This window comes from Salarias fasciatus, chromosome 23, assembly GCF_902148845.1.
Source record: "Salarias fasciatus chromosome 23, fSalaFa1.1, whole genome shotgun sequence".
Classification (NCBI taxonomy): Eukaryota; Metazoa; Chordata; class Actinopteri; order Blenniiformes; family Blenniidae; genus Salarias; species Salarias fasciatus.
The window spans coordinates 8,620,138-8,740,183 of NC_043766.1; the positions used below are offsets into that span (position 1 = coordinate 8,620,138).

At 39.2% G+C, this 120,046-nt stretch overlaps 5 protein-coding genes and 1 long non-coding RNA gene across 6 annotated transcripts in view; 2 read left to right on the top strand and 4 right to left on the bottom strand.

Annotated features, from left to right (window-relative positions):
- The window catches only part of LOC115382006 (adhesion G protein-coupled receptor L3-like), an 84,832-nt gene extending 82,528 nt beyond the window's left edge, over nucleotides 1–2,304 (bottom strand). Inside the window, exons 1-3 of the mRNA XM_030083652.1 lie at nucleotides 2,203–2,304; nucleotides 2,062–2,115; nucleotides 1,488–1,566 (exon numbers count right to left, since the gene is read on the bottom strand). Of these exons, the coding sequence (XP_029939512.1) occupies nucleotides 1,488–1,566; nucleotides 2,062–2,115; nucleotides 2,203–2,304 (235 nt within the window). The remainder of the gene's footprint in view (nucleotides 1–1,487; nucleotides 1,567–2,061; nucleotides 2,116–2,202) is intronic.
- A 5,712-nt stretch (nucleotides 2,305–8,016) lies between these two features.
- LOC115382007 (kinesin-like protein KIF14) lies at nucleotides 8,017–22,772 on the bottom strand. The gene is made up of 28 exons (XM_030083653.1): nucleotides 22,172–22,772; nucleotides 20,279–20,527; nucleotides 20,049–20,136; nucleotides 19,807–19,914; nucleotides 19,506–19,558; nucleotides 19,389–19,419; nucleotides 19,060–19,167; nucleotides 18,727–18,840; nucleotides 17,900–18,015; nucleotides 17,642–17,814; nucleotides 16,484–16,628; nucleotides 16,043–16,106; nucleotides 15,768–15,940; nucleotides 15,476–15,578; nucleotides 15,220–15,347; nucleotides 14,929–15,061; nucleotides 14,507–14,630; nucleotides 13,781–13,868; nucleotides 13,470–13,608; nucleotides 13,009–13,109; nucleotides 12,149–12,222; nucleotides 11,569–11,784; nucleotides 11,279–11,463; nucleotides 10,645–10,797; nucleotides 9,790–9,885; nucleotides 9,617–9,691; nucleotides 8,975–9,105; nucleotides 8,017–8,050 (listed from the first exon to the last, which is right to left on the bottom strand). Exons 1-28 carry the CDS (start codon nucleotides 22,768–22,770, stop codon nucleotides 8,017–8,019), a joined length of 3,801 nt encoding a protein of 1,266 aa, XP_029939513.1. The 5' UTR covers nucleotides 22,771–22,772.
- A 1,016-nt stretch (nucleotides 22,773–23,788) lies between these two features.
- LOC115382349 (probable ATP-dependent RNA helicase DDX59) lies at nucleotides 23,789–28,526 on the bottom strand. Its single transcript, XM_030084088.1, has 9 exons — nucleotides 28,490–28,526; nucleotides 27,322–28,170; nucleotides 26,666–26,848; nucleotides 26,474–26,563; nucleotides 25,833–26,084; nucleotides 24,682–24,834; nucleotides 24,260–24,388; nucleotides 24,024–24,104; nucleotides 23,789–23,947 (listed from the first exon to the last, which is right to left on the bottom strand). The coding sequence occupies exons 2-9, from the start codon at nucleotides 28,153–28,155 to the stop codon at nucleotides 23,849–23,851; spliced, it is 1,821 nt and encodes a 606-aa protein (XP_029939948.1). The 5' UTR covers nucleotides 28,156–28,170; nucleotides 28,490–28,526; the 3' UTR covers nucleotides 23,789–23,848.
- Nucleotides 28,527–28,965: 439 nt separating this feature from the next.
- On the top strand, nucleotides 28,966–77,831 carry LOC115382348 (calmodulin-regulated spectrin-associated protein 2-like). Its single transcript, XM_030084086.1, has 20 exons — nucleotides 28,966–29,561; nucleotides 33,148–33,407; nucleotides 49,084–49,245; nucleotides 51,235–51,318; nucleotides 58,490–58,522; nucleotides 59,315–59,456; nucleotides 60,406–60,545; nucleotides 66,893–66,989; nucleotides 67,189–67,285; nucleotides 67,467–67,498; nucleotides 67,616–67,685; nucleotides 68,024–70,145; nucleotides 71,080–71,216; nucleotides 71,727–71,950; nucleotides 72,453–72,549; nucleotides 72,952–73,017; nucleotides 73,992–74,107; nucleotides 75,783–75,901; nucleotides 76,145–77,484; nucleotides 77,819–77,831. The coding sequence occupies exons 1-19, from the start codon at nucleotides 29,423–29,425 to the stop codon at nucleotides 76,448–76,450; spliced, it is 4,443 nt and encodes a 1,480-aa protein (XP_029939946.1). The 5' UTR covers nucleotides 28,966–29,422; the 3' UTR covers nucleotides 76,451–77,484; nucleotides 77,819–77,831.
- On the bottom strand, nucleotides 76,913–81,923 carry LOC115382352 (uncharacterized). The gene is made up of 3 exons (XR_003930527.1): nucleotides 81,912–81,923; nucleotides 80,869–80,873; nucleotides 76,913–76,977 (listed from the first exon to the last, which is right to left on the bottom strand). It is a non-coding gene; the product is annotated as an uncharacterized LOC115382352 (long non-coding RNA).
- A 2,160-nt stretch (nucleotides 81,924–84,083) lies between these two features.
- Nucleotides 84,084–90,030, top strand: LOC115382008 (calmodulin-regulated spectrin-associated protein 2-like). Its single transcript, XM_030083655.1, has 3 exons — nucleotides 84,084–84,108; nucleotides 88,722–88,840; nucleotides 89,211–90,030. The coding sequence occupies exons 1-3, from the start codon at nucleotides 84,084–84,086 to the stop codon at nucleotides 89,514–89,516; spliced, it is 450 nt and encodes a 149-aa protein (XP_029939515.1). The 3' UTR covers nucleotides 89,517–90,030.
- The last annotated feature ends 30,016 nt before the right edge of the window (nucleotides 90,031–120,046 follow it).

Here is a 120,046-nt window from a genome sequence, read left to right on the forward strand (position 1 = left end):
CTTTACTCATACTTTCCTTACAACGTGGGCGTTTCTATGATGAGGTCCAAAACTTTTGGTTATCTCAGGTTTAGTGTCTTCAAAATGTGTGTAATTGATTATGAGATGGTCAAATTAGTTAGGAATATCCAAATATTTTTGCTAAATCTCATGAGTATTTCAGTGAACTATATCTGATTAATATCTCTCTAATCAAAATATTCCCAGTTATAACAACAATGATTAGAAAAATAGCTTCGTTTTCAACATATTGCCACCAGCCAATTAGAGAATGTTAAGGAAATATCAGTGGAGCGGATAAAGTATTGGTATTGGTGAGGTGGTTGCTATAAAAAGACCTCAGCACAGATTTGGTCTATTTTTTCCAGTCTTGCAGGTATATGGGCATAAATATAGGTGTGTATGATTTAACAGAAAGTATAGTCAATTGAAACTATGGGTTCATAGTTCTTTGGTTTAAAATGCATATACATATTTTGTATACAAAATTTCAAAATACATACATTAATTAAAAAGTATTAGTATTAACACATGAGGCTTGATAGCTGACCAGCTCATCTCATGATCAATAGCTTAAGTGGAATACATGAAGGTGAAGTGGTAGTTTAGACAGTTAAGTGAAATTTGAAAATTACTCACCAGCTAGATAATTGTGAAAACAAACCTGAAACATAAACAAAACAGATGAATAAATAGGTTAAAAGTGTGTGTGTGTGTGTGTGTGTGTGTGTGTGTGTGTGTGTGTGTGTGTGTGTAGTGTGGAGAGGAGAAGTGAAAATACATCTTAAAGATGTCAAACTCAAACTTCCCACCAACAAGGTCTGAAAATTCAGGGCTCGTTTGACTCATACAATGGCTTCTAGGTGGGAATAGTAATTAATAATACTGCAAACAAGCTCAAAAATAGTTGTAAATAGCAAAATGTCAATCAAAATCTACAATGTCCTCAATTGTGTATAACTCCAATTAATGAATAATGTATGTACAGCATTGCATCCAGAGTGTTACTTTATATTCACAGTATATAATCTTAATATTGTTATTTGCTGTATTAGTTTAGCTCCTTTCTTGACTTCTTGAACCTCTCGAGAGGAAAACGTGTTATGACAGTTTCTCCGCACCAGAAAGAAGCAATAAGGGGCCAATTAAAATAGTTAACTCCTGGCCGGTTCACACGCGAGAAACATTAAGACACTGAATGGGATGTAAATAGAAAGTTACTCACAAGCAGGCCTAAACTTGGTATCAAAAACCAGCGCATCCTGGGGAAGAGGGAAATGCATTAGCCGGGAATGAAAGGAAATTGATTTACAGTGCGTTTTTCTGTCTGTTTGTGTGTGCGTGTGTGCGTGTAGAGCAGACGAAGCGGGGTTTTTTTTCTACCTGAAAGGTTTGTCCTTTCCTTGCGCGCCTCCTCATTCCAAACGCGTCGTGTCTTTGAACGCAGCATTCAGCCGCGCGGCCCGCCTCACTGACCGGCAGCAAACTCTCCCCGTCCCCGGCACTGCCGTCCGCCCACAAGTACAAGTACAGGAGCGACCCTGGTGGCAGATGTCTCCCGAGAACCTGAAGGGAGGATGCAGCAGAAGAGGAGAGGCAGGAGGAGGAGGAAGAGGCGAGGGTTTAACTTACAACCAGTGACAAACACGGGGCTCGCGGACCTCAGGGTGGCCAGGGATCCAGCAGGTTTAATCCCTGCATCATGTGTGTTCATCTATTTATGAACACGCGCATTTTCTCAAATTCTGAAAATATAATGGCATTTCACCCACAAGAAACTTTATCTGAAGTGTGTTTTACTCGGTACAGTTAATTCAAGACTACCAAAGGTTTCTGAATATTTTAGTTTTCAGTGTATTTTCTGAGGATCAACCACTTTTTTTTTTCATGTGTTTTGAGTCACCTGAAAGAAACATGGATAATTGGAGAAAAATGTTGCTAACCCTAATATAGTTTCTAATAAATACATAAATCTTCTTATTATGCTTGTTCTATCAAAGTGACAGTGAGCCGGCTCTGCCTCCCACCCCCCATCAAGAGGAGACAGGTGGGTCCAATCACCTGACTGATGCCCCTGGCCAGCCAGGTGTGGAGGTGACCTATGTGGCAGCCTTCCTGCACCAAGCAGGACACAGCTCACGAACTGGCAATGACCAGAAAAGTGTTCCTCTCTGGGATTATCATGTCTAAAACCTCTTCGACCTGGATGGACAGCTGGTAAGCACTGCGGAACGGTGATTGCACAAATATCTCCGCTGACTTAAGGGAGAATTCTTTGTTTGCATTCAGGAGCGCCTGGGACATTCCGGCTTCAAATGAGAGCTTTAAATTGAATGTTTTATTGTTTGTTTGTTTTTTTTTCCATTAAAGTGTAAAGTTTGTGTTAATTACGAGATTTAAACAAGAATGAATATTTTTTTTAAGAAGATGATATAGTTTAAGTTAAAATTCACTGAAAAGGAACTTTGAGATGTGTTGTGAGGAAAATCATTTGATTTATTTCTGTATTCATTTGCTACCTCTGTTTAAACTGTTAAGCTTATTTAAAATCTACCTTTGCTAAATTACTTTATTCTTTATGGCCAAATCATTATTAGTTCTTTATTACTTTGACTGAACTTTTGTTAAAGACTTAAAAACAACGGGTAGGATTAATTGAGCTATGTTTTGTTTTTGTTTTTTTTTTTTTAAGTTTTTCACCTAAGGACCTGCTAACAACTAACAACTAAGAAACCGTATGGTTTAAGAATTCAAAAGAAAACTTTGGGAACACAAATGAACTTAAGGATCCAAAGACTTGTTTAAAATAAAAGAATCAGCAAAAGAAAACTTTGACTTCTTTGAGTGGAATCCTGCATAACATCCATGCTTGTTTGATATAGGGAACATAAATATGAAATATGTCTTACAAAATCAAAACAGAAAAGTAATTGAAGTTATACAAGGGTCTTTTATATATTTGTGTATTAAATGATACAAGGTACTGTTGCACAATACTCTGATGATTGATGCCCCTTTGGCAACAATTAAAACCTTAACTCTTTGTGAATATGAAGCCATAGTTTCACACACCAGTCTTCAGGTCGTTTCTTTCTCATACACCATACTGCAAATAATTTCTGTAAATTTATGGCAGAGGTCCAACAGTATTTTTTTTTTCATAAACAGTGTTTTACTGTTAATATGACAGACAATTCCTTGAAATTACAGCTTATTCACAATTTTTTTTTAGTGGGACTCTAATATATTCCTATTGTACAGCACTTTACCGTTAAAATGTATTAGATAACAGTATCATGCATTACATTTGGCATTCTGGGAAAAGCGCTGACTGAACTGCACATATGAAGCTTGTTTGCTGCCATTTAGGATCCATCTCCGTCTTGTTTGGTGAGTACAGCAACTTTACTTGATTGATTCATATTACATATTATTGTTTGATTTGCTTAGTTTTGTTAGCAATCAGATCCACATTGATTTTGGTTTGCAGCAAGCTACATTTTCATAGATGATAGTTAAACAACACAATGAGCACATTTCAATTTCTCTCAAGTTAACGTTTGTTGACACCTGCATTTTGTCAGCGAATTAATGATGCTTTATAAGTTTGTGTGTAAACATACATGTTGTAACATCACTTTCTATGTCCCAGGGATCTGCCACTGCAGCTGACACTGAGGACCATCAACATACCTGAATCTCATTGTCTGATAGTATTTGGTATGTTGACACCACTGCATATTCAAGCGACAACATTTTCTGTTAAAGAGTCCATTCCAAGACAATATTGCTTACTAAATTGGTGAGTTAAACTTTTCATTGCTGACTCTGTGACTCAAGACAGGTTTGGGATTGTCATCAAAGGCTCCTCCAACTGTACCATGGTTGTATGAACATCAAAAAACCACAGCCGTTCTTTTTGCTGCAGATCTAACCAGATGCACAAAAACTACTCTGTAGCAAGAAAAAAGAAAAGCGTAACATCTCTTCATGTTACTTTAAGATTAAGATACAGACAATAATAATGATAATAATAATAATAATAATAACGCATTGGTTTTATATAGCGCTATAGACAGGTAGGATATTCATGATGGATTAAATTCTAAGTTTCAGGTGACATGGCAGGTGTTCAGTGCTGGATAATCTGCCTTGAGGGGCACATCCTGTGTGAGGAGATTCAACCCACGTTCTTGACAGGGCTTGCTGCATTGTTTTCCACGTTTTACAACTTTAATCTTCTGTACCAAGAAGAGGCAGCATGCACCCTCGAGTTCATCCAGAGGTACGATACTTAAAGTACAACCTTCTTGTTGCGTTTTCAATCCTACATCCATACATTTTCTGCCTTTTATTATGTTGTTTATCAGATTGACTTTATGAAATTGATTTTACACACTAAAGAAACACTATTATTTTCAGTGGAATCAACCCGAGAGAGGCAGCAAGACTGGACGAGCCAGAGTGGTCTCCAAGAAAACAGGCAAAGTCGCAACCAAAAAGAGCTCAACAGTCAGCCTACATGTGTCCACTCTGCTGAAGAGACTCATGGATTTTGAGTGGGACTTCATTTGAGATGAAGGTGAGAATAGTTTCTCAATCCCATTAATGTATTTGTCAAGACACCAATTTGTCTCAGACTTGTGATTCTCTTTCCCACTCATTGTTACCCACTTCCATCCTCTCTCCCTGTCTGAGCCCCTCTTTTCTTTTCTTTCTCTGTGATATTTTCTGATTTCTGTCATTATTTCACAAATGACATCTCAATTTTACAACTTGTATGTGTTCTGTTATTCCTTATGTGTTCTTGTGTTCTGTCTCTGAAACCATATGAACTATTTGAATGTTTAAATCTGGAATGTTATTGTTTCATAGTTCATGACTTGGGACATTTTGTTTTTTTATTTGGATAGGGGGAATGAGGGGCTTAAATGTTAATTGAGAAACCTGTTGTCTTCAGTTAAACCATAACTCTCCTGTTGATGTTCTTGGACTTTCCACACTTAAGTACTTTTTATGTTCATAGTATTTTATGTTCATGTAATGTGTTCAGAATGCTCTTTTTGACATGCAATTTGTTCAGCATGTGAAGTTTTAACATGTCAGCCATGTTTACATACAAATCAACCAAAGGTGCAGTTTAACATTTATTCATTTAACATGTTCTGCATGTGGAGTTTTTACATGTCGTTTTTGCTCTCAAATAAAAGTAAAGTGCAATAAGAAGGTGATTTTTGTCTTACTTTTTAAGCACAGGATTGAAAAATAAGTATGGGTTGATTTTTATAATGGTTTGTTTTCTGTGGTTGTTGCCAGGTTCAGAGATTTTGTGAAACCTACAGTCAGTGACATGTAATATGTTTTTCTTTACAATATATTTTTAATAGCATATTGAAATGTATAAATGATACAAACTAGTCATTTAATTGTAAAATACAGTGAAAGTCATTTTAAATATCAGTCTACGTTGTTTTTTTTTTCATTTACAGGACAACATTGTAACTTAACAGTTGAAATATACATTTTACAGTAAAATAATGGAAACTCAGCTGCCAGCTCTTTGCTGTTTTTGTTTTTGTTTTTTTTTTTAATGGGAACATTTCTAACAGTGTGTATAGTGTAAATAGTTTGTACCATTCCAAATAATGTTCATTCAACTAAATTTACCACAGACGGACTTCAGTGAAGCTGTAGAAACATCCCAGGGATTAATTTTGTGCTTCAAGGCTTTCAATACTTGTGATTTATAAGTGTTTTACTTTTCAGTAACTTTGCAAACATTTCAAAATAACTTATTTCACATCTATGTTGTGTTAAACTTTGAGGAAAAAAAGGTTTGCAGTTCAGTTTGTAATCGGGTTATAACAGGACAAGTTATGGAAAAAATAAGTGAAGCGCTGTGAACCGTTCCTGGATGCACTGTACAGTATGTCTACAAATAAAAGAATCTTAAAACGAAGTCTAAAATGAATGGGCAACCAGTAGAGGAAGGCCAGGATTGGAGTGACGTGTTTCCTCTTACATGCTCCAGTTAGTAAGAGGGACAGCTGGCAGACTCCAGAATAAAGTGCATTACAGTAATCCAGACGAAATGCAATAAGAACATGGATCACAGACATTTTCTTTAAATTAACATCCCAGTTGTTTTTTAGTGCTTTGCCAATCATTATAAACTTTTTTTTCCTCTTTTTAAAGGAAACTTACTGCAAAAGAGAAAAAAAAAACTGCAGCTACAGTGGTCAAACAAAAGCAAGAAATTAAAAGTAAAATATCTTAATTCATATTAAATGCAAATACATCACATTACAGCCATTTTCATTCGAGGTTCTGCAGGAAAATACCATTATTGTACAAGTATTGAACTAATTACTTACAATGAAAAACACCCCTAATAAAGTGACAATGCAAAAGCTTTCTGTAGAAAAATATGATTGTACAGATTTTTCCTCTGATTCACCTAGACATGGACATAATAGTTTACATGAGTTCAATTTCAGAAACTTTTTCTGTCAAAGGATCTGCTCAACTTGCTTTGTATGGTGGGATTATTAGGAGTGAATATCACAAAGCTTGAGGTCAACCTAGAAATCCAGTTTGGTCAGCACATGTGGAAGCACAACAGAGCTTGTGCTTTTCTGAAACGTCCCTCTCACTCACTGAGTCACACAGTTAACACAGAACACGACAACAAAGATATTGTAAAGATGACAGAACGATAACAGATGCTGATAAAATAAATATGAAAAAAAAATTGAAAGAGACTGCTGTAAAGCTTTGCTTCATAATGTTTTATTTTCGGCATTTTCATTCTGAGAGCAGAGAGCAGCCAGTCGGAGCATGTGGAGGGGGACAACAGAAATCATAATGGGGTGTTGTTAGCCAGGATTTTACCGATACATTTAGAAAAGGTTATTCTCAGATTTGCATTTCAGGTATTTTCACACCATCCGTTATTGTTCCTTTATCATTATTGTCTTGTATCATGTTTTGTGTTGACTGTGTGACACCATGTGTTAGAGGGGTGTTGTTATGGAAAAGCGGAATTAAGTGAGCAGGAGTGTGAGTGATTAATGCATTGCGTGTGTTTAGGATGCTACGAATGATCAGTGAAACGATTTCAGCAAACCCCAGATCGAATTGGGAATTGTGATAAACTCCATCAGTATAATTGTACAATAATCTAGGATAAGTGTGGGTGAAAGCTGATAGTTACCCAGTTTGAAGATATGTAATTATATTTACAAAAAAAATTGTGAAATTGTGTTTTTCTGTAGAACTTTAAATGAACATTTCTGTAAATATGTATTCACACTTTCCAGCATTTACCTTTTTTTTCCCCCTCTTTCTTTTACAGAGCAAGCTGGGTGACAGAAACGTAAAGACAGAATGAACATAACCGGAGCCGTAACTCGGCTGAAGGTACAGAAAGCCTCTCATGAGTTCAACTTTCCTGACACTTTGTTCAGAGCCAGTCTGTGCTGATGTGCAGGGTAACTGGCTGTCTTTTAACAACAGTGGTACCACCTGAACTCAGACTACACTGACAAGCTGCTGTTTCTTTATCGTCTATTTGAGGAAAATACATCCATAACCCCAAAATCAAAGAGGAAATCCAGATCAAACGCTGTAGTTTTTTTCCCCAATGTCAGTGTAAAGAAGGGCACAAATCAATGACATCGAGGTCCAGTGGGAATTAAATATTTTCAAATGCACATTTGTGAAAGTCTCAAAGGGCTAATAAACAGAACAAAGTTAAGCAATATAAAACAATTAAGAACAGTATTAAATACAATAATGCAAAATAGAAAGACTTTAAGTCTTAAAAGAAGAAAACGTTCTGTGGTGCCTTCAGATGGTCTGGAAGTGAATTGCACAGGTGGGCAGAGGAGTAGAAAGCCCGGTCACCCATCGTGGCGAGTTTGGTCCTCGGGATATGAAGGTGTGATGAATTATCGGAGCGGTGGGAGCGTGTTTTGGTGAGTGGGTCAGCAGGTGCTTGAGTGTGTTGCCATGGATTCATTGGTAGGCGAGGAGGCAGATCTTGCGTATTCTGGTGGAGACGCGGCACCAATAGAGGATTTCAGGACTAGTGTGAGTTTTGGTGAATAACCTGGCGGCACCATTCTGAATGTATTGGGAATTTTTGAAGGTTTTTTTTTTTTTTTTTTTTTTGTGAACCACAGAAGTGAATTTCAGTTGTCCTATCTGAAAATGAGTCGGGTCACCTTTTTCTCCAAATGGGGCTTCATTCTAGGATTTTTATTTTTTGCCATCAAGGACAGTATCTCTTCTGCTCGTTGCTCTCCGTCTGATCTTTTTCTCCCCTATCCTCTTACCACAAGTGGAACAGCAGGAAGTCTCCACCTGGTTTCTACCCGTGTAGAGTTTTTTCCTGTCCAACTTCACTTGCAGGTGCTCACATGGAATTATGGATTTTCCTCTGTAAAACTACATGGAAATGACTGTTGCATAGAAGTAAAACTGAATTGAGATACACAACCACACTTATTATGTGAACTAACAAGTGACAGAAAATCATAAGTGAAAGTGAATCACCACCATAAACTTAACTAAATATACATAGTGTCTTGCACCACGCAACACATTTGTGGCATAGAAGTGCAATATTTACACAGATCTGTAATTTTTAACAGCACTGGCTTTCAGAACTCTGCCCCCCCACATACTTTTTTTCCCCAAGTAGATGATTATACTTGAGTTAGCATGCTTTCGCAGTCCCGGCTGATTCTCTGCAATGATGATGATAGCAGCTGCGCAAGCGGGAGGTTCAGATGGACGGATGGCAACTTGATGCTCAAAAGGTCAGAGGTCAGCTTTGCAATATGATCAGCTGAACCAATCAGCTCCCTGTAGTCTCTTCCTAGAAGATGGAGGCAACCTGATTAGTCGTATCCACAACCATCTAGAGTATGGTATTGCAGTCAGAAAAAAAAACAACAAAAAAAACAATTACCCTGCAATGCTGCAGGAAATGGAGGCATGCAGTCGTCTGACTCCCTGCCTGAGCTTGAATGCGATGGAGGACAGAGTCTTCAGATCGTCGGTTCGAAAAGATACATGTTCCTCATCCAACAATTCCAGTTCCTGTTTGAGAACACCCAAAAACAACAACAGATCTAATACACTGTGCTAAATGTAAAGCAACCAAGAACTACATCACTAAAAAACAGACAAAACAACAATACAGCACAGGATACCATCTCCGAGGCATTTCACTCATGCACAGAAAATCATTATAATAGACTTTTGAAAAGAGGGTAAAACTGTAAAGAAATATTGAGGACAGATAACCAGATGTTTCAGCAACCATTTTCATATAACGGTTCAGTAGCATTTTATATTTCTTTTGTAAATATCCTAAAACAAGTTTTCACAAGCCATAAGGTAAGATTTTCTACTTTGAGACTATAGCCATTTTTCTATAATGGCTATTATATGGAACTATAGAAATTATTTAACAGACTATAAAACATAACCTGAAAAAAAAAACAATGCATACGCACAGAAAATGTTAAGATTGTAAACTCCGAAAAAGTTCAGACTGCAAAAACCTGGGCTTATTCCTTGAACTGCGTATTTGATGAGTGAAATTTACCTCAATGATGTGATTGAAATATTTTTGCATGTTATGTGCTGCATCAGTGGCTTGTAGTTTTATTCTCTGCTGGATCTGTGAGCAGAAATGAGAGGAATCAGTCATTTAATGTTAACCAAAACATTTGCAAGACTCTAATGGGGGAGCAAAAAAAGAAAAAAAAAAAAACTTACGATGTTTTTAGGACTGCTTTCCAACACCTTTGACAACATGTCTGTGCAGGCCGTGAAGGTCTCTCTAAATAGGCCGTGTACACCCTTCAGGATGCCCTATAAGCACATAGGTGATCATAATTGCTCAAGGGCTCAAATGACACCAATGATGATCTTTTCTCTTATCCATTGCCAAAGCAACAAAATAAAACCTTTTTCTGCTGGTTTACAAAGAAGCCAGAAAACCATTGTGTCATTGATATAATGTAGTTAAACAACAGGATTTGTGATTTAAAAAAAGTCCTTTCTGACAAAAGACTGCAGTTCGATGGCCTCACACTGGTAGAATTGCTTCATTTAGAACAGCAGACAAGCAGGACAGAACAATTTATTCACAAAGCATTTTATCACCACTTTCTCATCTTGGATATTGACTGATTCAATTTACTGTGAAGCTTTTACACTTCACCCCAGACAGATCATATCCAGACAACCCTAAAATGTTCTAGCTGCTGGCAGTTGCTTTATCTCATTTAGTCGCGCTGGTAATCAGTGCTCGTGACACATCCTGTGTTTCAGTTCAATTTAAAAAAAAAAAAAGGTGGGGAAACTAAATGTGTTTAAAAGGCTTTGAACCAAAACGGGTATTTCAGATCTATAACCAGAATGTTATTTATTTTTAGACAACTTTGCGCTGGCATATAAACACAAACGTCTATCAATATTCAGACCAGCAATTCCCCAGATCTTAATGTTGTCTCTACTTTCAGATCCACACAGCTAATGCAGCATTCTCCAGTACAGTGATCCGTCTGCTTAATTACTTTCCATCTCAGTCTCCAAAGTATCTGCTGCAGTATTTATTAGTGTTGTTACCTGGCCTATGGCCTGCGTGCCTGGGACCATCGTGTCCAAAGGTGTGTTGAGTAAGGCTACAAGTTGGCCAACAGTCATCAGTGCGGCCTGCAGGCCTGCACCGATTTCATGGTCCACCTGTGTCACAAACATTCTCACGTCTGATTCGCAGCCCTGCATGGGGAGTAAAGAAAAAAAAATGTTTGTCAGCATAAACAAGCTGAATTAAGATTGATTTAATCGATGAAAGCAAGCTAACAACAGTTGACAAAGTCTGGCAGGCCAGTAAATAAATGAAAACCCTAGGAAGCATTAAAAATCAGGATTGAGAGGGGAAAATTGTGTGTTTAGGTGCAGAGACTGGTGAGGAATTTAGATTTATTTTCCATATATTCATGTTCTGTTTGGGCTCAAGGTTGAGAATTCCCTCTGCTTTGCCATTTCCATAGACAGAGCTCAAACAGCTCAGAGCTAAGACCCGTCAATCAATGCACTGCATTTTGATTAGCCACTGCGTCTCCAAACTACGCCAAATTGAAAATCATTTGTCAGCTACAATTCTACACCATTCTCAACTACTTTACCTACTGCAAGAGCTAGGAAAGTCCCAGAACCACATTGATGCATGGCATTTAGTGTAAAGTGTTTCACTTACCTTGATAGCCATAAGGAGGTAGTCTCCCATTATTTTAATTTGGTGTTTGAGTTTTTCGGCGAACAGGTAAGTTGTCCCAGACGAGGGCTCGATACTCCCCAGCCACTGCATCCATGAGAACCCGGCACTGTCCAGGGCAGCCGTGCCCGTTACCAGTGCCCTCTGGGCCTCCTCACTGCCAAACGCTGCAAAGGAAAAATATCAGAAGTTAAAGTCTGAAAATGTTCATTTGTTTAGTGCAAATCTACTGATTCTTCTATAAAATCATCTCAGTTTTAATTAAAACCCACCACTGTCTGTGTTGTCACGGTCAAGGTTGTTATACTGCTTTGTTAACGTCTGTGCCGCTGAGAAGATGGACTGCAGATCAGTGACCAGTTTGTCGGCCATCGTCTTCGCTGCCGTGCTGCAGTCACTCAGACGGAAGATGGATTGGCGAATGAGGTCCATGCAAACTGCAGGTAAGCTGTTCACAGGGCTGGCAGTGGTGACTGGTGCAGCTGCACCTGTCAGTAAGAAAGCATACAGTGAGTGTGTGTTATACAGGACCATGTTTGGGGGGTACGGGGGGAGGGGGGGGGGGGGGGGGGGGGGGGGGGGGGGGGACAGTTATCAGCGTTTACTAATTGCTTCCTCTTAATCCATTTCACCACATTTCAAATGTACATTTTTAGAAAGTTAGGCTCCAACACAGTGCAACCCTAAATTGTTTGAAGTCGCACAGAAGATGGATAAAAGTTTTTTTTTTTTTTTTTTTTGGTTTTTGTTTTTTTGTGCAGATAATCACTGATCAGCTACACTTATGTTTTTTATCAATGCTGCTGGATCATGTTGGTCAAAACATTTGCTCTTAAAAGAAATTTGACATACCAGCACTTTGCGATGCAGTCTGGCTAAGCCTCCGAACCTGCTTCTCATAGAAGCGTTCCACGAGCTTCCTCTTCCTAAAACGGGACCAAATGCAAGCTGTGTGAGCATGGTACCGACGCTTTAAAAACCACTGACACGGGACATGCGCTGACGTTTAAAGTGTAGAGTTGGAGTTCTTTGGGGGGCTGGAACTATGGAATCCCAGAGGCTTACCAGTTGATGATATTGAAAACTATATTTTTCTTAAAATTCATGTAGAAAGGAGCAAGAGAGAAAAAAAGTTATCTTATGGAGTGAAGCTAAGGGGAAAAACATTCTGGCAGTACTAGAACTACAAGGAATTCTATATATACATAGCAGGTGCTGTACATGCATACTTGGGTCACAGAACGTAGAGTGAAAAACATTGGCACCTCTTGTTCCTTTCTCTTTCCAAATACCTTAGCCTTTGGCTTTCATGGACATGAATCTAATAATAAATAAGAGGAACTACACTGAAGACAGAAATATTCTGAGGGCAGCATCTTAATGCCAGCTTTCCATGAAAGAAAAGACTGGTTTAATGTCAAAGTGTCATGTTGTTGGAAAGTTGAACAACTCTGGAGGAGAAAAAGACCCCCACCCCATGAAAGAAAAAAGAAGAAAAAAAACTAAGCCCTTTTTCCCCACCTTCCATGTGAATACCTCTCCACTAACCCAAACACACCATTTAACCCAAGAGCAGAGCATGAGCTTGTAGATTAAACACACGAAAACTACAAATTTTTTTTTTTTTTAAAGCAATTCTTCGCAAGGAGATGCTCCTATAGCCACCATACATGCACAAATGTATTCTAAAGAGGAATAGCAAAAATAACTACCTTGGTTGAGAGAGGTTTGAGAGGCCAGGGGATGGTGCTGACAGGTCATGCTCCCACTCATCAAAAGGGTCATAAAACTCATCTTTTGATGCAGCACCCTCCTGTGGAAAAGAAATGTCTTATTTATTCAAGTTAATATAAAAACACAGCAAAGTCGCGCAGCATTCCGATATTAGGCATAAAATAAGCAATTCTAGACTGTAAATGGAGGTCAGATATTCAGTCTGAGCTCAGAGCTTTGCTCAGTTGCCATTTTGCAAATTCATAGCAAGTGTTCATATGAATGCGTCATCTTAATGATGCATATAGGTATTAGTGGTATTACGTTGGGTCAAGGAAATATCAAGGGCATGTTCAAAAGTTCACAGACTTGGGTGAAATATAAAAAGTTATTATGCTTTGAGAAATGTAAATCATCACTCAAACAATAAGGACAAAGAGGGACGTGAGTCATGACAAACCTGCTCCAGCTCCCTCAGAGCGATCATTTTTTCAATGAATGTGTCAACACTACAGAGCGTGGCGACTCCCTGGACTGTATGCCGAATGCGGATCATAGTCTCAGTGCTCTGGGTGCTGCTGCTGTCTCCAACTTCGTACCTAAAAGAGAGCATTGACAGAATTTTAACAGAAATGCACTTCGTTGAAGCAAACATTAAAAACTTCTCTAAATCAAGAGAAACCAAAAGTAAAAAGAAAAACTCTTAAAATGACTAGAACCTGTTACAGTATATATAATGTCATGTCTGTAGTCAATGTGAGATATGTGTACCTGCTGAAGACCAAGTTGTTGTTTCTCCTTTTGCAGATGGTATTTGCCTCTTCAATCATTAGGTGGAGTTTCATTTGCCAATCGGGGACTACAATAAAAAAAAGAAAAGAAAAGAAGAATGGAGAATAACTTCACTTCAAAATGAGTATATCAAAGACAACTTCCATTTACTAAGCAAGGATGCATTGTTCATTAAGGAAGTCCCCTTACAGGGAGGAAAACTCGGAGACTCCAAAATGTTATATTTACCCTACTTCTACAGTTCATAGCCTGTTACAACAACCCATCGCAACCAGTCAATATGCAAAAACCAGAGTCCTACCCCCCTTTTTTTTGGGACAGTCAAGGAAGCACTCATTTGTAGAGACTAAAGTTTAAACTTTATTTTTGAAAGCATTAGAAATATTAAACTCAAGTGTGTACTAAAACACATGGATAAATTGTTTCTATTGTAGAAGCATGATTGTCAATGTTATTTTTAAATAGGCTGCATAATTCCTGCTCCCTATGCTTGTTGTAAAAAAATAAAAGTGACACTTTCAAAAGTGTGAATTTAACAACTGAGTAGACACATTTATGTAGTGTCAAACTGAATTCTGAGTTAATTTAGCACCAGTCAATTTGCTATGTAATGCTCTTAGTGCTGATAGACCTCACCCAGGAGGAAGTCAATTTCGTCAGCAGAAATAGGAGACATCCCCAACTCGGGTAACTTAAGACACGCACCTCTTTGAAGTTTTTCTTTGCTCAGCATTTTTTGAGCTTGTTCCTCCAGGACTTGGGAGAGCTTGTTCTTCTCCTCCTCCAGCGCAGCAATGATTTTAGAGGGGACCATGTGCTTTGTGGCACCCTGCAGTGAACGTGGCAATTAATTGAGACAAAAGAAAAGATGGTCACAATCATGGTTCTCCAGCCAGGCAACTTTGAATACCACCAAAAAATTAAAATCAAAAATTCATACAAGAACCTCAACCGCGTAATGACTTTGTGAAAATACATATGTATACCATGGCAAAAACAAAATACACTGCTACAGCGAAAACCTTTTTTTCCCTAAGTAATGACAAAACTAAAGTAATTGAGGAGACACTGGTCAGGACACATTGCAAAACTTCACACAGACACATCCACTCGGTGGGCGGTTGTACCTGTGCACTCTGGCTCTTTAATGCTTCTGTTCCGTGGGCTGTCTCTTTCTGAGCCAGTTCTTGTGCTGCCTCAATTCCCTTCAGCATTTCTTTTTTTGCATTCATGTTGGCCTCTTCGATGCCTTCTTGAAGTCTGGAACACACAAAAATCTTATTAGAGTTCATCGCGTAAAAAAACAGCTACAAAAGGGGGGAAAAAAAGGAAGAAAAAAAAAAAGCATGGCAAATCTATGACTAATATTGGAATGGAATTGTCTAATCTCAGTTGCATGGAGAATTTTTGTCACTCACGCAGGATTTAGAGCAGCCAGGAGTTCATTCCGAGCAAATTCAAAATCGTGAAGGGAGCTCGATGATTCCATCTCCCTGGGATGGTGGAATCTAAAGTAGTGGCTGCCGCCGAGGATGATTCTATCGCCCTGGACGCAAAAAGAATGGAGTTGAAGACAGTGGCATGCTCGAGTTTGTACAGGTGCTACAAGAAAGGTTGCTCCTTTAATCTTACGAACTTTTATGGGAGAAAAAAAAAAACAGTAGCTCTGCTTACGTTATGAAGCAGGGTGGACTCTGTTATGTTGTTTCCATTGATGTACGTCTTTGCATTTTCACACGGGATGATGCTGACTTTATCAGTCAGATTATACAGGACACTTAAAAAAACAAAGACAAAAAACACTATTTTCCCTCTTAGAAAAAATTTACAATTTTTTTTTAACCCAGCTGACAATTAACAATTTAATGCAATGCAATTATAACTTAAGCAGTTTGTAGCACTTCCGCACATATGATTAATAATAACTCCAAAATATGTTTCACATCCCTTCAGGGATTGTTCTCACCAGTGGTGGTCTGCAACCAGTCCTCCGCTCAACTGGATATCCTGGCACATGTTTCCCACTGTGTTCTTGCCGTTTTTGATGGCATATACGAGCGTCTCTGAGAGCTGAGCATCCTCGTTGAGATTGACAAGACAGGGAAATGTGTTGTCCCTTTCAAAGGTTACGCCGACAGTCTGATTAAACAAACGAACAATATTGAGTGATGTTCTTATATTTTGGTACAAAGGTGAATCAACTGTAAAGGGAAAAGTTTTTTTTTTTGGGCTTTAAGTTACCTGCAACACCAGAGTCTCTCTCCGTTTACGAGCTTCAGCTCTCTGATGTTTCTCCTCCTGGGCTCTGCCAGAAAAGAGATACCCTAAGTAGATCATTTACAGCACCTCCCCCAGTACAGAGTATTTTCCTTTTTCCTGTGCAAAAATATAATTAGAATTTGTCTTTACTCAACTACACAAAGGGACACAATATTTAAATGTATATGTATCAAGCTTTGAACATAATGTACACTAAGGCTTAGATGTGTTGCTTTATAAGTGCATTTAATAAAAATAAATTAGAACTATAAAAAAGTGCAGTTCCACCCTAACCCGGAGATCACTGGTAACTACACTTTTTTAAAGCACTAAATCTATAGCAACTTTTATGCCCCCCCCTGAAACTTTGTGATACATCAGTTAAATGTACTGAATATTGTTTATAAATGTAGAGATGCTGACCGGTTGGCTTCAGAGATTTCATGATCCCGCTCCAGGAGTTTCCGCTTCAGCCTTAAAACCTCCTTCTCTAAACGGCTGACTTGATGCATATCAGTGTGGGGATTCCTCAGCATATTCCTTAGTTTGCCGATTTCTGCTTTGAGCTCTGAAACACAAGAACCAAAGAGTTTTAAACTGGGGGGAGAGAAAAAAAAGCCATCGAGGTAGTGCAAATCCCATAATTAAATTGCAAGAACTACCAGAAATTTGAAAGAGACATCATACATATTCAAATTCTGTCCACAATTGGACAAATGTCAGTCGTTCAAGATTGTTTACTGAGCCATATTGAGCTCAGTTGTATTGTCTGAACTCTTTACTTTGAGCTTCTCAGGCTGAAAGGCAGCATGACAAAAATCCACAGCAAGAGCTCCCCTTAGTGCTACAAATGCCAAACAGCAGCACAGCTATCTCATAAAAAATCATACTTGCATGACAGTTAGCCGCCATGTGCAACTGACAGTGCATAAATATGGCCTGGAGGCAAGGTTAGGGCCAAGCTTTAATTTCAACTGGATAGCGCAAGAGCTGGTGATGGATAAGTGGGTAGACAGGAGGGTATATTGAACAGAAAGAGACAGCACTAGGGAGGCTTGAACAGAAAGATAATGATTTAAACCAAAAGAGAAAGTTAAAGACAAATTAAGACAAACAAACGAGGCAGATGAGGGAGCACGAAACAGCCAGCCAAAAATCAGAGCTAACAAAATGTATGTGTGCATGTAACTGAGCCACTGGGGTGACAAATATTCAAAGACTAGCAGCTGGTTCTAAAACAGTTTTCAATTTTGAACCCTTTTAATAATTTCACAAATAACTCCAACACCAACAGATTCGAGCAAAACAAAGTTTTGAAAGGGTGACAATTGATTTCTCAACATAGCAAGGTGTTCTCTTCTCAGCCCCCTCTACTTCTATCGAGAACATAATCTGTGGTGGTCAAGCACTTATCGTCATTGGGTTTACCTCACAATGAGCTCCTTCTTCAGGATCTGTGAGGGAAAGCTTATCCTACCACACTTCGAAAACCAGTGGCTCATAAAATTTAATGAATTAACAGTTTTACTCAGTCAATACTGATAAACAAAAACGACAAATGTATCATTATGTATTTCTGACCTGAGATTAACTTGGAGCTGTCGTCCTGATTGATGTTGACCTTGTTGATGACTTTGCTGGTCTTCTGAGCGAATCTCAGTGTGCTCAAAGTTCCAGTGAAACAGCTCACCGCCGGGCTGACAGTGGCAATCAAAGCCGTCTGTGAGTTCCCACCCAGGCTGTCTTTCAGCAGCCTATGGGAAAAAGGTTTAACTGGTTAAGATTGTCCATATAATTACCCAAAAATAAAACTTAGGCACAATACAATTAATTTCTCACCATGTCAGAAGGGAGTCCCGGTATGGGATGAAGGCCGCCTTGTCCTGTGACTTCAAAGATAATGCTGTTATCACCTTCCCAAACGTGAGAAGAGATCTATTGATATTTCGACATTCCTATAAACCAAGGAAAAAAAAAGAAAACTTAGTCATTTCTGAATATACATTATAAACTGAAACCATTTTCTTGGGATGAGTCACTAGTTTAAAAGACTTTTCCTTCCGTCATGTATTACAGTGGTTAAATAAAACCTGAATGTTCTTTATTCACTGCCTATAACAAAAAGACGAAAAAAGCATGGTGTAACAAGAGGAAACCACTTAGCTCCATGGTATCAATTTAATAAAACAGCTTGTTTCTCTGCAAAAACATTAACATACAATTAATTATGGCTTTTGAGTTGTGGTTTGAGTGAAAATGTCTCAAATACAGAAAGCAAACTCTTATAAGACACGAAAGACAAATTAGCCCAATGAATGATTTATAAGTAAATCACTGCAGCAAAATACACTGATGATCAACATTATGACCACTGAAAGGGTCATGTCGAAAACATGTCACTCTCAATTACTTAATGTTAGAGGGAGGGAGATATAAGTGATGAGTCAATGTGCTTTAAGCACAAAAAGAAAAAGGAGGGGGTCAGGCATAAGGATTTCAGAACATTAGATAAAGACCCCTTTGGCATTGCTGGTCAAAAAATCTTAAACTACAGTTTTGATGGGGGTCTTCCCAATTCTGCAGCATCCATCAAGCAGAAATGGAGAAGTGAAGGAAACAAAAAGTTGACTGATCTGCATGGTTCCATGCAGATCAGTCCATGTTACCTGGAAGCGGTCGCCATCTTGAGAGGCGCGCAACTGCTCACTGCCCGCAAGATCTACCAAGTGAATTCTGCTAGTCACACAATGGCTGTGATGTTGTCCTTCCACGAACTCGGTCTGTCCACAGAAACAAATATTTTAAACATGCAGCTAATACCAATCTTCAAAAGTGACGGATGTCACTCTAGTATTACTCGACAAGTATGCCGATTACATAGTCACTTCAAAGGGGAAAAAAGGCTTTAATAGAGATGACAGGTTTGCAAGCATTTCATGAAAGGAACTGAAGGCTTTTTCATACATGTGTCGCATATGAGTGTGAGATAGAGGCCATACCTTCGTCTGCTTCAACACCAAAGTCAAAATCGAGTGTGACCTTGAACTCTTTTCGTTCATGAAGGTTGAAGCTGTGGCTTTCCATTTGTTGCCTAGTGCCAACCAGCCCTGAAAAAGAATGTTGACAAAAAGTTAGGATCTATTTCCCCCTCATAGATATCTTCAATTTTTGGTACTCATCTTCATGGTATGCATATCATCGCCATTTCAAAACACCGAGGTCACAAACACTGATGCTTGCTGCATTACTTTAACAGCCATTTGTTAATGAACTCTGACTTTCTGACTTATTCAGAGCATTGGAAGAATACAGAGTAGGTTCAGCATACCAGGATGTCACTTTCTGACTTCACCAGATTCCTGTAGGGAAATAATAAAATGAGTCATCCTGTAATGGATTTTAAACTTTCTTACAAGTGATACATCGAAAGAAAATGGTTTCTTACGTGGACAGCTCAGCAACATAGGTGCCATGCTTGGGGTGCGTCCTCACCTTCAGCTGGAAAAGAAAATGGTATGTCTTTGTCAAGACTCTAGAGCAAAGCTACTCAACTCTGGGCAGATGTTGATGGGTTGATGGGTGCAGATGGGTTTTGATTACATGCATGATTACATGAAGTTTTGCTATCCAGCAGGCAACTTCTGTCTTTTTTTTAAATCAAAAGACATCAAATTCAGAAAATAAAGCCCTAAAACCATGGATTCAATGATTTTTTTGTAAAACTATCAATATCAAAATTGACTCACAGGAATTTTTCGGTTGTTGTTGGACTTCGGGTCAGCACTTGTGGAAAGCAGGTCATAAATCTTTTCATTGTAAATTTCTGAGTAACTCAACTCCAAAACACTTTTGACCTGGAGTAAAAGAGTCAAAAAAGATTATTTGATTAAACTGAAAATGACTTCATCCATACATCTGGGTGTTGCTTTTTTTGTCTTGATTGAGAAAGAGAAATGAATTAGTTGAATTCTTCTGTTTAACATCTTACCCCTTCGTCTTCCATGACGGTCAGTTTTGAAAAAAGTTCCTGGCAGAATCGTGGAATGATTCCAGGACTCTCTTCAGTGCCCATGATTCTGCAGAGCAGCCATTATAAAGCAGCAGTTGTAACAATGCAATTAAAAGAAAAAAAACCCCACCTTGTGTGGAAAAACTGAACTTATGACAGAAAACCAAATTTAATAATGTGACTTTTACTTTGGTGGCAGAAACACTCACGTGTATGATTTGCCAGAGCCAGTATGTCCATACGCAAATATGCAGACATTAAATCCTTCCAAAGCTTTCTGGAGGAGAGGTCTGGCAATTTTTTCGTAGACTGTTTGCTGACTGGCAAAGGCAGGGTCCGCTTCATCAGTTGAGGAGAAGGCAAAGTCAAAGTTAAAGGAGAAACTCTGCTTTGTTTCAGGGTTTCTGATTATTGTCTCCTGGTCAGTGATGTCGATGGCCGGTTGTGTGTTCTTTTCCCTGAAAAAAATTTGATCGATCAAACAAAAATACTCATTTAAGAATACAACATCACATTTTTTCCCCCTATCTATTCTACATTTATTTTCCATTAGAGCTAGATAGAATGTTATTATGCCCATTATACATTTATCAGCTCCTTTACATGCACTCAGTTACACAGGCTGGTTCAGGCAAGCACAAAAATCAGTCATTGGGTTGATCCGCATGAGCAGGCTAAGAGTTTTTTTTTTTTTTTTGTAAATCAATATTCGGGGTAAGGTCAACTACGTTTACATGCAGTCAATATTTGGGTTAAGGTCAATATTCTGGTTTCTGAAACATTTGGAATAATCCATTTACAAACAGACAGCGTTACTCCTGTCTACATGATCAGCTATATCCCCACTGACGACGCCATGACTGCATTTGCACGTCATGCCACTAGGTGTGCTGTTTGCATGTCCAACCTTATTTTACACAGACACCACAGAAGAAGTGGGCCCGCAGGCGCTGTGCAGGCTCTCTCTGCATGTTGTTAGAAAAGAGTGTAATATGTTCAATGATGCGATGCACCGTTTTTTCAGTAAGAGAGAAGAACTGAACAATCGTTTCTGCACATTGTATTTACGTAGTAGATTTTCTAACAACATGCAGAGAGAGGGAGCCTGCAGGGCACTTCTTCTTCTGTGGCGTCTGTGTAAAACAAGGTTGAACATGCAAACAGCACACCTAGTGGCATGAAGTGCAAATGCAGTCACGGCGTTGTGTGTGTGGCCTCGTAAACCAGTCCCGCCCGCTCCTCATCTGCCTTTGGATTTTGGAGTGGGGTTCTCGGTAGGAGCCCATAGAAGTAGATTCGGTTCGGTCGTGAAACTTCCGATCCAATCGGCGTTGCCGCTTTTTGTTTTCAATTTTTTTTGGGCGAATTCCGGTAGCTAAACCGGAAGTGACGCCATCACTGTGCGTCGCAGAGATTACGGAGATAAACTTTAACCACTGTCTGAAAGCTGCAATAAGTGAAGTTATAGCCAAAATACCAAGTATTACAACAATCAAGCCAGAGCAAGAGTCAGCGCTTAGTGAGGGAAACAGGAAAAGACGTGTTCGCGTGCTCTTTGCTCTGAAATTTGTGAGTGACATCCTGTCATCATGAGGTGAAATGGTTTGTGGATATCACAGGGAGTTTTTTTTATATGATTTTTTGAAATTAGAGGTTTGCCGGGCTCTTATTTTTGAAATGCAACATCAGCTTGCTCTGAAGTTTAGTTAATTACATCCTGGGTTGTCTACTATCATCCTGAGGTGAATGGTTTGTGGATAGGAGGGATTTTTATATACAAGTCATTTATACAGTGACGTGCTTGCGCTGTTACGTAATGCCTAGAGTAAGCGCACACCGGAAAACTTAGTTTTTTCACAGAGGTGTCAAAAGTTAGACTGAATTGTGTTAACAGACTGCTTATTATGTGACATTAAAAAAGAAAGACATTAAAGTTTTAATTTTCCTAAATTGCACCAAACTACATTTTCAAGATCTCGTCTGATCGTGGTCTTGGCAGCAAAGCATTGGTTTTGTGATGCTCTGCCTCGACAAAAGCTCTTGTCTCAACTACAACTCTAGTTTCAAGTAAACCTCTTGTATGTCAACCAATGATTTCAAACCTGGTGTTAAACGGGCGCACTCGGACGGCTACGGTGATGGCAGCGCTGTCCATGCTGATGCTGTCGGTGTGAACCAGCTGAAAGGAGTCTTGGTCGTGCGAAGGTCTGCTCAAGACTGCGGCTCTTGGAGGATTCTCGTGGAACTGCTGGGAGACTGGCTCAACCTGAGTCTGTTTCCCGGGAGTTTTAAATACTGAGGCCTGACCAATCACCGGGCTTCCTGTGGATGAAGGTGCAATTGTACCCGCCCCCTTGGGTTGCCAGGTGATCTTGCGTTCACTGACCAGGTTGAAGGAGGACGGTGTCCTGCCGTTTATTTCACTGAGAATTCCCTGGCTATCCGGAGTGTCTTTACACGCAGAGTTTGTCCTCATTCTGCGCTGCAGTGTCAGTCTTTTCTCCGGAGCTGGAGTGGTGTTCTGGCTGTTCTCCGCCGTTAGTTTCTCGGCTGATTCAGTCCCGGTGTTTCTTCGTGATCTCCTCTGAAGGGTTAGTTTGCCGTTCGACAGCTCGGAGACGACATAGGTCCTGTTTACCTGGCGGTTGTGATCAGGAGGTTCTTCACACGCCGACCTCTCGTCTCTCTCCATACCTGGCATCTTGTAGGCTTGGCTGTTGACTGCGAGTGATCAAAATAAGCCGCACGCTTCCTCGTTTGTGTGACGGCTGACAGGACGTTCCCCTTACATTAAAAGGCTCCGTAGTTTACTATTACAGTACACGAAAAGCAACCCAAAGAAACAGAAGCAACAGATACAAAACCAGATTACGCTCTGCTTCCTCTGTGCCCGCCTCAATTTTCAAAAGGGCTCCACGACGAGCCGATTCCGATTGGCTCAATTTGCGGAAGCTGTGACGTCATATTGTAGTTTATGCATGCAGTTGCAGCAGCCTGTCGCTAGGTGGCAGCAAATGTACAGCTCAATAACATGTACTGTTCCAAACGGGGCCAAATGATCTCATAAGCGCAACATAAAACAACTGCACTACTCAATTTTTCCTTCCTAAAATTAGCTCTCTGCCGTTATAAAACACTGTACCATTGTAAATATGAATATTTTAAAACAGACACATTTCTGAAACTCCACCTCCCACAATAAAAAAAATACATTATATAAAAAAGACCTTGTGTTGGTTTAGAATTTCATCAAGGCAATCCTTTTAATGTTCTGAAAATGCAGTGTTAATCGTAAGAAGTATAGCTTCAATAAAAAAAGAAGAAAAAAAAAGACCAAAGGACACAGCACAGGCAAGGCAAGAACTGATAAAAAAGCACCAGTAAAGAAAATGTGCTGCTTACCATAGAGAAATGAATCTACAAAATCCAGACATTATATTACAATTCTGTCAACAATTCCAATAAAAAAGATTAGATTCTTTCATTTTCAATGCTATTGTAATGATCACATTTCTGTCAAGTATTAAGTATTTCACATTTATATTCTTGGGTTGCAGTCTTGAATCGTGATTACATATCTATATATAATGTGTTACAGTGTGTAATATTTATTCCATGTTTTGTCCACAGGTACCTCAAAGTGAGTTCAATAATTTTCTTAGTTGAATGAACTATCTAATATGCAAAGAGAATACAACATATTGTGAACTTATTGGGAAAACATTCAACTATACACTTAATCACAGACAGCATCAATGCAAAAACACTGAAAACGTTTATTACTTTTTCCGGCGATCATGTTTCTTTATAATATCAATGAGGTTGTTCTTGGTCACCATGTCATCAAGTCCCGTCTTGTGTTTCTGCCTTTCTCGTCTCTGTTGTTCATGGAGATAGGGTGAGTTTAGGAGTTGAGGAGGCAGAATAGACCGGTGGGTTTGACCCGTTAACCACCTCTAGAAACAGTCGCTTGTTGTTGTTATTGAGCAAGGTGATGGCCGTCCCCCTGTGTCCCAGCCGACCTGCTCTCCCCACCTGGAAGTGAAAAATTAAAAGAAAAAAAGATTTGCCGCATACCAATTAAAACCATTGGCAATAAGTAAGAGATTGAATCTTAATAACAGGAATTTATGTAATTCTTAAATCTCTTGAACACTGAAATGGGTGCAATGCCGTGTTGCTTGACTCACCTGATGGACATACTCATCCATTGTGTTTGGCATGTCAAAGTTAACTACCAATCGGACATTGACTAAGTCCAGTCCTCTGCCCAGCACACCTGTACTGATCACCACCTCAAAGTCTCCATCGAGAAGACCCTGAAGACACAACAGACCAAATATTGCTGTATTAGACTTTTCTAATACTGCTAAGTCTCTACATACAGCATGCGGTGATTTACAAAGACAGGTTGTCACAATTTATATTGCAAACTCCCTTAGAAGAAGAGATGCTTTCTATTAATGAGTTTATACATTAATCCAACATTGAGTTTCTGAGGCTCAGTTGTGAGCACCAGTGAAGCTGAGGCTTTAGCTAGGGTCAAGAGATGTGGAAATTAAACTTGGAAGCATTGATGTTGGTGCACTTGACTGAGAAAGCCCTGCCTCACCCTGAGGATGCGATTTCGTTCCCACTGGCTCTTGTCAGAATGGATAGCCACAGAAGTGAGACCTGTCACTTTGGCGACTGCCTCGCACAGGAGATCAGCTCCCGCTTTACAGTCAACAAACACCACCACCGGAGGCTGGTACAGCTTACTATCCTGCAAAGCAAAGAATAACACCAGAACACATTGAGATGCCATTCTTTTACAATTAAAATTTACAAACTCTGGGACAGTGTGATAAAGTTATCCTTCAATCCTTAAAAGAAACAAGCTATGGTCAGTAAGATTGACAATTAATAGGCACATTTTATATTATTGTGTCGATAATTGCAACACTGAAGGAGTCCATGTCACGGTTTAAGATTTTATCTTCACTAACTGCTAAAAATTTGTTTTTCCTGATCTGAGGATTCACTGTGCCCTTAATGCACTGGTCTTGCACATAATTTAACTGTGGTAATGTGGTCTATATCACATACAGTACCTCTTCCTTGTTCAGACAATACCATCAGCAAGCTATAAATAACTTGCTTTTAAACAGAAACTACAGCAACACTAAAGTAGGATAAGAACTTTTACCTACTCGAACTGTGACTTAATTGTAGCTTTTCACTGGACCAGCTAAAACAGAAACTTCCTGTCTTGCCTTGTATAAATGGTGCAGGCCATGATTTTGGTCCCACCCATTTCCTCCAAATGTCACTAATGACTATAAATACAGTGAAGTGGAGAGACAGACTATTTGAGCTTAAAAAATTCTCACTTCCAGAAGTTGGATAATAAAATGAGTAACCCTACATTTCAACTAATATGTTTGATATTTTTAAAAAGTTTAGAATGTCAGGTAGCTTTAAGATGTGTGACAGTTTTAAAATCTTTTGCATTTTTATATTGTTTGAGAAATTAAGAATGTTTTGTCCAAATGTATAACTAAAAAAACCTAAACTTACATAGGCAGCCTTTATAGAAAGGTATTTTCTTGCTCCGCACAGTATAATCAGACCTGATATTGTACAAGAAGTTAAACTGCTGGTCTGTTTGAGCCTTCTCTGAAACACCACATAAAAACCACTGTGTGTAAAGGGTGGGTTCATAACACTATGTGCCCATATTCAATCATATATCTCTAAATCAAAACCTTATGTTTGACCTACATTGAGGATCTCAAACAGCTTCTTCTTCTTGCAGGGCTCCTCTACCCAAAGCAGGATCTGTCGTATATTGGCGCAGGGCTGGTTCTTCTCACCAATCGCAATACGTACAGGGTCATGAACCAACCGAGCTGCGAGCTCCTCCGTCCCAGTTGGGATTGTGGCTGATGTCAGCAGAGTCTGGTGTTCTTCTGGGACTTTCTCAAGAATCTCCAGCACCTGCTGCTGGAAGCCCATCTTTAACATAGTGTCAACCTGTGGAGTACATCATAAATGTATGGAGTTCAGGAGTTTACCTTGGTGTGGAAAAGAACTGGATGAACTGTACCTAATGACTGGTTTGCAAATATCTTTTCCTTTAGTGGTCAATCTTAATACATGACATTGCATGAGAGTAGATGATACTAATCTTTAGCATAATATCAAATTTATGCAATATTATTTTGAAAAACATGCAGATATGTCATACAGTATAATTGCAAAATTTGAGCATTGAGCCTAGACATAACACATCAATGTATTTCAGATGGACAGTGAAGATCTGAACTTCAGCTGCTGTTGCTTAATACTTTTGTGATTTATTTCCTCAAAAAATCAATTGTGACATTGTAAGTCTAAGTTAACTTCCACTGATTTTGTCTTACCTCATCAACCACCACAATCTTCACTTTGTCCATTTGCACTGCATTCTGCTTCAAAATCTCTATGAGTCTTCCAGGGGTAGCAATGACGATCTAAAATTGAAAAAAACATTTTTTTTTCATGATTTATGTCTTAAAAAAATATAGTATGCTTGTTGGGAGGAAGGTAAAATTATTGGAAAATAAATGCTTTACTTTGATGCTGATTTTGAGGCGGTGGAGCTGAGGTGGAAGTGGCATGCCTCCCACCAGCAGTGCTGTTCTCATGTTGGGGATTCCAATCACCAGCTCTTTCACCTGTCTCTCTATCTGAATGGCTAACTCTCTGGTGGGTGTCAGGATCAGAGCCACAGGGCAACCAACAGTCTGTGCTGATTTCTGAAGACAGAAAAAATGTTACAAACTCAATGTGTAGCAGTTTGCTTCTGTAGTCATTTCTAAACCAAATTTGAGTTACTACTTTGTTCTCCTTTTGTCTTGTACTGTTGTTCATCAAAAGGATTAAAAGAAAGACAAAAAAATGACCCTAATTAAAAAAAAATTAAAGCATCAATAATTTTAACGAAACTACATTTTGTTGATTTATTTTGTCCCCTTTGCTGTGCTAGTATCTACAGTCTATATGCAGTTTTAAACGCATTCTTCTTTAAAATCAGCAGATTAAAACAACGTATGTAACCAAGTGCCACTAGAAAATTTATGCAGGTTGCTTTGTCTAGGCGTTAGTAGACTGATGCATTGTTTGGATATACAGATAAAATTTACAATCTCAGTGAAGTGGAGAATTTATCATTAACAAAATGCATCTGAGATAACAAAAATTATTTATAATGTTAGTTACAAGACTGTACCTCAAGTGCTCTGACTACCACTGGCAGCAGAAAGGCGATTGTCTTCCCTGATCCTGTGTCAGCACTGGCAATCACATCCCTGCCTGTGAGACCAACAGGTACCATCTGCATCTGCACTGGGGTGGGCGCCTGGTAACCAGCCTTTTTCAGGTTCCCACTTAAAGTTGTAGGGAAGCCACAGTGTTCAAACTCAATGATGGGTCTACAGACGTCTGTCCCCTGTGTTTCAATGCCCAGTTCGTGTTTGATGCGTTGCACCTGTTCCTCTGTCAAGCCTGATATGAACCGATCTTCTCTGTAGGAATAACTTCTTTCAACTCCGGTGTCAACTGCTGACTGTCCAGGTACAGCAGCCTTCTCATCTTTGGGTCTGTCCTTGTAGTTCAATGCTTCTGCACCAGTACCCATTCCCATTTTCAATAAATGGCTGGCTTTGCATTCAAGGCTGCAGACATCGTTGTCAGTGGCATCACAGATGTACTCCCCATAGCGACCACACATGACACAGACAGGCTCCCCAGGCTCAGGCCATCTCTGCCTCTTTTTGAAAGATTTCACTGGCTCTTCGTCTTCTTCTTCATCCTCATCCTCAGCATCAGAAGAAGGCGTGTGTTCAACTTCACGTTTGGAGCTTCTTGGAGCAGGTATAGATCCTTCACCTGCTTGAACTGTGTCATTCTCCATTTTGCCTTCTTCACATAATTCATCCTTGCGAGCAAGTGTCTCTGAACTACGTCTGTTTACCTCTTCTTGACTAATCTTGCTCTTTTTGTTCAAAATTCGACCAGATCCCTCTGCAGGTCTTTTAAGTTTTAAAGCTCTTGGCATAAACATTTTGGAATCATTCACCTGTTGAAACACGCGAACACACGCACACACACAAACACAAACACATACACACACAGAGAGAATACGAAAATAAGTAATTATTTGATGCTTACAAGTTAACTTTAGACGTTAAAACGAATTAATTAACAATTTTAGTTTGCTTCGAACAAGTTGAGTTGTGTTTTCATAATGCTTGTCTGAAATCACTTAGGGCTATAAGTAAACCCTAAATTTATTATCGGAGTACCATACTTACCTAAATCTACAAACAAACATACCTAAATATACACACAAAGTGCCCAAACAGATACCTAAATCTATATGGTAGCACGATACATACCTCCTCTCGTCAAATCGTCCAACGCTGTTCAAACCATCCAAGGGCGCACATCAATGGCGTCACATCGCACTGCATGCTGGGAAATGTTGTTTTCGGAGGGACTAGTTCTCATTACGAAAATTCAAAGAGGTGCTAACCGTGCTAAAAAAAAACTCCATAATATTTTCCTTGACTCTGGCATATTGGTGTGCATTTAACCCAGATTCATAAGGATGTTATTGTTGTTTGAATTACCTACAATAAAATAATAAAAAATGCCCAAATGTTGATACCGAACACAAGTTATTTTCACTGTGACTAAAATAACAGAAAGGGAGCATATAGGCTGTGCAGTTAAAGTATTTTCAATGACATAGCCAACAGACCCTGCACAGCATTGTGTATCACACGTTTGTGAGCGGCTCTAATTAAACAAAAGTGTTTTCCTTTCAGATAAGTGAAGGCGCTCTTCGCGCATGCGCACAACGCAACAAAGGTGCGGGCAGGAACGCTACAGTGCGGCAGGAAAACCGCATCAACAGCCAGGTTGTACGCACGGGTAGTACATGGCAACGAAAGGATGAAGACCTGTGTTTCAAATGGACCCAAATGAAGGAAGTATTTTTGTTTCCATCGCGGCCGAGAGGCAGTTTTCTCAGTGAAATCCAAGGAGACCCGACCTCGGTCCGACGGAGTCTATCCTAACTGGCAGGGAGCAGGGAGCAGAATGGAGGAAATACACTGATTCTAGAGGCTCATTGTGAAAAGGCGACAGAGAGAGTCAAAAACACAGCCTCTCTGGCGTTTTGTGACTGAAGGAAGCAGTGAAATATCTGCTGGAACACATCTCTTCAGGTCCCAGCCGTGTATTGTTTTCCCACCAGATTCCTGCAGTGGGATGCTTCGCCGCTGCGCTTCCTCTTAGGGCTCCGAGGCTGCAGTTAACGGGGAAATATGGGTGAAGTTCAGGACGCCGGAGATGCCAAGAAAGCCTTTGTGGCTCCAGCGATAAAATCTTTTGAGCATTATGACTTATCCCGAGCTAAAATTTGTTGCAGCCTCACTTGGTTGGTGGCCAAAGCGTACGGGACAGGTAGGTTGGTTACAATACCTCGGTACTGTTACCTGTTACCGCCGATGTATTTATTTACTTCTTAACTGTTTCAATAATTGACTACACAGCCTTTTGCAAGTTATAAAAATGTGCAATATTCAGGCTAGGACAAAAGTATATAGAAGGAGCAATGTCAACATAATGATGGGTTCTTACAGACACCATCATTATTATAATAATAATTATAATAATAATTATTATTATTATTATTATCATCATCATCATTATCATGCATTTGTTCATCTGTGGGGCATCCAGCTTTGATGTTTTTTTCAGGTTTGCTTGTTTGTCAACAAAACAGCAACACACTGAAAAGACTATGCAAAAGATTGAATGGTTGCTGCATCCAAGTCAAAATCATTAAGAGAAGACTATTATGGTTTTCATTAGGGGTCTGTGTTGTACATTGACAACTGAGAAATGTCAGCCGGTGAACACGTTTATTGACTGCTTTGTTGATATTTGTGTCTCTGCTAATAGTTGCTTGCTTATCACCTACTTATCAACATGATAGCTTAAGGATGGACTAAAAAAATTGAGGAAAAAGTACATTAGAGGCTGATGGATGTAATGTTAAAGTTTAGACAGGGAGTGTCTTTTTACTGGTGAATCCAGACTATTATATCAGTATCTATATCAATATCTCTATTGATGTGTCTTCATGTAAGTGTGACAACATAGTGGTTTTCAAAGTGTAGGTGGATGAACTCCCGCCACTTGCATCACATTAACCTGTTATCTTTAACTCATCACACATGACAACCTGTTTATTTATTTATTTATTATTTATTTATTGGGTGAATATCATATTTTTTTTCTGTTTACATTTTAACCTATTACTGGTAATTGGCGTTGGTAATAGCAGTTTAATCTTGTGCTTGTTAGGTGCCAGTATGCTAGAATCTGTTGTTGCCATCGGGGTTTGCTCTAAAGCTCTTTTTACCATTTGTTATCCCCCAATACTTTCACAATAATTTCTGTTCTTAAAGTGTGGGTTCTTGCAAAATACTTATTTTTTTGCCTACTTTATTTCATTTTATCATGATTCTTTTCCCCATAGTTAAAAGTAAACGTCATGCCTCAAAAGAAGCCTACCTTAAACTTTGTAAAGATTTCAAGTGTTTCCTTAAAAACTGATTCAAGTCAATAGAAAAAAAAAAACAGAACTATAAGTGTTGCAATTTTAAATTTCTCACAGTTTGTTGTTAATAAATATTGTTTTACAAGAAACAGATGCTTTTCTAACCGGGCCCCAGAAATAGAAAGATGCAAAATGACAACGGATTTAGGTGTAACCCATGGAAGGACGTGATATGCAGTTATAGCACAAAGTGACATTAACAACCGATAAGATGTTTAATTTTTAATGTTAATTTTAATACTGAATATGTTATGTACTTATTTAATAACTTTAAAATATAAAAGCTAGTAGATTTGTGTCTCTCCCATTTAGTTCTTTTACTCAGGGGTCCATTTCACTTCCTTAGTGTTGTGCCTACAGTGTAAGTCTAATACTCAGTTCGTCTAAGCGCATCAGTCTCCACCACAATGTTGTAACATCCCCACACAACACAAGATCCTGTGTAGATCCTCTGTGTATTTTCAATCAGGACTGAATGAAATGGGCCAATTCCAAAAATACAGCCCCTCAGAGAGAGAGAGAGAGAGAGACACTGAGAGAGAGTGAAAGAACCACAAGAAGAAGACAGCAAGCAGGCTCATCTCTGGATCCCAGCCTACGCTCCTCTGAATACTTCACATGTATTTGCCTCATTACACCAGTGCAAGAGCACATCAAGAATTATGCTACTAGAATACTTGCCAGATGCAAAGCCACACTGCAGATCATCTTCGTTCAGGAAATGTTACACGTCACACAATACATTTCCAGTCTGTAGCTTTTTCTGTGGTTCTTGGCAAGAGCTGAAGAAAGATTTACTTTGAGCTGAAGTGCTTTGATAGATGCTGGATGAAGCTATTAGGTGAAAGTGAATATGATCTGTCCACACCATATAATGAGATTGTTTTGCAAAAATCCTTCTTTAAGACATTTAAAGCCAGACTTTTTTCATTCAGTTTTTTTTTTTTTTTTTTTTGTCAGTAGCTGGTGAATGAAACTGGTGATATAACCATGTTGCGCAGACGTCTTGCATAAATAAAGCTTTACTACTACAAAAGTAATTAAAAATTGAAAGATGGAGCAAACTAAGGGACATGTGCTTCATGGTGTTTCAACCAAATGAATGTCAGCAAATTATTGTACCCTCAAGATTATTTAGTTTGGGTCTGTATCATATACAGAGAAAGAAAAAGGTGCTTAATCATAGTCACTGCTTCTGCATCTGCTGTAACACAAAAATCAAGAGTTCATCTGTAGATGACCTCGACGATAGCTCCCATTGAATGCAGGTGATTCGTGTACATGTGACAGAGGATGGGTAGCAATGTTTGGGATCATATAACTGTCATTGTGGTGACTTGCATGCCATATTTTACTCTGCTTGCCCATTCATGCGCATGAGCTATTATCCTAAGTGATATCTATCCTCCTGCTGCTGACAGAGTGATGAACCCTGCGTCTGGTGTGTGTACTGAGCTGTCCAGCATTTTTCACACAGATGCAGCATTTCATTTGAAAATAATTTCCCATGTTTATATTGATAGAACTGCTGCTGACTAGCATTAGCTTGCCACAATTCAAAAATTCACTTAAAAATACTTTCTGCTTTTGAGTCTTCAAAAACATAGAAAATACATTCTCCCACCTAGCTGAACATTTGCAGGACAAAAGCAGCAAAGAACAATGTTTCTAAATCATTTTTAGGCCATCCTCTTCTCTTGGACTTGCCTCAGGTGATAAACACACACACACACACACACACACACACACACACACATCTACTCCCTTTGATGAAGTAGGCAGTGTGAAGGGTGTTCCCAAGGAGGTAGAAGCTGCAGCGCTATACAGACTAGATGAATCGATCGGGCTACACTCCTCCCGCAGTTGCTATAGCAACACAGAGGTCTATCCACACATATCCATGTCAAAATACTGTCAACAAAAATAAGTAAAAGTAATGGCAGAAAATGTGTGCACTGAGATACATGAATCTTAATCAAATCGCCTTTATCAGTTGATCATTTTTAAGGTGTTCGCTTGTTTTTTATGGTCTGTTTGTTGCTGGTGGTTTTTACTTTTTGAGTTGACGATGTGGCTGCATATTGAGGACCCTGCCTTTTGCCTCAGTCAGTCAGGATTGCCTCAGGCCCCATGCCAAGATGGACATCAGAGTCATAGAAGAAAAGTAAATTAAATGTCTTTAGGCCTGATTAAAAAGTAGGAAATAATTGTTTTCTTAGACATCCTGGATCTGAATATTTTTTTCTTGTACATTATGTTTAAGATGTATTTGATTGTCTCTTTTCAACTTCATCTAAAACATGTGGCACCTCTTTTTGTGACCAATATTAGTTTGCCACAAATTAAACACAGTGGTGACAGTGGTTCTTATCCTTGAGGTGTTGCAGGTTTAACAAGAATTCTGTCCTTATCTGTTTTAAACAGACAGTATTCCAGCAGACCTGAAGGACCCTTTCTACACAGACCAGTATGACCAAGAGCACCTGAAACCTCCTGTGGCCAGCCTCCTGCTCTCTGCAGACCTCTACTGCAGGGCTGGCAGCCTCATCCTGAAAAGCGATGCTGCCAAGCCACTGCTGGGTCACGAGGCTGTCATCCAGGCACTGGCTCAGCGTGGTCTTTACGTAACTGACCAGGAAAGGCTGGTAACTGAAAGGGACCTGCGGAAGAGGCCTCTGCAGATGGTAAGACTTGAGATTACTTTTTACAGTCCTGAGACATAATAGGGCTTTACAGAGAGTAACATTTCCAAGCAAGTCATCAACTGTTGTTGTCAGAATTTCTAATTGCTTATTTTAGGCTATGTACAGTGGAGTTCATTACACACCAAAATTTTTTTGTATTTAATTGAAAATCGTTATGTTCTACACAAGACCATATAGCATATAATGTACAATATACTCCTGGGGTTTTGTCGCTCTTCAGTGTCTGTTGGAGTTGAGTATGAATTTGCTGTCAGCCTACTGAGCGAGAATGAGGTGTCCTCATTATTTTGGGGCAAACTCTCAACAGGAGGCTTTATTGCATCAGTGAATCGCAATTGAGACACGATTAGCACACAGTATGCCTGCAGTCTGTTTAAAGAGTCTTGTGGTTCTTAATTTCCTTTCTATGCTAATTCCAAAGTTATTTAAGTTTTGTTGGGCTTTACATTGTTTTGTGTACATAGATTGTTTTGCGAAAGCGAAATCATGCAACCTTTTATTGTAATAATGATAGTTAGATTATAAAAAACTGAGTGGACTTCTGTAAGCTCGCTTCTAATTATTTGTTTGTGCTCACCACTTTGTTTATACGTCCATGTTTATGTCGTTGGCATATCATTTTATTTTACTTTATTTTATTGAGTTAATTAATTTTCTGTTGAAAAAGTGACAGCTTTATTTAAACTGTTAAATTCAACAGCTGAGATAGACTACTGGTCAAAACTCAGTAATTTGAAGAGTGGCACACTAGAAAAATAACATGTGTTCTGAGATTTCTACACAAATTGGTGATAAAATGCATTTTAATGCAATTTTAATCTGTATCTTAGTGAAGACAAACTGCTGATATTACCAGAAACACTTGCTTTAAAGTTTTACTCTGTTTCAGCAATTTACAAATGCATGTGAAAAAATAAGAATAGGATACAAAAAAAAGTATTGTTGTGGCTCTAAAAACATAACAGATAACATAAGATAAACATTTCGTACCATTTTAGAATTTATTTCGATAAATTGATTATGACATTTGAATCAATGATTGGTGAAGCATCTGCTCTCATGAAATTTTGAAATATTTTTAGTTATTAAATCGTAATTGTCTCAATTTTAAAGGTGCATTAAGGAGTTTACACATTTCATGCGAAACAAGGGCCCCTGCAGGCCTTAGGCGTAACTGCAGCTTAGTGAAACGCTCATGCCTGTGGCTTGTGTCCATGTACGTGCACGGAAGAGGGGAACTCCTTCCTCGCTCTTTTAGTAGCGCTCGAGTAAAATTTAAGTTTCTATTGCCTGGTGGGGTCTGTGCTGGAGCTGTGGCAGTGCAAGAAGCTGGTCTTTTCTTACTTTCTGAAAGAGCTATCCTCAATACTGCTCAGCTGTTGCTCGCTAAGCATCTGGCGGAGCAATGGTGGACAAAACGAAACCTAAGCAAATTAGGCCAGCGGGAGCGCGCATTACGTCACATCCTCTCAAAATCTCTCCAAGAAATACAAATTGCCAAACCGCCACTGCAACTTTCAGGTGACAATTTAGTGCTGTCAGCGGTACTTACAATGAATATGTCAGGGCACATTGTACACATCATTGAATATTTATAACATATTTATGGTGTAAAATAAGTATTTTTAAAGTTGAAAAACTCCTTAATACATCTTTAAGCTAAAATTATTTGAAAACAATATAGAATTGAATCTTAAAATATTTCGGTTTTGTGTAATTCAGCCAAACATTTCATTGTTTGGCTCAAGTTGTAGGAAAAATCCTCCTTTACACTATATTACCTTTATTTAAGCTATACCTGCACGTGATTAAGAATATAGTTTTTAAACAGCAATTTGCTTGCTTGATTGTGCTCATTATTGGACTCTGCTACTATTTTTATGCTATATCAAAGTACATTATATCAATTATATTTCTAACTCAAAGGGAACTTTGAAGGGTGTTCTGCCTTTAAAACACAAAACTTTTTGAAAAGCCTAATTTAGGTTTACGATATGTCAGTGATTCATCAGTTTCAATAAGAAATGCCCAAGACATACAGTTGTTGTAAATGTTGTTTTTATGAGGGTCATGAAGCAGTTAATTTGGATTACCTGCTGCATGTCTGAGCTCAGGTGCCCTGGTGTCATCTATTATTAACAGACTGCTTCAGAATCCAACTTTGCTGACAAGGTGACTCTGTGGGAGTGTGATGAATCATGAAGAAAAGCAGAAACAGGTTGAAACATTTCCTGTGAAATACTTAGGACGGGTGTTTTAATGTCCTGAGAGGCTTTAACAAAATAATGCACCACTGGTTTTCCGTTCTAAAGAAGGAGCAGGAGACCGAACCTCTACCTGCGGCTTGAACTGTAAGCGGCTCTGTGTAAGAACACCAGCGCAGTAATGAAATAGTGCTTTATGGCCTTATAGGAAAGTATTATTTAGATTTTTTTTAAATATCTTTTCAGCTTGTTCAGAGAACAAGTCTTTTCAGAATAAGCACTTTTCCAGGATGTCAAAGGCAGTTTTAGTAGGTCAGTCAGCAGCAGAGTCAGATGCTGATCATGTCTTGCCTGACATATGTCATAACAGAGCATTTCTCCTCACTTGATTGCTTTTGCTTTGTGGTCCAATTTTTCTATCCATCTCTCTCGCTCTGTCTCCCTCGTTCCGTCACTACTCTGCCCCCTCATCCTTCTGTCTTCTGCCATGTGACAGATTTCTACACGTGAAGACGCAGAGTCCAAATTGCGGTTAGCGCCCACTCGATCGCCTACACACATTCTGTATCGCTGACTCCCTCCTCCACCTGTATTGCATACAGAGAATGAGGGAGAGATGTGGAGGTGGGATGACGATCTGAAAATATTCTAGAATTACCCATCATAGCCATCGTGAAGCGCAGCAGTGAGTAGAAAAAGAGCAAACTGGAATGGAATATTTGAATGGAAACCTAGGAATAATCTAGAATTATTGATCAATATATTCCAAATGTAATCTTAGGAATTTGTAGCTGTGGCAAGTAAAAAAACAGATAATTCAATCAAAATGCAGCCCCAAATGTCATTTTCATTAATTATGAGCCTTGTGTGAAGCCCCTCTGAAGGTCTGTTGTCATGGTGAAGTTACTTTGGATGAGATAAGAATGACGTCAGGACTCAAAAAATAATGGAAATAAATTCAGTGTTTCTGTACCTCTGTGTGTGTGTGTGTGTGTGTGTGTGTGTGTGTGTGTGTGTGTGTGTGTGTGTGTGTGTGTGTGTGTGTGTGTGTGTGTGTGTGTGTGTGTGTGTGTGTGTGTGTGTGTGTGTGTGTGTGTGTGTGTGTGTGTGTGTGTGTGTGTGTGTGTGTTCTCGTATTTCTATCCTTGTTGGGGCCAAATGTCCCCACAAGGATAGCAAAACGTGAAACAACGTGCCTTGTGGGGACCTTTTTCCGGTCCTAAGTAGGAGAAACAGTGTTTTCTTGACCATGTTGTTGTTACTGAAAAAAGTAAAAGTGCAAAAACATTTCTTTAGGGTTAGGCTTTGTTGTGGTGTGGGTTAGGGTTAGGGTAAGGGTCAGGGTTAGGGGCTAGACATGAATGGGAGTCAATGGACGGTCCCCACAAGGATAGAAATACAAGACTGTGTGTGTGTGTGTGTGTGTGTGTGTGTGTGTGTGTGTGTGTGTGTGTGGCTATGTCACACTGTTTCATTTCCATTCCATTTATCCATTCAGAAAAAAAATAACAACTTTATCTTGTGTGTTTTAGCTTGCAGAAATGGAAGGAGACTGTGTGTGTGTGTGTGTGTGTGTGTGTGTGTGTGTGTGTGTGTGTGTGTGTGTGTGTGTGTGTGTGTGTGTGTGTGTGTGTGTGTGTGTGTGTGTGTGTGTGTGTGTGTGTGTGTGTGTGTGTGTGTGTGTGGTGGGGGGATCTGGTGACCTGATTGCACACAGGTAGCACGACAGTTCTTCTTGTATGCCTGAAGCAGCTCAAATGTTGGTCGCATAGAGCATACCACTTGAACTGCAGGTGCTTTTCAAATACATTCAATAAAGTGGAAAATTGAAATTTGCTAATAATTGTGAATACTGAAATTACCATATTTTGTAAATTCATTACACAGCTTGACACATTCTAGTTTGCCACAAATGGAGAGATAGCTGAGAAAAAAACTGTTTGATTATATTAAAATATTTTGAGGTTCAACAGTTTTTTTTTTAACGCCTTTAAGCATATGCAAAGCCATACAGTTATAGGACTACACTTCTGCAGAGAGTTAGCAATATTGTTTATATGTTTGGTGTCAGTTTGATATTTTATTACTTATTTCAATTCATGCAGTTTTGATGAACTCATGCAGAAACACTCATGTCCTTCATCAGAGAAACTGTGAAATGCAACCACAGTGTGCTGTTGGATACTGAGTCGGCTTCAGTGGAGCAGTGATGCTTAATGGCCTTGCTCAAGGGCATCTCTGCTCTGATAGTGAGAAAAGCAAAGGCACTGCCTTTTCATGTTTCTGCCCATACATACTCACTCTGCCAGCTTTGCCAAATCATCATCCTAGGGATTCAACACCATTGTATTCAAACACTTCTCAGCCAAGGGCAGGAAGAAAATGTCTATTCAAGTTTCAAACAACTTTTTTTTTTTTTTGCTGAAAATTTGTGAAGAAGGACTATTGTTACTGTTGCTAGTTTGTGTCCAATAATGCTAGCACTAGTTCAAAACTCTAGCACTGTTTGATAAATCTCAAATGTTTCCTCTTGTTTAACCTCAGCATGTTGAGGATCAACAGACTTCAAAACTGCTGTGCCTTGGATGTCAAACTATTAATATTCAATAATGGATCAGCAAATAGGTCATGCTGCTCCATAGAGCTTTTCTTGTACTCTCCGCACCAGGCCACCATTCCCTAACATGTATAATAACAGAGGAGTGTTGCCGTTCAAACTTTAAGTAGATTGAACTTAATGTCCTCTTATTATCATTTTATTTTTTTTATTTATGGCATTTATTGGACACAGATTCACTCAAACTATTGCATATTGTAATAAAACCATTTAAATTCCTCCTATTAAATAGATAAAGTCAGTATAAGAATGAGTCAGTTTATGCCACTGCTGACATTTGAGCTTTGCCCCCCAAACAAGCACTGATAAAGCAGACACTTCATTTGGGATGAAGCAAAAATGCTGCAAAGAATGCCTGAGATGCAATTCAAACATTAATCTTGGAATTTTATTATGATTATCATTATTATTATTAGAGCTCTTCGTGTGCTGCATGGAAAGATAGAGGTGAATGCATTGCACTGCCTTCTGTTGTCTCTCTCTCTCTCTCTCTCTCTCTCTCTCTCTCTCTCTCTCTCTCTCTCCCTCTCCCATGCTGCTCCCATCAGTGCTCCTATTGGGCAGGCACGCTGTTTCCATGGTCACACTCCAGTAGGCTGGGTGTTGTATTTGCATGTAGGTGGGAGCATGAGTGGGGGAGCTTTTGCTTGCGTATGTCGCATGTGCCCTGCTTGTGTGCACAGTGTGTCTGTGCAGCCATGTGCTGTGAGTGTTGGGGTGTTCGTGTGCACGTGCTGCCATCTTTGTGGTAGTAGTGAACATTGCCAGGCTCTAACAAAAAAAAAAAAAAAAAAAAAAGAAGATTGCTGAAATGCTGGATTCAAGCAGGCAGACAGTATTTCTAAGATGCAGCATCACACGCCGAGCCACACATTGATATATGCACGCAACAAAGCACAAAAAGAGCCCAGAAGAAAACTAGACAATCGTTGACATAAAACTGGCATCCACTGTCCTTATTCTTTCCCACTGTACTTGATGTCATGAACAAAGATGAGCTGAAGCAGCAGGGTGGAAGGGAAGCTTGTCCAAGTCCTCATAGGCCTCAGCGGAGCCACAGCCATGTTTTGCTTAATGCCAGCAATGACTCCCAGGCAGTACGGTATGGATGGATAAACAGCGAGCGCATTATGCGACGGTCCCAGACCTCCATCCTTGTGTATTCAGAAGCATTAAATTATAAGATTTCACAATATTTAGTGTGTAAAGAAAAGGACATGTTCATACAGCCATGCTTACTGCTGCAGCCCTGAGTGTTATTCGAAATGGTTTACATACATATTTATGTGAAAATGATTTATCAATGCAATTTTTATAACATTTTCATCATTTTACTTTCATTGTTTCCGGGGCCTGCTTCTGTAACATTAGTGCCAGTAGATCTCTTTCATCTGTCCGGGTGTAATAGAATGTTGTAGAAATACAGTATTATTCCCAGAGGGAACTTCTTGCGACGGCTCCACACAGAAAGAACACAGAATAAGTAAAAGCTAAATAACAAAACAGTAGGGTAAATTTAAACAAGTAATATTAATACATGCTGGGCTAAGCTAAGCAGTGATTGGTATATGCATAAGAATGATATGAACAGAAAAACACAACAAAAATTATTTACAAGGACGAGTTTATAGAGTCCTATGGCTCAGTTAGTTATAACTAAGACAAAAGAAGAAAAAGATGTGGAGAAGGGAAAAAAAAGCCTCTTATAGATAGTAAGAAGTTAAGAACCAGCAATGGGATGCTTATTCATGTAGTACAAGTACAACACAAGTGTCATTTGACAAATATATTATGAACAAATACAAATAGTGCATGAAAGTTTGCTCTGTTTTACTAAAGATTACAGAGCTAAGAGAAACACTTAACCCCACTCTATCCATGTGTGACAACTTGGTGTTTTCTGACAACAAGCAGGTCATAAATGAAGACACAACTTCAGTTTTCCAAAGAGTCAAGGTCTTCTTTTTGCCGCCACCACCATGCAGTTGAGATAAAGCTGAAAGATGATGTGTTCCACCCAACATGGCAATGTGTCAGTCTGGTAGAATATCATCGTTTTAAGGGGAGATTGACTTGAAATGTGGTATATTTGTGCAGGTTATTTAAGAAATGTGAATTTAGGAGAGCGTACTATTCTTTTAACTGATCAAAAAGTGCTGTTGATTTAAAAGTCTGCTATTGCGATATTGCTATATTTAATTTTATATCAATGTTAATGTCATTTTTCTTTCATGCATTATTATTAATGACACAGTAGTGTGCTTGTGACAAACTGGGAAAAATAAATAGCTGATTTACTTGAAATTGTTGGCACTGGAAAGTGCGCTAATGCTCACATATTGTATTGACATGTACTGATACGCCGTTATCATCTCTTGCTTCAAAAGGGAAGAATAACAAAATATTCCAGGGAACAGCAGTCTGTAGCACAAGACATTTTGACAGCAGGGCGGATTCTGAACAGCAGCACTATAAAGTGCTTCATCTTCTGATTTAGTGTGAAACCACATTAAGCTTATTATGCTGCGTAATAAAAGGGTGAAAAAAATCAATCTCTCTTTTAGAATTTGAAACAGGGATTTTTTTTATTTTTTTTTTTTGATTAATCACTCTGGCTGTGCTGGTAAGTCTTAGCAACCATTGAAACATACCTCAGTAATGAATTCCTGTTTGAGATGAGCAATATATGCAGACAGTAACTGCTTTAAATGTTACGCAAAAGCACACTCAATTACTTGTATGTAATGCAGTTATCTATTTTTTTTTAAAGTAGAATAAATCAAACAGCCGTAAGTGGGCAAGAAGCCTTCAATGCATACATGGAAAGATAAGGTAGTGCTCCTCTCATAAATATACATTATTGTGCTTTTCTTTTTTTCTTTTTTCTTTTTTTTTTGCTGACACAAGGGAGTTAAATTGAGACGGTGTTACGAAAAGGAAAGCAGACCTGTCTGAACAGAGGATGCGTGAGAATGCATAATTCTTCATTTATTTTACTGTTTATATCTATGCTTATGTTAGGTTGACTCTGCCACCAGGTAAAACTACCATTTTGTTCATTTGAAATGGACACACTTCCACCTTAAAATGAGATCAGTCTAAAATAAGTATCAAATAGTCTTTTTTTCCTGTCCTCACATCAAAACTCTCGGGCCCAGAATGCCTTTTTAAACAGAATGGAAGAATATGGAATGCGGGAGTCTCTCTGGGGTAAGTCAACACTGGCTGGTAGCCACAGTCTTGTCCCTAGATCCTTTTTCAAAGGTTAGCTTTGAGGTTTGAAGATAATTGCTAGATTGGGTTTGGAGCATATGGAGGGAGAATATATGGTGCATAAAAAAACTCCAATCCCAAAAATGATGGCAGACCTCACAGTTGGCATTTTCTGTATGAACAGAGTCCACAAACATGTGGGAATGTGTGTGTTGCCTTTTTGTTTTGTGGTTAATGTTGGGCAGGCTGTTGAAAGACAAGTCGTCCAGAACAGGCAGGTATTGTTAAAGAAAACTACAGTAGAAAAGCTGCTGCTGATCAGTGTGCCGTTTCATTATTTTGGGAAACATGTTTTGCTTGCTCGTCTGTCTAAAAAGGAGAATTTACAAAGCTAATGTAAATTCTATAATTTGGCTGCCTAGATGTTTCAGCATTTGCTGATTGTTAAAATAGAATGATGTCAAATCAGTCTAAAAAACAATAAATTACTGTGGTCAAAGCTGTGACAATGTTGTGACAACTGGACATATGGTGTCCAGGTCTTCAGCTTGTTTTGGTTTTGAGTTTCCTAATTCCTGCTTCCTGTTTTCAGTGAACGCCATTATGTGACTCCTTCCTATCGAGGGAGTATAATAATCTACTGAATAATCTCCTTCATCAACCCGATCCAGTGTATTCAGTATTAAGTATTCCAGTCTGATCAAAACTTTAATTCGATCTGGGTGAGTCGGATCTGCTAAGGTGGCTACATGAAACATTTTGAAAGAGATTGACCGCTCAATCTGATTGTAAGGAGTATTTTTGGACTTATGTAAATGAACCCAACTCTAAATGGGTGTGTGTTGTTGTTTTATTACGTAGACATTCTTTCTGCATCAAGTATTGTTTGTTCTACAGCTCAGTGGACACTAGTCAGTCTGAGAGAACCTGGACTTTAATCTTCTTGGAAAATGGTGTTGATGTGTTTCCCAAGTGTCATAGGTCAAATACATTTGGTCAAGTCAGACATTCAGTCTCTTCAATTATATAATTTAATGCCACCCTCCCCCCAGCTTTTCTATAGGTTTAACATAAATTTTAATTCTCAGTGTGAGCTTCCATAGATTATTATGTTGAAATGCTTTACAATGTGAAAGGCCAACAAATTGCATCTTGGGAAAATTAAAGTGCAAGTGCCTTTGGTAGTTTTAAATTGGCACAGTGGTCTTTTTCCCATTCTGCCCATGTCTCTGGGCTGTGGGAGAAAGTTCAAATGCCCAAAGAAATCTCACACAGGCACCGGGAGAAGACACACTCTCCACAGAGTAGGTTTGAACCTGAAATGATCTTTTAACACCCCCATTTATCTTCCAGCACACTATGAAATATTCTAAAACTGTCACACGTTCTAAAACTACGAAACAGTCTGACTGGTGAGTCCACACATTTTAAAACTGTCACTCTGTATATTCCACACTAAGTTTTTGACTTAACTTCAGAAACACCTTAACTTGTTTTTATTGATTTGGGCAGTTTACATCAGGCAGCATTGTGTAATCACACAAGCTAAAGGTAAATGGAATACACTTCGTATACTAATCATAATTCTCAAAACATGCACATAAAGGATTGAGTGAATTAATTCTGTGAACATACACTTCAGCTCTGCCTATAGAAGCCATTCGTTGATATTTTATTTCAAAGTCATGCCTGTCTTTAGGTGGAATATATAACTACTTGAATTGTAAAAGTGCAACACTTCAAGTACATATGTATCCACACAAAATATATATGTGTTGCAAATAGCACAACCATTAAATGTAGTACTTCTTTATGTCTTAAAATTATGTAAATTGATTAGTTGCTGAAATATGGCCGAAAATATACGAAAGGATGAAATTTCTCTTTAGGACTTTACTTTTACAGTAGTTATGACCTTTGAAAGACACCAGAGAGTGGTGCAGCTGAGTGGTTTTCTATGTCCAGCTGAGCTGGCGTGAAGTTACCTGAAGGTAGACAGATTCAGTTTTTAGACATCTGGACTCTCCACCAGCGCAGCGGAGCTTTGATGCTAAAAGCAGGCCTCTTTTCAATATTACATCACCCACCAGCTAATGTTAGATCACTTTTTGCTTGTGTGTGCGTGCGTGCGTGCGTTCGTGTGTGTGTGTGCGCATAGCACAATGGTCTCTTTCTGCATCCATTTCCACTTCCTCTGCTGAAAGTTCATTAAAAAACTTTGGGAATTATCATAAATCATCGACATAGCCTGTATGGTTATTTATATCATTACAATTTTCAAACCATCAACACTTATTAGAAGTTAATTTTGATATTGTTAAATGTCATTAAGAAGAGGAGAAAAGCTCAGACATCTGATTTCTTCAAAGCCTTTTTTTCTCCCCTCCGGAGCCGTATCACATTAATCCTGAGAATGAAAATGTTCTTTTTTGTTTGTTTGTTTATCAGTATCAAAGGGTTGATCAGGGGCAGCTCATTGGTCTGACAATGTAAATTTTAATTTAGACACACAAATGAGAGATATAACACTTAACACGTTGCATTTTGGAAGTGGCTGTGGTTCATGTTTGCAGTCCCTTGGTCTGATGTTAAATCAAGCCCGTATAAAGTGGATTTTCACCTTCGAATTTCCACTTTAATAAAAAATGAGCAGCTTGCCTATTTCCCTTGGTAGGGATACAGTTAAAAAACAGGATATTGACCATGAAGCAGCATCTTCTTACGTATTTAGAACACAATTTAAGCAGTCCAGCCATTTTGATCGAGAGCAAAATGTATGTGTAAGCGTTGTTTCGTGTTTTTGCATTCCTTCTTGGACGTGTGTAAACCATTCTACCTCTCGTGGTGAAGATCAGCTCATTAGAACCATTTTTACATGCAGTGTATGATATTGGAAATATCTTGAGCTGCTTTATGATTACAAAGTCATCAGTTTGTGTCCTGGGAAATAAATCAAATGGGATGAAAGGGCTACGTTTCTCCTCGTTCTGCTATGGAGATACCCCCAAGCAGGACATTTGATCAGTGACTGATCCAGTGGGCCGAGCGGTGGCTGCTGACATTGTGCCGGGCGGCTCTGTGGTTTCATTTTGTTCAGCTGTATGAATACGGTAAAACAGTGAAAGGCATTAATGCTTTCAATTTAAAATATCTGGGGAGTCTTTATATGTTGTTACTGTTGCTAAAACTGTTATGTTTTTGCACTCAACTGTTTTTACATCTTTGATTTGTCTGATCACACCTACAAAAAAAATCAGTTCTAAACATTTGTTTTCATAAAGTCATTTTTGCAGTTTTACTCCCGCCACCCCAACACACTTTTTTAAATTATTATTATTTTTTTTTATATCTTTTTTCATTTAAAGAATTAAAAAGAACTTAATCATGCCGTCGAACAGCCCCCTGGTTATATCCTGATGCTCTCTGGCACCCCCCAGGAGAGGCCCACCCCCGCTGGTTTAACACCATTGGGCTACAGCCATTTTGAATCAAAAGCATATGCTCCCAGCAAACCTGAAAGGTTAGTAAGCATGACGTCAGGGGATGTTTGAGAGGAAACAGCTCGACTGCCAACGACAGTCATGTCTGCGGTAATGAGAAAGGCTGACCCTTTCTTCAGGCGGTGAAGAAATTTTCAATGGCTTCTTTCCTTTTTTCCTCTCTTCGCTACATACATCCAATTACTATAGCTTTACTGCCCCTCTAAATTTTGTCTGACATTTGCACACGGTCAGCCAATCCTTCACTAACCATCCATTTCTGTGAGCGTCACGCTGTGCAGCAGCGACAAGTAAACCAGATGAAGTGCAGAGAATGTTCAAAAGGCAATTTCCACTTGTATTCTTTTATTCACGTAGAAAAGGGTCGCTGTTTTGGAGCAACTGACAGAACACAAAGGCTCTGTTATGCCATCTTCAGTAAGCATATTTGCTTGAAGATGATATTGAACACAACACAAACAGTATGAAGCTTTAGAATTTCAAGCAGTTTGACCATGCTAGTGAACTCGATCAGCCTCATTAATTGTTAACTCAATTAATTAATTAGCTCAGTAACTCCATCCTTGGGGCAAAGAGTCATGTCAAAATGTTTTGTTCCAGCCTTTGTCTGCTGCGCAACATATACCGTAAACCAAGAAAATGCAAATACACAGGAATTTACATCATTGTATGTTTTATCTTCATGGGATAAAAATCTGAAGACCGCGAGAGGCATTGCCAGAAGATAAATTCTCAACAAATAAACGTGATTATAGACATTCAATATTTAGATGGCTATTAGAGAAAGTCAAATCGACGGATTATTATTGTCACTGGTTCTTTATTCACTTATTTCATGTTTCTATTTTCAGTTTCTATCTCATACACTTTTCACAGATGTTGGTTTTGTTACGGGGCATTGGTTCATACGGTTCATTGAAACAATATCTCTGCTTGTCGAGTGTGGTTATGTTGTTTCTTCATGAAATATTCATTATCTCAGTGAAAGCAAATGAATCTTGAACTGAGCTCTAGGTCCTTCACCTCTCCGTCCCACACAATCCCTTGTTGTCATTCACTGTTATTAAAGGCTTCAGGTCTGTGGTCTAACAAATAAAATTAACTTTTCCTGTTGCCATTTTATCTCGTCACCCCACAGCCGATCACAATCAATATCCTTCAATTACTCAGCGGGAAGGAAATGAAGACAGAGTGGGAGTGGGAGAAACCTTTGAGGGTTTACAATTCTCTCTGGTCCTTTATAAAAATAATGTTGCCTGGAATTGATAGTTTTGTTGTGCAAATGGAAAGCAGAGTTGTAACCACCGTCACCAGCCTGATAACAGGATTGTTTAGATGCATGTATTTAGTTTTATTGGTATCATTTGGATTATGTATCATCTTGTTTAGACATGCTAAGTGATTTCCAATGGGACACATCTTGGCAGTGTGTTATTACAGGCGGTTGCTTTGCCGCCTGGTTGCCAGATCAGAGACAGGGAAAACAAAGCTGATGAAATTTACTGTGCAGACTTACTTCATATCTACAAATGCTCAAATGTATTCTCACCAAAATCAAATTTTCCACATTGTAATGATAATTTTCAAATATTGCATGACTATGTTGTCTGTCTGTCTGTCTGTCTGTCTGTCTGTCTCTGTCTGTTTTGGGTTTCTATTTGTAAGTTACACATAGATTATTCCATAGAAATTATTCATCAATAAGCCACTGGCCAATTCCTTTAATTGGTAATTTAAAATAAACAGTATTTTGTCGCTGTTTGTATTTTCTGTGTTGTGTTGAACAATGAAATGAATCTTTCATTTGTTTTGAGTCGTATAGGTGATGCAGCGCTACAAGTTAGCCCCATATTCACACTTACCACCACAACATTGAGTTCACTTTTCTCCCAGTGAGAGATGGGATACATTTGACGAGTGTCAGAAAGGCTCCTTAGTGATGTTGCTCTCATCTTTCATATTACAGTCACATGGTTTCAGCAGGTTTTTCGGTTGTGAATCTGGTAGTCCAGCACATCTCTATGATGCTCTGGTTAACTGCGATCTGGTGACTGTGGAGGCCACTGGCATGTGGCGTTCTCTCTGCCATGCACAAGAAACCAGTTCCAGATGAGTGGAGCATTGTGGCTTGAGGCATTATTCTACTGCAAGCAGCTGAAACAAGATGCAATGACACTGAGGTCATGAATAGATCTGACAACAACTTTATGACGACTTGCTTAAGAGTTTGTAGTTGACAATGCTGCTGCTGCCGAGACTTCAGCCCTCTGTGCATGTTCTGTGATCTGTCCCAAATATCGAGATATCGTATCAGATAACGAGGCCTTGCTGGGTCCGTATGCATGAATGCTCCTCGGCTGCAACTGTTGCCAAGTCACTACTTTTCCATGAACTCATTTTGATAAATATTGACCACTACAGACAGGAACACCTCTAAACATCTGTAGTTTTGGCGATGCTCTAAACCTCTCCAGTCTCAGTTTAACCCTCATCAAACTCACTCAGATCCTTACACACACATGCACACATACACATCAACTTTCACTGCTGGCAGACTTTTTTTCCTTAAAGACTTGGAGAAAAAAATATTTCTGAAAAATAAAAGTTTAAATGTATATTTAAAGTGATTGAAAGGCATTTCCTTTGAATTCATGTGAAAATAGGAATTATGCCATCAAAGTTCATCCACTTGTTCAGTTTCCAGGTCTTAGCTGACAATAATAACATCTTGGGTGGTTTCAACTGTATTGCCTCGTTTTCCAAGGTTGTATTCATTAACAGATAATAGAGTAAACAGATTTACTCTTTGTCACCTTCTGACTGTTCTCCTCTAACCTCAGACGCTGCTGCTCCCTGTATAAGTCCTGTTTATTGGTTTAATATATAGTGTTCACAGAGATGAGAACAAACTTATCTGTGGCAGTGAAGTTTATATCTTTGGTAAAAACAAAATCACAGACATAAACATAACCTGCTCTGTGTACTGTTTTGTAACAGAGTTAGGAGCTGCCATAGAAGCTGCTTTAGTGAATATAGTTGCTTTTAATAAAACATAAACTGTCATTGAAATATTTTTTTGGTCAGATACTGAGCTTGAATATTTAAACGCTTTTTTTAATTTAATTTTCCATGTGATGATAAAACAAGATAATTATGTAATCTTTTTAGATATTCTGATTTTTTGACTATAAAAGTTGATTTCACTTTTGTAGCTTACGAGCTTTATATTGCCATAAATATTATTTAGGTCTTGAAATATTTGTTTTTTGTTTTCATTTTTGCTTTTTTGTGAAATATCCAAAGTATATCTGACTTCTACCATTTGCACGACACATGACGAGTGATGACTGAAATAACACGGTTTATAAATCTGAACTCTGAGGTTAAAGACGAGTGCAGACACCAGTGCTGCTGCTTGGACTCGTTGTCAGGAAGACGTCTTAACTCAGTCTTCTCGAGGAAGAACAGTCGCTCTGAGCAAACTGGGTCTGTAGCAAGGGTTGGATGCACTTGTTTCCAGGGCAACAGCCGCAGGGACGTCAGCTAAAGATGAGATTTCTGATGTACATTATAAGAAAGGCTTTTGGGTCTTCCTCCGATGTTGTAAATCACTGCCGTCATATTGCTGTTTTTCCACACTTAGCTACTGTACAGCAAATTACTCGACAATTTTTAAATAATATTCTAAAAGGAAATCAATCAAGCAGTTTCAAGTCTGGCTGACAACTTGTTTGAATAGCAGTGCACTGCGATGCTTTTATTTTGTTTCATGTACTTATCTCTATTGGCTCTCAATTTTCAAATAGACTAATTTTAATATATATTTATTTTTTTAATTATATACATCCAATCAGACTTATATTGTCTGATTCTTGTTTTGTTCTGTAGTCCTCCTTGCATTTCTTTTCCTACAGTGTTCCGTATGGATTTATTCACAATATCAATTCCAATACAGTGTTTAATTTGCCTGACAGTACCTAAGTGCACAGATGGGCACAACAACAAACTGAGCCTGTAAATGATGTGCCTATACTGTCTCTGTAAATTCAGCCCCAGCTGCACTCACAGCACAGCTTTGTTTTTCTCTCTTCAAGCTTTAAATGCTCTGTTTTCTCTTCCAGAGCGCCCACCTGGCTATGATTGACACTCTGATGATGGCTTACACAGTGGAGACTGTCAGTGTGGAGAAGGTGATGGCTTGCATTAGCCAGTACTCATCCTGTGACCCTGAGGTGGAAACACCTTACGACACAGAAGACACAGTGACCACCTGGATCAACAAGGTGTGTAATGGTATAAGTAAGTGTGTGTATGTGGTATTGGTGGTAGAAGATTAAATATGAAGCTGTTATGGGCCTCACTGCAGATCCATCTGCATTTTTCAAGGCATATGTGTAATTACAGGTTTCCCTTGTTGCTCGTTTAGCACATTTTTTCCTGTTGAGGATCTGTTTCACAGACTTTTTACCAACACAAAGTTTGAACGCTGAAAATTTGAAAATGTGATGTTACAGTGGAGTGAGATACTCACTTGAATCACTGATCTAAATATCATGAAATCTGCTCCACACACATGGTTTAGTCTCGGAGACATGAAGTCATGTTGTGTGCAGCACACAGGTGATCTGAAATGTTTGAAACCTGTTGCTGGAATGATGAATGTGAGATGCTTTGCAAGTGTTTATAACATTATAACATTTTACTGGACTGATGTTTTCAAATGCTTCATTCATTCAGTCAAAAACCTTTTTTTTTAAAATTTAAATTCACCTTTGAAGATTACTGGCTGAAGTGGTTGGCTTGGTATATTATTTCAATGGACATTGGAGTTTACTGCTTCTCACACATGTTTCACATGGATTCCTTTCAGGAGCTACCAGGTATTCCCAAAAGAATGATCAGCCAGTGTCATTACATGTGACCATGTGGTGTGTAAATGAGGATTTTTCAGTTTTTAAGTGTCAGTGTACGTACACTGGAACAGATGGCTGTGACTCCTCAATACAGTCTGGTCTGTTTACATTCTTTTAGTAGGAACGCTGGGTTTCTGCCAGCTCTGAACTGAGCAGCACACACACACAGACACACACACTGCTCACACAGGACAATAGCTGACAGGAGGTGTGGTCTTGGTGTCCTACTGGTCAGACATATGGCTCGCAGTTTGAGTCCACTGGCCTACATGGATACATTTCACCACGTCCATTTGCTTGAACCTGTAATCAACCGAAAGAGGTTAGCTTTGATTGAAATGAATACAACTTCACTCCACTTGACTTCACTGTTTAATACAAACTGCAACAACTCAGCCAAAAAAATTAAGATAAGTAAGATTTTTTTTCTGGACTCCGTGGGGCTGCAGTTTTCAAAGGTATAAAAACAGTATAGCAAAGAAAGTCAAAGAAGGAAGTACAGTAGTGACGTACTTAAGTGATATTCTTTGGTTGTGGATTCATACTGTGCTGTGAGGGGAACGTAGTTGACACATGCACACACTACAATGCAATCACAGTCTTCTGCCAATAAGGAGTAGAAAAGTTACAATCAGGTGAATACAGTGTTTTGTTGTTTTCCTTTTTTTTTAAGTTCAATACTAGACTGGCTGACATGATTAACCACTGCCATTACAATAAAATTCCAATAACCAACTGTTTATTATGCACCATGGCACACAGAATAGGAGGTGTAGGAGTTTGTCTTTGAGATATATAAGTTGTCCTACACTCACCTATTTATAGCACATGTGGGCACTTCTGTTCACAATATTCACAAGGCATATTCACACAGTTGGAAACTGTGAAAGTTGCTAGTTGACTTTGTCCCACTTCACATCTTGGAGTGGTCATATGATGGCAAGACACTGTCGGCTGAGAAAAATCTGTAGATAATTGGGAAACGAGTTGTTATGTTATGTACACAGATACAATGATGCACGTGAAGTTAACGCTGCTTCTAGATGTTGCTTCTACGAGCATGAAAAGGCTGTTGTTTTCACATTTTGGTTTGTAGCATAGCTTGTTAACTCCACTAGACAGGCCAATAAAGTACACCGATTTTCATTTTAACCGCCGTCATCAAGAATTGTTGGACCATGACTTCTCACAAGCATTAGGATGTATTTTTGTATTCACTAAGGTGTGCTGAAGCTGGAACACATACAGTAGAAGCTACGGGTGACTTGGGCCCTCCAGGGTTCAATGTGCTCACTCTTGTTTCTTTGGATTGAAAATGCTGCTTGTGGTAATTGTGGTCAAACATGTGCTCTCTTCCAGGTGAATGAATATCTGAAAGACATTGTAGCTCAGGAGCAGAGGAAGAAGGAAACACAGAGTGCTGAGACAGCTGGGAGTCCTCGGGTGAGTAATTAACTGCATTACCACAAACAAAACAGAAAACATACAAGCGTCTTACAAGTTTGATGGACAGATTCTGTGTCAGTAAAATCCTTGACTTCACCTAATAGATTCAGAACGTTTGCCTTTTCAACTGACAGACACTTGACGCGGACGTCTGTGTTGCTGTAAAGCCCGGCAGCAGCTTCCTCAACACAACTTAAGTTGTTAAAACTGCTAACATCGAGGGAAAATCTCACTCATATGTCTGAGCTTTGGACTAAGTTCAGTCTGTTTGTATTAAATCACAAAACGAGGGGATGCAAGGTTACAGCTTCAACATCGCAATGCTTTTATCTATCTAGACAACTCTACATGCCTCAGCCGCTTCGTTTGTGCCCTCACCAGAAGATCAGCACTCTCCAGTCTAATTAGTCTAGCAGTCATTTAGTGTAAGGTCAAAAACATTTGGGGTCTTGCCCAAAGTACAAATCTGTTATGCAACTATGTCTACCATCAGCAACAATTCATGGTTCTCTAAGACATCCTCGTGTGGCCTGTGTGTTTCTGTTTGTGTCTGTGAAATATATTTTAGAAAGTGTTACTGTTTACAATATATTATTTTTGTTGACTCCCTGAATCTCATTCACTCAAGTACCTGGAAGTTAACAGAACCATACACTCAACAACTAGATTACACAATCTAAAGTGATAGCTTTTTTTTTTTTTTACATCTGTAAATTTTAACATACAATGTTTTCTAATTTATAAAGGTCATCATCCGTTCACTCTTTTAATATTGTTTGGGAAATATTGTTTATTAATTTATTTATTGATTGATTGATTTATAAAGCAAGGGCCCATTTTAGGATTATTATTCATTACTATTAGTGTCTTTTAAAGTTATATAGCTGTGTCGTTTCAGGCAGTCAGTTGGTTATTTAAGCAGTATTTACAACATTGATTCATTTTTCAAAAGCTATGTGATCTTATATTTTTTTAAGTGAAATATATAGTGGTTGCCAGGGTTGCGAACTTGATTTTAATTATCTTTGTTTTATTAAGCAGTATTTTAGCATAATGATAGTTCACCTCCTCCATTTCAGTCAGGGATGATAAAAAAGATGTATGTTATCCTCTAATGCTAATCCTTTCTATGTTTAAAGACGGAACAGAAAATGAACAAATCCCAATTAACAAAAATTAATTACAAGGAGAATAAAGCAGCAGAAATCCACTGCGTCTCTCAGTTTGGTGGCCGATGGAGCAGGCCCTCTGGAGGATAGCCCCACGCTGCAAAACAAAACTGAAGAATGTGCAGAGCTTTTCAGAGTTTACACACACTTGTTCATCTCAGCGATGGACACAGTTGAAATAAGGGTCCCTAGCTGGTCTTTTGTGCGGCCAAACTTCTCGTGGGATGCTCCTGTCAACATTCTCATGAGCAGCTTCATCCCTTCTCCCATCATCGTAGGGCATCTATCTACTCTGAACCAGCTGTCCACACTGAGTATACACAAATAGAAGTGGTCTAAAGGCTAAAATACTTTCTTTGATAAAAATTGGCCTTAATCCCAGTCTGTCAAATTTGCTGGATGTGTTCCTGCTACAGAAGCAGTCTCGGGTATTGAATAAAATGTTTGGGCTTGTTTACTGCCGGTATTGTATCAAAAGGATATCAACTGCTCCCCAGTTAATTCAATTTCAGCCACCCTGATTTTACAGCACTTTGAGGCATCTTTAATCTGAAAACTCACATTCATGTACTGATGCATCTCAAATATCTTGTAATTGAAGCTTCTTTGTGTTCGTGGAGAGTGTCTGAATGACGCAGTTGAGGCATAACTGTTTCGTGTCCACCACATTATGACGCTGCAGTGAGATGACCGGCTTTGCGTCTTCTCAGACTACGGTGATGAGATATGAGAGTTGAGGGGAGGCTGCGTATGGATAATTTTACTCTAGTATTCACCTCCATCTTCACCCTTCATGCTTTGCTTCTTCTACCATCATTCATATGCATCACCAGTAGATTTGAGTGAGTTTTACTGACCCCTGAAAGTCACAAACCCCCTCAACACATGTTCCGTAACCATGAAAATGCACTCATTCTTCTCTCTTCTCTCTTTTTAATTTAATTCCACCACATTTCTGCATTGCGCTGGTTTTGATCGCTGCTCGACCCCTGAGGCTTCTCTCCAGCCTCTCTCATATCTGCCATTGTTCATTTCCAAGCGTAATTTCTACCACAGGTTATGTCAGACAGCCTTACTGAGTCGTCACTGTCCATTTTGATTTTGTTGTTCAGATGTTCCTCAAGTAAGAAAGTTTATCCATTCAGAAAAAAAATAACAACTTTATCTTGTGTGTTTTAGCTTGCAGAAATGGAAGGAGACTGTGTGTGTGTGTGTGTGTGTGTGTGTGTGTGTGTGTGTGTGTGTGTGTGTGTGTGTGTGTGTGTGTGTGTGTGTGTGTGTGTGTGTGTGTGTGTGTGTGTGTGTGTGTGTGTGTGTGTGTGTGTGTGTGTGTGTGTGTGTGCGTTCTTGTATTTCTATCCTTGTCGGGGCCAAATGTCCCCACAAGGATAGCAAAACGTGGAACGACGTGCCTTGTGGGGACCTTTTTCCGGTCCTAAGTAGGAGAAACAGTGTTTTCTTGACCATGTTGTTGTTACTGAAAAAAGTAAAAGTGCAGAAACATTTCTTTAGGGTTAGGCTTTGTTGTGGTGTGGGTTAGGGTTAGGGTAAGGGTCAGGGTTAGGGGGTAGACATGAATGGGAGTCAATGGACGGTCCCCACAAGGATAGAAATACAAGACTGTGCGTGTGTGCGTGTGTGCGTGTGTGCGTGTGTGCGTGTGTGTGTGTGTGTGTGTGTGCGTGCGTGCGTGCGTGCGTGCGTGCGTGCGTGCGTGCGTGCGTGCGTGCGTGTGCGCGTGTGCATGCACACACATGCCTGTGCGCATGTGTTTGAGGCTGATCTGACGAGTCAGTGTGCAGACGCAGCACTGAACATTTCAGCTATCAAACACAAAGGAGGACACACACTCTGTCACCCTAGTAGAGCGTCATCACACCGTTGTTAAATCTTTTACATGCCTGTTGAACTGGCAGCTCTTTTTCTCAAACCTCTTGGCTCAAAGTTAAAGCTTTTTGTCATGAAGCACAATGTCACCGACTGAGTGTGTCATATATGGGTCATAAGTCCGTTTGTTACTTGAGTGATAGCACGTCCATTTATTTAGCCCCCAAGCTGTAGAGTTGGTTCTTTGTGAACGTCGTCTGTAACCTCTAGGCAGCTCATGCGGATCAGTGCCTGTGTGAGATCGGCATCCACACAGTGACAGCTCTCTCTTGCTCATGGGTGACACTGTTCCCATTTCAGCTTTGGTAAAAATCAGTTATTGCATGCTGCAGACATCCAAATGCGTATTTACTGAAGTCCATATATATGCTGCTGCTCAGGGGTTTCATTCACTTCCTGGATTTCAGAGAGAACAGCAAGTTTCTGATGATGAAGTGTTTGGCAGAACCATTTCTGACCATTTTCTTCTCTTTTATATGTTGCTGTATGTTTTATGCATTTATGTTTGATTGTTTTTTGAGGGTATTTTTTTGTTGCTTTTTTTACTTGATTACTTGCATTGGATGAAGATGGAGACTGATTTTTTTTTTTTGACAGACAAGATGAATTGAGATTTATTTTTAAAATCAAGCCCCTCTGTTTATCCTGTCTTGGAGATTGAACGATCCCTTCCTGATCCTACTATCACTCCCCTCACTTCCCCTCGTCTCTGTTGTATGACTGCAGTGTGAGTCACGCATGCAGACTCTGTCAGACACCTACCTTTTGTGGACAGCACCATGTCACCCAGCAGGGAAACTGTGTTTAAGCTTCTTCCGTTGCATCCGAAAGTGAGGGTGGTGGAGATGGTGGAGGCACATGCTGAAGCGGCATCAAGATAGTAGAGAAGACCAAACTAATCCTCTGTAGTGGCAAAGAGCTGAGCTGTGGCACAGCTAGACATGTCAGGATGAGAGGATGAACCTTGGTTGGATGATTGTTTTGGCAGAGATACACACATGTAAAAGTAAACATGAATAAGAAGTACATGCACTTTCCAGGCATGTGTGTGTCCTGCTGTAGAGAGATGACAGATTAGAGCTTTGCTGCTCCTCAGGGGTTTGATCGGTGGATTTAGTTTGAATTAACAGTTTGTCTCACCCCGTTCAGCACAAGCCTCCTCTGAGGTTTACTAGAGAAATTAGTGGAGGAACAGCAAAAAGGAGTCTGGGGGTCAGGTTTTTTTTTTTTTTTTTTTTTTTTTTTAACTTGTGTTTTGTGCACGGAATCATGACAAAAACAAAGTGAAGAGTAAATCCATCAATTATTTTTGGTCAATTAAGATATTATCCATCATATCCTCATAACATGGTCCTATTTTTTTCCACACTTACAAAAAAAATAGAACAATACACCTTGCTCTGTGTTACTTGATAACCAAAGAATTAGGATTGGTCATCAGAACATACTGACACCAAACACTTAGGGTGTTTTTCAAATCTTCCTGCAAAAATAACTTGAGCGTTCACTGTATTTTCTGTATTTTTATTTGGATATCTTTCAAAAGTACGACCATAACATCCCTTCTAAAAATCATCTGGACAGTACAGCCCCTTCTGCATGAATATTTCTTGCCACTGGTATGAAGAAATGGTTAAATGAGAAAGTGAAACACTTTAAGACTGTATGTGTGACAAAAACAATCTAACATTGAGTGTCCTTAACTTAACCTTAACTGTCTCAGAGTTAGCAGCACCCTAAGCTACCGCTTCTGTTCCAGCCACGCCACTGCCAGCCTCACATCCGCGTTGGCCTGTGGGTCTGCTGTGACTTTTTCCCATCATGTAATGGAAAGGCAATGAAAGGGCACAGTTTTTCTCTCTGTCTCTCCCAGCTCTCTAATTTCCATCTACGGATATTTCACTTGATGTGGCTGATTTTTCTGTCTTTTTGTGCTTTTCACATGAATAAATGTTTCATAGAGGGTGACATTATCTCGACAAATAGATGTTTAGACCACAGCTATTGCTTAAAGTAAATGTTTGGCGAGAAGAAGCTGACGTGTATTTCTAGAGTTTGTATATCTACTGTTTAACTAACGTAGTGAGTTACAGTGAGTGTGTTGTAATTGCAACAATAAAATGTTTAAAACAGCTGGAAAGTAGAGCTCCTTTCTATTTATAACTGAGCAAAACTGAAATGTGTGTTTTTTACCTATGCAGAACTAAAATGAAGTAAAACTAAACTGAAGTCGGCACAAACTTTTACTGTTAAAAAAAAAAGCATAAATTCGTTGTTGCTAGAGTATTGTCTTACTTCAATCCTCAGACAGTTTCTAAACTGTTTCCCTCTCTTTCAAAGCCCATCCGGCCACAGACAGCCTGACAAATATGCTGCAGATTAGATTACATCAGGTGTGCTCCTCTGACGACATCAGGCACCTCAAAGCGTTTTCAAAGAGGTGTGACGTTAATCAAATCAGGGGAACCCAAGAAAGCTACAATTGATCTTTTTATCGTCTTGGTGCCTCCAAGTTTTGTTTTGACGGTTTCAGTACAAAGCGGCTGCAGTTTCTCGCAAGTCACTTCTTCGCTTTGAAGTTGAGGACTTGCCAGCCACTTTGAGTGGCACTTACATTTTGGGTCTTTGATGCGTCTTGGTAGTTCGGGAATTAGCTGCTAACTGAGGCAAGCCTTGCCTCTTTTGGGATCAGCTTACATTGTCAGCGAGTAGCTGACGGATGCATTTGTGCAGTGGGAATGTTGTTTATCTACATTTTTTTTCAAATTAACTCACATGACAATGAGCAGTTAAAGGTTCGGATCATTTTTGGAAAAGTCATGTCAGGCTGCTTCATGAACAGCCTTAAATTCCACTTTATGGTTTAACACAAAAACTGTTTGCCTGAAGGAGGATTTGTGAGACCAAATGCTCCAACAAATTCAAAATAAATTAAACCTTAAATCTGTCAATTAACCCACAATGCTGTCTTGTGTGTGAATATGTTCAGAAGGCATTCATGATGTGCACATCTGCGTGTGTTTTATTTGACTGAAAAACATTTTTTACTTAAAAACAAATTAAAAGGAAATTTATCTGGAGTTTACTTGCCTTTTTGAGGTCAATAAATTTTTCAAGTTTGCAGTGCCATCAAGCACTTACTGTTGCAGTGGGGGTTATGGACTGCTTCAGCAAAAATAATATTTGCAATAATAAAATGTGTGTGTATCAGATTTAAATCTAATGTTATCCGAACGAATGGGCAAAATTTCAAGCCAGTTTACATCTTACATCAGCGTCACATCGTGTTTTTATGAAGGAATTTGTCTTGAACTCCTTTAAACTCTTTGCCTTCAGTTTGCCATACTGTGCTATCACCCAGGCAGGCTTCACTTATTTCAAAGGTTGTCAACTAAAACAAAATTGCCTATGAAAATCCTTCAGTTTTATCTCTCAAACTCTACTGAAAAAAAGCTGAAAATATGCCATAGTGCAGCACTTGAGATGTCCTCAGTCCAAAGCTACTGAATATATAATGAACACACTTGCATTAACTTGCATGTGTGTGCAGTGCATTAAATCTGTAGGCACACAGCATCAACACAAATGTCCGATTTCCCTCCTTATGTAAAGGATCTGCTGCATTAAGCAGTATCTCAGTAACTTCTAAAAATACTTTTAAACTAATGAAGCTGTGGACTTTTTTTTTCAATGCATCACAGCCTTTTACTGTCACAAATACTTTCTCAAATTGTCACATATATAAACAAGTAGTTTGTTTCACTGTGACTTGAAAGGGAAGCTTAAACATCATATTTCCACGTCTCCTGTTATTTTGAAGAAATTGTGATTACGAACTGCTAAGCATGACACATTTAGTTGCACTATAATTCAGCTCCTATTTTGGAAGTTGAACCTGTGCACTCAAAACTAAACACCTCACTAAACATGATTCCAGGATTATTTCAGTTGAGTGGGATGTACAGCAACAAAAAAGGGAAGATTTTCTCTCTGTTTGGTCCTACACCTGTCATGTCTTTCTTTGTAATGCTAATCATGCTGCTACTAATCTCACTAACAGGTATTTTTCTGTGTATGTGTGTTGTGTCTTTCCCTTTTCTGTGCTGCTGCAGTCTCCAACCAAGTGGTACATGAAGCTTGTGCCTGTAAGTCAATGACATACCGTACATATGTCCATAGTGATCGTACTTGTCCCCCCTAACCATCGCTTTCTGTCTTGACTTCCATGATTTAATCATCTCATCCGTTCTTTCTCTTATTTTGATTCACAAAAGTCACATATTGTGCTGGGTCATGTTGATTGTTCTTCATGGTAGGACACTGTATTTACTCAAATCCATCCACTTATGCTTCAGGTGTTTGATTCTTTGCCACTCTTGTTCTCGATAATGATAAGAGGCTCATCAATAGAGCTTCTTATCTCCTGGGAATCATAACAGAGGTCAAGGAGGATTAGGAAAGCAGCTTTTATTGGAAATCAATTTCAGGAATTTGGATGTCTGGGAGTATTTGGCAGGAAATAGCTCACTGAGCACAAGAAGCCGTTCTTTCATCGTCACATCCCTGTGCCTATAGTATTGTAATTCACAATACTGAGTATAAAGACTCAATATATAATATTACATGAACTAAATAATTGTAAGCAGATCAATGACAATTATATTATTATTAAACTTTGAAAGCTCATAACGACTGTTATCCATTTCAGTACTTTTACTATTAAGTGTTGTTTTTTGCAGTTGACACACTTGATCCAGGATCTGATCAATCCTTTTAATCTCTTAGTTTCTTCTTCAAAAACACAATACAGATGCATCTGTTGCTAGATTGCTGAGTGTCTCTTTATACCAGTCATTGCTATGAAGGAAAAAAAGAAACAATGCAGGCAATATAATACTGCACAATTCAGTGGTGTTGATAGCACTTTTCTTATGCAGGCTCGCTACAGAAAGGAACAGACTACAACCCAGCCGGCTCCTTGGATCCCCCAAGTGGACAATCTCCTGAAAGACAGCACAGACGGCTCAGCGCTGGGTGCACTCATGCATTTCTACTGCCCTCACCTGCTTCCACTGGATGGTAAGAAGCAATGTACTTAATGGCCACTTCATACGCAATGTTTTGAATCTGAAAAGCAGAGAAATGGCAGCACTAATACTGATCAGCTTTATTCATGGCCACTGTTTGATGAGCATTTTAAAATCACAAGCATCATCATCTGTTTATCTTCTGTACACCAATTTTCACCACTGAGGAGACCAGTTTTTCATTCTGGGCCTTTCTCTGCATTGTTCTTCCTCTGTTCATGTCAATATTCTTATGACAGAACAACAACATCCTCCTAAAATGTAAAGGCATGCTTCAACGGTGTCTTTGATAAGTTTGAGTTGTGAGTGTGAATTTATAAAGAGAGAGTCTAAAGATTGTGAAAGCTCACACGTTGAACTTTGAACAAGTCGAAATGGATAAAAATTATAATCTATATGTATACCAGGGTCATTGTGAAACTATTTGTCTACAATGTAAAGAATAGATGACAACTCAACAACATACAAGAACGAAAAGAATAGGTGTAGCATAATTACATCACACTGCTGATTAAAGATGTTGACGGGGCTCACATATAAACATAAACACAATCGCACACTGTTCCAGTGTTCACATGCAAAGTTAACTACATCAGCTGGGAAAGCACAGAGATAAAGGATTAATCAATCAACATTGATCACTCTGATGATAAGCTAGCTCCTAGGTCAGCCCTGTTCCTTATAAAGTCACGCTGCTGTCACTATCAGTCACAATTGACAAAACTTGAGACCTAAGACCTTTGAGCACCTTTTTTTTTTTTTTCTTTTTTAAGATAAACAGAATTGTTTGGAACACCCTTCATCCATCTTGGATCTTATATCATTCCCTTCAGCTCAGTAAAATCCACTGAGGTGGCTGCTAAAGCAAAACCAGCCTTAGTCATCACATTCTGAGTGGCGTCACGCTGACTGACACATGATGGCTTGCTCTGCCCCGTTAGACGTCTGCCTAAAAGAGAACATGACTCTGGCCGATCGACTGTACAACCTGCAGCTCATCCAAGACTTCTGCAAGGACAACCTGAACAGCTGCTGCCACTTCAGCCTGGAGGATATGCTCTACGCCTCCTCCACCATCAAGGTACTGCTCCACACTGAACGCATTTTACATGAAATGAATGACAGCCATGCTTATCATCAGACAGACAGTATTACTTTCAAACCTTACGGTTTTGTGTTTTTTGTAAAAAAAAAAAAAAAAAAAAATGTGGTTGGTTGCTTGGATGGTTAGATGGTTGGTTGCTTGATTGGATGGTTGGTTGGCTGGTTTTTTGGTTGGTTGATTGGTTGGTTGGTTTCCTGGCTGGCAAGCCTTTCAGTGTTCAGAACTGGAAAGATCTAGCACATCGAAAATGCCTAAATCATTACAAGGGTACTCTTTGAATCCAATGCAGTGATTGCATTTATGAAAGTTGGTTCACAATCACAAAACTCAGTTGAGAGGTATTTCCCCAAGGACTGTAAATTCAGTTCCAAGTCTTTGGACAAAACAGATTAGAAGCCCATATGGTGTGGTTTTCATTCAAAAAAGGGAAATTGGAGCAGGAGAAACGAGCAGCGGCGCTGGCCACTGCGGTGAGTCATACTGAGGAAAAAATAACTTTTAACTTTAACTTTCTGTCTTCACAACCACGAGCCTGCAGAGCTCTGTTCAGCTGACCGTCCCCGGCTTAAGTTTCTTCTGTTTATTTTTAAGTTATTTAATGTCATCACTCTTCTCTTTCCTTTCTTTACTAGTTCTCAAAAACAGTTCTTCTTTCCTTGTAATTTTTTTTTTTACTTTCTTTGGTCTTTATTCAAAAAATGTGGATATTTCTTCTCTCTGTTGTCTTGCATTCAGTCTGGGCTGGTCGAGATTGTTTTTGTTTGGTTTTTCTGTTGTGTGTTGCCTCCCTGTTTTCTGTCTTTTCAAATCTCGTTGTTTTTTGGCATCTCTCTGTCTGACACACTCGCTTTTCTCTTTCTTACTTACAGCTCACTTCACATCCATCTAAGCATAATATGTCTCTCTATTTGTATGTACTTATTCACATCTATTTAGTTTAATTGTGGGATCATTTTTATGATGTTCTTAGAATAAAAGTGCTGTGCTTTTGTGTAGTTATGAGTCTATGCTTTTATTCCACTCAGCTGTTTTTCTTTATATTTGCCATAGTAGGAGTTTATCATGATCAGAAAAGGCTTGGTTTTATTTTGTTTTAAGTTACAGAAATCACAATTATTTTTGTGTAGGGTGAGGTTTCACGACTGTTCATATATTTCTTGCTTTTCAAATACAGCTGTCGTGTTACTGAATTTCTTTTACAATGTATTTTAGATCATATCCCAGAGCTGTAGATGCCAATAGAAAAGAGACTCCATTCTAATACTGATATTTTAACTCTATAAAGGATTTCCTTTGGATTGGAAACACTTCTCTCTTCGTCATTCGCTATGTGAATATGTTTGTTTTGTTTTTATCTTGTTGGGACTCTCAATAAATTAGCACAATAGCTTCTATTTGCAATCTCCCCAAAACTCCAAAATAAACACATTCACTATTTTTTTCACATAAAAGTCCCAGTAGCAGCCATAATTGCAGGGTGTTCGCACTTGTCTGTTGGCCTGATGTAACCTTCCCACTATGGCCTGTTTGTGTTTGTTCTCAGTGCATCTATAGGAGCTGCCTAACCACCTAGAAGACAAAACAAAAAACAAAAAGATATGTTTGGATGAGCCTGACTTTTCCTGACTGTCACCTCAGCATGTCCTCTGGTACGGGACAGTTGTGCTCAGCAGACAGAGTGGAGGTCGCAAAAAGGGCAGACCCCAGCAGATTTTTTGGACTGACGAAACGTGTGTGTCTTTTGCTCTCAAACGTGACGCCAGGAGTCCGTTTCGCAAACTGAATGATGTGACTTGGAGTAACAATTTAGTTTTTATAAACAAGAAAATAGGACATTAAGATGTCCTCTTTGATATAGTAATAGAAATAATCTTTTATGATTTAAATGACATTAGATGCTGCATGTTTATCTTTTGGATATTAAAAAGAAGAAAAAATAAAGATTTGTTTTTGCAACACTAGCTCAGTCTCGACCAGCAGAATGACAATGGTTTTACCCTCAATATTTATCTACAAGAGCCATTTTGCATCAAATAAAATATGTCTGGAGCCAGAAAATGCATATAAATCTTTAACATGAATCTTTCTAGAGATTTTTTTTAAGTAGAAAAGCTAATTATGTTGCATTTATGAAAACAAAATAAAAATTAACTGGTTAACCTTACTTTTTTCCGTTTTTCTAATTTCTCAACACGCATAAAATGTACAAGTAAACAGTGAAAGTAGATTCACTTGTCTGCAATAAATCAAAACTCACATTTTACTTCTGATGTGTTGGAAAGCCGCAAATGGTCCCACTCTCCCACCTCACAGTAATGGTATCAACTACTATATCTTGACATTACAGCAAACGTTATAATGAAATACTCTGACACTGTATTTGACAGAGTGCTCATGCCTTTCTTTGCTCCACATTGCTGACAGTGCTGTCCTTGTCCCCATCCTAGCAGCATGACAGCAGCATATACATTCACTGCAAAAAATAATAACTGGTGAACCAGCCAGTAACAATGTTTTTGCTGACACTAATTTCAGGAGGGATAACAAAACACCCCAGTCGGTTAGACTTTGTGCCCGGGAGAAGCACTGTGGCCCAAACTGCATTCAGAACCAGATATATTCAATAACCTTGACCCAGATTCGAGGCAGTCACACTTCAAGAGGCTGCAAGTCGTGGCCCGTCACACTATTAGAGACCTTATTAGAGAGATTGAGCCGAGGCGTCAGCGGGGGGGTGTGCACGTGAGGGAGGTGTTGATGTGGAAGAAAATGGAAACAGGAGAGAAGAGAAGAGGGGAAGTGATAGAGAGCATGAAACAATTAGAAAGAGGGCGGCATGGACGGGGAAAAAAAGAGGACCAGCCTATTTTAGGAATGTCATGACATTGATATGATAAAACTTGTGCATAAAAAAAAATCACATAGTTACAGCTACATTGTTTCCCGATGTGAATTCTGCCCTCAACAATGAACAGATGATTTGCTTCGATCAGAATAAATGTTTTCCATCTGAATCTTGATGTCAAAATCTGGAAGAAGGTATATATTTTTTATTTTTAATGAATCATTAAGTCTGCCAATAATCCTGCGTGTGAAGGAGGGCTATAGCTTATAACTTACAAGGTCATTAATGATTTCAATGTTGATCATTTCTGATAATAATTTTTAAAAATCCTTTTTTCGATCAATTGTCAAAAGTCATAATTTTTAGAAGCCTAGAATTAAACAATATTTCCAATTGATAGCTGGCCAATGCTTTACTGGTAGTCGAACAATATATTTTACCAGAGCTAACTGTTGTTTCCTTGAAAAGTGTTATCACAGTAGTTCTGAAAACTGTAAATGAAAAATTTTCAACTGTTCAGAGTTAAGCACGACCCCCTCCACAAGTAATAATGAGAAAATCGAAACACATAAAATGTAGAGCTTCACATGCAATTAAACATAAAATATTGAAGGACATTTACTACTGGGACTAAACACGATTATGATTGTTTACTAAAGCCAGCATTTCTTTGAATTCCATCCCTTGTCCTCTAACCAAGCATAAAGCTGGAGTCTTTCCTACCCAACCCCCGGTAATAAATCTCAAACATTGCTTAAAGCCATTCCCTCCTAATGGCCGCCAGGATAGTAAATCACATCAACCCACTCCCATTAACTGACCCTACATTTAATTGATTCACCGCACATCTAAATTACTGTCTCTGGATCCTGTGGAAGAGAAATGAAATTCATCACCCCTGGGCTTTTTCTAGTGTTTGTTTTTCCCTTTTTTAATCATGAGGCATCTTAATGTTGCTCTAAGGAAGGAAATCAACATGCTTTAAGTAATTTATAAGAAGTGTTTTCGACTTGATTGCAGTTAGTCATTTGTCTCTGAGTGGCTGATGTTAGTGTCTCTATGTGGAAAACTGCATTGAAAATGATCTGGAAAAAAAAATGAATTGGGTTCTCGATTTGTTGTAAAAATGTGAGTTCTTATCACATTTCACTGACACACCTGTGTTACACTGACTCCAGGTAGCTGTTCACATTTCATCCTCGAGTCAGGTACTTTTTTTTTAATCCGTTTGCTTCTTAGGAATTTCTCCAAACACACTCAGTGAAAAAGTGTGGCCTTTAGTTTAATGGACTGTTTAACTAAACAGATAAAGGATGGCAACAAGCAAAATTATTGCAAATAGCACTGATGAAAAGAACTCAATATGAGTCCAACTTAAGAGTTTGGACTTCAAACGTTAGTGGTTGTTTTTGAAACTGATGGCGCAATGCTTGTTTGCTACCAAAGAATAGTTGAGAACCGCTGATCCAGACTGCTCTGGAAATGGTCTCTTTTCCACTTCTTGACTTCTTCCTTCAGAAACACAACATGTGCTCTGAGTTTTTAGCAGACAACTGTGAGCGGCCTGATACACTTGGCAGTGAATCAAGAAGCAGATTTTCCAGATAGAAGCGACTCTGTCTGTCTGGCTGCTGGACCCTGATCTTTTAATCTAGTGGTTCTTAAACTTTTCACAGTGTGTGCCTCTGGAGAAAATATCACACTCTCCATCACTATGGCTGAGCTGAACATATGGCCGGCTTACACTACTAGCTATGGACTGATTACTTCTATATTTATTTTGAAAATACATTTCATATGCTTTATATTTTTTCAATCTAAGTTTTGAACTATTTTGATGAAAGTGTTATTAAAAATCTATACATTTCCGATCCCCCCCAGATGCTGATGGTGGTACACGTACTACAGTCTGATAATCACGGGTTCAGTCAGCTCTGCGGCCTGGTGATTGTTGAGATTAATGCTCTCCGACTGCTCAGTGTGCTGTTTGGCCTTGTCTCACGCTGAGTGTGATGAGATAACGTGTAGCGTGGCCTCTTTACATTTTTTTTAGAAATCCAGTCAAGTCGGTCTTTACTTTGCACTTCTTTTTCATCTCTGTCCTGTGTAATGGTGTGTCTTTGGAACATGCACAGGGCGTCGTGGGGGGTTTTGTGTCTATCCCCGCAGAGTGGATTAGCTTTAGCCACCCCAGCACCCTCAACTCTGAGCTTCCTTCTAATCACCAATCAGGTTACTGTTTTTTTTTTTTTTTCCTTTTCCCCCTGAGAATCACTCACATGCTCAAATCTCCAAGCCACCAGATCTGGTGCTCCTGCAGCCCGTGGGGTGGTGATGCCAGTCAATGGAGAGATAGGTGGGGCAGTAGTGCAGTGGTTGGTTGTTTGGAGATCAGTGTGTTTGTGTGTCAGCGTGGATGCCGAGGGCTGGTATTAAGCGATAACTCTCACACCTGGTGTGTCCGTAGTAGTACTCAGAGGAACAGATGGGAACAGACAAGAAGTAAGGCTGGGTTACTGCCACGAGTCTGCGAAGGACAAATGACGGGAGATTTTCTTCTCCTAGTTGATCTGCTCTTTGTCTTCTTTCATTTTGAATTTTTACTCTTTATTTTTCTGGTCTTCCTGACTTACTGAGGAACGCTGAGCACACCTGAAGGTAACATCACTGTTTCGTATTGATAGTATTTTTGCATTTACCGGCATTTAAGAGAGGGGTCACTAAAAGTAGAAGTGTGCCTCAGAAAGAAAATGCAGTTCACCAATTCAGTTATAATTTTCTGTTTTGAAAAAAATAAATTATAATGTGAAGTTACTTAAAGTATTTTTGAAACTTTGTGCCTTATAGCTTTGCACACTTACCTTTTAAGATTCATGTAGCTCTGCATAGCGGCATGTGTGCTGCAGAGGTTATTTAAAAAAGAAAGAAAAGTGAAATGCTGCAGTATCACCCCAAGTTGTCCAGTGTTAATTGCCTCTGGCCCTCCCAGTGTGCCTGTGGACTGCGGTTGAGCAATTTAAGCAGTGTATGTACGTTGTATGTGTGTCCTGGTGTGCTTGCTACAGCAAAATGTTGCTGATGAGGTGATTCAGGTACCTTTAGAGCTGAGCTGTGCACCATTGTCTTTGTCTGGAGACCATGGACTGAGGGTGGGGAGAGGGCGTGTTTCCTCAAGGTCGTTCCTGCATCGCTGCATTCATTCTCAGTCGTCCTGCTTGTGTGTGTGTGTGTGTGTGTGTGTGTGTGTGTGTGCGCGCGCGCAAGCATTACAAACCAGCTCTGGTTCTCAGTTGTGCTCAAGAGTGACACCTGCTGGCGGAATGTACCCAATGCCTGAGGTGCTGCTGTTCTTCAAAACATTCAGAATTTGTTCTTAAGAGATTAATTTGCTTTTTTTGAAGTGGAAAGTTGAATATACCCCGGTATTGGTTTTGGATTTCAATCTTCCTCATTTGATTTTTCGTTTTTCTTTTTCCAGAATAATTACCTGGTGTTCATGGCAGAGCTGTTTTGGTGGTTTGAAGTGGTCAAGCCATCTTTTGTAAAACCCAGAGTGCTGGAAATTGAGAGCACAGGTATTCTCCAATTTCTTACTTTGTAAAACAATTTATTGATGTAAATTTTATGTTAGTATCATGTTGTAGATACAAGAAATAATGATTCTATAGTGAGGCGTTGTGTGTTTTCTCTGGAAACCTTTGAAAAGACAGCGAACACTGTGTCTGTTCATTATAAACTCACCATCTGTTGTCTTTTCTGTGCCGTGCACCTCAGAGCCCTCATCCTTGTTAAAGAATATACCAGTAATCCCCATCTCTAAAGCAACAAAGAGAAGTTTCATGGAAAGACCCCCAAGCCCTGAAAGACCTAGGTATGTTAGTTTAAAATGTAGTATTCAGGATTTACTTAAAAAAAAAAACCCAACCCTATCTGACCCTCTGATGGTCACGATCAGCTAAAGCAAGTCAATTTCTGCAAAGAAAGCTGAGATCCTAAAACAAATAAATGGATTGACTGCATGATGATTGTTTTTTCTTTCTTTTTGTTCCTAGTTTGCCTCTTCGTCCACAACCTCGGAACTCAGGTAGTTTATAAACAGTATATCATCATATATTGACACTTTAATTGTGCACAAAAATGAATAATGTGTTTTTGCTTGTAATCATTTATTGTTTTAATTTTCATATCTTGTGTTGTTCAGGAGAAATCAAGAGGTCAACATCAATGTCCTTTGTTGATGGCAACCTTGGCACCTGGCCCAAAGAAAAAAGGTTGGTCTAATTTTAGTGATGGCCCAACTGTGTCTCTGTTGGTATCTTCCAATCCCAAGATTGGCACGTCTGTTCCCACCTCTCCCTGTTCGCATGTCACGGTTTCGTTTGCCTTGTTGGAGTGTGTGTGTGTTTGAGGAAGGTGATATGATTGATCACGTTAAATCTATTCAGACTGAGAAATGTGAAAAATCCCTTATATAAGATTGTTTATAACTTTGAGATCAACAGAAGAAAAGAACAGTTTTTTAATTTTAAGTGTTTTAACATGTATTTTCTGATGTATTCTCTCATCAAGTATAGAAAATAACTGTTTTATTTCGTTGTCTTTTGTTAAGGTCTGGGCCCTACGGAGTATCTTTTGACATCCCCTTTAGTAAGGAGGACAGTGCTTCTGCCCTTCCGTCCTCCATGCGTGGTATGGTCAGGTCTATCAGCACCGACGATGGTTCTGGTTTCAAGGTGCACCACATGCCCCGAGGAATGAAGCGGAACCTGTCCTTCCAGCCAGTAAATGGTCAGAGCGTTGCCATCGAAGAAGAGGGCTGCCCCGATAGCCTTGCTGTCATGGACGCTGACATGCAAGCATTCGCCAATGGGCATGGAGGTGTCATGGCACCAGGCCCCTCCATGGACGAGGCCCTCCAGATCGTCCATAGCCCAAGTAGGCCTCCAGCAGAAGGCATCAACAATGGTTTCTTCTTGCACAGTCAGAGCCACAGGGCTGCTGCTGCTGCTGGCTTAGATGCAACGTCTGAGGGAGACTCTAAAGGTCCTCTGAGCATCACAGACACTACAGAGGTTGACACCGGCATCCATATCCGAACAGAAGATATGCTAGACGAAGATTCCTCTCTGAAAGACTGTTCAGTGAATATGGAGTTGGACATGGATACGCCAAGCCCCTGTCCTAGCAGTCTCAGCAAATCCCCCTCAGCGGTGAAGATGACCAGCTTTGCCGAACAGAAGATGAAAAAGCTGAATCCGTCAGCACCTGACTCAGGTCGGGGCAGCAGCAGCTCCCTGAAGACCACACCAGAGGGCTCTGAGTTTGGCCTTCCATTATCTGTCTCCTGGGCACCGACCCCCGAGCACAGCCCCATCCATCACACTCCGCCAGCCCTCACCCCTCAGAAGCCCTCTACAAGTGTCCAACTTCCACCCAATGATCCAGCACAAGTCATGGCTACAGAGATGGTGCAGCTAAGGATGAGGCTGGAGGAGAAACGGAAAGCCATTGAAGCACAGAAGAAGAAAGTGGAAGCTGCTTTCACAAGACATCGGCAAAAGATGGGACACTCTGCATTCCTCAACGTGGTGAAAAGGAAAGGCGATGGAGCTGCTAGTGGAGAGGAAGTCGGGAAAACTGAAGGAGAGGGACAGTCAGCAAGCACAAGTCCCTCCTTTAAATTTGGGAGGTGCAATTCAGACACGCCTGACGGGGCAGAACAAAGCAGCACAGCTTCCTGTTGGCAAAAGTCGCCCGGTGCAGGTGAGGAAGGAGCCCAGAGTTCTGCTCAACTGACTGAAGTAGATCTCACTGAGTATACGCGCTCCATCGAGAAACTCAACCATTCTCTGGCATTCCTGCAGACAGAGATGCAGCGATTAGCTCAGCAACAGGAAGTGATTATGGCCATGAGGGAACAACAGCATCAACAATCATGGGTAATCCCTCCTTCACATACAAACCCCTCGCCACAAAAACACAATCGAGCTGTCACTCGATCCTCAGGACCCTCTTCTCCCGCAGACTCTCCTCGTTCTGCCCACCGCTCTCCGACCAGCATTAAACGCAAGTCGGCCTCCTTCCACTCACGTAATCCTCGAACTGTTCGGCCAAACGAGCTCAAGTTGGCCCCCTACAATCGAATTCTGACTGCGCCGCAGTCTGTCGATAGCATCCCAAGACTACGTAGATTTTCTCCTTGCCAGCCGTTGGCAAGTTCCTTCGCTTACATGAGCGAGAAACCAGCAACTGCTAATCCAGAGACTGTAACTCGAGATGGAGACAAAAGCAAGAAAACTGAATCGGTGATTTCCCCAGAGAGAGATCTGGCAAGTGTATGCATCGTCCACTCGCCCCAAAAAGGTGCAGTAGATACAAATGTCAGCAAGCTGGAAGCAGAAGCTCATGGCCACTCTGCGACTGCCGATATCGAGGCAGATTATGAGAATACTGAAGATCAGACATCTGTTGTAGAACTCAAACCCACCATGCAGTCATCTTTCCCCGAGTTTCTGGCTCACCCTGTGGTAGAGACGTTTACCGTGACGCCCACAGAAATTCCCCCTCATCCAGACTCCTCCAGTCAGACCAAAAGTAATTTGATAGAGGTACCCCTGTCAGTCGTGAAGCCCCTGGAGTATCTGCCCCTTGACGATGGACTGGAGGCACAACAGGGCAACGTGGAAGCTCAGGATGATGAACAGAAGACATGCCATGGTTTCTTCTTCAAGGTAGGATTTCAAATAGACGAATAAACAAAATGCAAAAATAATGCCCTCTGTCCTAACATTTTAATCTAACGATGGCTTACCATGTCTAAATGTGTTTTTGTAGAAGTACTATCACCCAAATGGAACAAAAAATATGCTTTTTTTAAAACATGATTGCACAAGCTTTAATCAAATCCAAATAATAATAAGAAGAAACTTTATTTTTCTAAGTATAGTCATGTTTGTTTTCATGACAAACTCTTGTATTGACAATGAGATGAATTATTGTTTACGAAAATTGAGAGAGGAGGACTGCACTATCTGCCCATGTATAGTTTGTTAGATTGTAGCTCTCTACTGTCGGAGCTTTGATGTAGGTCAGAAAACTGGGGCTGCTTTGAATAATTAAAACACAGCTGTGGAAGTATCGGAGGGTAGAGGGGTTACAGTAGATAAGATATTATGAGGGTGGATAAAAGGGATGTGCACTGAGTTCGAGTCTACGTTGAATGAATTTGTACCTAGATTGAAGATATGTGTTGACTAATTTTATTACAGGCATCTTTAGTAAAAGGATGATTTTCTATCCACAGCATATTTACAGTGTGTAAGATCTTACACCTGTTGTTTGAATTTAATGCTTCTAACACAGGGCTGTAGCCATAACCATATGCTATGTATATTAAATAAACAAAGAAAACATCATTGTAAAGTTGTATTCCTGTCAAAAGAGAAATAATTTATTGGTTAAGGTCATAATGAAGTTTGCACATTGACCATAGAGGAAGGAGCTATACCTGAAAAACCGTGAAATATTGTTATTAATGTCATTACCTTTTATTAAAAAAAAATCCAAACTCAAAAAACCATAGGTTCAAAAAAGATGCATGAAATGAATTAAATATAAAAATTGTATTAATCTTTGAGCTTGCATTCCTGTCTGTGTTTCCTATAGGAGGATGGAAAAGCCGAGGAGAACATGGCTCAGAAGAGGGCTGCACTGCTGGAGAAAAGGCTGAGGAGGGAGAAGGAGAGTCAGCAGAGGAAGATGCAGCTGGAAGCTGAGCTGGAGCAGAAGAAAGAGGAAGCCCGGTGTGCATAGTTACTATTATAGATAGTTTCCCATCCATCCACCCATCTTCAATACAACTTTATCCAATTCAGGGTTGTAAAGTGCAAACAGGCTACCCACCTGAAGAACTCGCCAGTCCAACACATTACAAACACAGAGAATCAGGCGATTGGACACACTCACATTCACACCTAATGTCAAATTAGAGCTAAATGTTGGCCTCATGCAGATGATTCTTCTTTTAAGTTCTTTTAATTAGCATGCATTCATTTTATATTTTATACCTGAAAGAAAATGTAAAACTTGACAGTCAAATGTATCTCTTAATTATAGCCAATTTTCACAAGTTTTTTTTTTTTTTTTTTGCTTGAAACTGGTAAATTAGCAACTCCTTGTAAAATAAGTTAGTCGAGTTGTTAAGATTAGTGATCGTTGACTGTCATCTGGCAGTTCATTTGATTACTGAATAAATATGGATAAATTGATAACTGTTTTTTTCTTGTCGATCCAATATCTGTCCCTCTGTTCAGACTGAAAGCAGAAGAGGAGCGGATCAGGAAGGAGGAGGACAAGGCGAGGAAGGAGTTCATCAAGCAGGAGTACCTCAGGAGGAAGCAGCTGAAGCTGATGGAGGACATGGACTCTGTTATCAAAGCTCGGCCAGCCACTGGGGCCAAGCAGAGGCGGGGTCGCCCCAAGTCCATCCATCGTGACACTATAGACTCCCCAAAAACCCCAGTCAGGGCTGCCACAGGTAACCAAGGCAACCGGCAACACGCCTTCCCAAACCAGAGAGTCCAGCTCACCCCATCTGTTTTATCATTGTGTTGCTGCCACTCTGCCAGGTGCCACTCAAACATAAAGAAATATATATATTACGTCCTTAAAATCTCCTGGCATAAATGATTTACATAACTACACACAGATATTAAAAGTATGGGAGGATGACTTCCACCTCCACCCTCTGATTCCTGAAAGGGCAATGCAGAAGAAGTATGCACGTGTGCGTTCCATGCAAATGTAATACACCCTTATCTAATCCACATTAATAGACTTTCATTCATGCATTAGTCGTTGTGTGTATGTCTGTTTCACATGCATCGAACAGAGGTAAAGCTGAATCATCATAGCACAGAGACTGCATTGCCCTTCGACGGGCTTGACACAAACAGAGCGCACAGTGTGGTGAAGTCTTCATCGGTGGCGTCTTGTCTAACTGTGTTGTGGTTCGCTACGTTTCATTTCTTCACATCCAGGTTCACGCCAACGTGTCTTTTCAGTTTCTAGCTTGTCCCTGGCTTCCCTCAACCTTGGAGACAGTGACAGTGTTCACTCTGACAAGAGAGGACCAAGGTAAGATGTTTTCACGCCTCCTTTAGTTTGGTGACTCAGGCTTTTGTACTGTTGATTCACAGTTTTTTTTCTTTCTTTTAGGCATAAAGCAGTGTCCAATGTTGATTTATTGTCATGGCATACTGCTAATGAATAGTATCCATCATGGTATCCAAGTTTGTTAAACCCTTTAACTTTAAATGTGTATGTAATAAAGTGTATGGAGTAAATTCACAGAGAGCTAGCAGAAAAACTGCAGTGATCACTGATGTAACAGCAGGTGTTTTTGTTGTAACAGGTGGTAAGAAGAAGTAGCAAAATGCATTTAGTTTTGCATCCAGTCCACTTCACTGCTGTAACTTCTTCCTTTTTTTTTTTTTTTTTTTTTTTATTACTTTCTCTCCTGCTTGTCACACATGTCAGGAGTGCTAGTTTAGCTTCTGGCAGCCTCTTCTACTTTCTGAGGTCTCCTAAACTGAGAAGGAGGAGGTTAGTTTCTGCTTAGCGTTAAGTCTTGAGCCACTTCACACTGCCTAGAGCCCAATCCTGCTCTGAAACCCTTCCCTCACAGCAGGTTTTATCAGAGATGGGCGAGCACTCGATTCAGACACAACAATGCTTTTGGTTTTTTTGTTGTTTAATCTTCATCTATAATCCTCATTCTAAACTCCCCAGCACTGGTGTAATGCTTTCTTTTTTCAGTACTGCCATCAAAACTTCATAAAATGTCACTTTTGCTATTATTTGCAATTACTTCTCTGCTGTGCCTTCCTCACAAATTCTTCCTTTTCACTGTTTTTCGCACAACGAAGCACAAAAATAAATTCAGACCCACCACTCCATCTTATCAAGTCATTAGTCTTCATGGTTTAAGTAGTGTCAAGCTGTATATGATTCAAATTAAACCTGCAATTCCAGTACCAGGAGAAAGAAAAAGTTACAATGACTTGTTAATGTGGAGACTTTGTCTCACAAACTGAACATTTTATATTTAAGTAAAGTTTTTTCCTTAATTGCCCTTACTGTATGACTTTCCCACTATCCTCACAGTCACACGGGTAGAACAGTGCATCTCTAAGCTATAGTGGGATATATGGTATTAATTTCCCATAATCACAAACTGAAAACTCACGGAATTTGTTGTTCTGCCCGTTTTAAAATGATACAGAGCAAATGAAAGCCATGTGTTGCACTTTATTTGGTTGGAACTTTTGTTGGCCGTAAATGCACTAAACTGCACTCGCTGCCTTGCTTGCAAGTCTTGCTGCTTAATGCTTGCAGTAAAGATGTCACAGCACTTCAACTTCAACCAAATTTTTAAGTTTAAACCGAGAATTGCACATTAAAAAAAAGAAAAGGCTGATCTAACACTCAGTGTGTGTGTGTGTGTGTGTGTGTGTGTGTGTGTGTGTGTGTGTGTGTGTGTGTGTGTGTGTGTGTGTGTGTGTGTGTGTACATGGTAGACCTGACTCTGCAGATGGCTTCCTCTCTCCGAGTTGCTCTAGCAGCAGGAATGGTGAGAAGGACTGGGAAAATGGATCCACCACTTCCTCCGTTACATCCAACACAGAATATACTGGTAGGTCAATGAGTGCATTGTCGTTTGTGAACTACGTACTGTACATATGTGAGACTTGATCATCTCACTTTCTCGAGAGACATACAAATATAGTAAGGAAATATGTGTTTGGTAGATTGTTACCTCTGCCAGGAGTTTATGTAATCACGTCCGTCTGTTGGTTTGTTGGTTGGTTGGTTGGTTGGTTGGTTGGTTGGTTGGTCGGTCTGTTAGCAACATTACGGAAAAAGTAATGGACAGATTGCAATGAAACTTTGTGGAAAGATGGGTCTTGGGCTAACTTAGAATCCATTAAATTTTGGTGATGATCCGGATCACTGTCTGGATCCAGGAATTTTTTGAAGGATTCTTTATCATTGAGAGATAGGGCAGTCTTTGACATGGTTGGGCAGGCTCGCAGACGGGGGCGACAAACGCCTGGTTCACACAGGACACACCGCACGCGGAAGCAGAAGCGCTGCGCACCGAGTTTCAGGTCGGCGCCCCTGTTAACCTATCTGACGGTTCATACAGGAGGCGCGGGACAGCGCCGTGCGCGCCGTGGACCGCGGGCGCTCCGCTCCTCTCTATTTGCTCTGCGAGCCGTGCGCGCCGTGCACCGCCAGTTGTAAAGCTGGACAGAGCAGATCGCACCACACAGGAAGTTAGGAACGGAAAATACGAGAGAATCCGGTCCATTTTCACATTAAAATGAAGTAAAATAACATAAATTATGTTGCCTTTCGGTTTTCCTTTTCAGATAAACACACACACACACACACACACACACACACACACACACACACACACACACACATACACACACAGGGAGAGAGGGCGAGAGAGAGAGGCACCGCACGCTGCAGCGCTACGCTCCGATCACACCTCCGATCACAATGTTGTTTTATTATATATGGTGTTCTTGTTGTTGGTGACTGATTTCAGCTGTGGCGGAGGTCTGCGCTCTCTGAGTGCCAATTTCTAGTTTCTTCTTTTTTGATTCCTTTATTTAACTAGGTAAATCCCATTGTGATCAAAGACGTTTTTTTCAGCAGTGACTTGACAGTAACATGATTTAAAATCAACAAATGAAAGCGAACAACAGATTTAAAAAATTCAATCAGTTTTATTTTGTCTGAAATCCTTTTATGTTGTGAAATGTGTTGGACAGGTAGCAGTTGTGACTGAATATTTGAGTTACACCCTTCAAATAAAAAGTCTAGTTATCCCTCTTATTGCTAAAAACAAGATATTGTGGGCTCATTGGTTTTTGCCCATTCCACAAATGCATGTCGTTTACAAATATGTGAAAAGAAACTGATTTTTACGGATTGATACAACAAAGAAATAGAAGGAAAAGTGAATGTTTTTCCTGTCTGACTTCTGTTTTCTTGTTTTGTTTTTCATTTTCAGTCAGTTGTTCAGAATGTAAGAAGGGAGCTTTCTTTTTTCTGATGGTGCTGCCTTCTGCTTTTCCAATCCAACATTCTTGATCCTGTGCTGCATTCAGAGTTCACATTCCTTTGTGAGATGAAGTGATAGCAGAGACAAACCCAACCAGCAGAAATCCTCATCCATTATTTATCAAGAAGAGGGTAAAAATAGGGAGAGAAGACTTTTTTTCCTCGTGACATAAATAAGTGGTTGCGATCGCGACAGCCTGACACTGACTTTCCTACCTTGTGTTTTCATTCAGGACCAAAGTTGTACAAGGAGCCCAGTGCCAAGTCTAACAAACACATCATCCAGAATGCTCTGGCCCACTGCTGCCTCGCTGGAAAGGTCAACGAGGGGCAGAAGAACAAGATCTTGGAGGTAAAAGCAAGGAGGCCTCACTGTACTGTCTTTGCCCAGTCAGCTCTGAAGTCTTCAATTTACTGTTTACTTTTAATTATTTAAAATGAAGTCCCTTTTTTTTAAAAGTGTCCCATAAATACGTTGAGGTCCGCTTATCTTTATTAGGATACATGAAAAAGTCAAGTCTTCAAAGCATCTGCAATAGAAGCAGGAAGTTGTTACCTCTTTGCCTGATGAGCTTTTCCTTCTTGACCTTTCCAGGAGATGGAGAAATCCGAAGCGAACAACTTCTTGGTTTTGTTCCGAGATTCTGGCTGCCAGTTTCGTTCTCTCTACACCTACTGCCCCGAGACAGAGGAGATCAACAAGCTGGCGGGCATCGGCCCCAAAAGCATCACACGCAAGATGATTGAGGGCCTTTATAAATACAACTCGGACAAGAAGCAGTTTAGCCAGATACCAGCGAAGACCATGTCAGCCAGCGTGGACGCAGTGACCATCCACAACCACCTCTGGCAAACCAAGAAGCCAGCCACTCCAAAAAAAGTAGTGCCTGTCCAGTCCTAATGGAACTCGATTCCTGTAAACATTGTAGTTTCTCCCCGGAGTGGAAAGACCCTATTTAAAATTGCACTTCACTGTACATATCCATAAAGATTCAAACACCTGCAACGCCAGTTAGATGAATGCATTTTTGTCCTTTTATACGTTTGTTTCTCCTGTCATTGCACTCACGTCCTCGCTCATCCTGCATAATCTGGACTGGATGTGACAGAACTCAACAATTGTGAACAACTGGAATGTATGACAAGGTCGAGGAATGATGTAAATGTAGTCATGTGCGTGTTTGTAAGGATTGGGCATGTTGGCGTCAGTTTTTTTCGAGGCTACGTCTGAGTGTTGTACTTGTTCTCCATGTGCCAAACGTCAAAAAAAACAGACAGTATGAATGCCAGAACAGTTTACTGGGTACACTGAAGCACTGAATGTTTTAATTCATGTACAGGTTGGTTTGTGTTTGCATTATCCTGTTGATGTGTGGCCTTATTTGGTTCAGCGTGAGAGTGTAATGAGATGACTGCAAAGCAAATGCTCTTCCTGTATTTTCAGGAACTCTTTTGTTCTTTTGTCTTCATCTCTGTGAGTAAACAGTTTGTGTATCACGGTGAGTAAAACACTAAAGGGCCAAAAACGTACTTTTCATACAGCTAGCATTAGCCACACAGATTTCGTGTGTTCAGCTTGACAAAGCCAATCGGTTTCAGCTTTTCCCAAACCGTGTAGAGAAAGCAGGATATGACCCTGGATGGCTGGTTATCAGCCTGTGGGTGAAGACGCCCACAGAGTGGTTTTTGCAGTAATGGACAATGTGCGAATACACAGACACTCTGTCACCTTTTGAAGCTGCAGTGGTTACTTTTTGGTGTATGAAGAAATGTTGCAGTTTACTAAATGTTTGGCCTCGGAGGCAATCAGTATATTTGTCGTGTTGCATCCAAAAGAAATGGCGATCCAGTGATGCAGATCTCCTTGCTGCTGGTTCACAGCAGGTTTGTGAACAAAAAACACAGCTCAGTATTTTATTTTGTTTTTTTCTTATTGTTATATGTTGATCTTAAAATCACATTCCCAACCACCGCTGTTGGGAATATGAATGAAGAATATTAAACATTGATGATGATTGAGTGAAAAATTTACTTGAGTACTTTAAAGATCCAAGTTCAAGCTGAAGTGTACTCATCTTAGTACTTTTCGGTCAGTATTGCCCTTTTTTTCTTTTTTGAAAAAAAGACCACAGTATGAAATGGTTGTCATTTTCGATGTGCATTTGTCAGTCTGTCATCACACAAGTGGGTTTTCACATTAGAGGAGTGAAGAGTGTATCTTCGCAGCACATTTTCTCTGTCGACTATAAATGCAACGAGTCCTAAATAGGTCATTATTATTAGAGTAGTATCATTATGGAACTTTGACTAGATTGTTTTTTCCATTCTTAGTAGATTATATTTAAATAATAATGCAAGGCAGAATGAGGCAAATCCCTGTTGCTGCGTACGGGTAAAGACTCCATGTTTTTGTCACCAAATATCAAGTCAACACCATTTGCAGGTACGAATTTCGACTAATTCTGCTTACCTGGTGCTTTGTTTTTAACTGGGGGGATATTTATGAAAGTTAGTGAGTAGGTTTTAGTTTTTTGTTTTTTTATATATAATCAAGGATGACAGAAGGAAGAAGTATTTCTCTCCAGTGTTTGTTGGAAAACTTTGGTCTACAGAAGTTCGTGCCCATCTGCTTTTTGGCTGATTATGGCCAAGGTGAAAAGATGTTTTGGAGCTGTAATGATATTGTATAGTGTGTTTATGTGAGCTATCAAGTCACTATGATAACTTTGTTTTGGCAACGTGCTGTCATTCAGCATGTTGCTGAACATGTAGTCCAATTTTGGTTTGTCTTTGTTTTATTTTTGCATTCAATAAAATAAAGCATGGATTGCTCATTTATTTGACTTTGATTGCAAAGTGATGTCTTCTTTGAAATCCAATTACATGAAATGGAATTTCACATATTCCTGCTTTGGTTTCAGATTGTTTTTTTTTTTTTTTTGTCTTATTATTCTTTCTTTTAGTAGATGCATAGAAATTGAGACAAAATGTTCTGGTATCAAGCACTAGTGCAGCATAATGTATCCAAAGAAACAGGATGTATAAAGAGTGCATTCTACCCAGGATAAGAGCAATCACAATGCTACAACATCTGACTTATTTCCAGGTGACATTGGTCCATATAGCTTTTTATGATACATTCACACATATTCCAATTAAGAACTAAAATTGATAGCCATTTTCTCAATAATGGAGTTCTGCATAACACACTTTTACACAATCAGCAGATTGCATGAAGGTGTTTTCACTGTATAAGGTGAAATCAGTCCTCTGTAAAGACGGTTGAGAGGTACTACTCTTTTCATTGTTAATTAAACACTTTAAATCGATAGTTATTACAACAGTGGCAATACACTGAAGTCCAGCTCTGAATCAAATTGTAAAACTTCAAAAGCTGTGTGTTTAAAAGTCTCAATTTTCTGTAGGTATGGATGGATCTGTGTGATGGCTAAATCAGTGTAGAAAGTGGATGGATTTATGGATTCTGATTTTGTAAAGCAATATTTTGGGTATACTCCTTAAACAATCGAGGCAAGACTTTAATAACGACTACTGTTGTAAGCATGTTAGATTAGGGATTTTACTTTTCAACTGGAAGTCACGCCTCTATTTGTCCTACATTTTCCGTCCCTTTGTCAAACCTATTCAAACGTTTATAAACAAGTAAAATTTCTCATTTTCATGTAGCGTTCCTGTCAAACCTGACCAGTTTACCAGTGTCCTCTTTAAAAAAGTGCCATAAATTTCATTCATCAGTCATGAGATCACATAACCTTGTTGTCACATAACCTTCCAATATATATAATAAATCTATAAAAGTGTTACAAATTTTTGTTTCTTTGATGAAACTTAAAGCTAATCATTTATATTCATCTTTTTTTTTTTGGAGGGGGGGTGGTAAACATTTTATAACAATGGACTAGATCATCAAGTTTGATTTACCCTCCCCTCTCATGATGCACACAAATCGCACACACATTGCATGCTTCCTTCTAGCTTCAATGGAAACCCTATCTGTAATTCCAACACAGAGATGTTTTCATGCACAGTGGAGGTTTGGTAGCTGAAAACATGAATTGTGCAGTATCAGACCTATGTAGCAGCATGATCAAGTCCTGTTATTGATATCCTCTGTCTTTTACAAGTCACCAGACATTTGCTAACCCCATTTGTTATAATGGAGCTCAAATTTCAATGTTTTAAATCCAAAAATCTCAAACACACTAGTGCACAGAAGGTTGCCTCTGCCAGGAAGTAAATCTTCTCAGCACCATTGGTTTCTTAGTTGTGAGACACTGAACAGAATAGCTTGAAATCTTGGTGACGGACTGGGATAAAATTTGTCACACAAACAGAGGATATTTAAAGTTTGAAGCGCTCGCATTTTTAGCAAGAACCAGAAGATAATCTGGATTCAGGATCAAGACTGAACCTTTTTTGGCTTTTATTAAAAGATATGATTATGAAAGAGAATGGAACCAAAGTTGGGATACTGACTCCATACATGGAGCTTTTATACTTACAGCTGCACTAGCATTTGTTTTTTTTGTTTTGTTTTGTTTTTTTTGGTGAGCACCACCATCCAGAAAAACCAACCAGATTAACTGGTCATGAAGTGGACATTCAATGGCTTAATAGCATCAAAAAATGAATCTATATAGTAAAAAACCCACAGAAGAATTTGTGTTTGAATTACTTTTTTTTTATTTTTTGAATATATTTATATGTATGTATATATATATATATATATATATATATATATATATATATATATATATATATATATATATATATATATATATATGTATATATATATGTATATATATATGTGTGTGTGTGTGTGTGTGTGTGTGTGTGTGTGTGTGTGTGTGTGTGTATGTATATGGATATAAATAAATAAATAAATAAATATGTATATATAATATATATGTGTGTGTATGTATATGTATATAAATAAATAAATGAATAAATAAGTAAATAAATAAATAAATAAATAAATAAATAAATAAATACATAAACAAACAAACAAACAAACAAACAAATAAATAAATAAATAAATAAATAAATAAATAAATAAACAAGCAAACAAACAAACAAACAAACAAATAAATAAATAAATAAATAAATAAATAAATAAATAAATAAATAAATATGTTCTCGTCTTTTCATTTCTGTCCTTTGTGTTTCTTTGTTTGCCTCCTCTCCTCTTCAGTGCCCCCCTCTCTGCTCCGTTTCCGGCTTCTCTCGGAGCTGTTGACTGTCGCCGGTTCTGTCTCTTGCCTTTCATGTATTTTTACAGGCTTTGTACACTTGACTGACTTTTTCTTTTTTTCCAGAGCATACACCTCACTGCAGGCAGACAACAATGGAAACAAATGAATCAACATTTGTTGAGCAATCTTTCATAAAGCACCATTATTGACAAAGGTTTTTTTGGTGAAAAGGTAAGCTTAATTTCCTGCACTCCTAAAAAACAGCACTGAAACAAAAGACATGGAATCTTTGATTGTCACTCACGTGTTGATGGCCGGAATGGCATAGTGTCCACAGTTCGTCATCATGACTCCATCTATGCTAGGATCGTCGACCTCAACTAAGAAGGAGCGAGGGATGCCTGTTGTTTTCTTTATTGGTCTGTCATTTTCCTGGCAAATGTAAACAGATATCAACAGTTAACACCGACTGTTAACTATCTAAAAGACATTCACTCTTGGACGCCTTAATTTAGACTTTGCTTAATTCCCAGTAACCCAGATGGCTTTGACAAGAATGATGTGGAAGTCATTCTGAAGTCTGAACACAGAATTCTGGATTCGTGTCAAAGTTCAGCGCAAAATTGAGCACTGTTAGAAGGTGGGCTGAATGAGACATATGGATATTCACCCTGATTGCTGTACAGTCTCTGATGTGGTGGCCAGGAACTCCACAGCGATGGCAAACATAATCAGGATGAAGGGTGCTGGCCTTCTTGGTCAAACTGAAAGAGAGAAAGAGAAAATATAATGTATTTAATAATGAAGGCTCAAAAAATGAGAGCACAGATGACAACAGAAAAGCAGATGGTATAAAAGAGACAGAAATGTGTGACGCATAAGACTCACTTCATGTAATTGTAGGATTGTTCCAGGACAATCTTGAGCTTTTCCTCCTCTGGGATGTCCATTTCAGCCACGTTAATCATCTGTAAGTACAACAGCAGAAATGTTAGCTTTCAAACAGACATCAAGGTGTCAAGTAGTGTTTTAACTGAAATAACAAATGCATGATAAATATGAAAAAAAAAAACTGAAATGAGTGTCTCTGGAGATGGCTTAGAGAGACTTGGAGATTAAGTTTCCTAAATGTGCACATCTTTTGTAAACATTATTTTGGAACTGAAGTTTTCATTTCTTATCAATGAAGATTTTGCAGAGTTCTGCTAAATGTTGTTAGACCAGTGTAAACTAATCTGTCAGATATGCTCTAATATATATGTGTGAGAGAAGCAACATCACATTTAATACGATGTACATCACATTTTCAGCACATTTTGTAATACATTTTGTGACAGAGTGCTCTGAGGGTTTGGCTACATACGGATTCTCTGCTGGCTCCAGAGGGACGCTCATGGGGATGTCGGACAGCTGATCGCTCACTGAAAACAAAAAGAAAAAACAGTTCTCAATGACAGTGCAGTCCCTTCCTGAATTGTCTCGAAATAACAGACCTGGATGTACAGTAAATACCCAGAATGCCTGTTCTTATTGTGCATACTCCTCGTTAACTGAGCACTTTCTAAGACTCTTTCAGAATAAGTCATGCCAAACAAAATCCACCACTGAACAAACTTACTTGTTGCTGGCCTTGGTTTTAAAGCTGCGCTTGGGCGTAAAGATGGGAATCCTTCTGATGATGACTGAGGAGCCCAGAGGGATCACAGCATCACCAGCCACGTACTCTGAAAGAGATTAACACACAAATGGAGGATTGCAGTTTAATGATCACATCATTGCAACAACAATTACATTTTATCCTCATTTTATTTAAGACGACATGATTTTCACACAATCAGAGAAGATCATTTTGCACCATGTTGTGTCTGTTTATTATGGAGCTTTTGATGCAACATTTTCTGGTCACATTGTATTAATTCATAGTTGTTTTTAGTCATATTGTGTCAACATTCATTTTCTCTACCAAACAGTCTGCATGGGGTCACAGTTGCACTATGATGAACAATTGTATTTGTTCAGACAAGGCCCGTTTCCCAGCATCATTTGAATCATATCCATGAGAAGTTCATTTTCCAAGCATGATATTCATTCATTCAGTCTTTATGACACTCCATTTCTTCTTTTGGCCTATTTAATTATGCAATATAATGTTGCATCCGCAGATAATCTTGTCCTGATAATGCTTATTTTGCATTTGTGCTTTGCAAAGTCACCATAAACACACAGGTATCAGTCCCTGCATAATATGCTGTTGCTCGGGTCAAAGAAATCTGCCTGAGGCCTTCACAGTCCGTTCCTGATGACTCAGTAAAGTAAAGTAAAGTGTCAGACAGTTGCTTCAACCAATCAGATTTCGAGTTGGCGTCTCAGCGCCTTCTAGCAGGCGTACACTAACAGCAGCGTATCCAGGCCTTCTGGTTTACATTCACCAAGAGATACAGTAGGTGGCGGTATGCACCTAAGTGGTTGGTCGCCACCCGCAATTATTCCAAAGAAGAAGAAAAAGAAGACCGGAAAACATATGCCAGAGGGCAAGTTCCACTTTCAGCCCTGGATTTGATGGCAATCGAGATGCTGATGGAACTGAAACGTACGGATAATCTATATGACAGAGCAATTGGACTATTTTTAAGGAAGGAAAGGAGGATGGATTTTGTTTACAAATAATCGGGATTTTGGTGAGTAAAATGTTCCGCTGTTCCTAAATAACATTGCTGTTTTATTAAGTTGTTCATGCTCATTCTATGTGCACAGATGTAGTTGGAGATTTGTGCACTTCAGCAAAGGCATTTATGCTGGCTGCACAAGTATCTATCTGCTATGCAACAGCTCTTTATATGCATATCTGTATAATAAGATGTAAATTATAGACTTAAAATAGTTATTGAGAGATGGATTGGTTCAGGCGGATCTGTTGTGAAGGCCTTAGTAGTGCAGTGCATATGTCCCCTTCATTACCTGTCTTACTCTGCTCGTCAGTGACCTGCAGGTCACTATTCCGGCCGTGAAGTTTCTCCCTGCTCATGATCTCCCTCTTCAATTCACTCAGCGTGACCTGGGAGCGGTGAAATACCAGTGTCTTGAAGCTAACTTGGGAGAAAAACTTATAATGTACAAAAGCCATGATCAAATCAGGGACTCCTCTCGATGCTACAGATGCTTTTTCACTCCGGGAACGTCGGCGAGAACAAAATAACAGCAAAAGTGAGCAGTTTTGACTGTAAATTGGACTTTTCCAACACCAGAAAGTACTCGAACGTGCGAAATGCAACCAAACACGGAGCAAAATGAGACTGAAAAATTTGAATGTGCCTCAAAGCAATGGTTGGTGACGTCATGCCCGCACGTGAGAAAACACGTGCATGCTGCGTTCAAGTGACGGACCCACGGTCCGACATCTTACTGTCACAGAAAACTCAACACTTATTCAACACGTTTATGTATACACAAAGTATACATATTTTCCTTAGTATACACTTGTGACCAGTGTCCATCCATGCACCATTATTTAAACATTCAAATGGCGTCGTTGTTATTTTCTTACAATACTTGTAATTCTTGTCCATTTTTTTTGCCGGTCCTTGAAAGCAGCACCTTGCGCTGTCACCATGACAACTAAAATCTTTCAAATACACAAAACATGTTTGATTCACAGTCAACAATTTACAAACAAGCAAACACAGTGTAGTTTGCAAATACAAAACGTAATTCAAGCTTTCAAGGGCAAAAAAATAATTATGTGCAAAAACAATTGTGCAGCTGCTTGAATTACTGACATGTGACTTATGATAGGCTCTTACCACGGTCACGTGACTTTGGCATTAATGAGCAAAAAATAAAAATAAAAAAAATGCAGTGAGATCCACACACAAATGCAGTCACACACATCCACTGGATCTTTGCGGTGAACCTCTATTGAGGTACATACCCCACTTTAGATCACAGGCCTATATTTCTGTTCTCTCAGTCTTTCATAAGCAGCCAGCATCAGCAACTTGTAACCATTTCATGACCTTCTACCAGACAGAAACCTGTGTGAGGCATGCTTCACATCAATGCAGCTGCTCAAGGAAGGGATCGAAGGGATCCTTTTTTACTGTTGTCTTTATTACTGTCAGTTAACAGGACAGCATGAGAAGACTTACAGTTTTCACCTGGTATAGAGTATAATTTAACACTGCTGCAAATACAGCAGTGTTTGGGCTAAATCAGAAAAAAAAATCTGAGGAGGACATCTTTGTGTCAGTGTGTATTTAGACAACACATGTGAAATAGAGCAAAACATTTAAGCCATTGTGTGTTAAAAAAATGCTTTAACACACAAGCAATTTTTAGATTTTTAAATGTTTTCATTTTTGTTGATAGTTTTCCTTTTCCTTCATATTTTAACTTTAATGGCACCTGTAATGTCTTCGTTTTATTGATTTTTTGACTGTATTATGCTGTCAAAATATATAAAAAAAGCATTATTATTTGAAATTTTATGAGACAACGCATTGCAAGAAGAAAACCTAGTTTCAAATTTATGAGAAATTTTTGATTAGTACTTTTATGAGGGTATGGTTTGGTAGTTGTTAGTACTGTCATCTCTTTCCACCTAATTATACAGTGATGGTCAATGGATCATTCCTGTGGGAAGTTTTCGTATTCATACTGTGCCTCTGTGGGTCTGGTTCTCATGTTTCCTCCTCTATTCCAACATCAGGCGTCAGAGTGGGTCATTGTCTGTTTAGCTGTCTCTCTGTTTCCCTGGACTGACAACTATAAGCACAATGAATTATAATCTGTGGGAATGGATGCAATGAACTGGATTTGTCGGTCTCTGTTTATTGCAGAGTCTTCATGTCTTCCACTAGACGACATTGAACATCCACGTTGAGTAATTGAAGTAGTGGTATTGTGGACGTGCAGCTTTCTTTGCAAACCAGTTTCCCTGAGATGGACCACAATTTACTGTAGCAATGGATCCTTTTCTCTCAATTCAATTCAATTTCTTCTTCTTCTTCCTCTGTCTCTCTCTCTCTCTCTCTCTCTCTCTCATATTAAATGTGATGGAATTTGAAGTTAGTGTTATGCATTTGTGTTTGGCTCCATCTGCTGGACATAACTGGCACATAAACATGGATAAGGTGTGGACAGAATGAAAAAGTTCAAGAACAGGACATCCCTCACACCAGTGCTTCTAAATGCACACAGGTGTGTTTAGTCTTTCTCTGCAGGTTGTCAATACTGATTTGCACATGCTAAACAAATAGCCTGGACAGACAGATAATAGCATAGCTCCAACTCTAAACCTCTGTTTTGTTGAAGTGCTATATTGTATTATATCATTAAGATGCTGCAGGTAATGAACTATTCTTTAACAACCGATAACTACAACTTCCAGATCACTGTGGTTTTTCGTATTATCATGCTATTCAGGTCTTCAAAAGTAAAAAAAAACAACATTTGGCTACATGTAGCTGGAAGTCAAAGATATAGTCAGCCCATTCATGTAATCTTCAGAAAAACTTAAAAATATAGAAACTTTGTTTAATGTTGACACATTTTTACATCTGAGTTGTAATCCCAATCACTTGAACAGACTCAGAACATAATACAAACTAAAGTGGAAAGAAAATAAATCAAAACAATGTGGTCAAATAAATATATAGCAGATAAAGTCATAATTTGTCACAGCTGGCGAATGTCATCTTGTGGGCCGGACTGGATCATCTGGTGGGCCAGCTGAACAAGAAGAGAGGCCTGAGGAGGTTCAGGTAGGAAGCTATGAAGGACGTGCATGCAGATGGTGTGAGGAGGGAAGGACCAAGGAAACGGAGGATGTTGAATGAAAAGCATCTGCTGTGATCATGGGAAATCACCAAAATAAGAAGAATGAGGCTGAAATCCAAGAGTATTATTAATAGATTAAAACATTAATATTTAAAACTTTGGTCATCTAATGTGTATAAATAAAACATTTAGATAATTGTTACTGGGGGTGGGCGATATGGCAAAAATGTCATATCACGATTTTTTAAAATTAATATCACGATCACGATTTTATCACGATTCTTTTTTATATTGATTTTTCGAGACTAATTTGCAAGTTTGACCATTTTTTCCCCAATGTTAAACATATAAAACGTATAAAATGTATTTAAACATGTAAAACCCTAAAAGAAAAAAAAAGACAATTTAAGCTAAAGAAACTGGCTTTAAAAACTAAACACACCAAATAGATTATTAAAAAGGGTAAAAAAAAAATGCAAACTTAGCTGGTTACCTCTTAAAGGGCAACAATTCAGAACAAAAACAATTTAACTTTAATGTCTATAACCTGAGTGAATAATACAGCTGCTTGAGAACAAGTTTTTGTTCAGAGATCTAAGCTTTTATCTCCTTTTAAAAATGAGGTAAAAGATAATGATCAATAAAGTCACTTTTTACAAGAAACTAAACACATCAAATAGCTTTATAGCAGTTTTAATGGGATATAGTTTTAATAGTTGCGCTATATGACCACTAGAGGGCTCTGTCTCCATTGAAATAGAGCCCCTCATAATCCCATTAAATCAAAGACGTTCCACGAGTTATCAGACTAAAGGGCCGTTTCAGCTGTTAACTTGATGGTATGTTCACTAAGTGTCTTTTCATATTTCTGTGATTTGTTGTATGTAAAATCCCTCATGCTAGCTTGTGAACTGCGAGCGGTAGCTCGCTAGCTAGCGTTAGCATCGGTGCTAGCTTCAGCGTCTCTCTCCAGCTTTTCGGGGTGTTTCTATGGCGGCTGATCTCTTGTAGATCCCGTACTGCTGTTGTAAACCAGCTCTGCCTGACACAGCCTCCACCCAGCAGTAGCGCCAGTCAGAAAAGCTCCACAGCGCCCAGCTCGTTGTTAGCTGCCTTTGCGTCCCGAACGCAGCCCTGGCGGTGGGCTGCGCGTTTCTTTTTTTTTTTTTGTTTTGTTTTTAAAATCATGGTTAAAGGTGTAATACAACATTTTGATTTCCGGGTGGATCACCTAAATAATTGGTGGGTCTGTTTGTCAATCATTCTGACGAGCTGCTTTCGTAAGGCGGTTCTCCGTGCTTGCGCCCAATCAGCTTCTCTCTTTTGCGCATGCGCATTCAGAGTGTTTATGTAGCCGGTGAGCTTCTGAGCTCGTACTTACCGATGGCGAGTCTGACATAATGAAACTGTAGCTGTTTCGGAAAAAAAAGCTTTATTTATGAGCGAGGCGGATCGCAGAAACTGTACAGAGCCGTGCACGCCGGAGAAGAGGAGATCGCGCTCGTACACTTCCGCGTTTTGTGGGAGAAGCAGGAGAGCCGGGCGGATGGTCTGGCGCATGCGCGTTGTTCAAAAAGTGAGTAACAGACGTGGGGCTTCGTCTTTTCGAGAAAATGTTGTATTATATCTTTAATTTTGCTCCGCATGTATCTATTATGTATCTGGATAACTGCACTAGAGGGAATATTTAGTTAATATTATCTAAAGCTTTCAGGTAACATCATCACTCCAAAAAATATTATATACAGGTGAAAAAACAACGAGGAGAACGTGCCCTGTATACGGTTTAACGATCTTCCTGATTTATGAGATCGTCCCGACGTTATAATCCTTAACGATCTTATATTGTCATATCGCACACCCCTAATTGTTACATCTCTAGATCTTGATTTATTTTAAGTGAAATGACACACTGTAAAAAGGGGTTAAACTTGTAGCTGGGGAGTAGCTGGATGGACTCAGCATCCCAAGGAGACCTCTGACCTCTGGAGACGGTGGGCCACCTGGCAGCACGCAAACAAACGAGGCAATGGGAATTGTTGACAATAATGAGTGTCCTCATCCATTATTTATCAAGAGGAGGGTAAAAATAGGGAGAGAAGACTTTTTTTCCTCGTGACATAAATAAGTGGTTGCGATCGCGACAGCCTGACACTGACTTTCCTACCTTGTGTTTTCATTCAGGACCAAAGTTGTACAAGGAGCCCAGTGCCAAGTCTAATAAACACATCATCCAGAATGCTCTGGCCCACTGCTGCCTCGCTGGAAAGGTCAACGAGGGGCAGAAGAACAAGATCTTGGAGGTAAAAGCAAGGAGGCCTCACTGTACTGTCTTTGCCCAGTCAGCTCTGAAGTCTTCAATTTACTGTTTACTTTTAATTATTTAAAATCAAGTCCCTTTTTTTTAAAAGTCTCCCATAAATACGTTGAGGTCCGCTTATGGTCTACACTTATGGTAAATGGTCTACACTTATATAGCGCTTTTACACTGCATTGACAGAGCCCAAAGCGCTTTACACTGCATTAACACATTCACCCATTCACACACACATTCACACACCAGCTTATCTTTATTAGGGTACATGAAAAAGTCAAGTCTTCAAAGCATCTGCAATAGAAGCAGGAAGTTGTTACCTCTTTGCCTGATGAGCTTTTCCTTCTTGACCTTTCCAGGAGATGGAGAAATCCGAAGCGAACAACTTCTTGGTTTTGTTCCGAGATTCTGGCTGCCAGTTTCGTTCTCTCTACACCTACTGCCCCGAGACAGAGGAGATCAACAAGCTGGCGGGCATCGGCCCCAAAAGCATCACACGCAAGATGATTGAGGGCCTTTATAAATACAACTCGGACAAGAAGCAGTTTAGCCAGATACCAGCGAAGACCATGTCAGCCAGCGTGGACGCAGTGACCATCCACAACCACCTCTGGCAAACCAAGAAGCCAGCCACTCCAAAAAAAGTAGTGCCTGTCCAGTCCTAATGGAACTCAATTCCTGTAAACATTGTAGTTTCTCCCCGGAGTGGAAAGACCCTATTTAAAATTGCACTTCACTGTACATATCCATAAAGATTCAAACACCTGCAACGCCAGTTAGATGAATGCATTTTTGTCCTTTTATACGTTTGTTTCTCCTGTCATTGCACTCACGTCCTCGCTCATCCTGCATAATCTGGACTGGATGTGACAGAACTCAACAATTGTGAACAACTGGAATGTATGACAAGGTCGAGGAATGATGTAAATGTAGTCATGTGCGTGTTTGTAAGGATTGGGCATGTTGGCGTCAGTTTTTTTCGAGGCTACGTCTGAGTGTTGTACTTGTTCTCCATGTGCCAAACGTCAAAAAAAACAGACAGTATGAATGCCAGAACAGTTTACTGGGTACACTGAAGCACTGAATGTTTTAATTCATGTACAGGTTGGTTTGTGTTTGCATTATCCTGTTGATGTGTGGCCTTATTTGGTTCAGCGTGAGAGTGTAATGAGATGACTGCAAAGCAACTGCTCTTCCTGTATTTTCAGGAACTCTTTTGTTCTTTTGTCTTCATCTCTGTGAGTAAACAGTTTGTGTATCACGGTGAGTAAAACACTAAAGGGCCAAAAACGTACTTTTCATACAGCTAGCATTAGCCACACAGATTTCGTGTGTTCAGCTTGACAAAGCCAATCGGTTTCAGCTTTTCCCAAATCGTGTAGAGAAAGCAGGATATGACCCTGGATGGCTGGTTATCAGCCTGTGGGTGAAGACGCCCACAGAGTGGTTTTTGCAGTAATGGACAATGTGCGAATACACAGACACTCTGTCACCTTTTGAAGCTGCAGTGGTTACTTTTTGGTGTATGAAGAAATGTTGCAGTTTACTAAATGTTTGGCCTCGGAGGCAATCAGTATATTTGTCGTGTTGCATCCAAAAGAAATGGCGATCCAGTGATGCAGATCTCCTTGCTGCTGGTTCACAGCAGGTTTGTGAACAAAAAACACAGCTCAGTATTTTATTTTGTTTTTTTCTTATATGTTGATCTTAAAATCACATTCCCAACCACCGCTGTTGGGAATATGAATGAAGAATATTAAACATTGATGATGATTGAGTGAAAAATTTACTTGAGTACTTTAAAGATCCAAGTTCAAGCTGAAGTGTACTCATCTTAGTACTTTTCGGTCAGTATTGCCCTTTTTTTCTTTTTTGAAAAAAAGACCACAGTATGAAATGGTTGTCATTTTCGATGTGCATTTGTCAGTCTGTCATCACACAAGTGGGTTTTCACATTAGAGGAGTGAAGAGTGTATCTTCGCAGCACATTTTCTCTGTCGACTATAAATGCAACGAGTCCTAAATAGGTCATTATTATTAGAGTAGTATCATTATGGAACTTTGACTAGATTGTTTTTTCCATTCTTAGTAGATTATATTTAAATAATAATGCAAGGCAGAATGAGGCAAATCCCTGTTGCTGCGTACGGGTAAAGACTCCATGTTTTTGTCACCAAATATCAAGTCAACACCATTTGCAGGTACGAATTTCGACTAATTCTGCTTACCTGGTGCTTTGTTTTTAACTGGGGGGATATTTATGAAAGTTAGTGAGTAGGTTTTAGTTTTTTGTTTTTTTTATATATAATCAAGGATGACAGAAGGAAGAAGTATTTCTCTCCAGTGTTTGTTGGAAAACTTTGGTCTACAGAAGTTCGTGCCCATCTGCTTTTTGGCTGATTATGGCCAAGGTGAAAAGATGTTTTGGAGCTGTAATGATATTGTATAGTGTGTTTATGTGAGCTATCAAGTCACTATGATAACTTTGTTTTGGCAACGTGCTGTCATTCAGCATGTTGCTGAACATGTAGTCCAATTTTGGTTTGTCTTTGTTTTATTTTTGCATTCAATAAAATAAAGCATGGATTGCTCATTTATTTGACTTTGATTGTAAAGTGATGTCTTCTTTGAAATTCAATTACATGAAATGGAATTTCACATATTCCTGCTTTGGTTTCAGATCGTTTTTTTTTTTTGTCTTATTATTCTTTCTTTTAGTAGATGCATAGAAATTGAGACAAAATGTTCTGGTATCAAGCACTAGTGCAGCATAATGTATCCAAAGAAACATGATGTATAAAGAGTGCATTCTACCCAGGATAAGAGCAATCACAATGCTACAACGTCTGACTTATTTCCAGGTGACTTTGGTCCATATAGCTTTTTATGATACATTCACACATATTCCAATTAAGAACTAAAATTGATAGTCATTTTCTCAATAATGGAGTTCTGCATAACACACTTTTACACAATCAGCAGATTGCATGAAGGTGTTTTCACTGTATAAGGTGAAATCAGTCCTCTGTAAAGACGGTTGAGAGGTACTACTCTTTTCATTGTTAATTAAACACTTTAAATCGATGGTTATTACAACAGTGGCAATACACTGAAGTCCAGCTCTGAATCAAATTGTAAAACTTCAAAAGCTGTGTGTTTAAAAGTCTCAATTTTCTGTAGGTATGGATGGATCTGTGTGATGGCTAAATCAGTGTAGAAAGTGGATGGATTTATGGATTCTGATTTTGTAAAGCAATATTTTGGGTATACTCCTTAAACAATCGAGGCAAGACTTTAATAACGACTACTGTTGTAAGCATGTTAGATTAGGGATTTCACTTTTCAACTGGAAGTCACGCCTCTATTTGTCCTACATTTTCCGTCCCTTTGTCAAACCTATTCAAACGTTTATAAACAAGTAAAATTTCTCATTTTCATGTAGCGTTCCTGTCAAACCTGACCAGTTTACCAGTGTCCTCTTTAAAAAAGTGCCATAAATTTCATTCATCAGTCATGAGATCACATAACCTTGTTGTCACATAACCTTCCAATATATATAATAAATCTATAAAAGTGTTACAAATTTTTGTTTCTTTGATGAAACTTAAAGCTAATCATTTATATTCATCTTTTTTTTTTTTTGGAGGGGGGGGTGGTAAACATTTTATAACAATGGACTAGATCATCAAGTTTGATTTACCCTCCCCTCTCATGCTGCACACAAATCGCACACACATTGCATGCTTCCTTCTAGCTTCAATGGAAACCCTATCTGTAATTCCAACACAGAGATGTTTTCATGCACAGTGGAGGTTTGGTAGCTGAAAACATGAATTGTGCAGTATCAGACCTATGTAGCAGCATGATCAAGTCCTGTTATTGATATCCTCTGTCTTTTACAAGTCACCAGACATTTGCTAACCCCATTTGTTATAATGGAGCTCAAATTGCAATGTTTTAAATCCAAAAATCTCAAACACACTAGTGCACAGAAGGTTGCCTCTGCCAGGAAGTAAATCTTCTCAGCACCATTGGTTTCTTAGTTGTGAGACACTGAACAGAATAGCTTGAAATCTTGGTGACGGACTGGGATAAAATTTGTCACACAAACAGAGGATATTTAAAGTTTGAAGCGCTCGCATTTTTAGCAAGAACCAGAAGATAATCTGGATTCAGGATCCAGACTGAACCTTTTTTGGCTTTTATTAAAAGATATGATTATGAAAGAGAATGGAACCAAAGTTGGGATATTGACTCCATACATGGAGCTTTTATACTTACAGCTGCACTAGCATTTGTTTTTTTTGTTTTGTTTTGTTTTTTTTTGGTGAGCACCACCATCCAGAAAAACCAACCAGATTAACTGGTCATGAAGTGGACATTCAATGGCTTAATAGCATCAAAAAATGAATCTATATAGTAAAAAACCCACAGAAGAATTTGTGTTTGAATTACTTTTTTTTTATTTTTTGAATATATTTATATGTATGTATATATATATATATATATATATATATATATATATATATATATATATATATATATATATATATATATATATATGTATATATATATATATGTGTGTGTGTGTGTGTGTGTGTGTGTGTGTGTGTGTGTATGTATATGGATATAAATAAATAAATAAATAAATATGTATATATAATATATATGTGTGTGTATGTATATGTATATAAATAAATAAATGAATAAATAAGTAAATAAATAAATAAATAAATAAATAAATAAATAAATAAACAAATAAATAAATAAATAAACAAGCAAGCAAACAAACAAACAAACAAACAAATAAATAAATAAATAAATAAATAAATAAATAAATAAATAAATAAATAAATATGTTCTCGTCTTTTCATTTCTGTCCTTTGTGTTTCTTTGTTTGCCTCCTCTCCTCTTCAGTACCCCCCTCTCTGCTCCGTTTCCGGCTTCTCTCGGAGCTGTTGACTGTCGGCGGTTCTGTCTCTTGCCTGTCATGCATTTTCACAGGCTTTGTACACTTGACTGACTTTTTCTTTTTTTCCAGAGCATACACCTCACTGCAGGCAGACAACAATGGAAACAAATGAATCAACATTTGTTGAGCAATCTTTCATAAAGCACCATTATTGACAAAGGTTTTTTTGGTGAAAAGGTAAGCTTAATTTCCTGCACTCCTAAAAAACAGCACTGAAACAAAAGACATGGAATCTTTGATTGTCACTCACGTGTTGATGGCCGGAATGGCATAGTGTCCACAGTTCGTCATCATGACTCCATCTATGCTAGGATCGTCGACCTCAACTAAGAAGGAGCGAGGGATGCCTGTTGTTTTCTTTATTGGTCTGTCATTTTCCTGGCAAATGTAAACAGATATCAACAGTTAACACGCCTTAATTTAGACTTTGCTTAATTCCCAGTAACCCAGATGGCTTTGACAAGAATGATGTGGAAGTCATTCTGAAGTCTGAACACAGAATTCTGGATTCGTGTCAAAGTTCAGCGCAAAATTGAGCACTGTTAGAAGGTGGGCTGAATGAGACATATGGATATTCACCCTGATTGCTGTACAGTCTCTGATGTGGTGGCCAGGAACTCCACAGCGATGGCAAACATACTCAGGATGAAGGGTGCAGGCCTTCTTGGTTAAACTGAAAGAGAGAAAGAGAAAATATAATGTATTTAATAATGAAGGCTCAAAAAATGAGAGCACAGATGACAACAGAAAAGCAGATGGTATAAAAGAGACAGAAATGTGTGACGCATAAGACTCACTTCATGTAATTGTAGGATTGTTCCAGGACAATCTTGAGCTTTTCCTCCTCTGGGATGTCCATTTCAGCCACGTTAATCATCTGTAAGTACAACAGCAGAAATGTTAGCTTTCAAACAGACATCAAGGTGTCAAGTAGTGTTTTAACTGAAATAACAAATGCATGATAAATATGAAAAAAAAACCCTGAAATGAGTGTCTCTGGAGATGGCTTAGAGAGACTTGGAGATTAAGTTTCCTAAATGTGCACATCTTTTGTAAACATTATTTTGGAACTGAAGTTTTCATTTCTTATCAATGAAGATTTTGCAGAGTTCTGCTAAATGTTGTTAGACCAGTGTAAACTAATCTGTCAGATATGCTCTAATATATATGTGTGAGAGAAGCAACATCACATTTAATACGATGTACATCACATTTTCAGCACATTTTGTAATACATTTTGTGACAGAGTGCTCTGAGGGTTTGGCTACATACGGATTCTCTGCTGGCTCCAGAGGGACGCTCATGGGGATGTCGGACAGCTGATCGCTCACTGAAAACAAAAAGAAAAAACAGTTCTCAATGACAGTGCAGTCCCTTCCTGAACTGTCTCGAAATAACAGACCTGGATGTACAGTAAATACCCAGAATGCCTGTTCTTATTGTGCATACTCCTCATTAACTGAGCACTTTCTAAGACTCTTTCAGAATAAGTCATGCCAAACAAAATCCACCACTGAACAAACTTACTTGTTGCTGGCCTTGGTTTTAAAGCTGCGCTTGGGCGTAAAGATGGGAATCCTTCTGATGATGACTGAGGAGCCCAGAGGGATCACAGCATCACCAGCCACGTACTCTGAAAGAGATTAACACACAAATGGAGGATTGCAGTTTAATGATCACATCATTGCAACAACAATTACATTTTATCCTCATTTTATTTAAGACGACATGATTTTCACACAATCAGAGAAGATCATTTTGCACCATGTTGTGTCTGTTTATTATGGAGCTTTTGATGCAACATTTTCTGGTCACATTGTATTAATTCATAGTTGTTTTTAGTCATATTGTGTCAACATTCATTTTCTCTACCAAACAGTCTGCATGGGGTCACAGTTGCACTATGATGAACAATTGTATTTGTTCAGAAATGAAGTTAAATCATGAAGCTTCCACATCTCAAAATGATTTGCAAAAATTGCCATTTTTTCCTCATGAAATTGCCTCTCGGCTGGTTGTCTGAGATGTGCATCACTGATTCGACACAAGTATCACGTCAGGTTGTTATTCTTGGAGATATTGAAGTGTGAGGCCACAGGAACGAGCCTTGGAACTGAACTGAAGTGAAGGTTTTACTTCTAGCTATAAACTCCTTTTAAAAAATTCTCAGCCAAAGCAATGTTAGTCAACACTTCATATGTTATGAGAAACTGAAAGCAGTGACAAATGAACTTCTCAAAGTTTTTGGAGAACCGCCTGTAGATGGTGGATGAACAATCTGTAGACACAGACTCTAAAACCCTACTACAAGGCCCGTTTCCCAGCATCATTTGAATCATATCCATGAGAAGTTCATTTTCCAAGCATGATATTCATTCATTCAGTCTTTATGACACTCCATTTCTTCTTTTGGCCTATTTAATTTTGCAATATAATGTTGCATCCGCAGATAATCTTGTCCTGATAATGCTTATTTTGCATTTGTGCTTTGCAAAGTCACCATAAACACACAGATATCAGTCCCTGCATAATATGCTGTTGCTCAGGTCAAAGAAATCTGCCTGAGGCCTTCACAGTCCGCTCCTGATGACTCAGTAAAGTAAAGTAAAGTGTCAGACAGTTGCTTCAACCAATCAGATTTCGAGTTGGCGTCTCAGCGCCTTCTAGCAGGCGTACACTAACAGCAGCGTATCCAGGCCTTCTGGTTTACATTCACCAAGAGATACAGTAGGTGGCGGTATGCACCTAAGTGGTTGGTCGCCACCCGCAATTATTCCAAAGAAGAAGAAAAAGAAGACCGGAAAACATATGCCAGAGGGCAAGTTCCACTTTCAGCCCTGGATTTGATGGCAATCGAGATGCTGATGGAACTGAAACGCACGGATAATCTATATGACAGAGCAATTGGACTATTTTTAAGGAAGGAAAGGAGGATGGATTTTGTTTACAAATAATCGGGATTTTGGTGAGTAAAATGTTCCGCTGTTCCTAAATAACATTGCTGTTTTATTAAGTTGTTCATGCTCATTCTATGTGCACAGATGTAGTTGGAGATTTGTGCACTTCAGCAAAGGCATTTATGCTGGCTGCACAAGTATCTATCTGCTATGCAACAACTCTTTATATGCATATCTGTATAATAAGATGTAAATTATAGACTTAAAATAGTTATTGAGAGATGGATTGGTTCAGGCGGATCTGTTGTGAAGGCCTTAGTAGTGCAGTGCATATGTCCCCTTCATTACCTGTCTTACTCTGCTCGTCAGTGACCTGCAGGTCACTATTCCGGCCGTGAAGTTTCTCCCTGCTCATGATCTCCCTCTTCAGTTCACTCAGCGTGACCTGGGAGCGGTGAAATACCAGTGTCTTGAAGCTAACTTGGGAGAAAAACTTATAATGTACAAAAGCCATGATCAAATCAGGGACTCCTCTCGATGCTACAGATGCTTTTTCACTCCGGGAACGTCGGCGAGAACAAAATAACAGCAAAAGTGAGCAGTTTTGACTGTAAATTGGACTTTTCCAACACCAGAAAGTACTCGAACGTGCGAAATGCAACCAAACACGGAGCAAAATGAGACTGAAAAATTTGAATGTGCCTCAAAGCAATGGTTGGTGACGTCATGCCCGCACGTGAGAAAACACGTGCATGCTGCGTTCAAGTGACCGACCCACGGTCCGACATCTTACTGTCACAGAAAACTCAACACTTATTCAACACGTTTATGTATACACAAAGTATACATATTTTCCTTAGTATACACTTGTGACCAGTGTCCATCCATGCACCATTATTTAAACATTCAAATGGCGTCGTTGTTATTTTCTTACAATACTTTTAATTCTTGTCCATTGTTTTTTTGCCGGTCCTTGAAAGCAGCACCGTGCGCTGTCACCATGACAACTAAAATCTTTCAAATACACAAAACATGTTTGATTCACAGTCAACAATTTACAAACAAGCAAACTCAGTGTAGTTTGCAAATACAAAACGTAATTCAAGCTTTCAAGGGCAAAAAAATAATTATGTACAAAAACAATTTTGCAGCTGCTTGAATTACTGACATGTGACTTATGATAGGTTCTTACCACGGTCACGTGACTTTTGGCATTATTGAGCAAAAAAAAAAAAAAAAATGCAGTGAGATCCACACACAAATGCAGTCACACACATCCACTGGATCTTTGCGGTGAACCTCTATTGAGGTACATACCCCACTTTAGATCACAGGCCTATATTTCTGTTCTCTCAGTCTTTCATAAGCAGCCTGCATCAGCAACTTGTAACCATTTCATGACCTTCTACCAGACAGAAACCTGTGTGAGGCATGCTTCACATCAATGCAGCTGCTCAAGGAAGGGATCCTTTTTAACTGTTGTCTTTATTACTGTCAGTTAACAGGACAGCATGAGAAGACTTACAGTTTTCACCTGGTATAGAGTATAATTTAACACTGCTGCAAATACAGCAGTGTTTGGGCTAAATCAGAAAAAAAAATCTGAGGAGGACATCTTTGTGTCAGTGTGTATTTAGACAACACATGCGAAATAGAGCAAAACATTTAAGCCATTGTGTGTTAAAAAAATGCTTTAACACACAAGCAATTTTTAGATTTTTAAATGTTTTCATTTTTGTTGATAGTTTTCCTTTTCCTTCATATTTTAACTTTAATGGCACCTGTAATGTCTTCGTTTTATTGATTTTTTGACTGTATTATGCTGTCAAAATATATAAAAAAAGCATTATTATTTGAAATTTTATGAGACAACGCATTGCAAGAAGAAAACCTAGTTTCAAATTTATGAGAAATTTTTGATTAGTACTTTTATGAGGGTATGGTTTGGTAGTTGTCAGTACTGTCATCTCTTTCCACCTAATTATACAGTGATGGTCAATGGATCATTCCTGTGGGAAGTTTTCGTATTCATACTGTGCCTCTGTGGGTCTGGTTCTCATGTTTCCTCCTCTATTCCAACATCAGGCGTCAGAGTGGGTCATTGTCTGTTTAGCTGTCTCTCTGTTTCCCTGGACCTACAACTATAAGCACAATGAATTATAATCTGTGGGAATGGATGCGATGAACTGGATTTGTCGGTCTCTGTTTATTGCAGAGTCTTCATGTCTTCCACTAGACGACATTGAACATCCACGTTGAGTAATTGAAGTTGTGGTATTGTGGACGTGCAGCTTTCTTTGCAAACCAGTTTCCCTGAGATAGACCACAATTTACTGTAGCAATGGATCCTTTTCTCTCAATTCAATTCAATTTCTTCTTCTTCTTCTTCCTCTCTCTCTCTCTCTCTCTCTCTCATATTAAATGTGATGGAATTTGAAGTTAGTGTTATGCATTTGTGTTTGGCTCCATCTGCTGGACATAACTGGCACATAAACATGGATAAGGTGTGGACAGAATGAAAAAGTTCAAGAACAGGACATCCCTCACACCAGTGCTTCTAAATGCACACAGGTGTGTTTAGTCTTTCTCTGCAGGTTGTCAATACTGATTTGCACATGCTAAACAAATAGCCTGGACAGACAGATAATAGCATAGCTCCAACTCTAAACCTCTGTTTTGTTGAAGTGCTATATTGTATTATATCATTAAGATGCTGCAGGTAATGAACTATTCTTTAACAACCGATAACTACAACTTCCAGATCACTGTGGTTTTTCGTATTATCATGCTATTCAGGTCTTCAAAAGTAAAAAAAAACAACATTTGGCTACATGTAGCTGGAAGTCAAAGATATAGTCAGCCCATTCATGTAATCTTCAGAAAAACTTAAAAATATAGAAACTTTGTTTAATGTTGACACATTTTTACATCTGAGTTGTAATCCCAATCACTTGAACAGACTCAGAACATAATACAAACTAAAGTGGAAAGAAAATAAATCAAAACAATGTGGTCAAATAAATATATAGCAGATAAAGTCATAATTTGTCACAGCTGGCGAATGTCATCTTGTGGGCCGGACTGGATCATCTGGTGGGCCAGCTGAACAAGAAGAGAGGCCTGAGGAGGTTCAGGTAGGAAGCTATGAAGGACGTGCATATGCAGATGGTGTGAGGAGGGAAGGACCAAGGAAACGGAGGATGTTGAATGAAAAGCATCTGCTGTGATCATGGGAAATCACCAAAATAAGAAGAATGAGGCTGAAATCCAAGAGTATTATTAATAGATTAAAACATTAATATTTAAAACTTTGGTCATCTAATGTGTATAAATAAAACATTTAGATAATTGTTACTGGGGGTGGGCGATATGGCAAAAATGTCATATCACGATTTTTTAAAATTAATATCACGATCACGATTTTATCACGATTCTTTTTTATATTGATTTTTCGAGACTAATTTGCAAGTTTGACCATTTTTTCCCCAATGTTAAACATATAAAACGTATAAAATGTATTTAAACATGTAAAACCCTAAAAGAAAAAAAAAAGACAATTTAAGCTAAAGAAACTGGCTTTAAAAACTAAACACACCAAATAGATTATTAAAAAGGGTAAAAAAAAAATGCAAACTTAGCTGGTTACCTCTTAAAGGGCAACAATTCAGAACAAAAACAATTTAACTTTAATGTCTATAACCTGAGTGAATAATACAGCTGCTTGAGAACAAGTTTTTGTTCAGAGATCTAAGCTTTTATCTCCTTTTAAAAATGAGGTAAAAGATAATGATCAATAAAGTCACTTTTTACAAGAAACTAACCACATCAAATAGCTTTATAGCAGTTTTAATGGGATATAGTTTTAATAGTTGCGCTATATGACCACTAGAGGGCTCTGTCTCCATTGAAATACAGCCCCTCATAATCCCATTAAATCAAAGACGTTCCACGAGTTATCAGACTAAAGGGCCGTTTCAGCTGTTAACTTGATGGTATGTTCACTGAGTGTCTTTTCATATTTCTGTGATTTGTTGTATGTAAAATCCCTCATGCTCGCTTGTGAACTGCGAGCGGTAGCTCGCTAGCTAGCGTTAGCATCGGTGCTAGCTTCAGCGTCTCTCTCCAGCTTTTCGGGGTGTTTCTATGGCGGCTGATCTCTTGTAGATCCCGTACTGCTGTTGTAAACCAGCTCTGCCTGACACAGCCTCCACCCAGCAGTAGCTCCAGTCAGAAAAGCTCCACAGCGCCCAGCTCGTTGTTAGCTGCCTTTGCGTCCCGAACGCAGCCCTGGCGGTGGGCTGCGCGTTTTTTTTTTTTTTAATCATGGTGTAATACAACATTTTGATTTCCGGGTGGATCACCTAAATAATTGGTGGGTCTGTTTGTCAATCATTCTGACGAGCTGCTTTCGTAAGGCGGTTCTCCGTGCTTGCGCACAATCAGCTTCTCCCTTTTGCGCATGCGCATTCAGAGTGTTTATGTAGCCGGTGAGCTTCTGAGCTCGTACTTACCGATGGCGAGTCTGACATAATGAAACTGTAGCTGTTTCGGAAAAAAAAAGCTTTATTTATGAGCGAGGCGGATCGCAGAAACTGTACAGAGCCGTGCTCGCCGGAGAAGAAGAGATCGCGCTCGTACACTTCCGCGTTTTGTGGGAGAAGCAGGAGAGCCGGGCGGATGGTCTGGCGCATGCGCGTTGTTCAAAAAGTGAGTAACAGACGTGGGGCTTCGTCTTTTCGAGAAAATGTTGTATTATACCTTTAATTTTGCTCCGCATGTATCTATTATGTATCTGGATAACTGCACTAGAGGGAATATTTAGTTAATATTATCTGAAGCTTTCAGGTAACATCATCACTCCAAAAAATATTATATACAGGTGAAAAAACAACGAGGAGAACGTGCCCTGTATACGGTTTAACGATCTTCCTGATTTATGAGATCGTCCCGACGTTATAATCCTTAACGATCTTATATCGTCATATCGCACACCCCTAATTGTTACATCTCTAGATCTTGATTTATTTTAAGTGAAATGACACACTGTAAAAAGGGGTTAAACTTGTAGCCGGGGAGCAGCTGGATGGACTCAGCATCCCAAGGAGACCTCTGACCTCTGGAGACGGTGGGCCCCTGGCAGCACGCAAACAAATGAGGCAATGGGAATTGTTGACAATAATGAGTGTCCTCATCCATTATTTATCAAGAGGAGGGTAAAAATAGGGAGAGAAGACTTTTTTTCCTCGTGACATAAATAAGTGGTTGCGATCGCGACAGCCTGACACTGACTTTCCTACCTTGTGTTTTCATTCAGGACCAAAGTTGTACAAGGAGCCCAGTGCCAAGTCTAACAAACACATCATCCAGAATGCTCTGGCCCACTGCTGCCTCGCTGGAAAGGTCAACGAGGGGCAGAAGAACAAGATCTTGGAGGTAAAAGCAAGGAGGCCTCACTGTACTGTCTTTGCCCAGTCAGCTCTGAAGTCTTCAATTTACTGTTTACTTTTAATTATTTAAAATCAAGTCCCTTTTTTTTAAAAGTCTCCCATAAATACGTTGAGGTCCGCTTATGGTCTACACTTATGGTAAATGGTCTACACTTATATAGCGCTTTTACACTGCATTGACAGAGCCCAAAGCGCTTTACACTGCATTAACACATTCACCCATTCACACACACATTCACACACCAGCTTATCTTTATTAGGGTACATGAAAAAGTCAAGTCTTCAAAGCATCTGCAATAGAAGCAGGAAGTTGTTACCTCTTTGCCTGATGAGCTTTTCCTTCTTGACCTTTCCAGGAGATGGAGAAATCCGAAGCGAACAACTTCTTGGTTTTGTTCCGAGATTCTGGCTGCCAGTTTCGTTCTCTCTACACCTACTGCCCCGAGACAGAGGAGATCAACAAGCTGGCGGGCATCGGCCCCAAAAGCATCACACGCAAGATGATTGAGGGCCTTTGTAAATACAACTCGGACAAGAAGCAGTTTAGCCAGATACCAGCGAAGACCATGTCAGCCAGCGTGGACGCAGTGACCATCCACAACCACCTCTGGCAAACCAAGAAGCCAGCCACTCCAAAAAAAGTAGTGCCTGTCCAGTCCTAATGGAACTCGATTCCTGTAAACATTGTAGTTTCTCCCCGGAGTGGAAAGACCCTATTTAAAATTGCACTTCACTGTACATATCAGTATCTGCCGCGGTCCGTTCTGCCCACTCCTCGTCGCTGTCAGTCATTGTCTGTGCTTTAGTCGCTCTGATACCGAGTGCTTCACACCACATGCAATCATTTTGTCCTTTTTGAGTCCAGCCTGCTGTGATTGTTGACTGTGGTGAAACACTGGTCCCATAATTTTTTTTCATCCATTGAAGTGGCCTCCTCTTCATCAGGCTCGTCGGTCGCCTGTACAGGAGTCCCTGGTTCTGTGTCTTGCCTTTCAAGCGTTTTCATAGGCTTTGGATACTTGACAGACTTTTTCTTTTTGGCCAGAGCATACACCTCACTGCAGGCAGACAACAATATAGAGAATCGGGAGTTCTCAGCATTTGTTTCAGCGGATCACAGCCTGTTGGTTCTCCATGGCTGTTCTAGTCTTTTCATTTCTGTCCTTTGTGTTTCTTTGACTCCCTCCTCTCCTCTTCAGTACCCCCCTCTCTGCTCCGTTTCCGGCTTCTCTCGGAGCTGTTGACTGTGGTGAAACACATGTCCCATAATTTTTTTTGATCCTTTGAAGTGGCTTCCTCTTTATCAGGCTCATCGGCCGCCTGTACAGGAGTCGCCGGTTCTGTCTCTTGCCTGTCATGTATTGTCACAGGCTTTGTACACTTGACAGACTTTTTCTTTTTTGCCAGAGCATACACCTCACTGAAGGCAGACAACAATGGAAACAAATGAATCAACATTTGTTGAGCAATCTTTCATAAAGCACCATTATTGACAAAGGTTTTTTTTGGTGAAAAGGTAAGCTTAATTTCCTGCACTCCTAAAAAACAGCACTGAAACAAAAGACATGGAATCTTTGATTGTCACTCACGTGTTGATGGCAGGAATGGCATAGTGTCCACAGTTGGTCATCATGACTCCATCTATGGTTGGATCGTCTACCTCAACTAAGAAGGAGCGAGGGATGCCTGTTGTTTTCTTCATTGGTTTGTCATTTTGCTGGCAAATGTAAACAGATATCAACAGTTAACACCGACTGTTAACTATCTAAAAGACATTCACTCTTGGATGCCTTAATTTAAACTTTGCTTAATTCCCAGTAACCCAGATGGCTTTGACAAGAATGATGTGGAAGTCATCCTGAAGTCTGAACACAGAATTCTGGATTCGTGTCAAAGTTCAGCGCAAAATTGAGCACTGTTAGAAGGTGGGCTGAATGAGACATATGGATATTCACCCTGATTGCTGTACAGTCTCTGATGTGGTGGCCAGGAACTCCACAGCGATGGCAAACATAGTCAGGATGAAGGGTGCAGGCCTTCTTGGTTAAACTGAAAGAGAGAAAGAGAAAATATAATGTATTTAATAATGAAGGCTCAAAAAATGAGAGCACAGATGACAACAGAAAAGCAGATGGTATAAAAGAGACAGAAATGTGTGACGCATAAGACTCACTTCATGTAATTGTAGGATTGTTCCAGGACAATCTTGAGCTTTTCCTCCTCTGGGATGTCCATTTCAGCCACGTTAATCATCTGTAAGTACAACAGCAGAAATGTTAGCTTTCAAACAGACATCAAGGTGTCAAGTAGTGTTTTTTTTTTTTTAACTCTTTATTTACAAACTTAACACAAAAACAAACTACAAAACATTGTGGGGTATTACTGTTGCAAGAACAAACATTTCACAAGTTTCATTTCACAAGTTTCATAACTGTGTTATATACTGTGTCCACTTCTCCCATCTCTTCTCAAATTTGTCCATTGTTAGTCTTAAGTAATGAGTCATTCTTTCCATCCCATAAATTTCGACCATAATTTCTCTCCACTGAGCCACCGTTACAATGTCACTTTTCATCCAGTTCTTCGTTATGGTTTTCTTGCAGGCCAACAAAATCACTCTATAAAGGTAGATATCCTCCGCACGAATTTCCTCTTTAGATGGTAGACCAAAGTACATAGTTCGTGGATCGTTTGATATCTTGTAGCCAAAGATTTCTTCAATTACCTTTACAATATTCTCCCAAAAAGGTCTAACATTTTTACAGGTCCAAAAAACATGAGAATGATTGGCATCCTTATCACCACATAGTCTCCAGCACGGTTGTAGACTTTTAAGCTGCTTGCTTTTGATTTGAGGTGTTATAAAATACCTAATTATGTTTTTCCAGCCATATTCCCTCCATTGTCTGGAGCTGGTTGAAGCATGCTGTGAAAGACAAATAGAATGCCAATCTTCCTCTGACACTTGAAGTTGTAATTCAGTTTCCCACTTTTGTTTAACATATAATGAATTATTCGTATTACAGTTAGTTAGACATTTATATAGTCTGGATACAATTTTAGAAGGTAATTTTCTGTATGCCCCTCTCACCATTTCGACTAGTTCACTGCCCTCTTGTGATAAATAAACCCTGATATCCGAATTAAAAAAATGTCTTAATTGGAAATACCTAAACAGGTCTGAGTTCTCCAAATTAAATTCAGTTTTTACTTTCTCAAAAGACTTAAATTCTGACCCTTCAGTTAGGGTGCACACAGCTGTGATTCCCTTATCAACCCATCTTAGAAATGTTGTATCAAGCTGACCCCTTCCGAATTTTGGGGAATGCGAGGGCCAAACCAACAGTTTACAGTCTCCTTCCAGCTTGAGTTTATTTACTACCTCCCACCAGATCTTAAGGGTTGTTTCAATAATAGGGTTCATTTCTTCAGGCCGTGAACTAGCTTTGTCTCCAAGTCTCGATTGGGGTTGACATGCATCATAGTTGAGTTCAATATGCTTCCATTTGGAATAATATTCCGTTGCGCACCAGTTAATCACATATCTCAACTGAGCAGCCAAGAAATACTCCTTTAAATTTGGGAGTGCGAGACCTCCTTTCTTTTTCTCAAGCTGAAGCGTTTTGAACCTTACTCTTGGTTTTGCTCCTTTCCATATAAATCTACTCACTTGTTTATCCCATTTAGCGAACTGCGTGTCTGGAATGTGTACAGGTAAAGAATTGAATAGATACATCAACCGGGGCACTACATTCATTTTAATCACCTCTATTCTCGAGCTGAGATCTAAGGCTAAATTTGTCCATTTTGACAAGTCTTTTTGAATTATTGTATTCATTTTACCATAGTTGTCTGCATACAATGTACTAAATTCTTTAGTCAAATTAACCCCTAAATATTTTATTTGTTCGGAATCCCATGTGAGTTTATATTTTTGTCTGATTATTTGGGCTGGACTGTAGTTAATACAAAGTATTTGAGTTTTTGTGATATTTAATTTATATCCAGATACTTTTCCAAAATCTTTTAAAATTTGTAAAAGTCTAGGGAGTGAGCTGTCGGGGTTTTGGAGGTATACTAAAATATCATCCGCGAAGAGACCTATCCTTTGTTCTTCTTTGGCCACTGTTACACCTTTTAGTTCAGTCGTTTGTCGTATGTATTGGGCCAGAGGCTCTATAAACAAGGCAAATAGGGCAGGGCTTAAACAGCAGCCCTGCCTACTTCCTCTGAAGAGCTCAAAACTATTAGTCAGGTCACCATTTATTTTGATTCTGGCCTCTGGCTTGTGATACAGGGCCCTTATACACCGAATTAGAGTTTCACTAAATCCCATTCTCTTCAAAACTGCAAAGAGATAGGTCCAGCAGACCCGATCAAAAGCCTTTTCGGCGTCTAGGCTCACTAAAGCTGTGGCTGTGTTTTGTTTCTTGGCTTCATAAATTACGTGTAAAGTCCGTCGTATGTTGTCCTGTGTTTGGCGTCCCTTTATAAATCCTGTCTGGTCTTCGTCTATTAAATCAGGGAGAAGAGGCTCTAATCTTCTTGAAATTATGGAGGTGAACAATTTATAATCAACATTCAGGATGGAGATTGGCCGATATGACTCACAATACTCCTTATTTTTCCCTTCCTTTAATAAAACAGAAATAATGGCCTCCTTCCAAGAAGGAGGGCTCTTTGCCTGTTTCAGTGTCCAATTGAATGAATCTAACAGTACAGAGGTTAACTCTTCTTTAAAGACCTTATACCACTCGTTGGGATAACCATCGCTCCCTGGACTTTTATTACTTTTTAATCGACTGATTGCCTTATTGAGTTCTTCTTTGGTTATCGGTTTAGTCAACCTCTCGTTCTGTGCGGTCCCTATAGAGGGAAGATCTAATTTAGCCAAATAATCCTCCACTTGCTTTTCGTCTACTTGCGCAGACTGCTCATATAGGGTTTTATAATAAGATTGGAAGGTATCTTTAATTTGTCCTGGTACAAAGTACAATTCTTTGGTAGTTAAATCTCTGATTCTATTAACTGAATTTCTCATTTGTTGTGATCTTAGACGCTTTGCCAATATTTTAGTTGCTTTTGGGCCTGCTTCATAAAAGGTCTGTTTTGTAAACCTTAGTTTCTTTTCAGTCTCTTCAGTAGCCAATTCTGTCAGTTGATTTCTTATTTCTTTTATTTTTCCCGCCAAAGCTTTACTTTTGTCCAGATGTTGTTTCTTCTCTAGTTCCTTCAATTGGACTTCTAATTTTGCATGTGTCATTGTTTTCAGTTTTTTCATATGGGCAGTTCTTGATATCAAATTCCCTCTCATTACTGCTTTAATAGTGTCCCATAAGATTATTGGCTCTATTTGGTCATCTTTGTTATTGGCTATGCAATCTTGAATTTCTTGTTTTATTTCTTTGACCACCTTTTCATTATTAAGAATACCGACATTCATTCTCCACAATGTTTTCTTGCTTGGGTTATCTAAGTGAATAGTTAGATATACATCATTGTGATCCGAGATATCCGCTATTCCTATACTACAGTCTAAGACCCGGTGCCTGTCATTATTGTTCATGAGGAAAAAGTCGATCCGGGAATGAATCTTATGCGCTGCTGAATAGTGAGTAAAATCCCTCTCTAGAGGATGAAGATCTCTCCATACATCACATAGATTTGCCTCCTTTACCAACCTTTTTATATCTTTTGATTTATTGTTTTTATTTGTTTTTGTACTAGTTGTGTCTTTGGAATAATTTAAAACTGTGTTCCAATCACCACCGCAAATTAAAATTCCCTCACCTTTACTAGTAATCTTGTCAAATAACAATTGAAAGAATCTCCGATCACCCTCTGGTGGGGAGTAAACATTGATTAAAGTGACAACAGTATTATCTATTCTTCCTTTAACTATCACATATCTACCTTCCTGATCACAATCTTCCTCCTTCACTTCAAAATTAACAGTATTAGAAACCAATGTGATTACTCCTCTTCTCCTGCTATTTTTATGTGAGCAGAAGAATGAATTTATATAGCCGAGCTTTTTAAATTTCTCATGTTCTTCTTTTGGCAAATGAGTTTCTTGGATAAATGCCACATGAGCTTTACACCTTTTTAATTTTGCCAACAGCCTGCTTCTCTTAATCACATTACCAAGACCGTTCACATTTATGGACACAATGTTCAGTTTATCCAACCCACTCATAATGAATACTTGTAATGACAATAGACCCCACTAACAAACATAAACCTAAAACCACTATTTGAAAACCAAATCTGAACAATAACAGACTCCCACTCAATGGGTTAAATGTCAAACCCACCATGACCCCGCTGGGAGGTCTAGGGCAACGTCCCCGTTTCAGGGGGGGCCCTATAATAGGTGAAGAAGGTTTAAAAAATACCTCCATCCTAAATGTCCAGCGTTACTCTCCCTGCTTCCGGTGCCACCCCTCCATATTGATGAATTGAAAGAAGCCACTTGAGTGATAACACCACTGATGTAGATGACTTTTTTCAGAGTAATTTGTCGTCGGATCTCTGGAACTCCCTCAGCCTCTCTTTCGCTCTCAGCCCCGTTGACGATGAGTGCCCCCTTGTGGGCCGCTCCTCTCTCTGCTGCCATCCCAGCAACGCCTGCAGCTGCACCTCCGCGTCCCCTTCGTCACCTGCCGCAGGCACCTCCACCTCGTATCCCCGTCTGCGAAGCTCGAGCCCGGCTTCATGCGCGGTCTGGTACACGCGAGATCCATCCTCCCAGTGAATTCGGATGCTTGTGTAAGGCGTTTGAAAGCGTATGTTTCTCTCTTTCAGCGCTTTTTTGATCTTCTGGTATCGTTTACGCTTTTGGATAACTTCCGTCGCATAATCATGGTCAAAATATATGTTTTTTCCGTTTAACTGGATCGGACCTTTTTTCCAAGCTTCTTTGAGGATCATCTCTTTAATTGCAAACTCCTGGAAGTTGACTATGATCGGCCTCGGTGGTGCACCTGCATCAGACTGCTTGGCTGTGGGGACCCGGTGGGCACGCTGCACATTAAGAGCCAGTTCAGCTGGTAAGCTCAACTCACGGCGGAGAAGATCCGTAATATACTGCACCATAGACTTGGGGTTTTCTCGTTCGTCCACTCCAAACATTCTTATATTATTTCTTCGGGATCTAGATTCCAAATCCGTGAGTTTGTTTTGTATTCCTCTCTGTCGCTTCAAACATTCGGTCAGCGCTCGAGACAAGTCCAATGTCACGTCTTCAACATGCCCGACCCGAGCCTCCGCCTCGTCCATTCTGTCTGTGAGGCCTCTCATGTCTTCCGCCACTTTATCCAGTTTGCTACTTAGCTCTTGATGGAGGGAGGAAATATCCCTTCTCACATTGTCATTGTCCTGTTTCATCCCGGTCTTGAGAGATTCGATAGCTGCGAGCAGGTCATTTGCGGTGGCAGAGGCTATGCTAGGATTAGCATTAGCCTGCTCCGCCGCGGTGCTAGCTTTCGACGAAGCGGCGTTTTTATCCCGTGTTTTAGACATTTCCGAGTCTTCTATGCTTCGCTTGTTTGCTGAGCCACGTACAGCGTCTTTACGCTCTGAAAGAATTGTCCAATATCGAGTTTTCAGTGGTATATCTGTCTAAACTTGAGAGAGGTGGCACTGCTTATCCGCTCCCCTAAGCCATGACCCCGGAAGTCGTCAAGTAGTGTTTTAACTGAAATAACAAATGCATGACAAATATGAAAAAAAAACAAACTGAAATGAGTGTCTCTGGAGATTGCTTAGAGAGACTTGGAGATTAAGTTTCCTAAATGTGCACATCTTTTGTAAACATTATTTTGGAACTGAAGTTTTCATTTCTTATCAATGAAGATTTTGCAGAGTTCTGCTAAATGTTGTTAGACCAGTGTAAACTAATCTGTCAGATATGCTCTAATATATATGTGTGAGAGAAGCAACATCACATTTAATACGATGTACATCACATTTTCAGCACATTTTGTAATACATTTTGTGACAGAGTGCTCTGAGGGTTTGGCTACATACGGATTCTCTGCTGGCTCCAGAGGGACGCTCATGGGGATGTCGGACAGCTGATCGCTCACTGAAAACAAAAAGAAAAAACAGTTCTCAATGACAATGCAGTCCCTTCCTGAATTGTCTCGAAATAACAGACCTGGATGTACAGTAAATACCCAGAATGCCTGTTCTTATTGTGCATACTCCTCATTAACTGAGCACTTTCTAAGAATCTTTCAGAATAAGTCATGCCAAACAAAATCCACCACTGAACAAACTTACTTGTTGCTGGCCTTGGTTTTCAAGCTGCGCTTGGGCGTAAAGATGGGACATGGTCTTCGCTGGTTCTGTGTCTTGCCTTTCAAGCGTTTTCATAGGCTTTGGACACTTGACAGACTTTTTCTTTTTGGCCAGAGCATACACCTCACTGCAGGCAGACAACAATACAGAGAATCGGGAGTTCTCAGCATTTGTTTCAGCGGATCACAGCCTGTTGGTTCTCCATGGCTGTTCTAGTCTTTTCATTTCTGTCCTTTGTGTTTCTTTGACTCCCTCCTCTCCTTTTCAGTACCCCCCTCTCTGCTCCGTTTCCGGCTTCTCTCGGAGTGCCTGTGTGAAAATGTGATAAAACACCATAAATGCTGGTAAAGGGTATTCCAGGACTTCTTCATCATCATCATGTATTCAGAATGATCAATTCTTCACTCTTTCTTTTGCAGAAACTGGGGGAAATGCCCAGTTGTGGTCGTTTGACCCCAAGAGAGAGGAATTTAACATTCTGTGCAAACAGCACTAATAGACTTACCGGTAAGCAGAGATGGGAAAAGTACTTACATTCTGTACTCAGTAAAAGTACAAGTACTTGTGAAAAAAAACGACTTTGGTAAAAGTAAAAGTACTCATTGAAATAATTACTCAAGTAAAAAGTACAGGCTATGAAATGTACTTTTAGAGTAAAAGTACAAAGTATTTCTTTTTTACCGGTCTTGTCTGTGTAAAATCAACTGTAACCTCGAGGTTACAATTTGTGAGGTTAAGATCTTAACCTCACATCATACAATGGCTAATTTGAAGGCTATTAACCTGTTAGGACTTGATCTGTGTCACTTTTAAACACTTGTACCATTACACTTTCATAAGTAACGGATCTACAAGCTCATGGCACAGCAAGTGCACCACTATGAGCTTGTAGATCTGCCATTTTTTGAGAAAACAAATTGCAAATTGTTGAATATATCTTCAAACAGGTTTGTGCTGATACAGAAACCTAGTTTTTTTTCATAAGACTGTTAGAATTTAAAGGACATTTATGTGATCAGACATTTGATCAGGTCATCAGATCTTAATGTTAAACTACAAACACAGGTTTTAGTTGAAATTGGCCTTTGGCCAAAAATTAGTTTCTAAACTTATGTCAGGTATCATGGAAAGTAGACCCACCTCTTCAACTCAAGTTTATATTTTTAATCAGACAGCAGCACAAAGTAAATGTGTACAGTAAATAAATGTTTCAGCCATATATGCAGAATGCATTGAACTTAAGAGCAAATAAACAAAAAGAAAAGTGAATGAAAATGAAAGTTAATATTCCGCGGGCATGAAAAAACTCCATAGTGTTCCTTTATTGTTGAATTTCTTTTGTGATCGATGACTTTGTTGTAACTTCTGCAGAATAGCTTTCCTTCATCCTCATGTAGCTGTTTAAGTTCTGCACTTTCAGCTGCGGTAATATTCTCCAGCTTACTGGTCGTCGCGGGAGGGGGGGAGGGGGGCAGTGGCCTCTTCGTCCCGTTCACCTGGCTCGTCCTCCGGCGTGGCGTCGTCAGGGTTTACCGCTGCCACTTTGCTGTCCTGCTCTCTGTGTCGGACATGTCGCTGCCGAGCTGGGCTCCATAGTCCTCCTCACATTAACAAATCTGTCATTCAAGGTGCGACCTGAAGTCTGCCGCCAGAGAAACTTGTGTGTAGGTGTAGTCTCTGTAGCCAATGAAAGGAACGATAATGGACAGCGAGCCAATCACAAGTTGGGATGTATGGAACCGTGAGTAATGTTTCATATGATTGGCGGAGCCTGCGGAGACATTTTTAATTCTTTTTTTTTTAATCGTTGTCGTGCATTAAAAGTAACGAGCCTGTTTTGAAAATGTACGGGGTAAAAAGTACAGATACTTGTGTTAAAATGTAGCGGATACAAGTAAAAAGTACTCAGAAAAATAAATACTCAGTAAAGTGCAGATACCAAAAAAATGTACTTCGTTACAGTACTTCGTTACTTGTTATTTCCCATCTCTGATATCCATAAAGATTCAAACACCTGCAACGCCAGTTAGATGAATGCATTTTTGTCCTTTTATACGTTTGTTTCTCCTGTCATTGCACTCACGTCCTCGCTCATCCTGCATAATCTGGACTGGATGTGACAGAACTCAACAATTGTGAACAACTGGAATGTATGACAAGGTCGAGGAATGATGTAAATGTAGTCATGTGCGTGTTTGTAGGGATTGGGCATATTGGCGTCAGTTTTCGAGGCTACGTCTGAGTGTTTTACTTGTTCTCCATGTGCCAAACGTCAAAAAAAAACAGACAGTATGAATGCCAGAACAGTTTACTGGGTACACTGAAGCACTGAATGTTTTAATTCATGTACAGGTTGGTTTGTGTTTGCATTATCCTGTTGATGTGTGGCCTTATTTGGTTCAGCGTGAGAGTGTAATGAGATGACTGCAAAGCAAATGCTCTTCCTATATTTTCAGGAACTCTTTTGTTCTTTTGTCTTCATCTCTGTGAGTAAACAGTTTGTGTATCACGGTGAGTAAAACACTAAAGGGCCAAAAACGTACTTTTCATACAGCTAGCATTAGCCACACAGATTTCGTGTGTTCAGCTTGACAAAGCCAATCGGTTTCAGCTTTTCCCAAACCGTGTAGAGAAAGCAGGATATGACCCTGGATGGCTGGTTATCAGCCTGTGGGTGAAGACGCCCACAGAGTGGTTTTTGCAGTAATGGACAATGTGCGAATACACAGACACTCTGTCACCTTTTGAAGCTGCAGTGGTTACTTTTTGGTGTATGAAGAAATGTTGCAGTTTACTAAATGTTTGGCCTCGGAGGCAATCAGTATATTTGTCGTGTTGCATCCAAAAGAAATGGCGATCCAGTGATGCAGATCTCCTTGCTGCTGGTTCACAGCAGGTTTGTGAACAAAAAACACAGCTCAGTATTTTATTTTGTTTTTTTCTTATTGTTATATGTTGATCTTAAAATCACATTCCCAACCACCGCTGTTAGGAATATGAATGAAGAATATTACACATTGATGATGATTGAGTGAAAAATTTACTTGAGTACTTTAAAGATCCAAGTTCAAGCTGAAGTGTACTCATCTTAGTACTTTTCGGTCAGTATTGCCCTTTTTTCCTTTTTTGAAAAAAAGACCACAGTATGAAATGGTTGTCATTTTTGATGTGCATTTGTCAGTCTGTCATCACACAAGTGGGTTTTCACATTAGAGGAGTGAAGAGTGTATCTTCGCAGCACATTTTCTCTGTCAACTATAAATGCAACGAGTCCGAAATAGGTCATTATTATTAGAGTAGTATCATTATGGAGCTTTGACTAGATTGTTTTTTCCATTCTTAGTAGATTATATTTAAATAATAATGCAAGGCAGAATGAGGCAAATCCCTGTTGCTGCGTATGGGTAAAGACTCCATGTTTTTGTCACCAAATATCAAGTCAACACCATTTGCAGGTACGAATTTCGACTAATTCTGCTTACCTGGTGCTTTGTTTTTAACTGGGGGGATATTTATGAAAGTTAGTGAGTAGGTTTTAGTTTTTTGTTTTTTTATATATAATCAAGGATGACAGAAGGAAGAAGTATTTCTCTCCAGTGTTTGTTGGAAAACTTTGGTCTACAGAAGTTCGTGCCCATCTGCTTTTTGGCTGATTATGGCCAAGGTGAAAAGATGTTTTGGAGCTGTAATGATATTGTATAGTGTGTTTATGTGAGCTATCAAGTCACTATGATAACTTTGTTTTGGCAACGTGCTGTCATTCAGCATGTTGCTGAACATGTAGTCCAATTTTGGTTTGTCTTTGTTTTATTTTTGCATTCAATAAAATAAAGCATGGATTGCTCATTTATTTGACTTTGATTGCAAAGTGATGTCTTCTTTGAAATCCAATTACATGAAATGGAATTTCACATATTCCTGCTTTGGTTTCAGATTGTTTTTTTTTTTTTTTTTTTGTCTTATTATTCTTTCTTTTAGTAGATGCATAGAAATTGAGACAAAATGTTCTGGTATCAAGCACTAGTGCAGCATAATGTATCCAAAGAAACAGGATGTATAAAGAGTGCATTCTACCCAGGATAAGAGCAATCACAATGCTACAACGTCTGACTTATTTCCAGGTGACATTGGTCCATATAGCTTTTTATGATACATTCACACATATTCCAATTAAGAACTAAAATTGATAGTCATTTTCTCAATAATGGAGTTCTGCATAACACACTTTTACACAATCAGCAGATTGCATGAAGGTGTTTTCACTGTATAAGGTGAAATCAGTCCTCTGTAAAGACGGTTGAGAGGTACTACTCTTTTCATTGTTAATTAAACACTTTAAATCGATGGTTATTACAACAGTGGCAATACACTGAAGTCCAGCTCTGAATCAAATTGTAAAACTTCAAAAGCTGTGTGTTTAAAAGTCTCAATTTTCTGTAGGTATGGATGGATCTGTGTGATGGCTAAATCAGTGTAGAAAGTGGATGGATTTATGGATTCTGATTTTGTAAAGCAATATTTTGGGTATACTCCTTAAACAATCGAGGCAAGACTTTAATAACGACTACTGTTGTAAGCATGTTAGATTAGGGATTTTACTTTTCAACTGGAAGTCACGCCTCTGTTTGTCCTACATTTTCCGTCCCTTTGTCAAACCTATTCAAACGTTTATAAACAAGTAAAATTTCTCATTTTCATGTAGCGTTCCTGTCAAACCTGACCAGTTTACCAGTGTCCTCTTTAAAAAAGTGCCATAAATTTCATTCATCAGTCATGAGATCACATAACCTTGTTGTCACATAACCTTCCAATATATATAATAAATCTATAAAAGTGTTACAAATTTTTGTTTCTTTGATGAAACTTAAAGCTAATCATTTATATTCATCTTTTTTTTTTTTGGAGGGAGGGGTGGTAAACATTTTATAACAATGGACTAGATCATCAAGTTTGATTTACCCTCCCCTCTCATGCTGCACACAAATCGCACACACATTGCATGCTTCCTTCTAGCTTCAATGGAAACCCTATCTGTAATTCCAACACAGAGATGTTTTCATGCACAGTGGAGGTTTGGTAGCTGAAAACATGAATTGTGCAGTATCAGACCTATGTAGCAGCATGATCAAGTCCTGTTATTGATATCCTCTGTCTTTTACAAGTCACCAGACATTTGCTAACCCCATTTGTTATAATGGAGCTCAAATTGCAATGTTTTAAATCCAAAAATCTCAAACACACTAGTGCACAGAAGGTTGCCTCTGCCAGGAAGTAAATCTTCTCAGCACCATTGGTTTCTTAGTTGTGAGACACTGAACAGAATAGCTTGAAATCTTGGTGACGGACTGGGATAAAATTTGTCACACAAACAGAGGATATTTAAAGTTTGAAGCGCTCGCATTTTTAGCAAGAACCAGAAGATAATCTGGATTCAGGATCAAGACTGAACCTTTTTTGGCTTTTATTAAAAGATATGATTATGAAAGAGAATGGAACCAAAGTTGGGATATTGACTCCATACATGGAGCTTTTATACTTACAGCTGCACTAGCATTTGTTTTTTTTGTTTTGTTTTGTTTTTTTTGGTGAGCACCACCATCCAGAAAAACCAACCAGATTAACTGGTCATGAAGTGGACATTCAATGGCTTAATAGCATCAAAAAATGAATCTATATAGTAAAAAACCCACAGAAGAATTTGGGTTTGAATTACTTTTTTTTTATTTTTTGAATATATTTATATGTATGTAGACATATATATATATATATATATATATATATATATATATATATATATATATATATATATATATATATATATATATATATATATATATGTGTGTGTGTGTGTGTGTGTGTGTGTGTGTGTGTGTGTATGTATATGGATATAAATAAATAAATAAATAAATACATATGTATATATAATATATATGTGTGTGTATGTATATGTATATAAATAAATAAATGAATAAATAAGTAAATAAATAAATAAACAAATAAATAAATAAATAAATAAATAAATAAACAAGCAAACAAACAAACAAACAAACAAATAAATAAATAAATAAATAAATAAATAAATATGTTCTCGTCTTTTCATTTCTGTCCTTTGTGTTTCTTTGTTTGCCTCCTCTCCTCTTCAGTGCCCCCCTCTCTGCTCCGTTTCCGGCTTCTCTCGGAGCTGTTGACTGTCGCCGGTTCTGTCTCTTGCCTTTCATGTATTTTCACAGGCTTTGTACACTTGACTGACTTTTTCTTTTTTGCCAGAGCATACACCTCACTGCAGGCAGACAACAATGGAAACAAATGAATCAACATTTGTTGAGCAATCTTTCATAAAGCACCATTATTGACAAAGGTTTTTTTGGTGAAAAGGTAAGCTTAATTTCCTGCACTCCTAAAAAACAGCACTGAAACAAAAGACATGGAATCTTTGATTGTCACTCACGTGTTGATGGCCGGAATGGCATAGTGTCCACAGTTGGTCATCATGACTCCATCTATGCTCGGATCGTCGACCTCAACTAAGAAGGAGCGAGGGATGCCTGTTGTTTTCTTAATTGGTTTGTCATTTTCCTGGCAAATGTAAACAGATATCAACAGTTAACACCGACTGTTAACTATCTAAAAGACATTCACTCTTGGACGCCTTAATTTAGACTTTGCTTAATTCCCAGTAACCCAGATGGCTTTGACAAGAATGATGTGGAAGTCATCCTGAAGTCTGAACACAGAATTCTGGATTCGTGTCAAAGTTCAGCGCAAAATTGAGCACTGTTAGAAGGTGGGCTGAATGAGACATATGGATATTCACCCTGATTGCTGTACAGTCTCTGATGTGGTGGCCAGGAACTCCACAGCGATGGCAAACATAATCAGGATGAAGGGTGCAGGCCTTCTTGGTTAAACTGAAAGAGAGAAAGAGAAAATATAATGTATTTAATAATGAAGGCTCAAAAAATGAGAGCACAGATGACAACAGAAAAGCAGATGGTATAAAAGAGACAGAAATGTGTGACGCATAAGACTCACTTCATGTAATTGTAGGATTGTTCCAGGACAATCTTGAGCTTTTCCTCCTCTGGGATGTCCATTTCAGCCACGTTAATCATCTGTAAGTACAACAGCAGAAATGTTAGCTTTCAAACAGACATCAAGGTGTCAAGTAGTGTTTTAACTGAAATAACAAATGCATGACAAATATGAAAAAAAAAAAAACTGAAATGAGTGTCTCTGGAGATGGCTTAGAGAGACTTGGAGATTAAGTTTCCTAAATGTGCACATCTTTTGTAAACATTATTTTGGAACTGAAGTTTTCATTTCTTATCAATGAAGATTTTGCAGAGTTCTGCTAAATGTTGTTAGACCAGTGTAAACTAATCTGTCAGATATGCTCTAATATATATGTGTGAGAGAAGCAACATCACATTTAATACGATGTACATCACATTTTCAGCACATTTTGTAATACATTTTGTGACAGAGTGCTCTGAGGGTTTGGCTACATACGGATTCTCTGCTGGCTCCAGAGGGACGCTCATGGGGATGTCGGACAGCTGATCGCTCACTGAAAACAAAAAGAAAAAACAGTTCTCAATGACAGTGCAGTCCCTTCCTGAACTGTCTCGAAATAACAGACCTGGATGTACAGTAAATACCCAGAATGCCTGTTCTTATTGTGCATACTCCTCATTAATTGAGCACTTTCTAAGACTCTTTCAGAATAAGTCATGCCAAACAAAATCCACCACTGAACAAACTTACTTGTTGCTGGCCTTGGTTTTAAAGCTGCGCTTGGGCGTAAAGATGGGAATCCTTCTGATGATGACTGAGGAGCCCAGAGGGATCACAGCATCACCAGCCACGTACTCTGAAAGAGATTAACACACAAATGGAGGATTGCAGTTTAATGATCACATCATTGCAACAACAATTACATTTTATCCTCATTTTATTTAAGACGACATGATTTTCACACAATCAGAGAAGATCATTTTGCACCATGTTGTGTCTGTTTATTATGGAGCTTTTGATGCAACATTTTCTGGTCACATTGTATTAATTCATAGTTGTTTTTAGTCATATTGTGTCAACATTCATTTTCTCTACCAAACAGTCTGCATGGGGTCACAGTTGCACTATGATGAACAATTGTATTTGTTCAGAAATGAAGTTAAATCATGAAGCTTCCACATCTCAAAATGATTTGCAAAAATTGCCATTTTTTCCTCATGAAATTGCCTCTCGGCTGGTTGTCTGAGATGTGCATCACTGATTCGACACAAGTATCACGTCAGGTTGTTATTCTTGGAGATATTGAAGTGTGAGGCCACAGGAACGAGCCGTGGAACTGAACTGAAGTGAAGGTTTTACTTCTAGCTATAAACTCCTTTTAAAAAATTCTCAGCCAAAGCAATGTTAGTCAACACTTCATATGTTATGAGAAACTGAAAGCAGTGACAAATGAACTTCTCAAAGTTTTTGGAGAACCGCCTGTAGATGGTGGATGAACAATCTGTAGACACAGACTCTAAAACCCTACTACAAGGCCCGTTTCCCAGCATCATTTGAATCATATCCATGAGAAGTTCATTTTCCAAGCATGATATTCATTCATTCAGTCTTTATGACACTCCATTTCTTCTTTTGGCCTATTTAATTTTGCAATATAATGTTGCATCCGCAGATAATCTTGTCCTGATAATGCTTATTTTGCATTTGTGCTTTGCAAAGTCACCATAAACACACAGATATCAGTCCCTGCATAATATGCTGTTGCTCAGGTCAAAGAAATCTGCCTGAGGCCTTCACAGTCCGCTCCTGATGACTCAGTAAAGTAAAGTAAAGTGTCAGACAGTTGCTTCAACCAATCAGATTTCGAGTTGGCGTCTCAGCGCCTTCTAGCAGGCGTACACTAACAGCAGCGTATCCAGGCCTTCTGGTTTACATTCACCAAGAGATACAGTAGGTGGCGGTATGCACCTAAGTGGTTGGTCGCCACCCGCAATTATTCCAAAGAAGAAGAAAAAGAAGACCGGAAAACATATGCCAGAGGGCAAGTTCCACTTTCAGCCCTGGATTTGATGGCAATCGAGATGCTGATGGAACTGAAACGCACGGATAATCTATATGACAGAGCAATTGGACTATTTTTAAGGAAGGAAAGGAGGATGGATTTTGTTTACAAATAATCGGAATTTTGGTGAGTAAAATGTTCCGCTGTTCCTAAATAACATTGCTGTTTTATTAAGTTGTTCATGCTCATTCTATGTGCACAGATGTAGTTGGAGATTTGTGCACTTCAGCAAAGGCATTTATGCTGGCTGCACAAGTATCTATCTGCTATGCAACAGCTCTTTATATGCATATCTGTATAATAAGATGTAAATTATAGACTTAAAATAGTTATTGAGAGATGGATTGGTTCAGGCGGATCTGTTGTGAAGGCCTTAGTAGTGCAGTGCATATGTCCCCGTCATTACCTGTCTTACTCTGCTCGTCAGTGACCTGCAGGTCACTATTCCGGCCGTGAAGTTTCTCCCTGCTCATGATCTCCCTCTTCAGTTCACTCAGCGTGA

Coding starts and splice junctions, on each gene's coding strand:
- LOC115382007 (XM_030083653.1), bottom strand. CDS start 22,770: ATGCCAGGTATGGAGAGAGACGAGAGGTCGGCGTGTGAAGAACCTCCT. Junction 15,941..16,042: donor GAGAGACTCTGGTGTTGCAG/GTAACTTAAAGC, acceptor TTGTTTAATCAG/ACTGTCGGCGTAACCTTTGA. Junction 11,464..11,568: donor CCGTGACAACACAGACAGTG/GTGGGTTTTAAT, acceptor TTTCCTTTGCAG/CGTTTGGCAGTGAGGAGGCC.
- LOC115382349 (XM_030084088.1), bottom strand. CDS start 28,155: ATGTTTATGCCAAGAGCTTTAAAACTTAAAAGACCTGCAGAGGGATCT. Junction 24,389..24,681: donor AACGAAATCGCATCCTCAGG/GTGAGGCAGGGC, acceptor TTGTGTCTTCAG/GGTCTTCTCGATGGAGACTT. Junction 24,105..24,259: donor TGGATGAGTATGTCCATCAG/GTGAGTCAAGCA, acceptor TTTCACTTCCAG/GTGGGGAGAGCAGGTCGGCT.
- LOC115382348 (XM_030084086.1), top strand. CDS start 29,423: ATGGGTGAAGTTCAGGACGCCGGAGATGCCAAGAAAGCCTTTGTGGCT. Junction 70,146..71,079: donor GCCATGGTTTCTTCTTCAAG/GTAGGATTTCAA, acceptor TGTTTCCTATAG/GAGGATGGAAAAGCCGAGGA. Junction 71,217..71,726: donor CAGAAGAAAGAGGAAGCCCG/GTGTGCATAGTT, acceptor CCCTCTGTTCAG/ACTGAAAGCAGAAGAGGAGC.
- LOC115382008 (XM_030083655.1), top strand. CDS start 84,084: ATGGTTGGTGACGTCATGCCCGCAC. Junction 84,109..88,721: donor TGGTGACGTCATGCCCGCAC/GTGAGAAAACAC, acceptor GTTTTCATTCAG/GACCAAAGTTGTACAAGGAG. Junction 88,841..89,210: donor AGAAGAACAAGATCTTGGAG/GTAAAAGCAAGG, acceptor TGACCTTTCCAG/GAGATGGAGAAATCCGAAGC.